This window comes from Apodemus sylvaticus, chromosome 1 (assembly GCF_947179515.1).
Source record: "Apodemus sylvaticus chromosome 1, mApoSyl1.1, whole genome shotgun sequence".
NCBI classification, from domain to species: Eukaryota; Metazoa; Chordata; class Mammalia; order Rodentia; family Muridae; genus Apodemus; species Apodemus sylvaticus.
Genome location: NC_067472.1, coordinates 184051618 through 184173513, shown reverse-complemented (window position 1 = coordinate 184173513; position 121896 = coordinate 184051618). Strand labels below are relative to the sequence as shown.

The 121896-nt window shown below is 51.4% G+C and overlaps 2 protein-coding genes across 3 annotated transcripts; both read right to left on the bottom strand.

Moving 5' to 3' along the window:
- Positions 1-865: 865 nt before the first annotated feature.
- Pak4 (p21 (RAC1) activated kinase 4) lies at positions 866-39888 on the bottom strand. 2 transcript variants are annotated; one of them, XM_052167559.1, is made up of 10 exons: positions 39739-39888; positions 11925-11998; positions 10237-10500; positions 6768-7226; positions 6146-6595; positions 4779-4912; positions 4368-4494; positions 2662-2787; positions 2138-2272; positions 866-1825 (listed from the first exon to the last, which is right to left on the bottom strand). In XM_052167559.1, exons 3-10 carry the CDS (start codon positions 10438-10440, stop codon positions 1670-1672), a joined length of 1791 nt encoding a protein of 596 aa, XP_052023519.1. In that variant the 5' UTR covers positions 10441-10500; positions 11925-11998; positions 39739-39888; the 3' UTR covers positions 866-1669. The 2 variants fall into 2 exon arrangements, with proteins under 2 accessions (XP_052023519.1, XP_052023529.1); XM_052167569.1 differs by lacking the exon at positions 11925-11998.
- Positions 39889-50299: 10411 nt separating this feature from the next.
- Acp7 (acid phosphatase 7, tartrate resistant (putative)) lies at positions 50300-69942 on the bottom strand. The gene is made up of 12 exons (XM_052179673.1): positions 69822-69942; positions 58097-58297; positions 57560-57742; positions 56467-56590; positions 56195-56257; positions 55980-56094; positions 55801-55908; positions 55637-55694; positions 55490-55557; positions 55311-55382; positions 53178-53315; positions 50300-50365 (listed from the first exon to the last, which is right to left on the bottom strand). The coding sequence occupies exons 1-12, from the start codon at positions 69940-69942 to the stop codon at positions 50300-50302; spliced, it is 1317 nt and encodes a 438-aa protein (XP_052035633.1).
- Between the last annotated feature and the right edge of the window lie 51954 nt (positions 69943-121896).

The window sequence follows — 121896 nt, the reverse complement described above, 5'->3', positions numbered from 1 at the left end:
TTTTCTTCTGTCAAGCTGGGCCTGTTTCTTTACAGACAGGAATCCACTCCAGTCAACCCCTATTCCTAACAGTAGTAGCTGCTTCTCACACTGCCGTGTCTACACCTGTAAAATCACTAAGCACCTCGCAAGGCTCCACCACAAACAGGGCCTGAGTCTCTGGAGGCCATAGCTGTGTGGCAGTAGACATGGGGTAGGCTGGCGGGCCCTGAGCCAAAGTCCTGGGGCTCCACTGGCCCTGGCTCCCAGAGCAGCTGCCTCGGGGGAGTCTCGAGGCCGCAATGGGTGAGCTTAGGAGGCGAAGGTTGCCCCCTCCTTCCCCACTGCTGGGCTTGAAGACTCTCTCACTGACTAAGTGCCCCCAGCAGGCAGCTCTAGGTTACTCAGCCTCAGGCGACCCTGGAAGCCCATCAACCAACTTATCAAATGGCCCGTTTTCTAGTTCCTGCACTCAGTAGGATCAACATCAAATAGAGTAACATTTCCAGACTAGGCCACGTGCGGCAACTGGTGAGTTTGCTTGTAATCCCAACAGCGGTCAGGAGACAGAGGCAGGGGAGTGTGGCAAGTCTGAAGGCAACCTGGGCTACAAAGTGGATTTAGGCCAGCCTAAACTATGTAGTGAAACCCTGTCTCAAAGAAATGAAAAAGAAAAAGAAAAAATAACCCCAGGCCACTGGGACGTGGAATTTCAGCACTTGAACTCTGCAGGCCAGCAGGCTGCTTCGAGAGCTGGGGCTACGCGGTCCCCGCAGGGAGTAGGGTGGAGGACCTCTCCTCCCTCCCTCCGTCCGGCTCAGTCCTCACACTCCCCTTACTCCACAGCTGGACAGGAGCCTCCATACACCGCACACATACACCAAAAAACAAGAAAATACTTTAATTGTAAAACTAACTTGAGGGATTGGTGGCAGGGTGGGGGACAGGAGCCTGATTCTTCAAAGTGGCTCTGTCCCTGGGCCAGCCACCCCGTAGGTCAGGGATCACCTGTTCCCAGGCTGAGACAGAGACACAGCTAGTGTTATAAAATGACAATATAAATAGACTTCTAGAAAACAGAGGCTGTCTGGGTGCAGTAGTCATTAGCTGCAGACGCTGGGGAAGGGGAGGCCCCATGTTTCTCCTGTGGAAAGAGGGTGTGGGGCTCTGGGAAAAGGCCACTCTTCAAACATTCATGATTGACCCTTCAATGGCTCAGGGTCAGGGGCTGGGCACCAGGTAGGCTGAGGACAGAGGAGCTGGACTTTCTTAGTGTGTTCTCAATCTCTCTCTCTCTCTCTCTCTCTCTCTCTCTCTCTCTCTCTCTCTCTCTCTCTCACACACACACACACACACACACACGCACCTCTTTCTCATAGTGTCGTCTCTGCCCCAGTGGCCCCTGATGCAGATTTCCAGTGATGGGCAGCCACCTTCTCTCCTGTAGACAGTGCCCAGGGGAGGGCCTGTCCTAGGATCCTGGGAGCTTCATTGGCTCCCACATGTCCTGGCATAGCTTTATAAGTCATGGAATCAACACCAGAGCTCAGTAGTAGGGTCCCACAAAGGCCCCAGCACAGTGACGGCGGTGCCCTAGAGTGTCTCCTGGGCTGTGGGAGCCGGCTGGCCCTCTACTGGCTCTGCCGGGCAGCGTGGCCCACGGCTCTTTGGTTCAGGACTGGGCTCAGGCTCATCTGGTTCGGTGCTGGCGCATAAGGGGCACAATGCTGGCGGGCGGCCCCGCCTTGGTGAGGAACGGGTGCTTCAGCAGCTCGGCAGCCGTGGCCCGCTGGGCTGGGTCACGCACCAGCAGGCGATCCAAGAAGCCTTTCAGAGAAGGTGAGGCCTGTGAAGGTGCAGAGGTCAGGAGGGCAGGGTTACTTAGGGTGAGTCCACCTTCCTATAATGTCCTGTGAGCTGACGGCGTCTTAGGGAGGGTCAGAGGTCTCAGGGGTTACCACTGGGCCGGAAAGGGCATGCCCTCCTAAGATCTCCTGAGGCTCATGTCCTCCTACTCTTGTGGTCTGGCAAGAAGCTACAGGCAGCCCCTTCCCACATGCAAGCTCCTCATCATACAGCTATGGTCAGGCAAGCTCTGTGGCAGCCAAGGGCTCAGGGCACCGCCAGGACTCAGCAATGGTGAGCCTGCTCTGCTCACCTTGTGCAGGTTCTTCAGTCGGGGTGGCAGGTTGTCCCGAATCATCTTCATGGCTTTAAGGGGTGGCTCGTTGAAGTAGGGGGGTTCCCCATCCACCATCTCGATCACCATTACCCCCAGAGACCAGATATCCACCTAGGATGGGAAAGGGACCACAGTGCCAAGTGCAGAGGGCGGCCGGTCCTCGGCAAGCTCCGGGAAGGCCTCTGTCGGCCTCCACCTTGGGTGTCTAGTCCTGAGCCCACAGCTGTGGATAGTGCAAGCCTGCCTACGCCGAGTTCTCAGGCCTAGGCAGCAGCAGCTGCCACGGACTGCTGCGTGAGTCCATGGCCATTCCTGTCGGTTACAAACCATCCTTACTAAGAGAGACCTGAGACAGTGAGTCTCAGCTAGCCTCGCTCCTGCGCACCCTGCTCCAGTCTGCGCACGACTTACGGGGATCAAGTCTGCTGACGTGGACAATCTCAGGGCTAGGTAGGCCACGGCACCAAGGAGCAGGCGCAGGCCGCGTGGGACTGGCTTACCTCTGGCCCGTAGGGAAGGCGGGAGATGAGCTCCGGGGCCATCCAGTACGGGGTGCCCACCAGCGACCTCCTCCGAGGCACCTCCTTGCTCACCTGGGCACAGAACCCGAAGTCGGACAGCTTCACCTGAGGCACACAGGGCTGCAGGTCAGAGGGGCTCGCCATTCGGACCGCCTTAGACACAGGCTCCACTGGGCAGCAGGGCTGGGGCAGCTCTGCTCCCTATGGGCATGGCCCTTGGGTGTCTGGAGGTTCTGAGGGGTGTGGCCTAAGCCCCGCAGCTAGCAGCGGCTCAGCAGAGACCTGACTGGTCTGAAAGCCGGGGCCTGGGCAAACAAGCACGCTCTAGACACTGGTCCAAGCGAACACAGCCCAGCCTGCGTCGGCGAGAGAAGGAACCTCCACACAACCAGGTCCCAGGACTTGCACCCTCTGTAGCCGCGGGCCCTCCTGATGCTATGTGGCTCTTCTGGACCCTAAAATCATGTCCTCTTAAACTCTGGTTACAAGCTGACTCAACCTCGGCCCCAGGTTCAGAGTCAAGATCTCAGTCTAAAAAGGCGGGAGCCAGCACAGCCCGCTTCACACCACAGGTCCAGACTGCTGGCGCTGGTCAGCCCTGTGCTCCAACCTGCTAAAGGGAAGGAGGTGTCCAGGAGGGCACGAGGTCCACAGCAAGCCTGGCCTAATGTCCGAGAGTCGGGGAGGAAGGGGGAGACATAGTGGAGCACCCCGGCAATCTCAGCCCTCAGGAGTGAGAGGACAGCCTGGGTAGCGCAGCAAGCGCCAGGGCAGCCATGGGCACACAGAAGACTGTGTCTCATAAAAAAAAAAAAAATTAGGTGTGGGACAGCTAGATCCCCGTGAGTTCAGGGCCAGCCTGGTCTACACACCAACTTCCAGGTCAGCCAGGGGCTGGCTACACGGTGAGACCCTATTATTCAAACAAAAATAAAATTAAAGAAACCAACAGGGAGGCCGAGCAGTGATGGCGCACGCCTGTAATCCCAGCACTCTGGGAGGCAGAGGCAGGTGGATTTCTGAGTTCGAGGCCAGCCTGGTCTACAGAGTGAGTTCCAGGACAGCCAGGGCTACACAGAGAAACCCTGTCTCGAAAAAACCAAATCCAAAAAACCAAAAAACCAAAAAAAAAAAAAAAAAAAAAAAGAAACCAACAGGGAGGCAGGCCAGCTGCTTGGCCGGGAAGCGTGTACCCAGAGCTGGGGCTGGGGCCCAAACCCTTCCTCGCTGGGCCCCGTCAGGGGTTCAGCTTCCAGTTCTATGACAGGCATTCCACCAACCGGACCACGACTCTGGGCGTTCTGTAAGGGACAGAGCAGCTGCTCCTCCAGTCCCCAGAGGCTCACCTCAGCAGCAGCGGCAGAGGGTGAGGCAGGGACCCAGCACTGGGTGTGACGGTTTACCGCGACTATCAACTGGAGAAGACTGAGTGACAGGGCCTGTCTGAGGCATCACCAGAGACTAGCGGGGACAGAGCTGTCCCGACTGTAGGTGTGAAGGGGAGCAGGCCCTCAGGACAGGCTTTCTCCCATTTCCTGGCTGCCCAGAAGGGAGCCGCTTGGCTGTACGCTGCTCCACCACGATGGAGCGAAACTTCTGATATGCCGAGAACAGTGTCACTCCCTCCTCAAGCTGTCCTTTCCAAACCACAGCAAGTCACACACATCCAGCTCCCACCCACTCACCCGGCCATCATGGGTCAGCAAGATGGAGTCACTCTTGATGTCACGGTGGATGACGCCCTGGGCATGGAGTACAGACAGCGCCTGAAGCACAGCCAGGCACACGGCGGCAATCTGCTCCTCGTTCATCCTACGTGGGCAAAAGGAGCAACGGGACATTCAGGGCGCTGCCTCGTGTGTCCCGCCTGGGGTGAGAGTGGGGAACAGAGAGGCCCCCACCCTGCTTTAGGACAACAAGAGTCACAAAGACCTGCCTCAAGGGGTCGGGAGCCAAGATGCTATGACCCCATCCCGTGTGCCTGGCCGCACTGCTCCACCCACACTCTGGAGGGCCCTTGTCTATCACCAGAGGCGATAGGGCTGGTCCCAGCTCCACCCCGGGAGCATAGGAGCCAGCAGCTTGTCCTACAGTACCTGGTATGGGTGACGATATCTGTAAGGGCGCCTCCCTCCAGGAACTCCATGACCACCCAGAGCTCGTCGCCCACCAGGTAGCTGTTGTACATCTCCACCACGTTTTCATGCCGGTAGTCCCGCATGATCACCACCTGGGCAGGGGCAGAGTCAGCACCGGGACTCGGGCACGGCGGCTGGCAGCAGCCGGCCCCCCAACCTCCCCCTTCCAGCAGGCTCTACGCTGGCAGGCTAGCTCACTCCAACTGTCCAAAGACCTGGAGGCCAACCTGAGGGCAACCACTTCATTCCAGGGGTACACCCTGGGCACCATGCAGGTTCTCTAATCCTGACCAGTCCTGGCCGGTCTTTTACTAGTCTGACTGTCAGGGGACATCTGGGGAAATAAAGAGGGCAGGAGGACAGGCAGGTTTGAAGGAAAGCCAAAATAAAAGCTGTGTGTGTGTGTGTGTGTGTGTGTGTGTATGTGCGCCCGTGCATGCATGTGGTACACCTTAATGGAGCACTCCAGATGGAGAACTGACTCTCCATCAGAGGAGCAGGCTGAGCGTGAGGAGGAATTCTCGGTGTGGATGAGCCCTGGGATGTGGGCTGTGGAACAGGAGAGGGTAGGACGTGTTAGGAGACGGGCAGACAGACAGACAGGCAGACTGGACAGCATCCGAGCTGGACCTCAGGGACTCCTGTGGCAGGGGCAGGATGTACCTGTCACACCCACACATTTCAGAATTGCCTTTGTGACAGAGCCAAGGCTGACACTCAGAGCCAGAAACTGGGCTGAACCAAGTTCCAGTTCAAGCCTGGTTCTGAGCTCGCCGGGCTGGGCCTGTGGGCAAGGAGCTGGGCTCTGCCGTGAGGACATGGGGAACACTAGGAGGGCTCCTTGGTCTTTGTCCTCCTCCCGGCATCCCACCCGAGGCTGTGGTGCTCCCAGCCCAGGAGTGCTGGGTCCCCATGCCTTTGAGCCTTTGGCACCCCCAGCACGTGCCCTTGCTGCCCGTGCTGTACCCCTTGCCCCTCTCCAATTCCCTGCGCCGAGAGAGTGCCGGCTGCAAAGCCAAGGACCCCTCTCGCATGTTAGACATGGAGCGCCCAGGGGAGGCCTGAGAGAAAGGCTGGAGCCCAGGGGTGAGAGAAAGGCTTCACAGAGGACGGACTGGAGGGAGGGATACTGGGCTGTGGTCTGCAGTGAGGTATGAGGAGCATCCCAGACACAGGAAGCCCGAGAGGAGAAGATGTCTGGAGGAGGACTCAGGCCCAGGACTAGTTGGAACAGTCATGGGCACTTGAGAAGACAGAGGTGCATTAGGCTGGGCCAGCTCTGAGGAGAGGAGGGCAGAGCACTGGGCTTCCCGGTCAGCACCCACCTCATTGAAGAGCAGTTCCCGTCTCTGCTGCTTGCGCAAGTCCATCTTCTTGACGGCCACCAGTTTGCCCGAGCTGCGCACAGTGGCTATGCACACAATACCTGTGGAGCCCTCGCCGATCTTGATGAAGTTGTCTAGATAGGAACGAGGGTCCCCTGGGTCCACCACCAGCTGCAGGGCAGCCCGGAACTGCTCATGGGACACTCGTTGGGGCTCCCGCTGTGGTGAGCGAGGCCCAGGGGGCCCGGGGGGCCCAGGGGCAAGGGGTACAGTAGGGGCAGCAAGGGCACGTGCAGGGGGGGCCAACTGGGGCTCAGAGGCATGGGGACCCAGTGCTCCTGGGCTGGGAGCACCACGGGCTCGGGTGGGAGGCCGGGAGGAGGAGGAGGACTGAGGAGCGGCCAGGCCTGTGGCTGATGGCCCATTAGGGGCCATAGCGTGTGGCTCCCCCTGCAACGGAAGAAAGAGGCGCTGTGAGTGGAGGCTGCATCAACTCTCCCATCCAGAGGATGGGGGGGGGGGGGTTGGGGAGGAGATAGGGGAGGGGGGAGGGGGGGAGGGGGGGAGGGAGGCAATGGAGTGGAAGTGGCGGCGCTAGGCGCTAACGTGGGAGATGGGTTACCTGGGCACCGCGGGGTGGGTGGTCCGTGTCAGCCCGTGGGTATGTGTTAAAGGGCCTGCCGGCTGCTAGTTTTGTCCCGCTGGTCAGACTGCCAGCCTGAGGAGTGCTGACGTCGGGCCCAGAGAGGGGGCGCTTATCGCGGGAGGCCTCCTGGGGCCCTCCTGGACCCTCCTTCGAAGACTTGGGCCTCTTCTCAGGCCCCACCCGACGTCTGTCACCACTGCCGCTGCCCGCCTCACTGTGGCCTGTGGCCCGGGCTCTGCCTCCAGCTTTGTCGGTGGCCATTCTGGCCGGGGCTGCCCGCCCCTCCGGCACTCCGTTCTCCTGGTGGGCACGGGCAGGTGGGGGTGGACTCTCTCTGCGCAGGGAGTTGGAGCGAGTCACCGACATGTTCTCAAATTCATCAAGCAGCAGCGTGAGGGCCCCATCCTTGGCGGCTTTGCTGCCCCGCACGATGGTCTGGGGTCCAGGTGATGGCAGAGTGGGGCCAGGAAGGAGGGGACACGGGCCGTGCATCCGGCACAGAAAAGACATACAACACAGAACATATACACAAAGACATACAGCACAAAACAACACAAAAACAAGATGGAGACAGTGAAATGATGGCTTAGTGAGAGTTCCCCTCCACCTGCTGGGCACTGCGGTCGTGCCCCCACTGACTGTCCCCCCATTCTGCGTGCCCCCAACAAGTGCCTCTTGACTTCCCTGGCTGGCGGCCTGGCAGCCAGCTCTGCCCTGTGGACTAGGGCAAGGGAGGCGATCGGGGCCTGTAATCAGCCCCCAGGAGCTGCAAATTACAGGCTGCTTGGTGCGGCACTTCCTCCCCTGCGGGCGGCCAGCATCATTAACCCTCAAACCAGGCAGCTCTGATCCCCTAGGGCAGAGGACGTGGCGCAGAATAGAAAGCCCACAGCCCAAAGCACAGGCCCAGGAGCCTTGGGAGCTGCGTGGCAAGCGTTGGCTGGAACCTATCTGGAACCACCAGTCCTCAAACCGACCGCCCGCATTATCCACCCCCACTGAGTGGTGGTCTTCTTGGCTCCACCATGCCCTGAGCGCTGGGCACAGTAGGCTGCTCCTCCAATACACCAGATGTGTTCACAACCTACATCTTCCAAATATGTCTACGACTGTCCTCCTCCCAGAGGTCTCTGATCAAAACACACTTTTCTGAGAACTTGCAAACACCTAACTTAAAAGCCTGTCACAAGTCTCTGCTCTTCCAGCCAGGCAGTGGTGGCGCACGCCTGTAATCCCAGCACTTGGGAGGCAGAGGCAGGCAGATTTCTGAGTTCGAGGCCAGCCTGGTCTACAGTGAGTTCCAGGACAGCCAGGGCTACACAGAGAAACCCTGTCTTGAAAAAACCAAAAAAAAAAAAACAAAACAAAACAAAACAAAAGCCAAAAAACCCCCCAAAACAAACAAACAAGTCTGTTCTTCCCTCTTTTCTTCTAGAACAGAGGTTCTCAGCCTTCCTAAAGCTGCGACCCTTTAATATGTAGTTCCTCATGCTGTGCAACCCCCAAACATAAAGTTATTTCACTGTTACTTCAGAACTGTGATTTTGCTATTGTTATGAACTGTAATGTAAATATCTGATATGTGTGATATCTGATGTGTAACTCCAGAGGCATCGTGACCCACAGGCTGAGGACCAGTGTAGGCCCTGGGGCAGCCGACAGACTGTGTGCTAGCATGCTGCTTCACCTCTGGGACCTTCCCAAGGATGAGACTTGTTCCACCATTTACAGGCTGCCTGTGTCCTAGATCAGAGTCTACACTGCAAAGGTACTTTGCAAAAGAAGAAAGGGAGGAGGGAGGAGACAGGTGAGGCGGGGAGCTGCCCCACCACTGCCTTCGTATGGCAGGCAAAGACAGGAGTGGGGGGGCTCTGAGGCTGAGTTTAGACTGAGCTCCCGGGAGCCACCTGGCTCCTAGTGGCATGTTGGGGCCCAGCCTCTGGTGGCCCTGGCTGGCTCCTAGTGGCATGCTGGGGCCGGCCTCTGGTGGGCCTAGCTGTCTGCCTGGAAGCCTGGCCTTGTCCAGGGAGCCAAGAAAGGTGGACTTTAGGTTTCAAACCCAGGACAAATGGCTGAGGTGTCTATTTAACATTACAAAGCAGACCAGGCCTCTAGGCTCTCCCAGCATCCCTCACCCCTCCCTATGACAGGGTCTTTCTTTCAGGCTGTGGAGCTGCCCTCCACCCTAAGCTTCTCCAGCCCAGGGGCTGGACTGCCCTCCCCCAGGGGCTTTCCCTACAGAACCCAGCCAGTTTGGCTGCGCTGACCCTGCTACCCTTTACCCTCCTGGCCTCTGGGTCTCCCGCTCTTCCCTCCCCCTCTCCTTACCTGGCTCAGGGTCCCGTCCACTCTGGGCTCTCCTGGATGTCCCTGCCTCTGACTACGCCCTCCCTCATATCCACAATAAACCTTCTCCTCCACCACACCTAGGAGCAGGCATGTTCTCCTTGTTTATCTCTTTGTTTTTTCATTCAGTGGATACCTGCCCGGCTTCAGTAAGAACCCGGAGTCAAGGGTCAAGGACCTTGATGTCTAAGCAGTACCAGCTAAGGTGCTGCACGTGCATTAGGACAAGGGTCCTTCCCCTTGCAGGACTGTGGGATGGCGTGGAAACAGAGCAGTGGTGAAATTTTGGGATCACACAACCTGTGAGAAATGGCTGCAAAGCTCACCGGGTCATGGAGTGTTTAGGGTGGGCTATCTGGGGACTATGGTGAGGCCTACTTCACAACCAGTCACTACTGGCTTCCTGCTGGCCTGGGTCATGAAAAGCCCATACAGATTCAGATGACAAGAGGGACTTTCTATGTAATGGAGAGAAGTCAAGGCTCTCACATGACCCTATGGGGTCACAGAAATAACCAGAAAGACCCCAGCCTCGACCCAGGTACTGTGGCTGTGGGCACCCTGATGACTGCCTCTCTCCTGCCAGGCCCTGACTGGTCACTGGGAGGGTGTGAGTCAGCTGCAGAGCCAGGCGCCCAGCCTGCTGACCACAGGCACGCCCAACTCCCCCGAGTGGGGACGAGTCTGGCTGCACTGCTCTGGGTCCCACCACCCCTGGCCTGGGCCCAGCGGGGGCTCTCTTATCATGAAGCCTGCAAGGCTGCAGTCCCTGCCTGGCAGTGAGACCACAATCGTCACGCTGTACACGGAGGCGGGTGTGAGGATCTTGGATCTGGACCTCAGGTCGCATTCCAGCTCTGACAATTTGCTCGGGATGATAAGACTGAATGGCTGCTGCCCTGCTCCCATCTGCCTCGGCTGCTGCCCAGACCTTGGGCTGCAGCTAGGGCATCCCCTGGGCACGCCCTGTGTCTGGGAGTGGGCTGTCTCCCGTGACACGAAGCACTGGGAGACCAAGGCTGAGTGTGCGGTGCTGGGCAGGAGTGGAGGTCAGAGGTCAGCATGGGCTGTGGGCCAGCAGTGGCGTGGCGATGGCTACCTTGGGGGCTCCGGGCTGGATGGACGTGATGCAGGCAGGGTCGATGAGGGGCTTGGGTCTGCGTGCCGACTCCTCGATCAGGCTCTGCCACTGGCGGGGCAGCCCCGTGAACTTCTGCTCGTGCTCGTCGAAGCCCGTGTGGACGCGGTGCTCGAAGTTGGATGGGGCCGAGATCTCCACCCGCTTCTTCTTTTTTCCAAACATGGTTCCGGGGCCTTAGCGCAGAGGGTGTGAACGCGGGCTGGCTCGGGCTCCTGCAGGCACCTGCAGGAAGGAAGCACCAAAGGAGGGGGGATCAGCGGCCGGTCATCCCACTCAAACCTTCCCCAGTTCTGTGCTTCTGCCCTGGTGGGTTCAGCAGCTCTCTCAGATACCAGCAGGGGGCAGCAGCCTCTTCCTGGGCCCTCGAGCAGCTGCTTTTCTGGGTTCCTCTTGAGCAACTAGAGGGTCAGGCCCAGCTGTCTACTCCTCAGAGCCACAGCTCCTTGTGTCCCAGAGACCTCACACGGTCCATCAGGTTCATACCAGCTTTCATCTGCAGGGCCATGCACAGCCAGTTCCCCCTGCCTATTATCCCAAGAGTCCTCTCCCTTCCTCCCTTTCTCCCTCCCTCCCCTCCTCCAGTTCCCTGGGTCACTACTGTGGCTTTCCTAACCACACTGCTGGCTATCACATCACCTTAGATGCCCTTCACCTACGGGGAACCTGCTGCGGTTTCTGTGTGGGGCGCCTTTTGTCTCCCCCCAACCCCAGTAAGGATAATAGTGCCTAAACCAGTCTGTCCACACAGTCTCCCTAGTCCCACCCCTGGGTGCCAGTGAACAGTCCCCACCTCTAGTCTGGCCACCACAGCCAGCGGCTACAGACAAATGGGCTGCCTCTCCACACTGTGACATCCCTATCTTTACGGCCTGGGTCTCCAGTCAGGAATCCAACAGTGAGCCAGGCATGGTGACATACCCCTTTATGGATTTCTGTGTGGTCTACGTAAGTGAGTTCTAGGCTAGTTAGAGCCTGCCTCAAAAAGGGAGTGGGAAGCTGGAGAGACAGCTCAGCAGGTAAGAACACTGGCTGTTCTTCCAGAGGACCTGGGTTCAATTCCCACATGGTAGCTCATATATACCATTGTATAGAACTCCACTTCTAGGGGATAGGACGCCCTCTTCTGACCTTCAAGGACGTTAGCAACACATGTGGTGCACAGACATACATGCAGGCAAAAACACGCATACACATAAACTTCAATGTACATTAAAAATAAACAACAGTAACAACAACAAGACGATGGATCAAAGGACGAGTGCAGCCTGGGGCTCGGGCTGAGCGGCTCAATCCCGCCACTCGGAGCTCAGAGCTCTCCGGGGCAGAGAGGGTCAGGCTATTCTGCTCAATGTGGTGAAACTGTCTCAAAATAAGATGATATCAAGGTCTGGGGCTGCAGCTTGGCAGCAGAGCACTGTACAGTAGGTGGGAGGCCCTGGGGTCCACCCCAGCTGAAGGACAGGATGATGGTGGCACCTCACAGAGGCTCAAGCAATGATGGACACTAGGCAGCCTCTCGACAACCCTCTTCTACCTCTCTCTACCTGGGTCCTGGGCGATGAAGCGACTGAGCCCCTCCCTGCCTTGGACCAGCCCCTTATGCTGGACAGACTGGGCCTGTGGGAAGAGCCTGGGCTCAGACAGACCTGGTCTGAAGCTGGCTGGGCTAGAAGCACCCTTGCGTGGGTGACGTCTCCTCCTGAGGCTTTGAGTTACTCATCTGCAAGACAGGAAAAAAAAAAGATCCATCAGCCATTCAATCACTAACACCCACTGTACCTGGCGGATAGTGGGACACAATGACAACGTAGACAGCCTGTGACCCACTAGGGTCTACACGGGGCGATGGTCCCTAGGCAGTGACAGTGTACACTGGTAGGACTGGACCTACAGGGTGCTGTCCAGCCATGGAGGGACGGCAGGGGTGCTAAGGGGAGGCTTCCTGGGCCTCCTGAGCGGAGGCCCAAAGGCCGCCAGAGCAGTTTCATGTGCGTCCCACCTGGCTCCCCAGTAGCTGGCAGGGTGGTGGGCAGGCACAGAACCAGTACCCAGCCCTGGTGAGACTACGCTGGGACGGTGTCCAGGGGGCCCAGCCAGGACTCCTCTTCTCCAGGCACAGGTCTCTTTCTTGGGAGTCACTGGCTCAGCCTACAAGGACATGGATGGGCAGCCAGCCAGGGAAACCGGTTTGGCAGCAGGGCCAAGTGCGAGGCAGGTGGGGACGCAGCAGCCAACCTGTCTCAACTGGTCCCAAGGGGCCAGCAGGTGGCCAGTCCCAGGCCTGGACAGGGCTTTCCCAGCTGCTCTAGTTTCTTTGCTTGATCCAGGTCCAGGGCTTCTGGCTGAGGGTTGGGCCGGCTGGGCAGAATGGGCGCCTCTGGCTTCTAGCCTTCTGTCTCCAGAGCAGCGCTGCAGCATGCACCCTTCCTTCTGGCCTCTCCTGCCCAGCCTGTCCCAGCACCCCGACCTCGGCACCAGGGCTACCCAGCCCTCCCTGGCACTAGGCCCGTCTCTACAACTCCAACAGTGCCACACCTCTAGCTGCCTGATACAGCGTGGGGCCTGGCGCTGCGACCTGCAGCTCCCTGTCCTCCGTCCTGCAGCTCCCTGTCCTCCGTCCTGCAGCTCCCTGTCCTCAGTCCTGCAGCTCCCTGTCCTCCGTCCTGCAGCTCCCTGTCCTCAGTCCTGCAGCTCCCTGTCCTCCATCCTGCAGCTCCCTGTCCTCCGTCTAGCTTGCAACTCACCCTGACCTCTCGGCTCTACTCTCAGTCCCCACCCCCTACTCCCAGGGAGGCCCAAGGTGGCCCCAGATTTGGCAGAATGGGGGGGGGTGGTGCATGTGATCGCTCAGTAAGCTTAGGATGGAAAAGGCCAGGCTCCCCTCATGGACCCCTACCCCTACCCATAAGCCCCAAGCCACCTTGCATACTGCAGCCACTTGTGACCGTGCAGGAGAAGGGGCGGAAGGACACACCTCCGGATATTTGCCTGGGCCACCCCTTTCCTCTGGGCAGCGTATGGAGGGAAGGACAAACAGAGGAACTGGTTATGTTTATAATGACCCGGTGTAGGCCCCACCCAGGCCCTTTTAGGCATCTCATGGCCGGGATGGGTCTCCCAGACCAGCTCAGAATTTCAGAGCCCTGCAGCCCAGGCCTCAAACCCCAGCTGACACTGACAGCTAGCTAGCACTACATGCCCTGATTGCTGTCTCTGTGAAGACCCAGCCCGCAGCTCATGCCAGGAAGCTCAATGTGAGACCCTGGGGAAAGAGCTCTGCTCTTATGCCTCAGTTTCCTCTTGTTAGGGCAGTGACGACAGTAGCTGCTTCCAGCAGCTTTTACAAGGAGCACAGAGAACGCAAAACCAGCAAGCCACTGAAGGCCTGGCTCAGAGCCAGCTCTTTCTGACGCTCAGGCAGTAAATCCTCAATGCTAGTCACATGACAACAGGAGCCAGCAGGACTGCGCATCAGCGGGTGCCACCTCTTAGAACCACCGTGCCCAGCATCTCTCAACCTTTGCTCCTGATGCGGACAGCCACTGCGCACCCCAGGCCCTAAGTACGGAAGATGGGCACAGAGGACCCTCACTGGCCACAGGCAAAGCCAGGGCAGACATTAGAGAAGGCCACTTCTCCCAGGGCCTGTGGCCCCTGCTTCTGGTGCAGGCCCAGCCAGTGGTGCTCAGCCCTGTGCCATATGCACAGCCTACCACGGAGGCTCCTTAGCCCAGTTTTCTGGTGTGGAAACATAGTCTCCGTGGTCAGAGGTTGCCATGGTTTGACCCAGGAAGGAGTATGCAACACGCTGGACTCGCCTGCACCACGTGCCCGCGGCGGCTCGGCTGGGCCCGCACGCTCCTACCTGCCCCATTCCTCTCCTGTGCTGGCACTGCAGGGCCACACCTCACCTCCTACCCAGTCTGCCCCAGTCTCTGGGAAAGGGGTTTCCTGGACCCCTTCCCAGGGCCTCTGGTGAGACAGCTGGTCACAGAAAAGATACCTGAAACCCTGCCCCTGTCACCAAATGTACTTCACGGGGTTCTAGAACGGACAAGCCTACCATGAAGGAACCTGTGGCCCTGGGAAGTTACCAACACAAGCCCCCGGCCCCCAGAAACCTCTGAGCAGGGGCGATTCTGGGCCAGTGTTGGGGGAATCTTGTTGGACCCTGGAGTTAAAGGGGTGACTGGGTACCCCTGGAAGAGAGACAGATGGAGCAGAGGGGAGAGTGGGGTTAGGCTGGTGATGAGGCAGGGCGGGTGGTGCCTGTCTTTCTCAAGGAAGATGAAGATACAGGAAGGGTCTAGGCAGGGGAGGGACAGAAACAGGGGACCAGCGAGATGGCTGTGACAACCCGGCATGAGATAAGGTACACAGGACCCCCTAGGGGAGGTGGCATGGGTAGAGCGGGCAGGTTTTGCTCGGTCCAAAAACCAAGGTGGCAAGGTGGCGTCAGGGCATGGGATGTGAACTCGGCAGGCCCGGCTTGCCTGGCACAGCTTACTCCAGCGCCTGGCTGGGCTCACTGGCCTCCTGTTCATGCACTCAAGAGAACTTAGTACCCCACCCCCACTCCCACAGCGTGATAGCGTCAGCCTGTCTGAAGCTGTCAGCCTGCAACACTGGTGGCTCACACAGCAGGCATGTGCAGGTACACACACTGGTCTACCATGGGTCCCCCAAACAGATTTAGGTCCTGGGGAGTCCTCTTCCTTCCTGTTTCCAAAATTAGGAAACTGAGGCCTACAAAAGTGAAATCACTGATCAGGAACACCTTGTGCCAGGTCACAAAAAATACCCAGTCTGTCCCCAAAGGTCTTGTAACACCCCACCAGTGTACTGCTCCTCAGTGTCCCTTGCTCCAGCCAAGGCCTCCATTTCATAGGAAGGACCTACGGGGTCTATGAACAAGAGCAGGAGGCAGACAACTGTTGACAATGACTAGCCTCTAAGAACAGAGAAGCCACCATGCGGAGGGAATGTTAAATGAGCTACCCATGTGACTCCAAGGGACACCACACAGTCCTGCCTGCTAGAGACCTGCACATCTTCGCCTCCCCCCCCCCCATCTTTAACTGACATCCAAACTGGGACAACAACACCTGACCCAGCTTTGTACCTACAAAGCCTTCTGCTCAGAACCTTGGCTTACTTCTTAACATTCAAGTCTTAGTGCTTGAGAGGCAGCCGGGCAGTGGCAGCACACACCTTTAATCCCAGCACTCAGGAGGTAGAGCCAGGTGGACCTCTGAGTTTGGGGCCAGCCAGGTCTACAAAGTGAGTTCCAGGACTGCCAGGGCTGCACAGGGAAACTTCGTTTTGAAAAAGCAAGCAAGCAACCAACCAACCAACCAACCAAACAAACAAACTCAACAGAGGCTACCTTGATACCTAACAAAATTTGGGGCAGGCACAACTTTCTCCTTCCCCGCAACCCTTATTACTCCCGGCGCCATATTCCTTGTGACTATAGGCCCCTTCCTCTGGGCGCCCCACACCAAATGGTTCCCTAGCACCTTGAGCAGGGCCTGGCCCACACAGACACTCAGTAAATATCTGGGGAGATGTGTACTCATCTTGCCACAATGATGAGTCTGGGCCATGATGCACAGGGAAGGAGGTGGGGCAAACAGGATTCCAGAGCCTCTGTCCCAAGCTGCCTAGATATCACCCAAGACACCTAGGAATTTAGTCAACAAGCTCGGTGTGTCCTAACCAGGACCAAGGGCATCTCACTGAGGCTGCCACAGGCTCACACTACAGGGAGACACACCTGTTAAGACATGCCTTGGAGGGAAACCTGAGGACAGCTTCTTCCCATCCACAGTAAGAGCCCAAGCCCTGGCAGTAAGTCCCTGCAATAGGGGCAGCCCCTACAGAGTGATGACTCAGAGACAGTGCCCTGCTCTTGGACATTGGAGACGCGTGGGAAGCCATTACAACTCTGCTCTCTTCATCCTGGCCAGAGGCAGCGCTGTCTTCCCCAGGAGGCATGTAAAGGATGGGCCCAGAAACTCCCCAGCCTCACAGCCTTTCCCACCTTATCCCGTCCTCTTTAAGCTGTCAGGATGGCATCTCCTCGACGGTCTGGCACAGTTATTCTTCTCGTCCTGTCTGGGTGGCCTTCTATGGACAGCTTCCTGCCAGAGGGACAGGGACAGCCCTTTGCACAGGGCATGTCTCTCTTGGCCACTGCCCAACCTGGGGCTACCTCAGTCTGGGCTCTGTGGGCCTACGAGCAGGCTGTTCAGACGCAGCGCTGGCTCAGCTGTTCCAGCCGCACACCCATGGACAAGTCATCTAACCTCCCAGAACCTCAGCGTTCTGTCTGCAAGCCACAGACTGTGACAGTCCCTACCTGCTGGGAATACTTGGACTGCAACAGTAAGGCATGGAGAACAGGGTCTGACAGGGGCTCACACAGCCGCTGCCGCTGCTGCATCAGAGAGAGGCTGAATAAGCGTGCCAGTGATGACCCTGGTCACAGTCCCCTCCAGCATGTGCATGTGCTAGTGATGACCCTGGTCACAGTCCCCTCCAGCATGTGCATGTGCTAGTGACACTTTCCCGGGTTGGGATGGGGAATGCTGCGGACTGCACATGGTGGAAGAGTGAACTGCAGAGGAAGGCTGAGTGAGAAGCTGCCCGGCCCCACAGCCCCGAGGCGCAGGCAGCCCAGGCTCGCCTCACAGTGCCTAGTGCCTGGGATGGGGTGGCTGCCCCTGAGAACCAAAGAGTGTGGGTGAGCTGTGAGGACCGGAGACGTCGCTTTAGGCTGTATTCATTCCTTCCTGGATCCTTGCAGGAAGGACAGACAAAAAGGAGGCTCCTGTCCACAGCCCTGCGTGGCACAAGCATTCAGTACCTCACACACAGGCCACACAGATCCCATGCCATGCAGCCAGTAAGAACTATTAGTACACATACACTGTCATATCACAGACCCCGCAACAGAAACCCAAACAAGCCACAGACAGATGGACGTACTGGATATCAAGAGACACGCAGTTACCACGACTAGCTGCAAGTCACAGTCACCCAGCATCCTAAGCATGTGACTGACAGCTGTCATGGGGGCGTGAGCCGGTGGTTGGGCCAGTGTTTACTGTACAGCATGGTGAGGTAAGCTCAGAGCTGAGCTCCTGCCCCTCAAACACAGGTGCCAGCATGGCCTGGGGGAGGAAGCACTGGAGGCACCGGAGAGAATTCATGGAAGTAGCTTGTAGGCCCAGGCTCAGCAAGTGGAAGGGCTGGGGACCCCTGAGCATCCCACTGTAAGCCCCTCTGAAATATGACGACTCCCCACCCCAAAGAGACAGTGAGAGTGCTCCCTAAAGATACCTATAGTCATACTCCAAGAGCTGTGATACACAAGAGGCCCCGGCATCTCTACAGGCACAGGGGACACGTGTACACACATCCTGCTGAAAGATGTACTGAGGACCACAACCCAAGCTACAAGGTTAGACCCGAGACCCTCACAACTACAGGCCCATGCACAGCAAGCAACTAACACCCAAAGGTCATCAGGAAGATGTGGGCATGGAGGCTCGTGCTCAGACACCAGCTCCCAGGAGCCTGCAACCTCACACGTAGAACAAATCACTCCACCCCTAGATTCAAGAAAGGTGTGGCCCATCCCACATCTTCACACCGGCTCCAGGGACCAGGCCCACCCTCTCCTGGAGGGCCACAGGCAGCCTGCTTACCTCTACCACCCTCTTCTTAGGTCCTGGGCTACCTCTCCAAGGGCAACTGGCAGCCAGTCCTCAGGTGCAGGGACAGGGACAGGCTTCAGGGCACCCTGAGACTGATGAGCTGGCTGTGCACCCTAGGCTAACAGTGGTGGGGACACAGTCTAGCCGTGGTAGCAGCTCAGCAGGGGCTGTGGCTCCCACCCACAGAGGGCGGGAAGCAGAGAGGCGGAAGGTGGGGCCAGAGCCAGTAGGCCCAGAGCTGTGGGACAGAGAGGAGGGTTGGCAAGGACCCCAGCCACAGCCTGGTCTCAGCAGGACTTGCCTCCACTACAACAGGCACACCCATCTTACTAACTCCGGCTCCACACACACAGTGGATAACAGAGGCCCAGGAAACCAGGGTTTAGCTAGACCGCACACCAGAGGGTAGCTTCTGGACCAGGGGTTGGAGCTGGGTAGTGCCTCCAGAGGCCTCAGGAGGGCTAGGTGGGTAATCTGAGATGGGGTGTGGCCCCATCCCCTTTTCTCCCCTGGGTTTGGAGGATAGCAAGTGGTACAAGCAGGGGAGTGGACAGTGGAGATATGGATGATAGGAGGATGGTGCAGAGCTAGGACCAGGATGTCACAGTAACTTCTCTGGGGTGAGCGGCTCCCTCGGAAGGAGCCGTGCCCAGCACAGGGCAGCCCCATTAGCAGGCCTCCTTTACAGCAGAGCAGCCAAAAAGTCCAGAGAGGTCGTGTGATGGCCCGAGGGCCCCTGCCGCCTGTGCCCTTAACTAGCTGCTTTGACTAAGGCAGTGTAGCTCAGAGCCCCATCCTGAACAAGTGACTCTGGAAGGGGCAAGGTCTTCCCTCCCTCTGCTCCTTATCTGTTCTGAAAAGCCCAGCCGGCTGCCAGCCCTGAGCAGAGGTCTCCTGTGCAACCTCTCAGTGTAAGGATCTGTCCAGGCGGCCTCTCAAACTGTCTGTCTTTCTGGAACCAAAAGCATGTGAGGGTCCAACCAGAGCCTGCCTCCTGGACCTGCTCAGGAAGCCTTTCCTCAGCCCAGGCTGTCCACACGTGACCTCTGGGCCTGGGCCTGGGCCTGGCCCGGCAGCTATGATCCCTTGTCTCCTACTGTCTGTAGCTCCAGAATCTACCAAGGCCCCAGCATACATGAGGATTCAGTGGTAGGTAATCTGAGCAAAAGCAGCCCTGTCTGAGAGGGGGCCTAGAAGGCTGTGGTCCATGGAGCACAGGGCCCAGGCTGGGGAGCCCACGACAGGCTTGTGGTCTCTATAAAGATGGTGGGGACAACCAACAAGTAGCCAGTGTCACTTGTGTCTCTCCAGCCCCACTCCCTCCCGCTGCACAACAGGGCCTGGGAGACCCCACATTCCCAGGTCTCTGGTTACCACCTCCCTGTGGGGGCAGGGCACCTGGGAAGCCGCCCAGAGACTCAGCCAGATAGGGCCACCTCCCCAAACCAGACCAGCAGGTTTGAGCTCTGCTGGGGGAGGAGGTGCAGCCTGACCAGCTCTGGTCAGCTCCAGGAAACAGGTCCCAGAGGAGGAGTGCTGAGTGGGTGACTCACTAATCACGGTTTGTCACACAGGAGCTTGTCTGTCTCTTTCCTTTTCATCTCTGCCTGTGTTTCTAGTTACAGTCACATGGTAACAATGCCAAAAGGTACCAAAGGGTAAACAGAGGCAGGATATACCCACCCCATTGCCCTTGCAATTTGTTCTTTGGAGAGACCCATGTGTTCTGCAAACACACCACACACTTTAAACATTTTTTTTTTTTTTTGGATTTGGTTTTTTCGAGACAGGGTTTCTCTGTGTAACCCTGGCTGTCCTGGAACTCACTCTGTAGACCAGGCTGGCCTCGAACTCAGAAATCCGCCTGCCTCTGCCTCCCAGAGTGCTAGGATTACAGGCGTGTGCCACCACCGCCCGGCTCACACACTTTAAAAAAAAAAAAACCCTACAAAATGCAGCATGTGACACACACAGCATCTTGTCCTGAGGTATGCCCTGCTGCACCCCCTGGGAACCTGGTAAGTACTCTCACGAGCCCCTGAGCCTGTGCAAAGGCTCAGCAGACCCAGGAGGCAGGACTGTCACTGTGGCCTCTCGGGTCCCTACGGGGTGGGGGAGGGGGGAGGGGGGAGGAGGGGGGGAGGCCCTCAGGAGCACAATCGAGGACCTGTCATGCTAAAGCACAAACAACTGGAAAGGAGTCACCTGAGACTTTGTCAAAGGTGGCAAAACCAAAAGGAAAAGCAAAGGATGATGGTCCCAAGAGCCAGGAGGGTCACCACAAGTTCAAGGCCTGCGTGGGCGGGCAACAGCCAGTTCATGATCACCCTGGGCAACTCGGTGAGACCTGGCTCAGTATCAAATGAACGCAGCCAGATGTGCTGAGGCGGCAGGACTGCAGGGCTACACAGCAAGACCTTCTCTCACCCTCATGACAATGTCATGGATGCAGCCTAGGAGGGCCCTGGCTTAGCCCTGGTGAGGGCTGGGGCAGCACGGCTCAGCGTGGCGAGCACACAGGCCCCAGGTCCATCCCCAGCAGAGGAGAAGGACCAGGAGCTCTGAGAGAAGAATGACAGCCTCCGTCTCTCCCCAGAGGGTGACAAGAAAGCTTTCCCTTCAGAGGAAGGGTTGGTGTGAGGCAATTTTCAGCATGCATCCTAATGTCAAGCCACAGTTTTTTGTTTTTTTGTTTTTTGTTTTGTCAAGTCACAGTTTTAAAGGGAAAGACTATGTATGCTTATTTAGATGTAGATCTTACAATCCTCACCAGGCCTCATTTTGCAGACTGCTGGTCCTCCCCTCAGGTGGCCCTAAGTGCCATGGTGACCTGAGCCAGCCCCAAAGCCAGCTTTGTTTTGCTCTCATAGGCAGTGCAGAGATGCTAACTGGGCACAGCAGGCATCCTGCAGGTGCTGCCAGCATGTCTGTGGGCAATGCAGTGGTTGCACCAGGACTGGGCTGCTCCCAGCCCCTCAGCAAGCCCGGGGTCCGTCCCTCCTCTGCTGCATCAGTGGTCCATCCATCTCTGCTCTCTGCAGCACAGGCCAGGGCTGCCCAGCTCGCTGCCCGGCTCAGCCTGGTTTTCATTTGCATTTCCTACTTCTTCCCACTGAGCATCCTCTCACGGTACCGAAGCGGGTAGAATGACTGTGCTCTTCTACTAAGTGTCTATTCAATACCTTTGCCTGCTTTTCTGCTGGGTTGGGCGGATCTTTGTAAAGCTAATCTGACTGTGTCTCTTTCTGTTGAAAACCAGCTGGGGCCTCACAGCTACAGCCATCTCCCTGCCAGGAGCCCTGGGCCATGCCCACCTCGGCCCCCATTTCCACCTGCTCCTTCCCATCACAGTCGCCTGCCTTAGCCACACGCAACTTCCTCCGCTGCACTCGGTCCCCAGCAAGTGGTCACCATGTGCCCACCAGATGCCCAGGGGCCTTCTCATCAGGCATCACACAAATGGGATTTCAGCTGGCAGGCCAGGTGGAGGGGCAGCAAGGACGGGCCTGAGGGAGGACAGTGTAGTGAGGCAGGCCATGGGAGCTGTGGCAGGCTGCCCAGGACAGGCATAGCTTAAGGTGGTAACTTGGCTTGGGGGAAGGCAGGATCCAGGAGACCAGAGTAAGTGTGGGGAAAAGTGGTCAGAATGGAGCATGGGCCAGACAGTTGACAGTGGTAGCCAGGGTCGTGGAGGCTACGGAGGGGACAGCCAACATTTCATCTACTAAGAAAAGCAACATGAGGGAGACGGCTTGGTTGGTAAAGTGCCTGCCACGCAAGGATGAAGACCAGGAGTTAGATCCTAGCGCTGTGTGAAAGGCTTTGCACAGGAGCGTGTCTGTAGTGTAGTGCCAGCACTGGGGAGCGCGGACTGGCTGACTCTTGAAGCTCACTAGCCAAGAGGTGTGGCCAGACTGGTGAGATACAGGTTCAGTGCGAGCCAGCCTCAACAGTGGGGTAACTGAGGAAATCAACCTCTGGCCTCCACGTGAATGCACATACATGAGTATACACACACACACACACACACACACACACACACACACACACACACTGTAATATGTAGGATACTGGGGATGAGGTCAAGGGAGGTGGCAAGGATCTTGGAAAAGTTCCAGGGAAGAACAGAAAAGTGGGAGGCACTTCTCCCTGCCACACACCTGGAGAGACGGGAGACTAACAGGAAGGAGCAGATCAGCGGAGGTGCACAGAGAAGTCAAAATTGACTCCCGTCAACATGACTTGATTATTTTCATTTTTTAGGGACTTATTTTCATTTTATGACTTCCACAGAAGTCAGAAGAGAATACTGGATCTCGTGGGACTGAAGTTATTGAGCTGAGTGCTAGAACCCAAACCCAGCATATATACAAATATGCACACATGCACACAAGGCAAAACAACCGTACACAGCAGCCAGTGCTCTTAACCTCCGAGCCACCGCTCCAGCACCAATGGCCTGGGCTTTATGCCCGGTGTGGTGGTGTATACTTATAAAGCACCCAGGAGGCAAAACAAGGGCTATCATGCTGAGTTCAGTGAGTTCTAGTTTTGCCAGGGGCACATGTGAGTCTCAGAAAACCAACAAAATTCTTTAAAAAACAAAACAAAACAAAAAAACATGATTTTTTTCCCCAAACACTGTGGTAATAGACACACAATATTTATCATTTTCACTTAGAAGTGAACAGCCCCATGTCTTTAAATACCCCAAGTGTTACAGAACCTTCAGCACTCTCTTTACCCCAGCCTTTAGCCAGCAAAAGGGCCTTGCTCCTTCCCTGTCCCCCCACCCCCCCAACCTCTCCTACCTTCTGCTGCTGTGCTAGTCTGGGCTCTGTGCACAGGTGGGATCACGCGATAACCCCTCCTTACGTCTGGCTTTTCCCCACTAAGTGCAAAGCTTTTAAGGTGCAGCCACACAATAGCATCTATCAAGGCTCCGTCCCTTTCCACGGCTGGATAACATGCCATTATGTGTCCCTGCTGGTCTGTCTCCATCCGTCGGGCTGCAGGGTTGTTTCCACCTTCCGGCTGTGGTGAAGAACACTCCATAGAACTAGATGTGCAGATACTGCTCCAGGTCCTGTTCCCAGTTTTGTCTTTGTTTTGTCTTTGGGGTTTTTGTTTTGTTTTTTTTTCTTTTCTCTAAACAACACTGACAATGTATCCTGGAACTCCTATGTAGACCAGGTTGGCCTTGAACTCACAGAGATCCACCTGCCTCTGCCTCCCAAGTGCTGGGATTAAGGGTGTGTGCCACCACATCTGGCCTGCTTTCACTTCTTTAATGTGTGCCTGGGAGGGAAGTGGCAGGTCATATGCACAGCCCATGTTCTGTGGTTAGCTTTATAAGAGGGCGGCTGTTTCTGAGGGCAGCTGCCTTCTCAGTCTTGCCTGTGATGAAGGTCCACATCTTCTGCCTGCCCAGCACCTCATCACTCCCCTCAGTACTCACACCCCAAGGGTCTCACCTCACAGCCCAGGCCAGCTTGGCAAAGGTATCCCTGCCTCTGCCTTCTGAGAGCCAGGACTGCAGGCCTGAGCCAGCATGCCTGTTCTTCTGTTTGTTTGGGAAAGGATATCTTGGTATTCATGAGGTGATGGTAGACTGTGGTAACTGGGAAAATCAACTGAAGGCACCATCTTCATACAAGGTGCTGGAACAACTGGCTTCCTCTAAACACATGAAAGGAATCTTAACAGAAACCACACTGCACCCAACTTACAAAGGTTCGTGCCTCTAAAATTCCCAGAAAACAAAACCATGGTGGAGGCAGGAAGATTCTAAATTGAAGGCTTGCCTGGATTATACACTGAATTAACAGCTGGCCAGGGCAACTCAGGGTTGGTAAACAGTAAGAGGCCCAGAGATGCAGACACAGAGCCCTGAGTCCACCCCCTGCATTGCACACATGAAGAAACCCTGCAGAGCTCAGCCCCCAATTCTCAGACTGCACACCAAAGGCACAGGCCACAAAAGAGGAAAAATGTAGGGACCTCACCAAAATTTAAGATTTTCCCCATTAAGAGCACTGGCTGCTCTACCAGAAGATTCAAGTTCAGTTCCTAGTACCTATGTGGAATTGGGGGCTCCCAAACATCTGGAATTCCAGGCCCAGGGAATGGATCCAATATCCTCTTTTGGATGTCGCAGGCACTAGGCACACACATGTGCATACACAAATATGCACACATACATGCAAGGCAAAACACCCATACACATACAAGTAAACAAAATACTATAAATAAAGCTTTGTTTTGTTTAAAGAAGACTTTTCCTTTGCAAAAGTCCACGTGAAAAGGGTAAAGAGACAAGCCACAGGCCGTGATGTGGCTCTAAAGGGCTGGCCTATCACAGCCACGAGGTCCTAGGTCCACTCCCTAGTACCGACAGGAAAAGGCAAGCAACAGACTGAGAACCGTTTACAAGCCAGGCATCTGACAAAGGCCTGGTGCCCAAGATAAGCACTCACAGAATTAAAGAGTAAAACAGCACGCAGCTCAATAAAGTGAGCGGAAGCCCGAAGACTTGTCACCAGAGCAGATCACAGATGGGAGACAAGCACACCGAATGTTCTACAGCATTAGCCATTAGCCAGAGAGACACGCATTAGTGCGACTGCGAGCCGGTGCTACACACTTACCACAAGAGTTAAAATAAAAAGTAGTGACAGCGCACGTGCTGGCGAGCCCGGCCGGCGAGCAGCGCCCTGCTTGCTGCTTGCGCTGTGACTGCTGATGGCAACGGGAAATGGCGCAGCCACTCTGAAAAGCAGCCTGGCATCTTCCTTAAAACATGTAACTGTCACAGCACCAAGCAATTACACGTTGGGGTATCTGTCCCAGAAAAACAAATTTATACTCCACACAAAAAGCACTATGGGAACGTTTGCGGAGGCTTTCGTTGTAATAGCCAAAAAACTAGAAACAAGCAGATGTCTGCCACGGGTGGATGGTGCAACACCCTGGGGTACCCACGAGTGCCACCTAGCAACATGCACAGCCACCTGCGAGACTCTCCCGAGAACTAGACTGCATGGATGAGGACAATTCTAGAAGGTTCTCTGTGGAAGGATTCTGCTTATATAACAATCCTAAAATGAGAGAATTATAAAACTGGAGAAAGTTAAGGGTGGGAAGGGCTGTGGCTGGAGCAGGCCTCAGAGGGGAGGGGCGGATGCTTGTGATGGAATGTTCGGCCGTGATCAGATCGAAGTCCACTTCCTGATTGGGGACCTGGGTGACTTTGCAAGCTGTTACCACTGAGAGAAGATGGAGGAAGAGGGTGATAGATCTGGCTCAGATCACAGGTACCTCAAAATCTAGGTGTACTTACGAACATCAGTGATTTCTGTAAGTGACAGACCTGCTCCCATCTTTCAGCCTTTGCTTTGATTTGAGACAAAGCCTCACTATGGAGTCCAGGCTGGCTTCAAAGTCATGGCTTGCTGATCTGGAGTGCCAGGACCTCGTGCGCACACCACGCTCAGCGTGTGTTCTTCTTCCTTCGGTTTCTTCTTCTACAAACCAGTTCCGGTCTCAGGCCTCAGCCTACACAGCCCCCTGCAGGCAGCCGCCACTGGCCTCACAGATGGGCATCTCTCTCCAAGGCAACTCTCACTCTGCTGGTCCTTAGAGCAGGAGTTCGCACTAGTGCTGGCCCTCAGCCTGGCCCAGCCTGAAGGGACAAGTGAGTGAAAGGCAGCAGGGACAAGACTGTTGTGGCGGCTGTCAACCTCTGCATTTAAAACCACCACAGAAACCTAGCTCTGGGTGTGTCCATGAGGGTGCTTACACACTGGTTAACTGGGCAGGGAAGAGTCCTCCTAAATATAGGCAGCACCAGCCGATGGGCCGGAGTGTAACGGGAGAAAGGGAGAGGCTGGAGGCATGGCTCACTGGTTAAGAGAGCTTGCTGCTCTCCCAGAGGACATGAGTTCAGGTCCGAGCACTCATGTCTGATGACTCACAGTAACACCTCTAACCGCCCCCACCCCTCAGAAAGAGTAGAGTGCCAACAACTCGAGTTCAGTTCCCAGCATTCACGTCCGATGGCTCACCAATACCTATGACTCCAGAGGATCGATCTTTCTCCCCTCCCCCCTCTCTCTCAGAAACAGAGCACCCTGCTTCCTGACAGCAGACCGTCATATGCCCAGCTGCCTTACTCTCTGGCCCGCGCCTTCCTAGCCATGATAAAACTGTACCCTCAAGTCCGAGCCCAGACAGACCTCTCCTCCGCTCAGCTGCTTCTCAGGGGTTTAGGACACCAAGCAGAGAGGTAACTCATACAACTGCCACTGAGGACACTAAGGCGCCGACTCTCGAGTGCCTCCTCTCAGTGATGAACTAAGCCTTACACAGATTCTAAATGGGAAGGGGAGACTCACTGAGGTGGTGGTAGGGTTTGCACTTGCCTCCAAACTACCAACTCAGTAGCAGAGCTTCGTGAGAGCCCCTTGCTGACCTGGACCTCGGCAGTAATCACCACAGTGGCTTTCCTGTAGGGGAACCAGGGTGGCACAGGGTCAGAAGAGAGATTTCCTGCCTGGCCTGTGGTCCCTCCAGGAGACATGACAGCCCCTTCACAGAGCACAGGGCTGAAACTGACCCCATTCGGTGACCAGGGATCTCCGGTTCCACCTGCTGAGCTGGGTGGTGGGGGAGGCAGGAGGAGGGGCCTGGGCCTGGGCCGGAGGAGCCCAAAGCCAGGCTGTTCCTCCCAGGCCAGGCTGGAGAGCAGTCCTGCTGGCGGTTCCTTCACTGGCTGGAGAGCTCTCAAGAGCAAAATACTAGAGAGCAAGCTGTGGCCAGGAGGTGCCAATCTCATGCCATTTCCACCGAGGGAAAGACGTGGACGTGCTGCAGCGACCACAAGGCGCGGTCCCTGGGGCCTGTCTTTTAGTTGGGCAGGGGACCCCGTGCAGCAGGGACTGAGGCTGTTCTCCTTTGGGCAGTGAAAGGGAAGGAAGGGAGGGCTGAAAGCATGAGCTAGTTCTACTAAGAACTTACTTCTGGAAAGGGATGTTTTTGGCAGCTGCCAGCACTTGTCCCCTGTTCTGGGTGGCACATAGGATGTTTGCTTGACACCTAGGCATTGGAGTGAACCCAGAGGTTTCCACACTTTGTATAAAGTTAGACTCTGCATTGCAGAATAAGTCGAGCCTCGACCTCCTGCATATGTGTTGTGCTGGCCCAGTCTCTCTTCTTCCCTGCCTACCCTCACCCCCTGCTGCACTGGGGGACAAAAGCTGGGAGACCGAGCCCTGGAAACCTCAGAGCCCGGGCCATAAGCACCAGGCCTCTCCTACACTTAAGCACTCCCAGGTTCTGCTCCTGTGACATGCGTGGGACACCCTGGTCCGAGGTATCCCTGTCCAGGCCCACTGTAGCTACTTCCACGGAGTAGAAGAAATTATTTTAGATCAAATAAACTGTCCTGAGGGCAGTGGCAGCCCCTGGTGGCTCTTCTGTGCCCCACGCTGGAGATATGGGACAGCAGGGAGGCCAGCCATGAGATGCTACGTGTGAGCCCCATGCTGTTACTGCACAAGGTACGGAGGAGGGCGTTAAGGCCCCTGTTCAGAGGAGGACCAGGAGCTCAGTGCACCTACCTCATTGCTCTTGTGTTCTGTGCTCAACAACGCTTGTCTGTATAAGACAGTCTCCCTCTCCTCCCAGCCTGGACTGCAACTTTCCGAAGGTGCTAGAAACACAGGTATCACCATGGTTTTCTCTTTTTTTTTGCCTTTTAAAATTTTTATCCTCAAAGTTAACTTGACAGTTGTGCAAACATCAAGTCGTTAAATTATTAAACCCAGATGTTCACCCACAGCAACAGCTTCAAAATTGTGCACGCGCATGCACATGTGTGCGCACACACACACATACACACACACATGGGGGGGGAGAGAGAGAGACAGAGAGACAGAGAGAGACAGAGAGAACGCACAAATGTAGAGATGGAAGGCAGCTTAAGAGGCCTTGGACCTAGTCTGGACCAAACCAGACAGAATGACAAATGGACCTCAGTTGGGAAGTGTGAGGCTATTATGGGATCCGTGTTAAGAGACAAATCTGAAAATTTCCTGGCTAAAGCACATACTGCTCAGAGTTTGTTCGCTGGCAGCTACTGTAAGTGGCGACAGGGACCTGGGGTAGGGAGGAAGCAGTTCTCCTATGTGCCCCATGGTTTTTTTTTTTTTTGTTGTTGTTGTTGTTTTTTGGATTTGGTTTTTTCGAGACAGGGTTTCTCTGTATAGCCCCGGCTATCCTGGAACTCACTCTGTAGACCAGGCTGGCCTCGAACTCAGAAATCTGCCTACCTCTGCCCTCCAGAGTGCTGGGATTACAGGCGTGCGCCACCACCACCCGGCGTGCCCCATGTTTATAAAGGAAGATGCCCAGATTACAGCAAATCTGCAGGAGCACGGCCCTCCCTGGCCACAATGTAACAACAGTAATGGAGACACTAATGACCCCTAATGACACAGCACAGCGGTCCAGGCTGCACATACACACGCTGACTCACTCAATCCCCCAGCCACCCTGGCAGGGAGCCAGTCATCACCCCAGTTGCCACATGTGGGAACTGGGACATCTGAGCCCAGGCCTTACCCAGAGAAAGAGAGGAAGCCGTCTTGGAGGGGCCTGGAGAAGATGGAGGAGATACAGCCAGAGCTGTGGGATTAAAACAACACAGGCTCTCACACTGTGATATTCACATCTCTAACTCAAGCCTTGCTGGCACCAGACTGGGGTCAGCAGACAGTGCAACCCGTGGTGACCAGACATGAGCCTGCAGAGTGGCTGGAGGCTACAGGTGACACAGCAACCCCAGGACACTGCACCCCTCAGTCCCGGGAGTGAGGGCAGGGTGGGAAGCAGGCCCAGTGATGGCAGCATCCTTCCCATGGGAATAGCGCCCTGGGCCTGCAGACATTTCCCTTGCAGCCTCCCAGGAGAGACTTCTGCCAGGGATGGGGAAGACATCCATGGGCAAGATAGGGGGTGGGCGACCGGCGACAGAGACAGGCGTGTGCGTGTGAGCGTGTGTTTGTGTGCACAGTATTGCCCAGTTCTCTGGATGGCTTAGGGATGGAAGCCTGGAGCAGAGGCTCTACCACCAGGCACAGAAATCTACTGTGACCCTCCACTGCCCTGTCTGTGAATGTAAGTAGCAGTCCTGCCTCCCCAGACTAGACTGTGCTGAGTGCAGGAAGATCCTAACACATCCTGAAAGCTAACACAAGTGTGCCTGCCACTCTCTCCCTCTGGCCACCAGAGGTACTCTGAAAACTTCTATAGTGAGGGGTGGTGTCCAATGGCACAGGCCAGGGTCCCTGCATCCCCTGAACCTGGTGAGAACTCAGCCAGTCCTGAGACCTCAGGGGAAGGCAGAGCGAGGCTGACGGTGGGCAGAAAGAGAGTCACCCAGGGTCGGGGCCAGTGTCCAGAGGTCGTTCTCTAGGCCACCCTCCCCCACTTAGGGCCACCAGAAGGCTGGGGCTTGCTTAGGAATGCAAGGAATGAAATCACGCCTGGTGCAGCCCTCTCTGGGTCCCTCCCCCTCCAGATACTTTCAGGACCCATGGGGTCCAGCCAGCCAGCCAGCAGCCTCTCCCCAAGTGACCTGTGTATACCTCCTCCCACCACCAGCCCTCTCCTCAGAGTTCCACTCCCAAAGCCCTTGTCCCCTCAGGACCAGCAGCCACTGGGCTCAGGCAAGAAGCATCCCCCTGGGGGTCCTCCTCGGGATGTACAGTGGGCAGTTGTGGCCAGCCACGTTACAGGGGCTGTGGGGCTCACCTCCAGCCACATTACAGGGGCTGTGGGGCTCACCTCCAGCCACGTTACAGGGGCTGTGGGGCTCACCTCCAGCCACGTTACAGGGGCTGTGGGGCTCACCTCCAGCCACGTTACAGGGGCTGTGGGGCTCACCTCCAGCTGCACAGGCTTCCTAGGGGTGCTAACCTCAGGACCCCAAAGGAGGAAGGTGAGAACACTAGGCAGACACTAAATGGAAGAGGTGACACAGGGACAGTGACTCTGGCTAGCTCATGGGCGATGCAAGGTATCCCCAAATCCTGTTAAACCTACCAAGGGCCTCCCTGGTTTCCTCCTGCCACACTCTGGGGAGACCCCAGCAGAGTTCCACATTTCTCCGCCTGTTCCATGATAATTAAACAGTAAGCTGATTAGTCAAGGAAAACCTTTAATTAGCCCCTGAAATTGTTCAGGAAAATTACAGCTTCTCTGGAAACCCTACCTTTCCTCTGCAAGGCCCAGGATGGTGCCACAGAAAAAGCAGGGGATTGGCGAGATCTTTACCCTGCAAGGTCAAATTTGGGGGGCCCGGCATCTTATGGGAGCAGGGGATGGAGACCCCATTATAAAGTAGCTGGAATAAGCCCATAGTAAGAAGGCAAGGGCCCTGCTGGGAAAACACGACACTCTTCTGAGGGCCAGGAGAGAAGACAAATATAAAGACATACCACATTCATGGACCGGGAGGGGAGGGCAGGGAGGGGAGACAGGCAGGCAAGAAGGCTCAGTGGGTACCAACCCAAGTCCAAGCCGCAGATCCCTCATAAAGGTGGAAATAGAAAGCCAAGTCACAATGATGGCCTCTGGCTCCCACAAGCACACTGTAGCACACTTGTGCACACACTCGTACACATGCACTATGCACACATATTCACAATCGCAATGAAAGTTTAAAAAAAAGCAAAAAGAAACGAGAAAATACACCACCTTAGGAAAAATTGGTCTTATTTAGAAATGAGAAATGAAAATTAAAAGGGCAGACAGCCCGAGGGCAGAACAAGCAGGTAATTTGACTGGGCCTTTGAGTTTTGAAGGCCACTAAAAGCTGTCCTGCCTGGTGGCTGCCAGGGAGATGCCAATCACATGGGAGGGGACACCAGGATCATCGTGGCACCAAGCTGTGGCTGCGCCAAGGAATCCCCACAGGTGCCAGGCTCATATTCTCATCTGGAAAATGGATCAGTTGTGTGGCACCCTGGGATTCCAGGAAGGCCCAGGCTGCAGTGTGGCCATCTGGTCAAGCCCCTGCTAATTATTACCAGCCACATTAAATTCAGCCCAACTCAGGACCTGATCCCCAGTGTTCAAGTCCTCAAAGGCCCCGCTAGCCTCTTCCCCAGCAATGTCCACAGGAACGAGGCCAGACGGCTCTCTAGGTGCACGCCCATGCCTGGGCTTTACAGCACACTCTGACAGTGACCTCCAGTCAGAGGCCAACAAGTAGAACCACTGTATACAAACCAGTGAGAACACAGTAAGGGACATGGGACGCATCTTCCACCCCAGCCTACCAATGTGAAGCTAAGCTAGGGAGCAATGCACCACACACCTCAGGGACTACATCACAACCACAACTGGGTCTGAGCAACTATGGAGGGAGTGCAGAGACACGCAAGCTGGATTGATAGCTGCATGGTGTGTGTGTGTGTGTGTGTGTGTGTGTGAACATGCGCTATTGTAGACTTGTGGTTAGGAGTCCCCTAAAAGGGGGTAGAGACTTGACAAGATGGCCAGGGCTCTCAAAAGAACCAAGGCTCTGCAGTAGAACTTAGCCTGGAAGGTCCCAGGAGTCCTTTGTAGAGAAGAGTAAAGAAAACGGGTGAGGGCTGGGGCTGGGTGTCCAGGCCGTGCAGGAGAGCCCTCGAAGGGCTTCTTCTGCCTGTGCTGACAGACTATGGGGCTGTGGGAAGGGGGGACAAGAGTCCCAGGCATGGGCTGGGGAAGGAGGAAGGCGGGAGCAGCTTGAACAAGGAGGTGGCAAGGAAAAGAATGCCCCGGGCGGGCACCAGGTTATCCTGGGAAAGAGGACCACACTAATGGGGGAGGGGTCAGAGGAAGGAGGGGTGAGGACCAGACCAAGGTTCTCAAACCAAGGAAGACTGTTACTCAAACCTGACTCCAGGAAAAGGCAGCGAGAGGAGAGGCGACAGCCTGGTTCTGGTCACTGGTCATAGTGTGACTCTTTAGTCAAGGTCTCTGAACTAGCATGGGATCCCTGACTCTCGGCCCCGTCCCCATGGGCCTCCGCCCAGCTCCTGCCACAACCACCACCACCACAAGCTTAGAGCTCGAATTCACAGAAACAAGGCTGAAGAAGTAGTGCCCCAGTTTTTTGGAGGTTGAGACAGGAGAACTGCTCTGAACTTGAGGCTAGTCTAGGCTATGCTGTCAAATGCTGTGTCAAAATACACAAAACAATAAATAAAACAAATAAAACCTGTCCAAAGTCAGCTAGAAAGTCTGATCATATTTTAATTAATTTAGCAATATTTTACATGTCTACCACTTTACTCTTTAGTTTTCCATGAAAATTGTCAATTTTAACGTGTTTATCTGAAATATTTTCCATGTAAATCTTTAAATTTTATCATAAAAAAAAGGAAAGTCTGCCCATACCACGTGCTATTGGAGCACGAGGCTGTGGAGAAGCAAACTCTCACGACAACCAAGTTGTCTTCCGACCGTCACTGAGAACACACTGGCCTCCGCTCCTGGCCTGTGGGAAAGGGCTGGCAAGGCAAGGGACATGAGAGCTGGAGAGGAGTGGACACACCCCAGCACGGCAGGGGACGCAGAAACAGACGAGACTAAGGAAGTATTAGCACTAAGCCAGGCTGACCTATCTCACAGAGCTGAGGGGAAGAAGTGAGGTGCGAAGACTGGAAGATTCCACGTATGTGAGTCTAACGCAGCCATGATGGCCCTGGGAGTCAGGCGTACACACACACATTGCAGCCACCAAGGGTGGGGCAGCCACGGAGGGCAGGCTGTGAGGGGATGAGTGGGCTTGGGTGCCGGCCTCTGTGCTGAGGGGGAGCATGCAGAGCCACCTTGCAATTCCTGGTTCAGATAACTGTATTTTACCCACTGTTCTAAAGGTAACAGAACTGAGACTTGGGGAAATAGCTCAATGGACAGAGAGCCTGTTCGGCCAGCACAAGGACCCAGGTTCAAGTCTCCAGCATGTAAGTAAAAAACTAGGCCAGGCTGCATATACCTGTAACCCCATGGGTACAGATAGGAGGCTCCTGGGAACCTTCTGGAAGGCAAGTCTCTGTCCTGTGAGAGACCCTGCCTCAAAGCAAGGGCAGAACTCAATAGTACCCAAGGTCCTGTTGTGGTCTCTGCACACACTGGGAACACAAAAAGCAGTGGAGTTGGGCTGGAGGGCGTGGCTCTGGGGTGGCATCATTAGCCTCCATGCGTGAGGGGCTGGGGTATGGCTCAGATCCAGTGAGGGACTGGGTACTTGGCGCAGTAATGAGGTCTTGTCTCGCATGCACAAAGGCCCTGGCTTTAATCCCTAGCCCCATGCTCATAAATGCTGTATGTGGACACAGTATTTTGGTTGAATAATCCAAGTGGGCTGCTGTGGAGATCGGTGAGGAAAGAAAAGTCAACTGTGGGCAGCAGGGGGTGGGTGGGAGATCCCTCAAGGGAATCAATCAGAACAAGACTGCCTGAAGGAGGAGTCCCTGGTCGTGTGTGTGTGTGTGTGTGTGTGTGTATGTGTGTATGTGTGTGTGTGACTCTGTGGGGAAGTCTTCAATGGTGTATTTTCTTCCCCTGGCCAATTTGACTGCCAACTGTGGGGGACAGACAAGAGGGGCAAGCCTCGGAGTCTCCGTCGGCCAGGACGGTTGGCCACTCTATCCTGTGGGAGCGGTGAAGCCGGACTAGGAATCTGGAAACCTACACAAAGGGCCTTTATCAGAGTTCCTGGGGCTGGGAGGGGCGGAGCACCCTCTCGGGGAGAGGCCCCACCTGTCTCGGCCCTTCAGAGCTGCCCTGCAGCCTGGAATGAAAACACCAGGAAAGAAGAGCCTCTCCGTGTTGGTGTTGGGAGTGGCCGAGCGCTAGCCACAGTTAGCAGCAGCCTCCTGGGTCTAAAGCCCAGCCCTGCTCACAGCGGCCAGTTGTAGGGCATTTCACGCAGTCGTTTCCTGCCCTACAAATGGAGATGTGTGACACCTGAGTTGATGACAGTAAGTCCAAGGGCCAGTAAGCTCAGGACACACTCAGCACAGGGCCTGGTGGCTCACACCTGTAAGCCCAGCACTAGGGACGCCAGGACAAGAAGACCTAACTAGTGCAAGGCCAGCACAAGCTACACCGTGAGCTCCAAGTCAAACAGACAAACAAAACACACAACAGCATGAAACAAAGAAGCCCTGAATATTAGACCCAGCAGGCAACAGCCTCTGCCACTGCATTTGCCTGTTGAATATACAGTTTTGTCTTCCAAACAACCCTCTGGGGAACTATCATCTCTATGAAGAGAAAGTCTAACTAGCCCAGGCTGGCCCTGAACTCAGTCCCTCTGCTTCCCTCCTGAATGCTGGGATCACAGGCACATGGGCCCACCCCCAGCAGGAGGCCACCAAGGAGGCTGAAGTACCTTTCAACAAAACACTCATTTTAAATGACTCAGAACAATGGACCTAGGCCACCAAGGGGGGGTGGGGGGTTCCACAGTCAAAGTGCCAGAGAGCATCCTGCCCGAAGCAGCAGTGTGGGCTGAGACCCTGGGGGTGGGAGCACAGTAACCAGTCGGCAGCTATGTGCAGGTGGAGCACTCTGCAGAGCGTCAGGTGCACAGCGCTGACCCTCGTGCTCAGTTCTAGGCACTCACACCAGCACAGTCATGTTTGGTTATCCAGCTGTGTGCAGCAAGGACAGGACAGGGTGCATGGGAGCCATGGGCCACTCAAGGATGCGCTCGGCTGTGGTCCAGAGCTTTAGCAAAGTGAAAACTGCAAGCCAGGTGTGATGGTACAGGCAGGAGGGTCATGGAGAGTCTGAGGCTGCCTGGGCTACAGCAGGGGACTGTTTCCCAGCGGGGTGAGGGAATAGAAGGGCACACTAGTGGAAACAGACAGGAAGGGAGTGCTTGCAGGAACAAAATGTGGTGAGGAGGAGAATCTCTGAACCTGGACAATGGACTGCTGGGAGAGTGACCGGTGCCCTGGTCACTCTCCCTCCTGACTGCGTGGTTCCCAGTGACTGCGTAGAGACTACGTAATCCATGCACACGCAGGACAATGTCTTCCTATGGAAGCACAGGAAGAGAAATGAGGTCAGTGGCAGATGGGCCTCAGGGTCCTTGCACACAGCCCTGATACACGTGCAGGAGATGGAGGTGGATGCGGGGAGGGGGGCAGGGAGGGAGGGCGGTGATTCTGAGCACTGCAGCCATGCTTTGGGGAAAGCCAGGGTCAGGGCGCCAGGAGACACACCTGTGAGGGCCATCAAGCTTGGGAGCATGGAGGACTCGTCAGGCTCCGAGCCGAGGAGCCGACCCTCACATCTGCCTTGGGATTGGCGGGCAGGGAACTGAAACCAGCCCCATTTCACCAGGGAGGCGGCTGCCTCTTCCCCAGAGGCTCCTAATAAGGGGCCTGGCCAAGAGATATGTCAGTACTGTACATCAGTCAGGGAAGTCCCCATTGTCCCTTGGATTGCTGGGAAAGAGCAGGCCACCAGCAGTCCCAGGAGACTGGCTGTAATGAACTGTGGCTTCTGTCCTACTGTCACTGTGTGCACCCTTGGGATCTGGGGAGTTCCCCTTCTGACCTTCCTCAGAACCCCCCCACCCCCACCACACTTCCCTGTAGCCAAGCTGTCCAGCAGACAATAAGCTTTGACCCCGGATGAGCAAGGGGGGCCATCCATTTCCCTGGCCGGGACTTGGAAAGGGACAGCTTCCTACTGGCGGCATCTGTGGCCACCAGTCTGTTAGGGAGATGTAAGAAACAGCTGCTGGGGACACCCCGACCGGCGTCTGGCCAGGAAACAGAGCTCATCAAAAGGCACTGGCCAAGAAGCGGTGCAGAGTGGTGTGTAAGGAAGGGCAGGTCATGGGAGTACTGGCGGGGACACGAACTTAACATCCATCACCCTCATTCGTGTCCAACAGGTCCCCAGAGAACTTGTCTGAAAGGGGACCTGGGTGAAACCCATGGGAATGAATATGAACGCTGCCCAGTGAAAGCTACTTTAAAATCCCTGAAGGCTGTCAGGAGGAACGGTGATTTTGGAGCCCTAGGCCAGGGTCCAAATCCTGTCTCCCTCTGTTACTCGCATGCTAGGTACCTCTCGGGGTCTGTTTTCTCATGACTAAAGACTGTTGCAAAGATCGTATGAGTTATATGGGGGAAGACTTCACAGGGCCCTCCGTTCATCACAGCTTTTCCCTGTTAGAACATCCTTGCCGCCTCCCCTATAACCCACCTCTTTGCTGGCACTGTGGGCTGACTTGGCCCCGCCTCCTGACTTAGAGGCACCATCCTGGCCCCGCCTCTGGCCCCGCCTCCTGGGTTAGAGGCCGAGCACCATCAGCTCTGGTCTTGTGTGGCCTCAAACAGAGCCACATCCCCAGCCAGCCTCAGCAAGCTTTACAAAGGGGCACGATGCCACCCGAGCCCACCCTGTGGTGAGAGAAAAGCCATGCTCCTCACCTGTCCTAGGCTGGCAGCACTAGCCACGCACTCCTGGTCCCCACCACCACGGGCCCAGCACCACTGGCCCCCAGCCTGTGACTATCCCAAGCTCGCAGGGCCCAGGCCTTACACCTGAGCACCCACCACCTTTTATTTTTCCACTCTTTGAAGGCCTGGTTCATTCTTTCTCAGATATGTCTTTCTCAAGAAAGCCCTCTTCCCACTGCCTGAACCTCCTCCTCTGATCTAGCTGGGTGTTATCGTCCAGGGAAAAAAACCTGATAGGCTCTGTTAGTTAGCTATGCAACCAACAACCACTCAAGCAGAGTGTCAATCAACCCGCCCCCCCAAGGCAGGCCTTTGCTCCAATGTCCACCCTGGAAGGTGCTCCTAATGGGCGAGTGATCATACACACCCCAGAGAGGAACAGCCACAGCCCTCAAGCCTGCTGAATGGGCACCAGGGTGAAGTAGGCACAGACGCCATCTCCCAGGCATCCGTCCACTGCCAGACCTGGCACGGCAGCCCCTCGTGTCTAGGCCTAGGCGGAGGAAATCACTGTAGCCAGGGGTGCAACAGTCATGGCAGGTGGGGCACTGAAAGCAGCTCTGGGCACTGCTGGGAAGCTCGCAGCACAGCCTCCAGGAAAGCAATCCCCCAGCATCAAGGCCCAGTGTGAGCTCCACCACAAGGTGTAAGTCAAGACACACTATGGCCACGGTCCACAAGGAAACATTCTAGAAGATTCATCACAGCACAGTGACAGCTCAACAGGAACTGGCCATGCGGCCACCAAAACGTGATCGATCATGAGAAAGAAATATTGAACAGCATGGAAAACAGGTGCCCATCCAAGGCCCTGAGGGTGCAGAACACTGACACGTTCAGGTGACACTGTATCTGTGCACTGTCAAGCAGCAGTGGACACGAGGCAAATAGGGCATCCAAAGGGCAGAGGCCGGGTCTGCATCTGTGGAACGGGCAGGTCAGGTGGTGCTGATGTGGAGCCGGCATCTATTAGCCTGCATCTTCTAGGCGGTGAAGGTGGCTTTGCTGATCCTGTCCCTCAGGGAAGCTAGGACGGAGGCGGATAATGTGCCGGGTGGACTCCCGTGGCCTGACAGGGATGGCTGGGCATTCCCTAACACTGAAAGCTCTGCTTTTCTCGCTCGCCTACCAGAGCACATGAAGAACAAAATTAGTCAGTATGAAAACACTTGCTCAGGACCCAAAGACAAGGCAGGGGCCCGAATCTGGGTCTCCAATGGCACAACCCCCATCTCTCCTTATGTGTGCCAAGCTGGCACCACAAGGCTGGGAATTTGGGTGACCTCACAGATCTGGTGCTGGCAGCATGCCAGCTCTCTGACACAGGCAGGGCCAGGCAGAGGTGGGGGTGGGCTGCCTGTGGGAGTCAGCGGTAAGATGGCGAGTGCTTCCACGGTATGCCAGGCTTCAGGCCAAGCCTTCATTACCCAGCACTCTTATTAGGTCCACTTTACAAAGGAGGAAACTGAGGCACTTATTATAAGTTGAACCACTAGTAGGCCTGGACCTATGCTCTTTTTGACCTTGTGTCCCTTCCTGCCCCTCCTACTCATCTCTCAGAGCTTCCTTGAGGGACTTTCCGAGGACAGGAACCTCGGGACAGACCCAGCGTATGGGCACTCTCCCTGTCGCAGCTCCATTAAGACTCGGTGTCCCTGGCTGAGGTCTGGTCTCAGCATGCTCCTACAGGAGACGAAGCAACCACTGAAGGTAGGGCTGTGTGCCTCTTGGTGTCCGAGGACCCAGCATGATGCCTGACGGCCCGACAGACACTCTGCAGCTGACCGGTGCTCCAGAAGCACCCAGAAACCAGCAGGAGTGCACACGACCTCAAGAACCAGGAAAAGGCAGAATGGGCTCTCCTATAGAGGGAGGAGGAAAGCAAAGCCAAGAGTTGCCCAGGGCTGGCTAAGCATGACTGACCGAGGCGGAAAGATGGCTGACAGGAGGTCAAAGCCCTGGAAGGAGAACCAAGCCTCCAGCTGAAGCATTTGGGAGCCACTGTAGACCACAGGGAGGAGAGCTTGTGGTGTCTGGAATAGAGAACTCCTAGGGTCACACCCACCCAATCAGAGGCTCAATGGACTCGGGGCCACCCACCAACATGCCACTCCCCAGGCCCAGTGGAACCTCCCCTCCCAGGTCACGCCCTTCTAAGGAGGCTAACCGGACACTCGGTCCCCACCCAGGGAGTGGCTTCCAGGAACAGAGCTCCTGGGAAGTGGACACTGCGGCAGGTAGCTGACCAAAGCTCCAGCCTCTTAACAAAGCTTTGTGGCGTTACTTTTTCTATCTGGAAACCAGGGGTGTTCTCTAACACCCAACTCACCCATCTCAGGAGATAAAGGACGAACCAGGCCCAGGCACACACGGTGCGCTCTCTTGATAAACATTAACCAGCACCAAGAGTTTTTGAGAGGCAGCACTCTGGGACAGAGTTCCCGAGCTGGAATCCTTACTCATTAGCAGACCTGGGGCAAATCACTTAGCTTAATAACAGCTCTGGCTCCAGTGGTGCTGCACCGAGTGCTAAATGAGTACTTAGCAGAGCTTTAACGCGGGGAGGGAAGCCCAGCCCATCATCAGGGTTTTACCAGCGTGTGGCCCTCACTATTTGTGGGAAGGGGCTCTCCGTCTGCTCCCACCACCGGGATGCACTCTGTTACATGTCCCTAGTCCCCCTCCCCACTGCACGCGCCCCGTTTTGAGTTTTTAGCTTTTGACCCTCCCGGAACATCTACACCCGTCAGATTTTTATCTCTGTACCCTCTACCTACGCGCTGTCTCAGGCACCCCCAAACCCCCAAACTCAATCACCTCCTCCTCAGGCCGCCGCCCACTTCTCTCGGTGGTGACCTCCGACCCTTACAGACACACCCTCTTCTTAAGTTACTTTGAGCGCCCCCTTTTATGAGACCGGTTCCGAACCCCTCCTATGAGCTCCCACTGAGTATTTCAAACTTTGCACGAATTTCAAACCCGGCCACGCCCCCTCCGCCAGTCTAACCTCTGACCGCAACAGTCCCCTCCCCTGTTCCTCATTTTTTGCCCCGACACCCTTTTCCACGCGACCCTTCCCTCCAAGAGTGAACTTTGACCCCCACCGGCCCCGCCCCCTTCCGAATACCCGCTCCCTCACAGCGCGAGCCCAGATCCACCCGCCCCCAACCACAAGCCCCTTGCACGGTAACCTCCTAACCTACCGGCGTGGCGCCGCGGTCGCTCGCGGCCTAGCTGCTCGGCCCAGAACTCTGCGCCCGCGTAGCGCCTTCAGCTGTCTCGCGCCGCCGCCGCCGCGGCTACTGCCGCCGCCATGTTGAATCCCCAACGAACATCCGGGGCCTCCCTTACTCCTCGCCGCCCACTAGTCCCCATGGCAACGGAGCTGACTGGGCGATGGGCGGGGCCTATTCGGGGGCGGAGCGATGAGCCGTCCCTGCAGCCGCTGATTGGTGCGGGTTGTCCAATCGGAGACCTCTAGGAGGAGAATGACGAGCAGAGATTGGGAAGTTTGGAATAGGTGCCGGGACGTTGACTCCCCGCCCACTCCGCCTCTTAAAGGGGAAATAATGGTTTTCGTGTGGCACAGATTCCCACGGGGTCCCAAAGAAGTAAGAAAGTGGAATACGAGAACATAAAGGCCAGAAACAGTTCTTAAGCACTTATGACTTTGTTAGCACGCGACTAGTTCTGGATAAACTGGGCACCACAACCCTGTTGTTGTAACACCCATTTTACAGGTAAAGAAACAGGCTAATAGAACGCTAGTTGGTTTAGGACTACGGGAAGCAAGTGTTGAATGAAGCGCTGTCCGAATCTGGAAATCTGACACTACTTGATCTTAATCTTTTAAATAAGTTTTTTGTTTTTTTTTTAATCAATCACGAGTGTGTGAGATGTATCAGTGGGTAAAGGCGCTTACTGCCCAGACTGACAAGTTCGATCTCCTGGACCCACACCGTAGAACTGATTCCCATAAGTTGATTTCTAGCCTCCACGAGACAGGCATAGACATAAAGAAATAAATGTAATTAAGTGTTTTTAAATTAATCAAAATGGAAAACACAGGGGAAATGAAACCGATAAACTAATACACCCTTGCATCTATGGTTTTATTAGGTCTTCCTGAAAAATTAAAAAATGCTTTTTCATCTTGAGGTTTTTGAGGGTTTTATTTGTTTATTTGGGTATTAGACACCGAACTTAGGGCTTTATACACGGCAGGCAAGCTGTACTAGGTAAGTGCCCAGCCCTAGGGAATTCTTGGCAATTGCTTTCCCCAGCTGAGCCCCTTGGGAGACTGAGATTGCAGGTTTGTCCCAAACAGGCTTTCTCTGGTTCTTTCATTGGCTTTTTCTTCTGTCAAGAAGATTCTCTTCTTTAAGCATCCTCGTGATTCCCAGTGTTCCTTTGGGCTTTTCTCAAACATTATGTTCTCTAAGAGATGAAACATCCTACCTTGTGCTACTAAATCCTTTGCCAGATTCTGCTTATTTTCCCTTGCTGCCTGTGATTTTGTGTTTGGCTAGCAGGTGTTGGTTTCATGAGACAGGGTCTCACTATATAGCCCGGGCTGACCTTGAACTCTTTGTGGTTTGTTCACGGCCAGGGCCTGGATATTATTGGGATGTAAGTGCTCAGTATATAGCTATGGCTGGGTGGAGGGCAGTCCCTCCCTCTAAAGATACACTTAAATGCTTGTTCCTGTGCTCTGCTCCGCACACCGCCAGGCACATGGCGGGCGCTTCGTTAACGTGCGAACCCTGACTGAGTGAAGGGCTGCTCTTCAGGTCTCAGCTTGCCTTCTTTCCTCCCCACCATCCCCATCTCTCTTCATCTTCCTTCCGGTTGAACTCAGGGCCTCCGAGGCACAAGAAGAGTCTTTTAGCACTGGGATTACAGGCTCGTGTCACTTTACCATGCCTGTAAGAATGGTCTAAATAGTATCTTCTTCTTCTTCTTCTTCTTCTTCTTCTTCTTCTTCTTCTTCTTCTTCTTCTTCTTCTTTTTAGTACATCTTTTTTTTTTCTTGACTTTTTGGATTTTTTTTTTTTTTGAGACAGGGTTTCTCTGTGTAGCCCTGGCTGTCCTGGAATTCACTCTGTAGACCAGGCTGGCCTCAAACTCAGAAATCCGCCTCTGCCTCCCAGAGTGCTGGGATTACAGGCGTGCGCCACCACTGCCCGGCTAGTATATCTTTTTTAAAAAAAGATTTGTGTGTGGGGGGGGTACATGGGAGGAGTGGAGGGAGGGGGACACTGCAGTGGGATGGAATGTATAAAAGAAGAGTAAATAAATTAAATTATTCCCCATTCCAGAAAAATAAATAAGTTTAAAGAAATATTCCCCAACCCTACGTATGTGTGTGTGTGTGTGTGCACGCCCTCAGAGGCCAAAAGAGGACCTCTGAAAGGGCAGCAAGTGTTCGTTAGCACGGAGCCATTTCTCCAGCTCCAGAAAATACCTTTTAAAACTAAGACTATATACATCATCAGCGGCTCTTGATGGCAATAAATACTCTTCAAGAAGATTAATTTTGGGGGCTGCCTAAGAAGCCATCCTACTAATTTACTCTAATTTGCTTAGCCACATTTTTCTCGTTGAGATTCTGTGCCGTGGTACAGATTTTTGCTTTTAGAAACTATCATCCCCCCTTCCCCCCCAAAAAAGCCAAGCAGCTAAATATTTGTTTAGCGAAATCCAAACAGCTAAATAACTGCTTTCTTTGAATACATCGCCACAGAGTGATAGGCCAGAGGAAATGTGAGCGGATTTACGCATATTTAGCTTATAACCTGCGTGTGGGGTGGGGTACTGCGGACTGAGCCCAGAACTGTGAGAGATCTTGGGCTAAATCGGTGAGCTACACCCTTAGCTTTTGCTTGGTTTTGTTTTACTTTTCTTTTAGACAAAGTCTTCTGAAGCCCAGGCTCGTGCCTGGAACTCACTATGTAGCCCAGGATAAGCTCGAACTGCTGATCCTTCTGCTCCCACATCCCCAGTGTTGGGAATACAGGTGTGACCACCGTTACCTCCCCATAGATACAAAGCTCTGTCGCCGGTGCTGGTGCTACAAGAGGAAGTGGGTGCTCTACACTGTCTGTCTGTCTGTCCTCATTCTTTTCTCTCTGGTTTTTTGTTTGTTTGTTTTTGTTTGTTTTTTTAAGACAGGGTTTCTCTGTTTAGGTCTGACTGTTCTTGAACTTGCTCAGTAGACCAGGTTGGCCTCAAACTCACAGATCCACCTACCTCAGATTCCTGAGTGCTAGGATTAAAGGCGTGCCCACCCCCCCCCCCCCCCGCCCTGCCCCGCTATTCCGAACATTTTTTAGTTTTTGTTTGTTTTTTTGATTTTTGTTTGTTTTGCGGTGTTTGTTTGTTTGTTTTTGTTTTTGTTTTTTTTTCCGAGACAGGGTTTCTCTGTGTAGCCTTGCCTGTCCTGAAACTCACTTTGTAGACCAAGCTGGCCTTGAACTCAGAAATCCGCCTGCCTCTGCCTCCCAAGTGCTGAGGTTAAAGGCGTGTGCCACCACCGCCCGGCTATTCCGAACATTTTTATGCACCTGGAGTTTTATGCTAAAGTGGAATTATTGGTTTCTAGTTCACTCTGGAGACCAAAGTCAGGAGAATTCTAGGCGCTGGTTCAGGCACAGGCTGCCCTCTGCTGCCTCCCTATGGTCGGGGGCACACATTGCAAGGTCGTACAACAGAGTCACACTTTTGCCCGCATCCAAAGTATTCTCACTAGTGTTTAAAAATTCTCGTTGTTTTTCCTCTTCCTTTATATTTGTTTGTTTTGCCTGTGTGTGACTGTGGACCAGAGAGAGGAGGAGAAACAGAGTTTTCTCTCCTTCCGTTGTGTGATTCCCGGGATCGAATTCAGGCCCTTGAGCTTAGCGGCAAGCGCCTTTACCCGCTGAGCTATCTCCCCAGCCCTCGTAATAGATTGTAAACCGGGGTCTGACTTCAAAGCCTATGCTCACACTGCCTCAATAAATATATATACTGAGCTCTCGCTGTGAGCCAATCACATTGACTAATGATAATGCCAACGTTGACAGAGTATGCTATGCGGCAGGCCATGTAACACACACTCCCCCTTAAATTTTGCAGTAGGGTTCTCCCAGGAAGATATAAAATTAACATCTGTCTCCACGCAGGAGTGGTGCGAGCCAACAGCCAATGGAATGGCTCACGCACGTTTATTAGGGGTTATTTATGGGGCGGTGGAGAGCTACAAATGACTGCACCCCTACCAGAAACACCGCCCCCCATCCTGTTCAGTTACTCCCCAAATGGTACAAACCAGGGCTTAGACCGCCACCTAGTGTTAGGACAGCAAACTTCAGGGCCTGCGTAACAGACTAGGAAAATGTTGTTTATTTCTTGGTCCTTAAGAAAGGGTGCTGTTGGTGTCAGCAAAAGCTATTTGAGCCTGGGAAGTCTGGCTTGTCTTGCTGCAGTCTGTCATGGAGAACTGCTACTTGGTGATTTGCAAGACAAAGTTATTCCAGTTAAGATTTGGAGAGCTGTTATCACTGAAGTCCTCACAAAAATCCATATGCAAGCCCAGCAGTGGTGGTGCACGCCCTAGTCTACAGAGTGAGTTCCAGGACAGCCAGAGCTACACAGAGACTTTTGAGACTTACCTGTCTCAAAAAAACCAAAAGCCAAAAATAAAATAAGATAAAAATCCATATGCAATATTGATATTCCCATTCAAAAGGCGTGCAAATTAAGGCACAGTAAGTAATCCCCAAATCACACAGGCATTCTGACTTCAAGGGTCTGGACTTTTAATCACTTCTGGTTCCCTCTCCCCTAGGAGAAAATAACATGAATAAAATTTAAAAGCATAAAATAAAATGAGGACTAGAAAGTTCTGTGCTGTCAAATAATCCCATGTGACCATAAAAAGAACATGTAGAGATGAAGATACAATTTATCTGGAGGGTGTTTGCCTGGAGTCTCTCAGTGAGGGGGCTGGGGATGGGTAGAGCCTCTGCCTAGAATTCCCCAGGGAGGGCCTGGGGCGTGGCCCAATGGTAGTGCCCCTGCCTAGAATACCCCAGTGAGGGGCTGGGGGCGTGGCTCAGTGGTAGAGCCCCTGCCTAGAATCCCCCAGTGAGGGACTGGGGCGTGGCTCAGTGGTAGAGCCCTTGCCTAGAATCCCCCAGTGAGGGGCTGGGGGCGTGGCTCAGTGGTAGAGCCCCTGCCTAGAATCCCCCAGTGAGGGGCTGGAGGCGTGGCTCAGTGGTAGAGCCCCTGCCTAGAATCCCCCAGTGAGAGAGGGGCTGGTACTCTGGCTGACCTGTGGAGCAAATGGACTGGGCTGGTTGAAAGAAGCCATTTCTAAAGGTCAGTACTGCATAGCTATATTCATAGTACTGAAGGAAAGGCAAATCTAACCTATACTGACAAAATTAGATTAGTTGATGCTAGAGGCTCATGGGGCTGGAGGTTGCTGCAGGGCAATCTGGGCGATAGAAATATTCTCTCATAAGCAAGGGCCTGGGGTCACCTGTGTGTAATCCCAGCATTCAAAAGGTGGAGGCACAGGGATCAGAAGTCCAAGCCTATCCTGGGCTATGTTGTGAATTCGTGGCCAGCCTGAGCTACACGAGAAACAAAACTGTGAATCTCCCTATAGTCTCAGCCTAGAACACAACGATCCCCCTGCCCCTGTCTCATGCATGCTGGGATTGCAGTCATGAGTCACCACACCCTACTTCATTTTTTTCTATTTATATCCACTTATCAGTAGGATGGGGGCCATCCCTCCGTCCAGTGTGTTCATCCATGCCAGTGGCTCAAGTTGGCCACTCAGGTGTCATGTTCGTCATCAGACAGTTAACTGCTGGAGGGTGAAGGGCGGGTGGGCCCATGCCCCTCCCCCCATTGTGTCACAGCCTTGCAGGGAAGGAGGCCCAAGAGAAGAAGGGGCTGTGAAGGCTATTGTTGGACACTGGTATATAACCGGTGGGGTTTTCTCAACTGCGGCTTATTGCTTTTGAGGGGAGGAGACACAAATGTTGTTTCTGGGTAAGAGCAGCCTGCTTAGGTCTGGAGAAGTGGCTATGAGCATACACTGCTCTCGTAGAGGATTCCAGTTGGGTTCCCAGTACCTCTCTCTAGCAGCTCTCAATTACCCGTAACTCCTGCTCCGGGGACTCTGGTGCCCTGTTCTGACCTCCTCTGGCACCTGTTCACACAGGTAAACATAAAAATAAAGCAAATATAAAGGAGCATTGGCTGGGGGAGAGAGAGGGGGCAGGCGGGTACTGGAGGGCTGCTCAGTGGTTAACAGCGTGTGCACACACACACAGACACATTCATAGCTGTACTGGCTGGTTTTGTGTGTCAACGTGACACAGGCTGGAGTTATCACAGAGAAAGGAGCTTTAGTTGGGGAAGTGCCTCCATGAGATCCAGCTGTGGGGCATTTTCTCATTTAGTGATCAAGGGGGGAGGGCCCCTTGTGGGTGGTGCCATCCCTGGTCTGGTATCCTTGGGTTCTATAAGAGAGCAGGCTGAGCAAGCCAGGGGAAGCAAGCCAGTAAGGAACATCCCTCCATGGCCTCTGCATCAGCTCCTGCTTCCTGACCTGCTTGAGTTCCAGTCCTGATTTCCTTTGGTGATGAACAGCAATGTGGAAATGTAAGCTGAATAAACCCTTTCCTCCCCAACTTGCTTCTTGGTCATGATGTTCGTGCAGGAATAGAAACCCTAAGACGATAACCATATCTTTTTTTCGTTTAAAAATCCTTCTTAATATTACTATGGAGCTGTAACTAGACACAATTAGCTGTTCTGCTTTTTAAAATGAGCAATCTTGCGAGTGAATGCATGCATGTATGTGCAGGAGTCTCTGGCGGCCAGCAGGGGGCACTGGGTGTCCCAAATAATGAACAGTCTGTTCCTAATAGGGAACATTTTTGAAAAAGAAATCCGGCAATCCTATTCACAATGGCCTCCAGAAAAAATAATAGCCAGGGATAAATTTGTGAAAATTATTTACAAAGAAGCCTTTAAAGACGCTAAAGGAGGAAAACGAAGGGGTGAGGAGCTGGGGGGACTTCCTGTTCATGGATTGGCACCATTGATGTGGGGAAATGGGCACACTACAGAAAGAAATCTACAGAATCAGTGCAATCCCTGTGAAAATCCCCACGGCATTCTTCACAAAGATAAAGAAAAAATAACAATTGTCCAGTACTGAAGTTAGCTTAGCGGTTAAGAGCACTGGCCAGAGGACCTTTTCAACTGTCTATAACCCACATTCCAGGGGATCTGCTTGTATGTGGTACACAGACATACATGCAGGCCAACCACTCATACACAGAAGATAAAAACATATCTTTTCAAAGAGCCTCCCAAACCACCAAACAATGAAACCACAAACAAATGTACTATCATATGAGATTTTAATCATAAAAGAGAGCCGGACGTGAGGTTCCTGTGGGAACTCCTTTATCTTTTCAATTTTCTGTGAGAACCATTCCCCAAGTTGAAGCTTATTTTTAAAAATGAAAAGAAAGCACAATAGAGACGGTAACGCGGCCATGTTCACTTCAGCCAGCAGGAAAAACAGGTCACCAACTCTCCTGAGGCTCGCGATAACATTTCCATGCTCAGCGATTCTTTCCAAAACCTCAGGGTCTCCCATGCAAGGCACACGGACCAGGCACAGCAGCCTCCGGGGGTGGGGGTGGGGCTGCCCCTCAGCAGGCTGCAGCTCCCGTGCCTGGCTGGCCTTTCTGTGAGTCACCTGAGTAGAGGCCCCGCTGTTCTGTGAGAGGCTCTGAAGTGATGGGCTGAGCTAAACATGAGAGTGTCCCTTTTGCTTTTCTTCTTCAGACACCCGGCAGTACACACTGGGTGCCTAACTACGGACCAGTGGCCTGGGCTCGGGAAGCAACAGAATCCAAGAAATCCTTGTGGTTCCTGCAGTTCCAATTTTAAAGCTGACTAGAACAGATAAGAGTGTGTTCACGTGGTAAGTATGTACGTGTCTTGGGATGGGAATGGTGCTGTGGCCCATGGCCCATCAGGCCAGCGCTTGATTGGGGTCACCTTGGGATACACAGTGAGACCCTGTGACAGCAAACTGAAATAATAAAAAATAAAACTAAATAAAAAGGCAGCTAGCGGGCTGGAGGAACGGCTCAGCAGTTGAGAGCACTGACTGCTCTTGCAGAAGACCCCGGTTCGGTTCCCAGCACCCACAGGGTGGCTCACAACTATCTGTAACTCCAGTCTCGGGGGAATCTGAAGCCCTTTCCTGGCCTCCATGGGCGCCAGGCATGTTCGCAGTGCACAGATATACATGTAAGAAAAACATTCATACACATAAAATAAAAATAAATTAAAAACAACAAAAAAGGGAGGCCAGGAATAATGGCCCATGTCTGTAATTCTATCACAGGAGAAGGGAGAAAATATGTCACTTGTCATGACAAAAAAAAAAAAGAAATTGAAGTGTCCGTCAGTGACTGGATACGGGATATGAAATAGGATTTGGAGTTGAAAGGAAGGAAGGAAAGAAAGCAGGGAGGAAGGGAAGGAGGGGAGGAGAGGAGAAAACATAGGTTGGTGGTGAGCTTTAATTCCGTTCAAGGCTGCCTCCCTCCCACAGGCTCCTCTACATACAGATGAAGAATCAGAGGTTCACAGAGGACCGTGATGTTGCAGAGGACCCAGGAAGTGTCGAAGCTGGGCTCAGCCCCCTCGTGCGCTGCCTGCCTGCAGGCCTTTGCTGTCCTCTTGGGCTCTCCCTGCCAGGCAGGCCCACAGCCTGCGCGGTGGGTGGCATCCTGTGGCACCCCAGCAGTTCTGTGGTTCCGCAGCCTTGAGTTGGCCCTCGTCGGTCAGCATTCTCTCCTTACGCATCATTTGGGTTGGGTGACCTGGTTTCTCTTTCTGATTCATCGCTGTCCCTGACATGGCTGAGTCAGAGCCTGGCATGCGATGACCTTCCTAGGGCCTCTGTTGTGCTGGGCCACTTTGGGCCTTGTCCTCCTTAGCACTGACAATCTATTAGGAGACTGAGAGACACCCATTCCAGAGAAGCAATGACCTAGAATGTGCAGGGCTGGGGAGAAGACACACCAAGGACCCCAAAAGGATTAGACCAAGTGATAGACTCAAATGGAAGCAAAATGCCACTGGTCACCGTCACAGAGTCCTGAGCCCAGGAAGGACAGATGAGGACTGATGGATACGGCAGAGAGTGGGGGCACTGGGGGCTGTAGTATATGGAACCCCAGAGACCTGGACTGCAACAGGACTCATTGGGAAGGCTATGCAGAGGGGACAATAGGAAAGAAACGTAAGTGTAAAAGATGTCAACCCCGAACTGGGCACGGTAGTGCACACCTGGCATCCCAGCAACCGGGAGATGAAGGCAGGAGGATCAGAAGTTCAGGACATTTTCAAATACACAGGGAGTTGAAGGCTAGCCTGGACTACATGAGGACCTGTCTACAGTAGTGGAGGCAGGGGGCTGCCAACCTGGAGGAACTGCAGAGAGTGAAGTCAGAAAAGTCACTGTGTGCATTGGCTTTGCATGGGTAACATACTTGATGTGTTCCAGAAACTTCCACGGAGCCCATGAGCCTCCGGTTTAGGCTCAGGCCAGTGAGACTTAGACCTGAGGAGGCTGATCAACACATTACTCAGCACAATGGAGGAACGGCTGTGAGGTGACCCAAGGGCTGGGAATCTGCTGGGGTCAGCCCTGGGCATCGCACAGCTCCGTCTGAAGTCCTCACGGTGGCCCGGAAGGCTCTGCGTAACTGCCACTGCTGAGTCCTCTTCCCTTTCTCCCTCATTGCTTGCCTGCGACAGCCACAGCAGCCTCCTCAGCCAATGGGGAAAATGCAGGTCTGCCTCAGGGCCTTTGCTCTGGCTGGGATGCCCTTCCTGTGTCACCTGTGTCCTCTCTCCTCAACTTTGGTCCAAGTGTCAGCTGTTTCCCTGCTAACTGTCACTGTTCCTCTTTATTTTCGCCTGAGCTCTTGTCCCTTGTAAGCATGCTGCTCTTAAGTCCCTGAATCCATGTCCATACGACAAGGGGAGAGGTCTGTCTTGTTCCAGCCCCGGCACATAATAGATGCTCAACAAATCGTGGTAGGACACATACAAGGAAGAAGAAAAAGACAGGTAGCTAGTGTATCTGTGTGCCTGAGGCTTACCAGCTTGCCTTGGGGAAGTGACAGTGTTACTGTATCCTCTCCTCCTGGAGAAGATAGTGCTGGCTGAGAAATGGAGGCACAAGGGGCGTTAAACAGCACATGGTGGGCTAGCAGCCCTGGAGCCAGGCAGTGGACTGGATGCAAAGGCAGAGAGAATCGGAGTAAGCTGCTTTAGTCTGGCCATGAGGGCTGCGCCCACCTTGCTGACCCCGGCACAGGACGCCCTTCAGGAGAGGGCAAAGGGACAGACGGCCCAAGCAGGAATCGGCATCCAGGGAGCCACAGCTGCAAGCCTCTTTATTCTGAGGCCCTGAGTCTCTGGCCCTGTCAGAGCGATCCAGGAGGGTGGGGCTATGCTGGCAGTCAGCCCTGCTGATGCCCACATGCCTGCCCTCCGTCTGCAGCCAGTCTGGGCTCCCACCTCTCCAGGAGGCAAGAGCTGTCTGGCCTTTCTCAAAGCTGTGCCCTCAGGCTTCTGGGTGGGGGGTGGGATCCTGCCCTGACTCCCTCCCCAGGCCAAGGTACAGCCTGGTCACAGCAGCAAAGTGTCTTCACGAGGGGCACCCCAGTCTTAGTGGTACGTCATCCGGCCAAGCAAAGGTCTAACTATCCAGATGTCATCCACAATCTTCCCATCCTGTGAAGGTCAGAAATGGGGGCAGGGTCAGTGAGAAAGGAAAATCTGGTGTGAGGCCGGCTAGCCCGATTCAAATCCCATTGCTGCCTTAAGGGTGGGTGACCTTGGAAGCGTTCCTACATCTCTCTGGACCTCAGTTTTCCTCATTTGAAAAGTCTAGATGAGGGCCCTGTGTGGTGGACCACGCCTTTAATCCCAGCACTCAGGAGGCAGGGGCAGGTGGATCTCTGTGAGTTTGAACAGCCAGTCTGTTCTACAGAGCAAACTGTTTTAGGATAGCCAGGGCTACACAGAGAGACCCCGTCTCAAACTACCACCACCCCCCAAAAAAGAGAAAAGAAAAGCCATGGCAAAGCCAGGAACCGTGGTGTGTGTTGTACAGGCACCCACGTGTAATGCCAGCGCTTAGGGGTCAGCCTGGGCTTGGTAAGAATAGGAATCGTAACTTCCGGCCTGAGACAGTTCTAACCTGCGATTGCTGAGGGATGACGGGCTTTTTGCTTCTTTGGTGGGTTGGTTGGTTTTGGTTTTAGTTTTTTTTTTTTTTTTTTTTTTTTTGGTTTTTTCGAGACAGGGTTTCTCTGTATAGTCCTGGCTGTCCTGCAACTCACTCTGTAGACCAGGTTGGCCTCGAACTCAGAAATCCGCCTGCCTCTGCCTCCCAGAGTGCTGGGATTACAGGCGTGCGCCACCACCGCCCGGCTGGTTTTAGTTTTGAGATAGAATTTCACATACTAGGGCTGTGCTTGAATTCCTAGTGCACCCAGATGACTTCGACTGTCCCTTCTACTCTCTTAGGCATTGGGCTTACGGGTGCCAGCCGCCATTTATGTAGTGCTGAGGATCAAACCCAGAACAGCACGTTTGATACACGATCGCCCTACACGTGGGCCGCACACCACCTCATCTGGAACATGTGGTCGGGAGCCTGCCTGCACTCCAGTGTCCTCAGGATCTGTCTTGCCTTCTGCACACGACCTTTTGCCAGCTGCCTTGTTGTGCAGATCAGAGGAACAGTAAAGATAGCCGTGGAGCTTCTGGGACCACAGAGACAAGGGTAACGGAAACCTGCGAGCGTGCGTGCACTGCTCAGAAATGACGGCTGCACGTGCTGAGAGTGTAGCCTGTGGGTCAGATTACAGCTCTGCTGTCTGGAGCCCGTGAGACCCTGGGAAAAGCATTGCCCTCTCTGAGCTCAGGTTCCTTCAGCTGCGAAACAGAAAGACCCTGTGGGGTCACACTGTGAGGGTAAACTGACAACACAGTACAAGGCAACCCAGTCGCATGCCTGGAGCACCACAGCCGTGCTCACCAAACTCTTTTATTTTATCTTGGTGTTTTGTTCTTTTCTTTTTGAGACAATGTCTAGCTGGGAAGCCCGGGCTTGTCTCAAATTTATATTCTGATATTCCTGGCTTGCAAGTACACTACCACACCTAGCTGGCTATAATAATAATAATCATCATCATCATCATCACAGTGAGGACCTGAGTTCAGATCCCCTGGACCACATAGAGCCAGGGGTGGGACTGGAGAGATGGCTCAAGGGTTAGGGACATTTGCTCCATCTTCATGAAGTTTGGATTTGGAGGTCTTAGCATTCAAATGAAAAGCCTGTTTTCCTTCTTTCTTTCTTTCTTTCTTTCTTTCTTTTCTTTTCTTTTTTTTTTTTTTTTTTGGATTTGTTTTTTTCGAGGCAGGGTTTCTCTGTGTAGCCCTGGCTGTCCTGGAACTCACTCTGTAGACCAGGCTGGCCTCGAACTCAGAAATCTGCCTGCCTTTGCCTCCCAAGTGCTGGGATTACAGGCATGAGCCACCACCACCTGGCAAAAGCCTGTTTTCCTCTGTGTGTCTGTAATGTAGTCTCCAAGAGACGTGGAGACAGGAGGACACCGGGGTTTGCTAACTGCCAGCTTAGCTTCATGTTCAGCGAGGTATAGAGGAAATTAACTGACCGCCCTCTTCTGTCCTCCATGTGCAGAGATGCACGCGCACACGACCTGGACTGTTATCCTTCAGACCACGGTACATGCATCTGCCTCACTCCCATGAGCCTCCCAATCTTTCTCCTGCTTCAAAGTGACAAACACTCATGTCCCATCGCCAGGTTCCGTTCTCTGCCCTTTATGGCTGTTATTACGTGAGCACGTCACCCTGTGTATTAGAAGCCGTGGTAGATCCCATTTCACAGATATGAAAACTGAAGGACAAAGAGGCTCGTAGCAAGCACAGGGCACCTGTGGAGCCCAGCTGGCCTTGAAGTCCAGGCCCTACAGCCTCATCCTCCCAACTCTTTATTTTGCGTGTTGTGTTGTTCTTTTTCAGACCTAGGGATTAATCCTAGGGCCTCACAACATGTTAGCCACCCCCCAGCCCCTCCCTGGAGGATTCTAGGTGGGGCTCTACCACTGAACCACATTCCTAGCCCCTCCCTGGGGGGATTTTAGGCAGGGATTCTACCGCTGAGCCACGCCCCCAGCCCCTCACTGGGGGATTCTAGGCAGAGGCTCTACCTCTGAGCTATGATCCCAGTTCCTCTGCCTCAGTTTCTCAAGATTTTAGCTATGCACCACCATACCCAGTTTATTGATTTGTTTTGTTTCCAAAACAGGGTTTCTCTGTGTAGTCCAGGCTCTCATGCAACTTGCTCTGTAGACCAGGTTGGCCTTTAACTCACAGACCTTCCTGCCTCTGCCTCTTGAGCTCTGGAATTAAAGGTCATGCTCCGATGAGCAGCGTGATTTTAACCACTCTGTTCCACACACCCTGTGCTAAGCTGTGCGGCTGGTTACGCAGTGAGCCCCCAACAGACCTGGTCATCGGACACCTGCTGGATGTGCATGTGGGTGCCGTTCAGGATGTGCATCCGAGTGTAGCCGTACTCCTTCACACGCACCGCGCTCCACGGTCTGGGTCTCCTGACAAAGGGCGTCAGCAGCTCTTCACAACCCTGTGGAAGCCAGACAGTCAGACACGTGCAGGACGCGCGCGCGCGTGCGTGCGCACACACACACACACACACACACACACACACACACACACAGAGCAAAAAAACACATTCCAAGAAAATGTCAGTTACAGTTTGCCTATAAGCCATCAATGGCAGCAGTTGGGAGGTTGTTACAGGAGGATCACCAAGTTCAAGGCCAGCCTGGTCTACATAGTCTGGTCCTGACCAGCCTGGATTACAGAGTGAGACCCTGTCTTGAAAATAAACTGCAAACTGGCGAGATGGCCCAGCAGATCAAGGTACTTACTTCCAAGCCTAACAACCTAAGTTTGGTCCCCAGAGACTGCGTGGTGAAAGCAGAGAACCACTCTAGCACGGTGTCCTCTGATTTCCACACGTGAACCCCGACACTTGTGCACCCCCACACAAAAATAAATAAATGAAAAAACAGAGACCGGAAAAAAAAACGGGCAGGGGATGAAATGCTCACCCAACATATACAGCATCCCACGTTCAACCCCAGCACACCATAAAACCAGACATGGTGGTAATTGCCGTGCCTTGTAATTGCAGCACATCAGAGGTGGAGGCAAGAGGATCAGAAGTTCATGGTCAGGGGCTTGGTGGTTAAGAGTACTGGCTGCCCTTGCAGCAGAGGACCTGGGTTTTGTTTCCAACACACACACACACACACACACACACACACACACACACGGCAGCTCCCAGCAGTCTGTAACTCTAGTTTCAGAGGATCCGACACCCTCAGATATTGTATACTCATGGGATACACACACACATATGCAGGCAAAACACACATACACATAAAATAATATAAATAAATATGTCATTTAAAAAGCTCAAGATTGCCAGGTAGTGGTGGTGCACACCTGTAATCCCAGCACTTGGGAGGCAGAGGCAAGCAGATTTCTGAGTTCAAGGCCAGCCTGGTCTACAGAGTGAGTTCCAGGACAGCCAGGGCTATACAGAGAAACCAAAGAAAGAAAGAAAGAAAGAAAGAAAGAAAGAAAGAAAGAAAGAAAGAAAGAAAGAAAGAAAGAAAGAGAAAGAAAGAAAGAAAGAAAGAAAGAAAGAAAGAAAGAAAGAAAGAAAGAAAGAAAGAAAGAAAGAAAGAAAGAAAGAAAGAGAAAGAAAGAAAGAATGGGCTTTACAGTGAATGAACCCCAAAACACAAATTGTTTGCTAGCTTGGCCCCTGCCTGTCTCTCTGTCTCTGTCTCTCTGTCTCTGTCTCTCTGTCTCTCTGTCTCTGTCTCATATGTGTATGTCTTAGTCAGCTCACAACTGCCTGAAGTAAGTACGGGGAATCGAACCCTGGTCCTCTACAGAGCAGCAGGCACTCTCAACCACCGAGCCTCTCTCCGGCTCATTGTCCTGGGTCTCATGTAAGTCCCATGGTGTCAAATTTTCTCTGTAGCAGGGACGTCCCTGAATTCCTGTCCCTCCCGCTTCTACTTCCCAAGAGTACAGGCAGCCATGATGGCTCGCTTTGTTTTGTGGTTTTGGATTTATTATTGTTGTTGTTGTTGTTGCTGTTGTGTGTGTGTGAGTGTGTGTGTGTGTCTATGTGTTATTCTTTCCACATTTGAGTCCTGGGAATTGAACTCAGGCCATCAGGTGTGACACCGAGTACAATTACTCACTGAGACATCTTTCTGGTCCTGTTTAGTTTATTTGAGATAAAGTCTCACACTGTAGCCCAGGCTAGCCCAGAATTCACCACGTGGCCTTAAACTCAGAGCAATCCCCTGGCCTCCGTCTCCTGAATGTTAGAGTTAGCAGCACGTAACACCAGCATGTACCACACAGGGCTTCCAACCACTGTTTTTTTCCCATCGCGTTCCCTAACGGAGCCTTGGTGCCTGCTCTGTCTGATGGACCCGCCATCAGCAACACCCAGTATCCCAGCTCAGCACGCCATGGCGATTGCTACCATCATGCCTTGCACGCCTAGACTAGGCCCTTCCCACCTGCTCACCGCAGATCCCGTAATGATGTGAACGGGGCCTCGAGGGTTGGTGTAGGGCCTCTCCAGGCTGCCATTAAATACCTAGAGGAAGAGACAGAGTGGGGGTGGGTGGCGGACGGTCAGGCCCTGGGGAGGGTCTGACCGCATGAGCATCGGCCTCCTGGCCCTGAGTCCTCGTCGGGCCTCACCTGGTAGTTGTAAATCGGCCACAGTCGTTCGTAGGAGTGTTCGTGAGCCCAGAACTCCAGGTCGACACCTAAGGCGGAAAGAGCCGTGAGCAGGCTGGCTCCTGGGTGGAGAGAGGTGGGGCCGGGGGACCCCTCAGGGTCACTCACCGTATTTGTGGAAAAGGTCCTCTAGCCCAAACAGCTTGCCCTGGAGGCCTTTGCGGACCTGGTGGGATGAGCGAGCCGGGAGGTGAGGAGAAGCCTGGGCCCACCCCCCTCCCCTACCCTCCCACTCCCAGTCCCACCGCCGCTGCCCGGGAGAGGGGCCTCACCCTGCTTTCGTGCCTTGTGCAGTCATCCAGGTCCGCGTTGGAACAGTACATAGGCCGATGACCCATCGTGATGATCCACGGCCGGGCCTCCCGATTCCTATTGGCTTTCTAGAGAAGGAGACCAGAGTGAGGGAGGCGACAGGCGGAGAGAGCAGGGCGGGGCTCACACCTGGGCCTACCTGGAGGTCCTTCTCCAGCCAACGGAACTGCTTCTCAACCAGGTGACGACCATAGTGCAGGAAGAAGTACACCTCCGTGGAGAACGAGATGATATGGGCAGGACCCAGGTCCCAGCTACAGGGGTCAAAGGGCGAGAGTCGCGATCAGAAGACTCTGCATCATCCATCCTTCAGATTGGATCGTCAGTCCAATACCCCAGACCCCTCCTCGTTACCTGTACCACAAGCCTTCATTGTCCCCCGGCATGCTAAAGCGAGCCTTGTAGTTAGAGAAATTGCTGGAAAAAAGGAAATATACAGAACAAGGGGTAAGGGCCTGGATGCAGCCGACTTTTCCTGCCTCTAAACTTTCAAGCCACAGCCTGGCTCCCGATTTTCTACCACAGAAGAGGCACTGCAGCATAAGGATTTAAGTGAGACTCTAGGGAGGACTTGATTGTTTTCACTAATCAGGCCTCTGCGCTCCTGTGCAGCCTTCCACACTCACTAGCGCTGTTCGTGATTCCCAGGGCACGTCATGTACGGCAGGCTGGCAGCGACCGGCTCAATGAGCCTCATGAACCTGTCCCCAACGCGAGCATTGTCCTGGTCCATGTTGTATGCAAAGTCCCCTGGGGGAGAGAAGGAACGGGAGAGAGTGAGACCTCGGGGGTCCTGATCCCTACCTCACACCCGCTCCTAGGAGCAGCCTGAACAAAACGGCTAAGTCTAGTTTGGTGCCGATTTTGTTTGACTTTTTTTTTTTTTAATTGCTAGAGATTGAGCCCAGGATATTCTGAATGTTAGGCAAAGATGCTTCAGTTCTGAGCCACGCTCCCAGCCCCCTCACTGGGGGATTCTAGGCAGGGGCTCTGCCACTGAGCCACGCCCCAGCCCCTCACTGGGGGATTCTAGGCAGGGGCTCTACCACTGAGCCACACCCCCGCCCCTCACTGGGGGATTCTAGGCAGGGGCTCTGCCACTGAGCCACGCCCCAGCCCCTCACTGGGGGATTCTAGGCAGGGGCTCTACCACTGAGCCACGCCCCCAGCCCCTCCCTGGGGGATTCTAGGCAGGGGCTCTGCCACTGAGCCACGCCCCAGCCCCTCACTGGGGGATTCTAGGCAGGGGCTCTGCCACTGAGCCACGCCCCAGCCCCTCACTGGGGGATTCTAGGCAGGGGCTCTGCCACTGAATTATGTTCTAAAGCCCTTGGTTTTGTTTTTGTTTTTGTTTTGTTTTGTTTTGTTTTGTTTTGTTTTAAAGCTCTTACTAAGCTGTTCAGACTAGCATTAAATTCTGGGCAACTCTCCTGCCTCAGCATATCCACTGCTGGGATTACAGACTCGTTAGCATGCCTACTCATCTTAATTTATTATAACATTTCTGTGTATTCTGAATGAGCCTCACCTCTAAAAACAATAATAAAAAATAGAAAGTCAATGCTGGACTCTCTAGGGACCTCACATCCGGGACCAGCCTTGGCTCCCACCCTCAGTCCCTAGCCCTGTCCCTTCAGAGCCACCCCAGCCCCAGCTTGAGCACAAGGATGATGGGCGCCCAGCCCGCCAGCCTCAGGCGCACCCTCGCCGGTGCCTCACCCACATGGAGAACGGCATCAAACATGCCCTGCTGCGTGTCCCTCCGTAGCCTGGGCAGGGCCTTCGGGTTGTCAGCCCCCATGTCCCCAAACACAGCCAGGCGGGGGCTCCAGTGGACTCCATTCTTCAAGGCTGTAAATCGGAACCGTCGGCTCCAGCCCTGAGAGCTGCCACAACGGTAAACTGAGGGAAGAAAGAAAACAGACCTCTGTCAGGTGGGGAGGCAGGGAGCAGGACCTTCCCACAAGGCCCTACACTCAGGCCGCTGGAGAGGGAGGAAACACAAGGGGCGTCGTCATCATCATCATCATCACCATCAAAGACATCTCAGGTAGCCCAGGCTAATCCCTAACTTTTTATGTAGTGCAGGATAACCTGGAATTTCGAATCTTCCTGCCTCCTCCCAAGTGCCTGTGTCACCTAGTCAAGGGTCTCATATCCCTTGTCCCACACAGATGAGCCGCCAGCCCAGCCTCAGCCACAGGTCTCAAAGACTTCTAGAACATTCTCCCTCTTGCCCACCCCCAGTCCTCTCACCGTACTGGGCTCCCGGCAGCAGCTTCCGCAGCGTCACACGGTGGATGTAGAGCTTGCGCCGCAGAACTCCTCCGTCCACGAAGGCGCTGGCTGCGCCATGGGCACGGAATGGGAGCGCACCAGACAGCTGCATGCCGAACTGCACCTCAGACCGGGCTGGAGCCCACGTGGTCCAGGTCACAGTCATGGTGCCTGGCTCGCCTGGGGAGAGAGGAACCAGAGAGGAGCCTGAACAGCAGGAACCGGGTGACACTTAGAAGCTGCCGTTCAGTCCAGCCCCTCTGCTATGTCCAAGCTGGCTTCCCTTGGGAGTGGCTTCGCGCCCCTCCCCACAGCCTCAGTTTCCCCTTCTGTGAAACGGAATAGGGTTATTTATCCTACAAGGTTGTGTGGACACATGGATGTGTACAAATACAATTGACAGGTTGTAGCCTAGGTTCCAGGTCCTGGAAGTCAACCAACTATGAGTTGAAAATCCTCAGGAGAGAAACAGGTTATCAAAATGGCTCAATCCTTATGACCTGAGTTCCATCCCCAAGGTCTACATGGCTTACAAAAGTTGTCCTTTCAGCTGGGTGATTTTTAATCCTGAAAGAGGAAGGCACAAAGCTCTTGGTCCAAATCCAGCATCACCTAACAGTTCTCAGGAGACTGAGGCAGGAGAATTGGAATTTCTAGGTCAGCCTTGACTATATAACAAATTCTGAGCTAACCTGGGCTCCATAGCAAGGCTCTGTTTAAAACTTAAAAAAGGAAAAAGAAAAAGAAAAAAAAAAGAAAAAGAAAAAGAATCAAACATGAAGGAGAGAGGGCCTCACCCTCAGGCCAAACCTGTCCCTAAAGATCTACATTCTTCTCACGCTCCTGCAAATAACCCTTCACCCATGCTCCTGGGCGGAGCCAGGGGCCAACGACCCTAAAGAAACTCGCAGGGTCAGACACACACACACACACACACAAACAACATTCATGCACACACAAACATGTGCACACACACATGCATGTGCACACACAGGTGCACATAGAGATATGCACACACTTGTGAATACACACTAACACACACACATGCACACACACATGTTCATACACACACAAATGTCCAAAAGACATAAAGATAGGAGAAAGACTACTTGGAAGAGGACGGGGACCAGCGGAGGTGGGGATAGAACAGGAGATGGAGAGTGGTGGGTGAGTGTGATCCAAATACATTGTACACGTGCATGAAATGGCATTATAAGCGACACACGCCTATAGTCCCAGCACTCGGAGCACAGGCAGGTGGATCTCGAACTTTAAGGCCAATGTGGTCTATGATGGAATTCCAGAACAGCCAGAGCTACACAGGGAGACCATGTTTCAAAAAACCAAAGCAGGGGCCTGGAGAGACGGCTCAGGACTTTGAAGCACTGGCTGCTCTTCCAGAGGACCAGAGTTCTGTTCCCAGCAACCACATGGTGGCTCACAACCATCTGTAATGGGATCTGATGCCCTCTTCTGGTGTGTCTGAAGACAGCTACAGTGTACTCACATACATAAAATAAAGAAATAAATCTTAAACACACACACACACCAAAATAGATAAATGAAAAGAAAGGGAAAGAAAAAAGAAAGTGTCATTATGAAGCTTATGATGTATAATTAATATGAACTAATTAAGGCCAAACAAAGAAACATCACAATGCAATAGCTGCTTTCCAGTCTACCCTGTTGAGCACCGAGTCATCAATAGCCACTTCCCAGTCTACTGTGTTGAGCACCGAGTCACCAAGAGGTGACTTACAGTGGGCCAGAGCCTCTGTGCAAACACTATTACGGTTTTGTGCCTTTGTGTGGGGGTGGGGATGACTGGAACTTCCAAGGTTTGGCATCCTCAGAATGCCCTGGCAGCCATCTTTGGTGACTAGGAGGGACAACCTTAGGCAAAGAACTTGCGACAATGTCCCACGCATTGGGGTTTACGGGCTGAGTCAATGTCCCTCTTTTCTTCTCTGCGGTGTTGGCCTGCAGCCAGCATTGCACTGTCATGACATCATCCGAGAGCTCCAGACAGGGATCTGGGGTCAGGTCAACAATGGAGGACAGAGGGCAGCTGAGGGGCAGCAGGAAAGGTGAAATTCACTGTCTGCAGGGAAGGACAGGGGCTCCTTCCTTGCCAGGTTAGCTTGGCAACTGCTATGTTGTCCAGAATGGCCTTGAACTGCCATTGGAACTGCCTCCACTCGGGTGACAGCCGTCAGTCACTATGCCTGGCTCTACCACGGTGGCTTTTTGTAGCACAGGTCAGGTTCTTTAATTCATATTCTCTCTCTCTCTCTCTCTCTCTCTCTCTCTCTCTCTCTCTCTCTCTCTCTCTCTCTCTCCTCCTCCTCCTCCTCCTCCTCCTCCTCCTCCTCCTCCTTCTTCTTCTTGACCATCTCTCACTGTTCAACCTTCACTGGCCTAAAACTTGCTAGGTAGACCAGGCTGGACTTAAATTAAAAATCCATCTGTCCTTGTTCCCTCTGTGCTAGATTAAAGAAAGGTACATACCATCACACCTGGCTTCTCTCTATATATGCTTCCTTCCTTCCTTCCTTCCTTCCTTCCTTCCTTCCTTCCTTCCTTCCTTCCTTCCTTCCTTCCTTCCTTCCTTTTGCAAGACAAACATAGATATTATTAAAAAGTAAAAGAACTCTTAAGACTAAGAGAGGCTTCAGAAGAAGAACATGCAACTCAGATTCTCAAATCAAGAATCAAGCAACACAGGGGCTGGAGAGATGGCTCAGTGGTTAAGGGCACTGACTGCTCTTCCGGAGGTCCTGAGTTCAAATCCCAGCAACCACATGGTGGCTCACAACCATCTGTAATGAGGTCTGACGCCCTCTTCTGGTGTATCTGAAGATAGTGAGAGTGTACTCACAAAAAGTAAATAAATAATTCTTTTTCTAAAAAAAGAGTTATTGTATGCCTTTAATTCCAGCACTCCTGAGGCAGAGGCAGGAGGATCTCTGTGAGTTCGAGGCCAGCCTGGTCCACAGGTGAGTTCCAGGACAGCCAGGGTTACACAGAGAAACCCTGTAAAGCTCAGTTGGTCTAAACACTCGCTGTGAAGCCCAAGCACTTGAGTTCAACCCTGGGAGCCCAAGGTGGAAGGAGAGACATCAACTCTTGCAAGCTCTCCTCTCATCTCCACACAGGTGCATCCCCCCCCCCCCCAGGCACACACGAGTAATAAACAAAATACCACACAGAGCTGGGGTGGGGAGGAGGCCTGTAATTCCGTAAGTTCAAAGCCAGGCCAGGCCACACAGTGAGTTCCAGGGCAGCTATCTCCAAACAACAAATGGAACAAGAAGAAGTAAAGATATCAAGGGAAACTGTAACATTAAGGACATGGATTCGGCTACCAGAAGTCCGAAAGAACGGGCGACTGATGGGAAGCACATCCGTGAGCCAGGCCGTGGGAGGCAGCCTGGAGGACGGCTGGTGTGAGGCCAGCCCTGGCAAAGCAGGGACAGCCTGACCACAAGAAAGAGGAAGGAGGTGGGAGTGGGGAGGAAGAGAGAAAAGGAAGGAGAGAGGAAGTGACAGAAGTGGAGAGAAGGAGAGAGGGAGGAGAAAAGGGAGGGAAGAAGTGGGGGAAGGAGAGAGCTGGTCGGCGGTGGCGCTTGGGAGGCAAAAGCAGGCCAATTTCTTTCTTTCTTTCTTTCTTTTTTGTTTGTTTGTTTGTTTGTTTGTTTGTTTTTGGATTTGGTTTTTCGAGACAGGGTTTCTCTGTGTAGCCCTGGCTGTCCTGGAACTCACTCTGTAGACCAGGCTGGCCTCGAACTCAGAAATCCTCCTGCCTCTGCCTCCCAAGTGCTGGGATTACAGGCGTGCGCCACCACTGCCCAGCTGGCAGGGTAGAAAGGAAGGAAGTGAGAGAAGGAGAGAGGGGGGAGAGAGGAAGGCAGGAAAGGAGGGAGAGAGGGGAGGAGGGAGAAGGAAGGAAGGGAAGGGCTGAGAGGGAGGGAGGAGGAGAGATCTATGTGAGCTGGACATGGTGGTGCGCACTTGTGAGCCGTCCACTCGGGAAGCTGACACAGGAGGCTCACGAGTCTGAGATCAGCCTGGACTACGGGGTGAGTGAGGGTCCGAGACAAAAACCATAAAGACACACGGGAATGTAGGGCTCCGAGGCCACTGCTCACCCGTACTGAGGCCGCACAGAAGGGCGCGCTCTCTCTCTCTCTCTCTCTCTCTCTCTCACACACACACACACACACACACACACACACACACACAAACACACATATACTCCTTTACACAAGCATATGGCTACAAATAACATCGACACACTGAAGAGAGTGGGAAACAAAACTGCACGGTAAACAGCGCCTTGATGGATTCGCGAGGCTGGTGACAACAGGCTACGGAAGTGCAGTCAGCTAGGCAATCGTTCTCCTCAAAGTGAGGCAGGGAGCAGGAGTTTTCTTTTCAAGCACAGAGGGAACTAACTCACAGTGTCGGATGTATTAAGCAAGTGTTCTACCACTGGTATCTGCAGCACACACACACACACACACACACACACCCCAAGCCAATGCAAACAAATTCCAAGAGACCAAATCTGGGGCATTGTGAACAGCAATAAGCAATGATAGTACTGGATTTTCACCCAGAGAATTAAAGAAATATTCACAAATCTGTGGCGGAATGAAATAATTGTCTAAAGGAATGAATGAAATAGGCAGGAGGGAGGGACAGCTCTTCCTAACACTAAAATTTTAATTAGATGGAAAGAACAACTGGAGTCATGGCTCAGGGTAGAGCCCCTGCCTAGAATCCCCCCCCCAGTGAGGGGCTGGGGGCGTGGCTCAGGGTAGAGCCCCTGCCTAGAATCCCCCAGTGAGGGGCTGGGGGCGTGGCTCAGGGTAGAGCCCCTGCCTAGAATCCCCCAGTGAGGGGCTGGGGGCGTGGCTCAGGGTAGAGCCCTGCCTAGAATCCCCCAGTGAGGGGCTGGGGGCGTGGCTCAGGGTAGAGCCCTGCCTAGAATCCCCCAGTGAGGGGCTGGGGGCGTGGCTCAGGGTAGAGCCCTGCCTAGAATCCTCCAGTGAGGGGCTGGGGGCGTGGCTCAGGGTAGAGCCCTGCCTAGAATCCTCCAGTGAGGGGCTGGGGGCGTGGCTCAGGGTAGAGCCCTGCCTAGAATCCCCCAGTGAGGGGCTGGGGGCGTGGCTCAGGGTAGAGCCCTGCCTAGAATCCCCAGTGAGGGGCTGGGGGCGTGGCTCAGGGTAGAGCCCTGCCTAGAATCCCCCAGTGAGGGGCTGATAGCTCAATAGCACAGCCCTTGGCAAGCATGTGGGAGGTGGAGTTTTCTTTTTAATCATACATATATATGGAAAGAGGGAATAAAAAAATTAAAAAGTCCCAATTAGGCAGGCACAGCACTAAGAATTTCTGCAGGCAGGAGCCGCTGATGGATGCTAAAACTAGTGGGTGAAAATTTGTGGAGAAACAGGACTTGCATCTTCTTGAGCAATCTCTCCCCAAGCTATTCATTAGCTACAAAGGAACAAATAAAGGCTTTCCAGTGTATAGACCCAGCAGGCATAGGCTCAAGCAGCCAATGAATCAGGGTCCAGCAGCAATAGGCTGGTCTACACCACAGACCCTCTGGTACCACATGCGGAGAGAGAGGGACACAAAGTCACAGCCACAATCTTCTTGCCACAAATGCAACCTTAGTACTAACCTTGAAACAATAGCAAAGAGACCTAACATAGTGATACTTTACAAAATAACTGACCAATACTCAGAAAATACAAAAGTCACAAAAGAAAAAACAGTTTTAAGTGCTGGGTGTGATGGTGTGTGGCCTTGCAGTCCCAGCACTCAGGAAACTGAGGCAGGAGGATTTCTAGTTTGAGGTCAGCCTGGGCCATAAATCCAGGCAAAGCAGCAATAGGAGATAAGATCCTGGGTTGTGACTAAACTTAGTGGTGACCTGGGGACATTTGAGTGAGGCTTGAGGTTTAACCAGAATTGTCCCCAGTGTCCATTTCCACCTTCAGTGTTTGCCTTGTTTTGTTAGGGTTAGGGGCTTATTCAGTAGCCTTGGATGGAACTCACAGTGTTACCACACCGGATTCCCTTTTGTTTTTACAGGGGTTTCTTTGAAGCTAATCTGATTTCATGCTCCTGAGTTTAGCAAGTCTCCTGCCTCAGCCTCAGAGTAGCTGGGATTACTTGGGTGCACATAACCATGCCTGGCTCTATTTCTTCTTTTCATTGGGCTCTGTGCAGACTGAGAAACTGTTCCACCCACAGAGCTATAACTGAGCTGTCAAAAAATTAACATTTTTCTTTTTCATATTTACCTTGTGTGTATGTGTCAGTGTTGTGTATATGTGTCAGTGTTGTGTATGTGTGTCAGTGTTGGCATGTGTGTACGTCGCTGTTGCACATGCATGCCCGAGACCTCACAGAGGTCAGAAGAGGGTGCTGGGTCCCCTGGACCTGGAGTTACAGATGGTTGTGAACTGGTGTGTGGGTCTTGAGAACTGAACCCAGGTCCTCTGAAAGAACAGCCAGTGCTCTTAGCCACTAAACCATCTCTCCAGCCACCTCAACTTTAAATAATTCTACCATTGTTGCTTATGATGCTACCTTTCTTGGCTGCACAGAGAGTTCAAAGCCAGTGTGAACTGCATGAGATGCTGTCTCTAAGATGTCAGATGTAAAAAGCTATCAGAGGCCTGGGGCATTGGCTCAGTGGTTAAGAGAACCGCTGCTCTTCCAGAGGACCTGGGTTCAGTTGGCAGCACCCACATGCTGACGCGTGGGAACTCAGATGCCCTCTGCTGGCCTCCACAGAGATGACTCATGGCATACAGACACACAAGTAAAACACTCATACGCATAACAGTAAAAAACTAAATTATAAAAAAAAAAATAAGGAATTCAACAAAGCATGACCTTTGATCCCAGCCCCTGGGGAACAGAAGCAGGCAGATTTCTATGAGTTTGAGGGCAGACTGGTCTACATAGTGACTCACAGGCCAGCTAGGGCTGCATAGTAAGAGTATCTCAAAACAGCAATAAATAAATAAATAAATAAATCAGAATCCAAAATATATTTTTGGAATCCAAAATATAGCATGCCCAAATTTTTGAAAGAAAAAAAACTAACATGAAAAAATAAATTAAATTAAAATCTTTAAATAAAGATAGTAGACTCTGTTAATATTATCATTATTCCAGGTTGAATGACCTATGGCTAGACTCTACCTCAGTGGAGTGAGTCTCTCTATATTACTGTTATTATTAATTATGTATATTGAGACAGGGTCTCACTATGTAGCCCTGCGTAGCCTGGACCACACTGTATAGACCACGCTGACCTCAGACTCATAGATCCATCTGCCTCTACCTCTCAGGTGCTGTGGTTAAATACTATTATCATTTTTGAGACAAGGCTAGGCTGGTCTTGAGCTCGGTGACCTCCTGCCTCAGTCTTCAGAGTACTGTGACTGCAGGCACGTGCAGCAGGGCCCACGGGGCTTTACCACCACAGGAATTCCTCCAGAAGTCTCAAATTACTTCAAAGTTAAAAGTTGTACCTTTTGGGCCGACCAGAAACAAGCATTTAATCACATTTTGGTGTAGTTTCAAGAAAAAAGCCACAACTGTCACAAACTACGACATTTCCGTCCTCGATATACCCAGAGCAGTGGGTCCAGACAGACTGAACAGGAGACAAATACAGCAGAAAGTCTGGCTGACATTAAAGAGCCAGCCCAATGCTAAAGTCGCCTGCTGCCGCGCTGAGCTGAGCGGCACGGTGGAGCCGCAGAAACCACACGGTGAACGGAGGGAGCCAGTGAGAGAGACTTGAAAGCACGCAAGTCATTATGATTCTCTTCACACACACACACACACACACACACACACACACACACACACACGCATGCACTCACGCACGCGCGCACACACACACACACCACACACACACACACCACACACACACACATGCACTCATGTACGCACACACACACACAGAGCAATAAAGTCTTTAAAAACTTAAGGAGATTTAAAACTATGGTCTGGTCAGATGGCTCAGTGGATAAAGATGCCTGCCGCCAAGCCTGCCGCCCGGAGTCCAGTCTCCAGGACCCACATAGAGGAAGGAGAGAACCGACTCTGTCAAGTTGTCCTCGGCCCCACCCCATGATGATGATAATAAAACAACAACAACAACAACAACATATTTTTAAACATGAAACAATGGCATTCTTCATTAACTTTCTTCTTTGGTAGAAATCATTCTCACTGGGCGGTGGTGGCACACGCCTGTGATCCCAGCACTTGGGAGGCAGAGGCAGGCGGATTTCTGAGTTCGAGGCCAGCCTGGTCTACAGAGTGAGTTCCAGGACAGCCAGGGCTACACAGAGAAACCCTGTCTCAAAAAAACCAAAATAAAAAACAAAAACAAAAACAAAACAACAACAACAAAGAAATCGTTCTCATTCAATACAAATGTCATTTACACTGAGTTCTGCTGATTTCTCCTATGTGGAGCTGGTTTTGCCAGTGCTGGGGGTGAGCCCCAAGCAGTCACATTTGTCAGTCAGGAACTCCACCACTCAACTCCAAGCCAAGCTGTCTGTCTGCTCCCCCAACCCTGTCCTTTCTCTTCCTGGGCAGGATCTCCCGTGGCCCAGCCTAACCTGGTCTAGTCTTCAGCTCAGTACCACAGGCGCTCCCGATCCTCCTGCCTCCACCTCCTGAGTCCTGGGATTACAGGGCTATCTCTAACTGCTGGTTTTCTCTCCTCCTCCTCCTCCTCCTCCTCCTCCTCCTCCTCCTCCTCCTCCTCCTCCTCCTCCTCCTCCCCCTCCTCAAGTGTAGCTGTCTTCAGACACACCAGAAGAGGGCATCAGATTCACATGGTGAGCCACCATGTGGTTGCAGGGAATTGAACTCAGGACCTCTGGGAGAGCAGCCAGTGCTGTTACCCGCTGAACCATCTCTCCAGCCCCTTTCTTTTCTTAAGATAGAGTCTCACTATGCAGCCCTGGCTGGCTTGGAACCTCCTATGTAGAACAGACTGGCCTCAAACTCAGAGATCTGGGTTCCTCTGCCTCCTGAGTGCTGGGATTAAAAGTGTATAGCATTATATTTGGCCTAGGTTTTCATTTTTAACATGATAAGTATGGAGATGTGAGATTATATATATATATCTCCATACTTATCATACTTATCAGAGAGAGAGAGAGAGAGAGATAAAGACAGAGAGAGAGAGAGACAGAAAAATATCACACTTCCTCTCATATGTAGAATCCAGAGTTAAATATATATTAATTATATATACTACTTTATTATTATAAATTATGCATATATTGTATGATATACATTTTCTATATTATTGTGTATATATATTCTATATAAAATATTCTACAGCTTATATTCTATATAATAATCATTATATCATACATCATCATATATCATATATATAAAATCTTAAAACACAAAAGTAGAAGAGAGACGGGGAAGTGAGGAAGCAGTGTAAGAGGAGGAGAGGATGCTCGGGATGAAGAGCAGCAAGCAGCCCACGTTCTCTCTCACATGGAGACTCTAGTTCTGACCAGTCACACACACACACACACACACACACACACACACAGATACACACACAGTAGGTATACACATGCATATACACACAAATGAAATAAATAAATGCATGTAATTTAATAAAATCTCTAAAGAAAATGTTGTGAAACTCACCGTCTTGATTTTTTTTTTTTTTGAGTCAAAACAGATCAGCACACACATAAACGAAGCCCCACACATGAGCCAAAGCTCCCTCAGGTTGGTGGTTATCTGTGGCAGCATACTCGCTTTTAATACAAAAGTGGGTGGGAGCGTCCCTTCCACACCCGGAGCTCAGTCCTGTGGCTCCACAGAGAGCAACCAGCAACCCATAACGCCCACCCACCCCAAGGTCCTGGTACCCCACTGGCCCTCGGGGCCGTGCACCTTGTCAGATGGAGTGACAAACCTGGGACCTGAACCCAGGCACTCTGGACACAGAGAGTCTATATGCCCCATCACCTCCTTTTCTTTCTTGACAGGATCTCATATAGCCCAGGCTAGCCTGAAGCTCACTAGGTAGTCAAGGCTGGCTTTGAACTAATCCACCTGCTTCTACTTCTCAAGTGTTGGGAATAGAGGAATGAGCTAATACATCCGCTGCCTCTGTCTGTCTGTCTGTCTGTGTATCTATCTATCTATCTATCTATCTATCTATCTATCTATGTATCTATCTATCTATGTATTTATGTATCTATGTATCTATGTATGTATCATCTATGTATGTATGTATCTATGTATGTATCATCTATGTATGTATGTATGTATCATCTATGCATGTATGTATGTATGTACCTACCTACCTACCTATCTATTCATTTATTCTGAGGCAGGGTCTCTGGTAGGCCAGGCTGACTTCAGATTTTCTCATTAGCCAAAGCTGGTCTTGAACTCCTGATTCTATTGCCTTCATATTCTGAGTCCTGGGATTAGAGTCGCCTCACCCTGTTCCCATCACCTCTTAATAAATAAAAGATCTTCCCATCCTGAAGTAGTGGTTCATGCCTGAAATCCCAAAATTTGGAAGGTTGAGACAGGAGGATTGAGAATTCAAGGCTAGCCTGAGCTACAGATGGAGACTCTATCTTAATAGACAAGATGTTTTCAAAATGCCCTGAGCTGGAGAGATGACTCAGCGGTTAAGAGCACCAACTGCTCTCCTGAAGGTCCTGAGTTCAATTCCCAGCAACCACATGGTGGCTCACAACCATCTGTAATGGGATCTGATGCCCTCTTCTGGGGTGTCTGAAAACAGAGACAGTGTATTTACATATAATAATAATAAATAAATCTTTTTAAAAAAATGGCCTGAGTGTAGTTTAGTTTGGTGGAGTGCTTGCCCCACACGCACAAGGCCCTGGGTTCAATCCCTAAGGCCTAGTCTCAAAAAGGAGAGAGAGAGAGAGAGAGAGAGAGAGAGAGAGAGAGAGAGAGAGAGAGAGAGAGAGAGAGAGAAAAGAAGAAAAAGAAAAAGAAAAAGAAAAAGAAAAAAGCAGACAGTAGTTCATTCACTCCTGCAACCCCAGTTGCAGGCTAACACTGAAGGTACAGGGAGACTTTCAGGCTATCCTGGGCTACAAGTGTGAGAAACTTCTAAAAGTGTAAAACAAACACTTGGGAGATAGAAGCAGGAGGTTTAGGAACTCAAGGTCAACCTGGGTTACAAAGCAAAGTTGAGGCTAGCTTGGGCTACATGAACCTATTTCCAAAACCCAGAGGAGAGGGAAAGGACCCTTCTTCTGCTAGAAAGAGAAAAGAGGGATGGAGAAAGAGGTGGCCCTGCCCCTCCGTCCCGCCATCATTTACTGGATTCTTCTTCCACAATTGGTTTCAGAAGTCAGTGTGATAACATGCCAGGCCCTGAGATAAGATAGCAAGGCAGAGATGGAGGACAGTCCTTCAGAGCTGGAGCACAGTAGCTTGTGATGAGCTGATTACCCTCATCGCATACCCACACAAGGGGACGCGAGCCTACTGACACCCCATTTCACAGAGGCACACCACTGAGGCTGGAAGGGCAAGTCACCAGCCTGGCCTTCTCCTGAGCCCTTCACCCAGCAGAGGACCTCAGGGCTGAAGAAGGAGCAGCAGAGTGAGGTGAGGGGTCGAGGACACTCACCCAGGTAGGACAGATGGACTTGCTCTGGTGTAACACGAGGATACTCTGGGGTCCCCTGGACTTCCACAGAGAAAAGCAGGAGCAGACACAAGAAGAACCAGCCTCCATGAAAGGGGCTCATGGTAGGAGACGGTGGGAAGCGGGGTGGGACGCAGGGATGTGACCAGACTCCGTTGGTGGGTCCCACAGAGGATGGAGAATGGACCGATGCCAGGCAGGGCCGTCTGTCCGTCGTCTGTCAGGATGTCCGCGGGGGAAGAAGGCTGAATGACAGAAACGTCTCTGAGGGGCGTGGCGAAGGAGATGCTGGTGAGAGAATAGCTAATGAGGTTTCTGAGCCGCGCTGCCCAGCACTTTGCATAGATTAATGCCAGGAGGCCTCGCAGCATTCCTGTGAGGTGGTGGCGACAGACATCACCAACCTAGTCACATATAGGAAACTGAGCAACCTAGTGTGACTCAATGGCACGACGGGGATGAAATGCAGCTGAGTTTGAACCCTTCCGGCCCAGGCTCCTGTCCCCGGGCGGGGGCTGGGGGCGGGGTGGGGGTGCGCGGATGTCTTTGACGACGCCATCCCCAACATCTCTGCCTTCCTCATCGATCTATTCCCCCAAATTCTTAGCATCCCACTGTACCCTCAGCCTCTCCAGTTCATCCTCAGATTTCCACGTATTCCTCAGGACCAGACAACTCCGGCTCCACCTGCCTGGAGCGGCTCCTCATTCCTCTTCCCAGCATCCATCCCATCTTGCCTTCAGGTCTCTCTCCTCCAGGGGCTCCATCCTCAGCCCAGCTGCCTCCCCAGCCCTGAACCTGCATGTGCCTGAACCCCGGGTTCTCCTCAGCTCAGGCCACCTGCCCTCGGGACCTGGGCAAGTGCCTCGGGTCTGAAGGAACCGTCCACCCACCGGAGGCCGAGAGCTGGGGCGTGGGGTGGGGGGCGCAATCGGGAAGGGGACCCCGGCTCACCCTCAGGGGCGCGCCAGCCGCCCTCACGGTCCTCTCGGCCACCGATGCGCTGCAGTATTTATGAGCTTGCAGGGACACAGGCTCCCGCCGCCCACAGGTGTCCCAGCCCCGGAAGAGCCGGCTGCTTCAGGTGACGGGCTCCCCAGACAGCCCGAGCCCCGAGTCCCACAGGTCCGGCCGGTCCCTGGCGCCCCACGCCCACCCTCACGCCCCCCTCAGGGTGGGGCGCAGAAAGAGGGGACCCAGCAAAGTATGGGACTCCGCCACCTTCGAACCAGACAACAGGTTTGCTCCGGGACAGGTAAGGCTGCCCTGTCCCCAGATGTCCCACCGCCCCAGCTGCCGAGCCTCACTGGTGACAGAAACCCATCCTTAGTCCCAAGGGAGGCCACGACCCCGGGGTTCCCATCCATTCCCGTCGAGCCCTCACACCTTCCTCTCAGCTCCTTCCTGCTTCCCAAAGCCGGGACACCCCCTCAGACCCCCGCTGGGCATACTGGAAAACACAAACTCCAAAGGCCCTTATGACAATGGCGTTTGTGAGCCCGGCGCCCTAGGCGCAGTTGCTCAATCTCGCTGCAGCCTGTTTTCTCACCTGTAAAAAGGAGGAGATGGCTGGCGCTACCCCGGAGTGCTACCCTAAGAACCAAGTTCAAGTCCAGAGCCCGCCTCCCCTCCCCAGCCCCCTCCACCCCGTCCCCCGAATCTAGGTGGGAACAAGCGGAATTTGAGCAGTCTAGATGCTGAAGAGGCCTTCAGCAAAGTGCTTTCTTTGGGTTTCCCAGATCCGCCGCGGACACATTCTTGGCAGCAAAAGAGGTTTTCTGTCTTACACCCCTTTTTCTGTGCGATGACTCTGAGGCTTGGCTTTGTAAACAGTGTCTGGGTCTTTGGAGGTGGAGGGTGTGGAGCCGGACTCCGGGACGGGAGTCCCCAGTCTTTAGGACTTTTGAACTCCCTACCCTTCCCAGAATCTTCATTACAGTTTAAAACGTAATAATGATAAATCACTGGGGTCTAGGACTAGTGTGGCACGAGGTTTATCTCCAGCACACCGGAGGCAGAGGGTCCTTGTGAGTTCAAAGCCAGCTAGCCTGCTCTGCAGTGAGTTCCAGGACTACAGAGTGATGGGTGAGAGCTTGTTTCAAAAATAAAATAAATAAATCACTTGGTCGTAGTGATACAGCCCCTGAATCCCAGTCTGTAGGAGGCTAGACCGGGAGGCCAGGAGCTGGTCTCGGACTCCTGGCCTCCCTAGCAAGATCCTATCTTAAAGCAAAACACCACAGACAACTCTATCAGTTTCAGCTTCTGGCTCACCTACTCTGACAGCCACAATCAAAACCTCTCCTTGTTATTTTTTCCTGGTGACCTTCCAGAACAGAAGCTTCTTAGCCGGTTTCATGCAAAGGGCGCTTGCTGCAAACTACAGGGGCTCCTGGCTGATCCTGTTCCTACATGCATAGGATAAACACACAGAGCTACAAAAGAAGCAAAGCCCACCAAGGTACAGACAGCCAGATATTTTCAAAGCAAGTGTGTCATACGGAAACACACGTGTGTCTTCATTTGTTTATTTGAAAACAGGGTTTTATGTAATCGGGACTAGCCTAGAACTCACTTGGTAGCTGGGGATAGACAGCCTGGAACTCCTGATCTTCTTGACTTAGCCTATCAAACGCTAGGATTACAGGCACATGCCACAATGCCTGGCTTGTTGGTTTGTTTGTTTGTCTGTTTCAATTTCTTTATTACATCAATTTAATTGTATATATGTGAATTTGTTTGTATTTTCGTGGGTTCGCATGCGTGGAATTTTTTTTTTTAATTGAGAGGTGTTGAAATGTAGTCCAGGCTGGACTGGAATTTACTATGTATCCCAGGCTAGTCTCCAGCCTTTTCTGCAATCCTTCTCCTCCTGCGTGCTGAGATTGCATGCACCACCACACCAGGCAGTGCTGACTCCATAGTTCATTAAATGTCAAGTCTAGCATCAGAACCAAAAAAATCCCAGGTAACCTAAAAGCTTTGTCTTCCATTTTGTTTGTTGTTGTTGTTGTTGTTTTTTCCCCCGAAGATGAAAACCTTGCTAGGAAAGGTCTGTCACCTAGGCAGCATAGGCAGCCTCTGGTGGCCTTGAAGGGAGAAGGGACCTTTGAGCTCTGAGTGGCAGCTTCACTGGGAGAGATGACCGACAGGTAACAGGGTCCTGGTGGGGAGAGGCTTCTCCTGGTCTAGAAGTGATGAGTGTTTTGGGTTCCCAGCAGGACTGTAATGGGATTTGGAAGCATGCTGTGGGTTCTCCTGGGACCAGGCCCAGGCCAGGTAATGACCTCCTGCTGCCCTCCTGCAGGTAGCAGGATGTGCAAGCAGGATGTGCAGGAATTGCAAGTGCTGTGTCCACCTTCAAATTTCCACTCAAGCGCTGCTGTGCTGCTCCACAGGTCGAGGCACTTGATGCCAAGCTGCGTTCCACCCCCAACGCCCTCATGGACACACACTGTGGTACCCACACTCCCACAGTCACACCCCAGCCCCACCAGACAGATAGATAGATAGATAGATAGATAGATAGATAGATAGATAGATAGAGCTTTAAAAAAATGAAAGAGAAACCACATATGTGGAGATAGGTCTGAGGATATAATCCCAGCATTTAGAAGTCTGAGGCAGGAGGACTGCTGCTATTAACAGTTTAAGGTCAGGTTTGGTGACATAGAGAGGTCCAGGTCACTCTAGACTAGAGTCTCAAAGGAAGAAAGGAAAGGAAAGGGAAGCTGGGCAGTGGTGGCGCATGCCTTTGATCCCAGCACTTGGGAGGCAGAGACAGGCAGATTTCTGAGTTCGAGGCCAGCCTGGTCTAGAGAGTGAGTTCTAGGACAGTCAGGGCTACACAGAGAAACCCTGTCTCAGAAAAAAAATACACCCCCAAAAAAACAACAAAACAAAAGGAAGGAAGGAAGGAGGGAAGGAAGGAAGGAGGGAAGAAGGAGAGGAAGGGGGGAGTAGCCTGCTGTGGTGGGCAGGCATGTACTCAGAGCTCCTGTGTAGCTGAAAACTTCAGGGCAAGCACAGAGCATCTACTGTGGGCCCAACTGTCCTGGGTCGAAATCTAGCTAGTGCATCAATCATTGGTAAGGCATCAGTTTCCCCATCTGTTAAAGGGGATGACAATAGTTAGTACCTGGGGTTGTCGCACAGGATCAACTTAGATCAGATAGGAACCGTGCAGAACCATGCCTGGCAGCCAGGCAGTGGTGGCGCACGCCTTTAATCCCAGCATTTGGAAGGCAGAGGCAGGCGGATTTCTCAGTTCAAGGTTAGCCTGGTCTACAGAGTGAGTTCCAGGGCAGTCAGGGCTACACAGAGAAACCCTGTCTCAAAACACACACACACACACACACATACACACACACAAGAACCATGACTGGCACAGAGCCTGTGTCCTACATAGAGTCCCATCCAACTACCGTGATATCCAAAATATGTGGTCGGCACAGTTTGGAAGATAAGACGTAATGAGTCTGCTTTCCTATGTCGCTTTAAAATCCTGATGGACTATTTCACACAAATAGAAAAGCACATGAAAAACACAGAGGGCTTTACTTAACATCATCCCTGTGTCCTCACTGCCCTCCGTGGGGGTGGCAGTAAGATCTTATCAGCTTCCTCCCCCACACGCCCTCCCTGCGTACACCTTTCTCTGCACAAAAGAAGTCACTGTGCTCACTTTGACCTGTCCTTGACTTTACTACCTGAGGGCATCTCCTTGGACAATGGTTTCATTTTGCCTCTCTGTGCACCGTGACACTAGCAGAGGAATCTTGTGCTCTCTCTCTCTCTCTCTGTGTTTGTGTGTGTGTGTGTGTGTGTGTGTGAGATCATTGTGAAATTTATCTGGGCTGGGCAGACAGAAGCAATCCATTCCCTCTTGTTGCCAAAGAAGTATCGCATTGAATGAGTGCAGCGTGATTTAGCTGCCAGCGGCCAGTGAAAATGCGAGTTTATACATTCATGACTTTGGCTCTTACAAGTAGGACTGCTTTGAACATTCTTGTTTATGTTTTGTAGGTGAACATATATACACATTTCTTTTAGGTATAGGGCAAAGAGTAGAATGGCTGGATCATATGGCTTGTATGTATATGTATACTATGTATGTGTATGTGTGTATGTATGTGTATAATGTATATGACCTATATGCATATGTAAATGTCTATGGATATGTCTATGTGTATGTAAATGTATAATGTATATGGTGTATATGTATATACATATATGTATATGCATATGTGTATGTATAATGCCTATATATATGCATATGAATTTATATGTGTATATGTATAATATATGTGATGTATGTATGTGTGTATATGTGTATGTATATATGTATATGTATAATGTATATGTTGTGTGCATGTGTATTGTATATGTATAATGTATGTGATATATATGTACGTGTTATGTGCATGTATATATGTGTATGTCTGATGTATATATGTATATGTGCATGTGTATGTGTATATATATAATGTATATGATGTGTGTGTGTATGTGTGTGTGTACCTTTATGTTACATCAGTATTAACAGACATTTTCCCAAAGCAGTTGTAGTCACCTCTTCACTTCCTACCATTCATGTTGGAGCATTTCCATTGCTCCAGATCCTTGCCAACACTTGGCATCGTCAGGAAATTTATTTTTAGTCATTCTATTGGGTGTGTAGTAGTAGCTCATTACAGCCTTGATTTGCATTTTCCTGATGAGCAATCCAATTAGGGACCTTTTTGTTTGTACCTGGCCCTTTGGTTGTCCTTTTTGCTACGTTCCTGTTCAAGTGTCTTATCCCGTTTTCTATCAGGTTATTCATTTTCAAATTGATTTGCTCTTCTGATAAACCAGACTTGAGCCCTTTGTCCGTTTTATGTATTATAAACCCACTCAGCTGTGTATTGCTGGCTGGCACACATCGTTAATCCCAGCACTCCAGCAGAGACAGAGGCAGGTGGATCTCTGTGAGTTTATGGCCAGCCTGGTCTACAGAGTGAGTCCCAGGATAGCCACAAAAAAAAAAAAAAAAACAACCAAATGAAAAACCCCTCCTGATCTATAGTTTGTTTCCCACACTCTCAATGTTTGTATTTGTGTGTGTGTCTGTGTGTGTGTGTGTGTGTGTGTACACATTTGTGAGTGGGCTCAAGTGATATGGAGTGTATGTAGAGATTAAAGGACAGCTTGTAGAAGCCAGTTCTCTCCTTTACTGTATGATTTCTGGGGATCGAACTTGGGTCATCAAACTGGGTGGCAATCATCCTTACCCACTGAGCCGTCTTATCCATCCTCAATGGAATCTTTTTTAGTGACAAAAAGTATTTTTTTAATGCAGTCATTTTTTTATTTTTGCATTACGAATGTTCTCCTTTTAAAACAACAATCATTTTTTTGGAGGAAGGAGGCTCCTTTTGAGATGAATCCTCATAGTTTAGGCTAGCCTCAAACTTGATATGTAGCTGAAGAGGACCTTGTAATTTTTTTTTTTTTTGAGACAGGGTGTGTGTAGCCCTGGCTATCCTGGTACTCGCTCTATAGACCAGACTGGCCTCAAACTCAGACATCTGTCTGTCTTTGCCTTCCAAGGGCCAGGAAGGACTAAAGGCAGGTGCCACCGTCACCTCCCAAGCATTGGTATTACAGGTGTGCACCACCATGCCTGGCCAACGATATTATTCAGAAATATTTCTGTCCAGGCATAATAGTACACACCTTTCATTTCAGCACTCAGAAGGCAGATGAATCTCGGTGAGCAAATCCAGTCTACATATTGAGCTCCAGGCCAGCCAGAGCTGCGAAGTGAAACGAGAGAGAGAGAGAGAGAGAGAGAGAGAGAGAGAGAGAGAGAGAGAGAGAGAGAGAGGATACATGTCTTTGATTTCAGCACTCCAGAGGCAGAAATAGGTGGATCTCTGTGAGTTCTGAGCCAACCTAGTCTACACAGTGAGTCCTGGGCTAGCCTAGAATATGTAATGAAACCCTGTCATAAAACAAATCAGACTCTTTTTGCTGAGTTAGGTCTGATGGTTTGGGTCCCAGCTACTTGGCACACTCAGACAAGAAGGTCAAAAATTCCATGCCTGAGAGGAGTACAGAATGCCCCTGGCCAGTCTGGACAACTTAGCAAAACCTCAGAATTAATGAAAAAGGGAGGGGGAAGGGGGATGGAGGAATTACATAAAAATGAAGTGAATTGCATTTAAGGTAAAAGGCTGAGGGTTGTAGTTCAGGGATAGATGAACTGGCTAGCATGCAGAAGGTCCTGGGGGGAGGGAGGTCTGTACGCTGAAGCTTGCTCTTTTAAGTTGTTTGCCGACAGCCTTATCGATTTGTATCTTGTTCGGGCCATCTGTCCAGGGTTGATCTGTGGGTGGTGTATGAGACAGATTATAATTTTATCAGAGTGACAGAGTGTGATGCGTGTATCTAATAAAGTGATAATAATAGAGACACTTTTTAAAAGCTTCTTTTTCCGTTTTCTTCATTTGCATGCATTGCCTCCATGCAGGTCCCAGCTGTGGCCATCTGAGGCTTTTGGGGCATGTCCTGACCCACACCCTGTTTACACTGCTAGCACGACCAACCACCAGCCAGCTGCCCCTGGAGCTTCTGGGTGATTTTCCTGGCTCCGCCTTCCAGCTCGCCCTGGGAGTGCTGGCATTACAGATTCCAGAACATCTGGCTTTTGACACGATTCCACGGACAGATGCTCAGGTCTTAAGGGTTTGCATGGCAAACTTTCCCCACTGAACCGTCGTCTCCCAAGACTTCCTTTTCTAAAAACAAGTGTTCTTCCGTTATGAACACAGTATTGTTTCTATCTAGAAGAAATAGAAAGAATCAGAGAAGGCAGATGGCGCAGGCAAAGGGGCAGCTCTGAGTCTAGATCTTGCTTTGCTGTCCCTTGGCTGGGCGGCCTGCCTTCTCTAAGGCTCAGTGCCCTGGTTTCCCGCCTGGGGAGAGCAGGGCCTCCCTGCATAGGCCTCGGACACATACTTCCCATGTAGCTAATATGGGGTGGGGCACAAAGAACGAGTTTGGTAAATAATAGCTGTAATTATTCCAAAATTTCATTTAATCCCTCTGCATTCATCAGTAGCATGGACAAACTTTGGGTTAGTCCTTGGTCATGCGATGGCACGGTGGCTTTGTTGTCCTTTGTTTGTTTGTTTCTTTATGTTGGGGTCTTGTCTTAGTCAAGGTTTCTATTCCTGCACAAACATCATGACCAAGAAGCAAGTTGGGGAGGAAAGGGTTTATTGAGCCTACACTTCCACATTGCAGTTCATCACTAAAGGAAGTCAGGACTGGAACTCAAGCAGGTCAGGAAGCAGGAGCTGATGCAGAGGACATGGAGGGATGTTCCTTACTGGCTTGCTTCCCCTGGCTTGCTCAGCCTGCTCTCTTATAGAACCCAAGACTACCAGCCCAGGGATGCTAACACCCACAAGAGGCCCTCCCTCCTTGATCACTAATTGAGAAAATGCCCCACAGCTGGATCTCATGGAGGTACTTGCCCAACTGAAGCTCCTTTGTCTGAGATAACTCCAGCCTGTGTCAGTTTGGCACACACAACCAGCCAGTACAGGTCTCTTCTAAGCATTCTTCTATCCTGGCTCCAAAGCCCATCGCATGGCTCCCTTTGCCACGTGGAGAAGAAGGTAGCACGCACTGTCGGGAAGTCAGGGCTTTGGAGGCTAATGGTCCAGGTTCAAGTCCAACTCCAAATAACTTAGCAGTTCCTTTGCCTGTCTGTGCCTCAGTTTCCTGACAAAATTAGGGATACTCACGCAGCTGTATTTGGACTTTAGATATTTTAGAGAGCTGAAGGGAGGATGGATGAGTGAATGGGTCAAGAAAAACCAGCTAAAATCCATGCTTCATATGAAACTGAGTCTTTGAAACATTTCGTTGTTGTGCTACTAGGCGTGGAAACCAGGCCCTTGAACAAATTAGACAACCGCTCTACCACTGAGCCTCACCCCCAGCCCCTCACTGGGGGATTCTAGGCAGGGGCTCTACCACTGAGCCACGCCCCCAGCCCCTCACTGGGGGATTCTAGGCAGGGGCTCTACCACTGAGCCACGCCCCCAGCCCCCTCACTGGGGGATTCTAGGCAGGGGCTCTACCACTGAGCCACACCCTCAGCCCCTCACTGGGGGATTCTAGGCAGGGGCTCTACCACTGAGCCACGCCCCCAGCCCCTCATTGGGGGATTCTAGGCAGGGGCTCTACCACTGAGCCACGCCCCCAGCCCCTCATATGATATGGAGACATATCACTGTGCTCATTTTGTAAATTTTAGTTTTGAGTATGTTGCCATAGCTAGGATTAGCAGAAGGCTGGCTGCCAGGTCTAGTGTTAGATTTTGTTGGTTAGTTTATTTATTTTTGTTTGGCTCTTTGCTATTGATATTGTATGTTTGTTTTGTTTTGTTTGAGACAGAGTTTCTCTGTGTAGCCCTGGCTGTTCTGGAATTCGCCGTGTAGACCAGGCTGGTCTCAAACCTGCCTCTGCTTCCCAAGTGCTGGCATTAAAGGTGTGAGCCACCACTGCCCAGCTAGTTTTGTTTTGCTAGAAATAGGATCTCTCTATTGTAGCCCAGGCTGGCCTTGAACTGACCATCTTCCTGACTTGGCCTCCTAGTACTGGAGTTATAGGTATGTGCTGCCACGCCCGACTCCTTGAAGATGCTATCAGGGTTTTACAATTCATCATGATCAAATATGCTGGACTGTTGGGTGCTCAGAGTATCAGTTGGTGCGAGAAAAACCGGGAATAAGTCGCAGAGAGCAGAATCCAAATGTTCTGTGAGAGAGAGAGTGTGTGTGTGTGTGTGTGTGTGTTCCTTGTAAAAAGCCCTTTGTGGTTTTGTCCTTGGTTGAAACGTTCCTCACAAACTATTGGGGAAAAAATATTTAATATCTGTGTGACGGCATGGTCACAGTCACAGCAAATCCAGCATAGAAAAAGATTTCTCAGTGTGTGTTGAGTGTTCTGGGTACAAAATAGTTTTGCTGAACTCAGTGTTGAACTTTTATTTTATTTATGCGCATGTGGATATGCGTATGCTCCCCATATGTGCGTGGGTCGCGTGTCGACTAGAAGCGCGTGTTCCATCCCTTGGTGGTATAGTTATGGGAGTTTGTGAGCTAGCTGCCTGCTGTGAACACTAGGATTTAAACTCTTTCATCCCTCTAACAGAGCAGCATGTATCCTTAGTGCTGAGCCATCTCAGCTCCTGTTTGCTCTGAGACGTGATCTCAGGTGGCCTGGGCTGGCCACAGGCTCACAGAGCTGCGGAGGACGGCTAGGGATTCCTGACCCTCCAGCCCTTTCCGGTTGGGCATCCGTGGTGCTCGTGTTGAAAAATGTGATTGGAGCTTTGCGCTTCGTCACGTCTGGGAGCAGATCAAAATGTAAACATTTATGAGAACTGGTGACACCAGCAGGGATGTGAGCGCATGATTCAGTAAACCTGTTTTTGCCAGCAAGCAGCTGGAAAATGCTGGCACTCTTTCTGATTGCAACGCACAGAGTCGGTCATGCACCTGGGAGAGACTCTAAGGAATTCTTGACTTAATCCCAGCATGGCATTCCGCCACGCTAGACACTTATATCAATTTAAGTTTAGAAACGTCTACTTTAGCAATCTGGGATGTCGGCACGTGCCTGTAATCTCAGCACAAAGGAGGCAGAGGCAGGAGAATCATAAATTCAAGGTCATCGCTGGCTCCAGAGCAGGGTTGAGACCACTCTAGACGCTGTCTCAGAAACAGCAAAAGCTTAAATGTCAGGGTTGGAGAGATGGCTCAGCAGTTAAGAACACTGACTGCTCTTCCTTCCGGAGATCCTGAGTTCAATTCCCAGCAACCACATGGTGGGTCACAAACATCTGTAACAGGATCTGATGTCCTCTCTGGTGTGTCTGAAGAGAGCGATATATATATATTAAAAAAAAAAAACCTTAAATGTCATAGTCCGTGGGTTAATAAGCCTTCTAGAAAGATGTCATCTGTTGGGTTTGGCCTACGGGCCATTGCTTACCGCCTTCTACCATAAGTTTGCTGTGTCTGACATTTCTTAGGGCCTCTGTCACTTCTGTGGGACAGTCATTCTTGCTTGTTGATCTGTTGATGGGCTTCCCCCACTGACTGTCACAGGCAGGAAGGCTGGGATTTCTGTCTGTCTGTCACACAGAGTGCACGCATCAGGGATTTGTGAATGGCCACACAGGTGCATGTCACCTAATGTCTACTGCCACAGTGAGCCTATTCTGTCCCTGTGCTCTCTTGATGTCACCTTCCTTGGCACTGGTCAGCAGAGCCAACGCCCACACCCAAGTGCCAGCTCATCTTCCGAAGGGCCCCAGGGACAGGAATTGAAGACTGGGATCAGGAAGAAGATGGAGACCCACTTCCCCTCTTCCTAAACAGGGTTTGATTTCATCATGACTGTGCGTGCTATCACGCATCAAGGGACCTGGTGAGCCAGCGGAAGTGAGGGGCGTGCCAAGGACACAGCTCACCTCTTGAAGCACGTCATCACCTGCCCCAATCATACCCGAAAGGAAGCCTGAATCACTCACTTAACTACGGGGGCTCCTGGAGTGGGCTCAGTCAGTCCCCCCACTCCACACAGCCCCCTTGAGGAGGTCACCGGCCTCCTCACACTAAGTGGCCACTATGCATGACGGTACACGGGCCTTGTCTGTCCTCACACCCCCATTTTTCAGAAGAGGAAACTGAGACACAAGAGAAGAGAACATTTCTAGCCCCCTGTCCCCTGATGTGTGCTTGCTACACATAACTCACTAAACAAATAAATTTTAAACAAATGTTAGATGCTGTTCACACATCTGCTGTGCACACATCTGCTGCTGCTGCTGCACACCGGAAGTCAGGCCTCAAGTCCAGTGTTGCCTTCCAGGTCCAGATGTTTGTTGTAACAGCTAACACTGGCCACATTCCCCACTGGAGTGAGGCCAGAGAGTGAGAGAGGGTTTTCAAGTCAACCAATGAGAGGCAAAGGTAAAGAGTAAACATGACCTTTGGAAAAAGGGGTTCTTAGGGGCTGGAGAGATGGCTCTCAGCAGTTGAGCACACCAACCTGAGGTTCAGTTTCTAGCACCTACATAGTAACTCCACTTGGAGAAGGATCTGATATGATCTTCTGGCTTCTGCGACAACAGGCAGGCACATATGTGGCGCATTCCATACATGCCCACAAGACACGGATAAAACACATAAACGACAATATGTTTTTTTAAAGATTTATTTTTATTTTATGTATATGAGTACACGGTTGCTGTCTTCAGATGCACCAGAAGAGGGCATCAGATCTCCTTACAGATGGTTGTGAGCCACCACGTGGTTGCTGGGAATTGAACTCAGAACCTCTGAAAGAGCAGTCAGTGCTCTAACTGGTAAGGCACCTCTCCAGCCCAAATGAAAATATTTTTGACATAAGTTTTTACTGTGGAACTCTGGTTGTCACTATGTAGCCCAGGCTGGCCTCAAACTCACAGAGATCCCATGCCCACCTTATGAGTACTGGGATTAAAGGTGTGTATTACTATGCCTAGCATTAATTTTAAAAATCAAATAAATCTCGTCAGGGTCAAGGAAACAGCTCAACAGGTAAGGAGCACTTGCTGTGCTAGGCTAGGGACCTGAGCTTGGAAGTTAGCACACCGGTGACTGCAGCCCAGGTATCTCAGTCAGCTCAGGAGTCACGTCTTTACATCTCTTGCCCCACGACCTTGATGCCCCAGCTACCATGCAGGAATCTGCCCTTACCTCATCCTGGAAATTCCTCTCACATCTCCTGTGCTGAGTCTACTGTGGCCTGAGCCCAGCTCATCCTGTTTCTTGGGAAATGCTTCATGGGAATTCTTGCGCACTTGAAAAGGCTTCCATGTTCTACTTTTGTTGATAGAAACCAGTTTTGTTAGAGAATTTTGACAGATGCCTAGAATCCCCCAGTGAGAGGTTGGGGATGTGGCTCAGTAGTAGACCCCCTGCCTAGAATCCCCCAGTGAGGGGCTGGAGGTGTGGCTCAGTGGTAGAGCCCCTGCCTAGAATCCCCCAGTGAGGGGCTGGAGGTGTGGCTCAGTGGTAGAGGTCCTGCCTAGAATCCCCCTGTGAGGGGCTGGGGCGTGGCTCAGTAGTAGACCCCCTGCCTAGAATCCCCCAGTGAGGGGCTGGAGGTGTGGCTCAGTGGTAGAGCCCCTGCCTAGGATCCCCCAGTGAGGGGCTGGGGCGTGGCTCAGTAGTAGACCCCCTGCCTAGAATCCCCCAGTGAGGGTCTGGGGCGTGGTTCAGTGGTAGAGCCCCTGCCTAGGATCCCCCAGTGAGGGGCTGGGGCGTGGCTCAGTAGTAGACCCCCTGCCTAGAATCCCCCAGTGAGGGTCTGGGGCGTGGTTCAGTGGTAGAGCCCCTGCCTAGGATCCCCCAGTGAGGGGCTGGGGGCGTGGCTCAGTGGTAGAGCCCCTGCCTAGAATCCCCCAGTGAGGGCTGGGCCTTGATAGAGCACCTGGCTTTCTCATTTGAAGTATTGTTCTTGAGAGAGGCAAAACATTCTGCTTCTGTTTGTTTTCCACAGTGTCTTGCTGTGTAGCCCAAGGTGGCCTAAAATGAAGCGTTCTCTCACCTCTGCCTCTTCTAAGGTAAGATTACATGTACGCCAAGACACCTAGATGACCATTCTGTTTCTGGGTCCTTTGCTTATTACTATTGTTATTTTCACGGATGAGAATGGCCTCCACTGGCTCACATATGTATGACAACTAGGTCCCCAGTTGGTGGAGTAGTTTGGGAAGGGTTAGGAGGCGTGGCTTTATTGGAGGTGTGTGGGTGGGCTTTAGAGGTTTCAACAAAAGTCTCCTGCATCCTCAGTGTGGTGTTTCTGCCTCCTGCTCGCAGACCACGATGTGAGCCCTGAGCTGTTTCTTGTAGCCATGCCTTTTCTCTGCCGTCAGGGACTGTAACCCTCTGAAACCATAAACTAATTAATTCAATGCTCTTTTATACGTTGTCATGGTCATAGTGTTTTAGCCCAGCCACAAAAAATAGCTAATACCTCCCCTAAAAGTTAATACTCTTCCTGTTCTAAGATCCCTAAACTTTTCACTTTTTAAAAAATACATTTATTGATTTGTTTACTATGGGGAGGTGGAGCATTGAAATACTACGCACGTAGATGTCAGAGGACAACTTGCAGGAGTCTGTTTCCTCCTTCCCTGGTGGGTCTCTGGGATCCAGGATCCAAGGGAGAGTGGAAGAGGGGACCTGGTCAGAGGTGAGGACAGAGTCACATATGTCAGATCAACTGTGGAGGCAGTCTGAGGGAACCTGATGTCAGATGGATCCCAGACATTAGAAAACAGGACAAGCTGAGCCACTGTAAGAAAGAGATTCTTTTGAGGTAAGTAAAGGAGGAAATAGTGAGGTAGGGAAATCAGGATTTAATTTTTTATTTTTTTAAATCATTGATTGATTGATTGGTTGGTTGGTTGATTGATTGATTGATTGATTGATTGATTGACTGACTGATTGTAGCTGGGTGGTGATGGTGCACACCCTTAGTCCCAGGACTATGGAGGCAGATCTCTGTGAGTGTAAGGCCAGGCTGGCCTACAGAGCGAGTTCAGCCAGGCTGACCTCAAACTCACAGGGATACCTCTCTGCCTCCCTCCCGAGTGCTGGGACTAAAGGTGTGGGCCAGCACACCCTGCGCCAGCACACCCTGCGCCAGCACACCCTGCTCCAGCACACCCTGTGCCAGCACACCGGCTTGAGCCTGGCAGTTTGTTGGTGTGTAGGACCAAAGGGCTTGTATTAGTCACTTCTGGTTGCCGTGGTAAAATGCCTGTGGCTGTTGAAGGATTTGCTTTTCCAGGCCGTACAATAAGCTGGATTAGAAATACCATGTGGGTTTTGTGTTTATGTTGGGAGATTAGTATTTTAAGTCATTGTAATGGGGATTAAATCCAGGATCTGGCATGCCACCTCCTTCCCTACCCCAAGCCTCTACTTCTGAGTTCTAGGCAAACATTCTACTGCTAGTGGAGTCTGAGCAGATGCGTGCCGCTGACTCACCCTGCACCCCAGCCATCCCTGTCTCCTTTACATCTATTACATGGGGTTTTTTGTTTGTTTGTTTGTTTGTTTGTTTTGTTTTGTTTTGTTGTTTTTTGTTTTTTGGGTGGGTTTTTTTTGTTTGTTTGTTTTTGTTTTTTTGAGACAGGGTTTCTCTGTGTAGCCCTGGCTGTCCTGGAACTCACTCTGTAGACCAGGCTGGCCTTGAACTCAGAAATCTGCCTGCCTCTGCCTCCCAGAGTGCTGGGATTACAGCCGTGCGCCACCAACACCCGGCTCTATTACATGTTTAAAACTGTATTTTATGTGCATGCGTGGGATGCCAGGTGTGTTCTCTGGCACATGTGTGAAGGCCAGAGGAAAACTTTTGGGAGTGAGGTAGTTCTCTCCTTCTACCGTATGGGTCCCGGGGATTGACCTCGGTCTTTAGGCTTGGCTGCAAGCACCCTCACTGGCTGAACCCTCTTGTTTGTCCTCTGTCCTCACCTTGTGTGACAAGCCCCCTACTGATGGTCTTTCTGTTCACTCATTATCATTTGCTGTGACACACACAGTGTGGCTCTGAAGAACCTTGTGACATCTTTTGTAACTGCACACAGGCGTACCTGTCCTAGAGGTAAAGTCCTGGGCCAGTCAGTTGCATGCATTTCTGACACAGATTCAGTAGCTGATGATGTCACAAACTGTCCCCCAGAGAAATTACACGCATTTGTGTCACCAGCACAAGGCATGTCCTGAGGTCTGAGCTAGTATGAAATCATCGCCAATCTAGTGTGTGTGTGTGTGTGTATGTGTGTGCATGTGTGTGTGCATATATGTCCATGTGCGTGTGTATGTGTGTGGACGCATACATGCATTATGTGTATGTGTGTGCGCGTGCATGCATGTATGTGTATTTGTGTGGATGTGTGTTTATGTATGTGTGTGCATGTGTGTATATATGTATGTGTATGTGTGTTTGTGTGTTTTTGTGTATGTGTGTGTGTGTGTGTGTACACTCATGGATGCTACCAGGGACAGGACCTAGGGTCTTGCAAACTCACTTAACCACTAAGCTAACTTTATTTTCAGAGGGGTTCTTGTTTTTAAAAACCTAAAACAATCCCAGCCATTTGATTTTGCCAATGAAGACTCGGGAGCCAGCTGGGGTGAAAACCCGCCAGCTCCGAGCGGCAGAGAAAGCACCCAGCTGACCTTCCTACTCCACTGATGTCCCAGAAGGAAACCGATCCTTCTCCTTCTCCACGCTGTCTTAAATACCTTCCAAATCAATGGCCCTCCTTTCTGTTTTCTTAGGTTCACTCTATGTCAACTGGTTGGACTGCTCTGCCTCTTGACCTAGGGTTGACTTTATTTAATCCTGTTTACAGAAAGTTCTTTGGATTAAAGGTGCATGGTAGGATTGAGGGACACCATGACAAGGTTTGTCCAGTTCACGTGCTTGGGGTTCACGATGTGATCAGATATCCTGCAACAGGGTCTTGGCAAATTGCTCAGGCAGCCCTAAGCCTCGCAGGCCTGCCCCCCCTCCCCAGTGTGCAGCGCCATGTCTGCCTCTGTGGCTCTAATCCGTGTTTGTTTTACTACGTCACACCCCATTGTCTTCCACGCACTTTGGAATCCTTGTGTCTGTGTGCACGTGTGTGTGCACATGCAGAGGCCAGGAGAGGCATCAGTGAGCTCCTCTAAGTGCTTTGAGATAGGATCCCTCCCTGGACACAAAGCTCCCCGTTTCCTCTAGGCTGGTTCCCCTTTAAGCTTCCGGGATGTCTGTCACGCACACTTTCCTCCCCCTCAGCGGTGGGGGGGGGGGTAAACACACGTCGTCACCCAAGCTTTTTACTGGGTGCTGGGGATTTGAATTCAGGACCCCAAGTTTACACAGCAAACGATTATAACAGCTTCACATCCCAAGACCCATTTTTTTGAGACAGGGTTTCTCTGTGTAGCCTTGGCTGTCCTGAAACTTGCTTTGTAGAACAGACGGGACTCGAACTCACGGAGATATGCCTGGGATTAAGGACTTGTACCACTACTGCCCAACTGCCTAGATCCATTAAAGCAAAGCAAAATAAAACAAAACAACAACAAAAAAATTATTTACTTATTCAAATGAAACCACATCTCAATGTGTAGTCCTAAACAGCCTAGAACTCACTCTGTAGACTAAACTCGCAGAGTCCACCTGCCTCTGCCTCCCGATTGCTAGGATTCGAGTTGTGTGCCACTATGCTGGACTTTTTATTATTATTATTGTTGTTGTTGTTGTTGTTATTGTTATTATTATTATTGTGGATATGTGTGTGCCTGCATGGCTTGGTACATCAGGTAGCTCTGGGAGCCCTGAGGAGCCAGAGAAGGAGTCAGATCCCTGCAACTGGAGTTCAGCAGCTTGGGAGCTGGTGTTTAATGTGATTTGTATCTCTTGTTCTATGAGGCAGGTCTCACGTTGTAGCTCAGGCTAGCTTTGAATTCCTGGCAATCCTCCTGCTTTGGTCTCGCCACATACGCACGGCACGCCTGGTATAGTTCATACTTTAACATTTGTTTGTTAGAGTTAATTCTGGGATGAATCAAATTTAAAAATACCTCTGACCTTCTCGGTATGAATGATGAGGACTTAATCCCTTACCCAGCCTGTCATTTCTGTCACTAGAAGTCCCTGTACCACACACTTAATCCTCTTGTACACACAAGCTCCTGACGGGCAAGCTTTTCAGGTACAAACCATGACAATCCAATCCCATATGCTATGTTGTTAAAAAAACAAAGGATGGATGAATGAATGGATACATGGATGAAGATGAATGAATGGAGGGATGAATGAATGAATGAATGAATGAATGAATGGCTCAGTCAGTGAAGTGCTTGCTGTGCAAGCTTGGGGTCCTAAATTCCATCTCCTGCACCCACAGAAAAGTTGGGCCTGGCACACACGTGTGCAATTCAAACAGTGGGTACAGAAAAGCTGGGCCTGGCACACACGTGTGCAATTAAAACAGTGGGTACAGAGGGAGTTGGAGCCTGGAGCTCAGCGGTGCCCGTCTAACCACACAGGAAGTTTTGGTGAGAGATTAGGTCCAAACAAAAAATAAGGTGGAGAATGATCGAAGATAGGAAGCACTGGTTTCTGGCTGCCACGTGTGTGCTCACACACGCCCATGTGTACTTGGATGCGTGTGTGTGCACACTCTCAAACTTGTTCCTGGGAAAATGTTTCGATGAGCGTGAGAGCCAGAGTTTCGATCCTTAGCAACCACGGAGGAAGCTGGGTTGGCATGGCAGTTTCAACCCTAGTAAGCTGGCAGAGGTGGAGGATCGCCGGAGCAAGCTGGCTGGACTAGCCTAATCGATGATTGTGGGCTCAAGTAAGAGACACAGCCTCAACATATAAGGTGCAGCACGATTCAGGAAGGCACCCAACCTCAGGCCTCCTCAGGTGCACACATCCATGCACACGTGCACACACACAATGATCTCTTCCATTTCGTGGCTGGTGTTTTGTTTTCACTGCACTTTATTTAGTATGTGCATGTATGTGTGCATGCATATGTACACATGTGTGCACTCGAGTATGTGTGCATGTGTATGTACACATGTGTGCACTTGACTATGTGTGTGCATGAGTGCAAATGTGTGTGCATGCATGTATACATGCTTGTGTGTATGTATGTTTATGTGTGTGCATGCATAGGGGGTGTGAACTGTGTACATACATGAGTGTGTGCATGCATACATTCACTCATGCATATGTGAGTGGATGAATGCATGTGTGTGTGTGTGTGCATGTGTGTGTGTGTGTGTGTGTGTGTGTGTGCATGCATACTGGTAGAGTTCAGAGGACAACTAGTTCTTTCTATCTTTCTATGTGAGACTGAACTCAGGCTGTCATGATTGGTGGAAGGAATCTTTCCCCACTGAGTCATGTTGCTGGCCCTCTGATTTTTGGTTTTACATTCATTTATTTTGTGTGTAGAGAAGGCATGTGTGCCTTGGCAGGTGTGTGGATGTCAGAGGACAACTTCCTCCGTGTGAGCCCTGGGGACCAAGCTCAGGACATTAGTCTTGGTAGGAAGCACCTTCCCTCTAAGCCATCTTACTGGCCCTGAGTTTTGTTTGAATGCCAGTCCGATTCTATTATATCCATTCCAGGCCTTAACAGAGCCAAACTTACACATGTCATTTGTTTCTTTATTTCATTTTTTGAGTCAGAGTCTCATGTAGCTCAGGCGGGTCTCAAATTCGCTGAAAATGACCTTGAAATTGAACTCCTGATCTTCCTACCTCCACCTCCCAAGTGCTGAGATTAGAGATTAAATGGCCAAATACATTTTTAAGTTTCTGTACAGATATTTTTAAGTGTATGTTTGATTCCACCTGTGTAAGGTATAATTTACTGTTGAATTGCAATAAAATCCACCTACCTTAACTGTGCCAGCTGATGGGCCGTGACAACCAAACACCACCCCATTTCAGGGAGAGATGGCTTCCACCATTCCAGAAAGTTCCTTTGCGTCCTTTATAGACAGTCTTCTCACCATCCACTGCTGTTTTGATTTTTATCATCATGGATTTATGTCATAATAATTGTTTTTTATGTTCTTTCATTATTCTGAAGAGAGATTTATGGATAATATAATATACCCACATGTGAATTGCTTTTAGATCAAGATCATGCCCTTCTGGAATGAAGAAGAAATGAGAAAAAGTGAGGGGTTGGGGCGGGCAGGGGTGGTGGGAGCTCACGGAGACTAGGCAAGAAGAATGCAGTGGAAAAAGAGAAAGGTTGACAGAGTTGTTTTCTACACACACACACACACACACACACACACACACACACACACACTCACATTGATAAAAATAAATAAAAATTTAAAAGTTTTACATAGTGAGGTTTGGAGAGATGGATCAGTGGTTAAAGTGCGTACTGCTCTCGCAGAGGACCCAAAGTCAGCGCCCAGCACCCACTACTTGGGGATCAAAAAACCATCTAGAAGTACACCCCTCAGTTGTAGAAGAGTTGATGTCTTTTCTAACCTCTTTGGAGGCTTGCATTCACATAGCACACACCCTACCAAGCAGGCACACACATACACATAAGCACAATTATTTAATAAAGAGTTCCATCCCGCCAGGCCTCTGCACCACTCTTTCCAAGTATCTGGTAAAGCATGACTCTTAAACTTGGATACTTAACCAAATATATTTATGTATATCAAACTCCCAATACATGATGCCAACTTACAATGATAAGTCTTATCCCAGTATTTCTAACCTCTCCAAAGCACCAGAAATACGTCTGAGGCCATCTGGATATCCGAGCCTCCCTCTCTGCTCCATATCTCATCTCCCCAGCCTCTCCTCTCTCTCCGCCCCTCCCTTCTCTTAGCTCCTCCTCCTCTCTCCCCTCCAATCACTGGCTTCTCACTGCCTCAGTGTGAACGGATAGGAAAGATCTGCAACACTAGGGCAGGAGAGGTGGTTCGGTGGTTAAGAGCACTCTTCCTGAGGACCTGGGTTCTATCCCTAGCACCTGCAAGGTGACTTAGAACCATCTGTAACTCCAGTTTCTAGGGGTCCAGTGCCCCCTCTGTCCCCCTTGGGTACTGCATGCATGAGATACACAGACATACATGCAAGACTCATTCATACATATAAAATGTAAATAAATAAATCTTTATAAACAAAGGTTTTAAAAAATTATTCCTTCCCCAGCTCTTAGAATCAACTGGAAGTATTTTTAATGAAAAATGTTAAATTGTAAGATTCTAAAGGGCTGCTAGGGTCAGACTTTTCCTGAGTGCTGTGAATGCAGTCATAGACAGAAATACAGGAACAGCGTGGTGTCCTTGTGACTCAAGTACCAAAGTGGTGAGCCATGGGTGAGTTGCCTTGTTTTACCCAGTAGATGAGTTGCTTCACTGGAAAAAGATTACTATTACATTTATGTAACATCTGTGTGTGTGTGTATGTATATGTGCACAATTATATATGTACATAATGGGGTGTATGTTTGTGTGTATGATGGTTTATATGCTGGTGTGTGTGTGTATGTAGCATGATGGGACATGTGTGCATGTATGTACGTTTGCATATACAATTATTTATGTATACAATAGAGCATGTGTGTGTGTACCATGGTGTATGTGTATATGTGTGTGTGTTTGTGTGTGTTTGTGTGGGTGTGTTTGTAATGTGTTTGTGTGTGTATGTGTGTGTGTTTATATATGTGTATGTGTGTATTTGTGTGCATGTACCATGGTATATGTGTATGTTTGTGTGTATGATAGTTTATATGATGGTGTGTGTGTATGTGCACAGTTACATATGTAACATGATAGGACATGTGTGTATGTATGTACGTTTGTATATACAATTATTTATGTATACAATAGAGCATGTGTGTGTGTTCCATGGTGTATGTGTATATGTGTGTGTGTGCTTGTGTGTGTGTTTGTATGTGTTTGTGTATGTGTGTGTGTTTATGTATGTGTGTGTTTGTGTGCATGTACCATGGTATATGTGTGTATGTGTGTGTGTGTGTTTGTGTGTGTGTGTGCATATACACAGTGTACACATGGCGGTCAGAGGATAACTTGTGGGAGTTGGTTCTCTCATTCCACCGTGGGGGCTAAGGGACTGAACTCCAGCCATCTCAGGCCATCAAGCTCTGTCTGTGACAAGTGTCCTCACCTGACACCCATCTCCTCCTCCCACCTCTCTGTAAATGTTTTAAATGTGTTTGAGTAAGATGGTCAGTACAGACTCGGGTAATTACAAGCGAGTACTTTCTCTACACAGGGATCGAGTGGGACTGAATGTGGACGTTGTCGGTTACTGTAATGAAATCCCCAAGGCTGTGCAAAGAAAAAAAGCGTGAAAAATCCAAACAGCATGGCTGTCCGGTGAGGCAGCCCTGCAGAGCAGCACGGTCATCACGGTCATCCGGTGAGGCAGCCCTCACCAGATGGCACCATGATGGTGGCCACTCGTGCAAGAGAGAGAAAGTGCATTTAAATACAGGAAGCCAGAAGACGGGATGAGACTCACAAACGCCTCTCACAACATTATCACACTGAAGATGTGTGATAATGAAGCCCGCAGCCTTCAGACTCTTACAGGGCAAATCACACAAACCGTGGAGGCCTTTAACAGACAGGCTGGAGGGAGGAGGCAGGAGGCAGTGCCCGCTCCTGGGATGGGTCTCTAAGACGACTGCTATTGAAGGTTGGGGAGTGTCCCCCCTCTTAAACGTTGGACTGTTGGGTTTGGGGATGGGGTGGGGGGTGGAGAGATGGAGGGGGAGATGAAGTGGAAGTGGACGCAAGAGGAATAAGCCAAGGAAGCCTGTGGTCCCAGTGTAGCCAGCACCCACCTCAACACCACCTGTGGGTCCGGAGTGGGGCGCTACTTCATTACCCCCGGCCACCTGTGTGCTCACAGGTCCTTCCTCTTTAAGGACACGGAGGCCTGAAGCTGGCCTCTGAGGCCTGAGGGCTTCATCTCGTGTGTTTGCCTTGCTCAGATCAGCAATCTATGCCCACACCTAGCCTGGGTGCCGTCATGTCATCCTCCAGAGACGTATGCAAAGGACAAAAGAAACTACTGCCTTGGTTTGGGGGCACACCTAGAACTAGTCACCTTCAGGTGCCTGCCACCCCGTGGCAACCCTATGATTCAGAGGCTTTGGAACAGCATAGCTCTCGGCACGGTTGGTTGAGGAAACCCCATTACGGACTGAACCCCACCTGGTCCGGCCAGGTTTTCAGGCCAAGCCTTTGTCATGCCCACTATCAACTGAGAGCCAACTCTTCCTCAGACCTACCTGGCACCTGCTGGCCTCTCCTTCCATCGTGACGCCTCTCCCAGCCTGCTCACCGTCATCGCCATGGGGACCAGGGAGGTCTACCGCACCCACTTGTGACGAACTCGGGCACATCTGCATGGGGCTACTAGCTCAGAGCCCCCATGGCCTGTCATTGGGCTCCGAGCAAAAGGCAAAGCTCTAGCCGTGGTCCACAGGATCCCTCATGATCTACCCTGTCATCTCTCTGACCCAGTGACCTCTCTACCTGCCCCATTAGTCACCAGTCTTGTGACAGCCTCAGGCAATGAGTGGTTCTCAACCTCCCTAATGCCGTGACCTTTTAACACAGTTCTTCCTGTTGTGGCGACCCCCCCCCCAACCATAACATTATCTTTGTTGCTACTTTACAACTGTAATTTTGCTACTGTCACGAATCATAATGTAAATACCTGACATGCAGGATGTCTGACAAGGGACCCCTGCGAAGATCGAGACCCACTGGCCTAAGGTATATTGTGTTAGCACCACAAGGCCTTCGCGCTAGCCATCCTCCCGTGAGGAAGCAAGCACTCACCTTAGGTCCCAGTGCTCTGCCTTCTTCCCCCCAGCCCCCTAATCATTGCTCAGATGTCTGGGGAGGTAACTCATTTGATGGAGTACTGCATTCCTCTGATCCCAGGACAGGAGAAATGAGGACAGGACATCCAGGAGTGCGAGGTCATCCTCAGCTCCACAGTGAGTTCAGAACCAGGTCGGGTCCCTGACAGGCTGTCTTTCATGGCTTCCTTTTTTGTTTGTTTGTTTGTTTTGGTTTGGTTTGGTTTGGTTTTGGATTTGTGGTTTTTTCCCGAGACAGGGTATCTCTGTGTAACCCTGGCTGTCCTGAAACTCACTCTGTAGACCAGGCTGGCCTCGAACTCAGAAATCTGCCTGCCTCTGCCTCCCAAGTGCTGGGATTACAGGCGTGTGCCACCACCACCCGGCCCTTCTTGGCTTTCTATTGCTAAGACAGACACCAGGACCAAAAGCGCCGTGTGGAGGAGGGCGTTTATTTGGCTCCTACGTCCTGATCATAGCCCATCACTGAGAAAAGCCAAGGCAGGAACTCTGCGCAGGCACTGGAAGGTGGCGGCTGATGGAGGAGCACTGCTTACTGGCTGGCTCCCACGGGCAGGTTAAGCCTGCCTTCTTCATAACCCAGGACCACCTGTCCAGGGGTGGAACCACCCACAGAGGGCTGGGCTCGGTCCTTGATCAAGAAGATGCTCCCACGGACCTGCCTACAGGCTAGTCGGATTAAAAACAATTCTCCAATGACTCTAGTTTGTGTAAAGTTGACAAAACCCCAAAACAAACCAGCACAGATCTGTTTTCTAAAAAAAGCCACCAACTCCATCAGACTCTCCTAACCACAGCTTTCAGCATGATCATCTATCTGCCTTTCTTCTTTTAAAGATTTATTTCAGGGCTGGATGGCTCAGTGGTTAAGAGCACTGACTGCTCTTCCAGAGGACCTGGGTTCAATTCCCAGCACCCACATGGTGGCTCACAACCATCTGTAATGGAATCTGATGCCCTCTACTGGTGTGTCTAATAACAGGTACAGTGTACTCATATGCATAAAATGATAAATAAAACTTCTTTTAAAAAGATCCATCTTACTGGGTTTTTGTTTGTTTGGCTGGTTGACTGCTTGATTGGTTTTTTTTTTTTTTTTTTTTTTTTTTTTTTGGTTGGTGTTGTTTTGTTTTGAAACAAAATTTCACTATGTAGCCTTGGCTGACCTGGATGGATATCACTAAGTAGACCAGATCGGCCTTGAACTCATAGAGACTGGCCTGCCTCTCTCTGGGATTAATCTCTTTTCTGTTTAGACAGAATCTCATTATATACCCTGGGCTGGCTTGGAACTTGAGATCTTTTAGTCCCCAATGGCCTCCTCTGACATGTAAGATAGGCAGGCAGGCAGGCAGGCAGACAGACAGACAGATAGATCAGACAGACTGACAGACAGACAGGTGCTGGTGAGGCAGTTCAGCCTGGCAACCTGAGTTTAAACCCTAGGGCCCACAGGCGAAAAGACAAAAGCAACTCTTGCAAGCTGTCCTCTGCATTGGCACATGTGTGCCGTGGCACAAGGGGCACTAACCAGTCACAGCCTGCAGACACAAAGCAGCAATTAGAGTTGTCATCATGCTTACCTGTCAGTTACGTTCCGTAAGGGTTGTTTTTGTGTATGTGTGAGTGTGTGTTGCTGGAATTGGAGCCCAGGGCCTCCTGCAGGCTAGGCAGGTGTTCTAACACTGAGCCACGCCCCCAACTTTTCAGATGGGTGGGGGAATTCTAGGCAGGGGCTCTACCACCGAGTCACGCCCCTGCCCCTCACTGGGGGATTCTAGGCAGGGCTCTACCTCTGAGCCCCCCCAGACCCTCACTGGGGGATTCTAGGCAGGGGCTCTACCTCTGAGCCACGCCCCAGCTTCTCACTGGGGATTCTAGGGAGGGGCTCTACCTCTGAGCCATGCCCCAGCCTCTCACTGGGGATTCTAGGGAGGGGCTCTACCTCTGAGCGCCCCCAGACCCTTACTGGGGGATTCTAGGCAGGGGCTCTACCAACGACCCACGCCTCAGCCTCTCACTGGGGATTCTAGGCAGGGGCTCTACCACTGAGCCACGCCCCCAGCCCCTCACTGGGGGATTCTAGGTAAGGGCTCAACCGCGAGTCAGTCCCTCACTGGGAGATTCCAGGTAACTGCCCTACAGCTGAGCCATGCTCCCATCCCATTGTCTAATTGTTACCATTGTTTGCTGTGTGTGTGTGTGTGTGTGTGTGTGTGTGTGTGGTCACTGAGTGTTCTGAGGTTTCCCTTTTCTCCACAGAGTGTCTCTTTTGGAGACAGGGAAGTTGCTGAGTAGCTCCGCTGTTCTTGAACTCACTGCCACCCATTTCCTCAGCCGGCCCAGTGTTGGAAATCACAGGCGTGGGTTCACATGGAGGCCGGAGGTTCTCTGTCGGTGCTAGAGGTTGTCAAAGCAGGAAGCAAACACTGCCAGGGTCCACACATGAAGTCAGTGAACTGAGATTGAAGAGTCAGCTTCAGTGGGGATCCAGCGTTACAGAAAACCTTGTGAGAAAGCCGTTGGAATGCCCTACAATGACTCCCAGTCCTCAGTTTGGAGCAGAGAGTGGAGGACGTCCCACACCCCTTCAGTTATTTTCCCACTGAGCATGCCCAGCTCCGGAACAGGCAAGCGCCATGTTCTAGCCAATGGGATCCCTTAGAAACCATTCTGGAGGGTGCGGGCAGTGCGTGGAGCGGAAGGATGGTGGGTGTAGGCTTGGAGCGCATCTAGTTAGCAGCACACTGAAGAACAAGGCAAGATGGGGGACACCTGCTGTCCGAACACCTGCCACGCCCTCATTCCTTGGGATGTGTGCATTGATTGATGGCCTTAGCAGAGGGAAGGAGACAATAAGATAATGGGCAGCTGGCGGCGATAGCAGGCGATAGCATCTCTTGTTGGGAAATACCGGGGCTACAGGCCACCAGCCAGCTACCGCCCAGCTGCCCTCTGCAGAGCTCTCTGAAGGTATTAATCGCATGGCCTTAGTTTTTTTATTTTCATTTATGTATTTTTTAAGGTTTATTCTATTTTTATCTATATGTGTGTGTGGTCTATGCCACAAGTGTGATTCAGGATTAAGGTCCTCTTGGTCCCAGCTTAACTTCTCCAGTGCCCCGCCCCCATCTTTTTTTTTTTTTTTTTTTTTTTTTTTTTTTTTTTTTTTTTGAGACGGGATCTCACTGTAGCTCTGGGTTGCCTGGCAATCCCTAGATCAAACTTGCCTTGAACTCATAGAGATCCACCTGCCTCTGTCCTGTCAAAGTGCTGGGATTAAAAACATGTGCCACCCCTCCCAGCAATTTTTTTTTAATCTTTTGAGACAAAGTAGCATTCTACACCCAGGCTGGCCTCAAACTTCTGTGATCCGCCTCCTCTTCCCACACGCTGGGATTACAGGTGTGTGCTATTGTCTCCAGTTTTATTTTTTTTCTTGTTACTATATAGCCAAGGCTCTCTTCAAAGTCACTATGTAGCCTATGCCGGTCTTGAACTCACACTTCTGCCTCAGTCTCCCAAGGGCTCGGATTACAGGTGTGCTCACTATGACCTTTGATCGCAGGGTCTTGGATAACAGCACTGGCTCACACCATGGGGACCGAGATTTTGGCTCCTTCTCTGGATTAGCCTGTTTTGTGCTGTTACATGGAAATACCCGAGAACATGTGTCATACAGAGGAAATGGGTCTGAGGCTCAGTGAGTAAATTGCAAGTCTGAGGACCTCGGTTCAAATCTCCAGGACTCAGGTAAAGATAAATGTGGTGTTGCAAATCTGTACCCCAGTGTTCTTGTGATGAGATGGAAGGCAGAGACAGGAAATCCCCAGAAAGCTCATGGGGTCAGCCAGCCCAGCCTACACAGCAGTGGTAACGACAGAAAGATCATGTGTCAAACAAGGTGGCAGGTGAGGACCAACACCTGTGGTTATCTTCTGATCTCTTTATGTGTCATGGTACACACACTTGCACACACTCATATATGAACACACAGATACATGGTACACACACACATACACACATACACACACACACCAGGCTTAAGAATGTAGTTCAGTTGACAGCCTGCCTAGACTTCCCAAGGCTCTGGGTTCCATACCCAGCACAGCAGAAGCCAGGTGTGGTAGCATACACTTGTAATCTCAACATAGGATCAAGGTCATCTTTGAATACACAGCAAGTTGATGGTCAGCCTGGTATATGTCTCAGGGAGGAAAATAAAACCAAAAAGCATGCACACGAAGCGATTTTATTTTGGCTCAAAGTTCTAGAAATATTAGCCTATATCTGCTGATAACCTTCTTTTAAAAAAGTTTTTTTGTGTGTGTATCTGTGTGTGTGTGTTTATTTGTGCTCTGTGTATGTTTGTGTGTTCGTGTGAATCCGTGCATGTCTGTGTGTTTGTGTATGTGTTTGTGTTTGTGTATGCATCCGTAAACAGAAGGCTAGAGAGAGCGTTAGATCTCTTGCAGCTGGAGTTACAGTCAGTGGTGAGCAGCGTCATGTGGGCACTGGGAACCAAAGCAGATCTCTCGGGAGAACAGCAACCGCTCTTAGCCACTGAGCACCAGGCTCTGGAGGCCTTCCTGAGAGCCACGTCCTCTCCAGGCTGCATGTGTGTTCCTTGTCTCTGTAATGAAGCACCCTGACAAGAAGAATACTGTCCCACCCTGGGGGGAAGGCCAGGTCCAGGGGTGTGAGGCAGGCCCAGGCCACCATGTCAGTGCTGGAAACACTGCTGAGGAAGGACAACGTTTCCTGTGTCCAGACGGCTCCCCTGAGCTCGGCCAAAATGGAGGAGTCCCTTTCCCAGCAGGGCTTCCTCTTCTCTACCATCTGGGGAGCCCAACCCCATACTCGACCTGAGGAATGCCACTGCAGGTTCAACTTCCTGGTATGCCTCTTTATGCAAACGAGGTGTCCCCAGAACCTTAAACCTCAGCCAATGAAACCTCACACTAAGACCCCTTCCCACCTTCCAAGGTTTGTATAGTTGTTGTTCACCTTGAGTAAAGTGTTTCTTTAAATACCATGTGAGAGAGTTCTTCATTGAATGTTGTCTAAAAGAGCTGTAAACATGGGAGGAGACACCCACCCACCCTCCATCCTCAACCCACCCTCATCCCCCACTCCCCATCCCCCACTTCCCACCCTCCCTTAACCCCCTCTGTCTGCTAACCTAGTCCTGGAAGCTTCTAGCCTCCGTACAGTCTCATCTAGGCCTAGAATGTTTTCAACCTGAGACTTGCTGCTGGGCAAGCTCACCCTTTCCGGCTCTTTCTGATCTCGGGCTGGCAGATTCAACTCAGCCGTTCTGGCTCAAACTCCTCTCCCAGCTGACTGGTTCAATCTGGCTTCTCGCAGCTTCTGACTGAATCGCTCCTTCTCATTCTCTGGCCCATGCTGTGTTGAGCTTTTTCTCTCTGCAGCCTGCCTCTGCACAACTGTCCCAGTCAAGCTGCCCCCCTACTCTCTCTCCATCTCTGCTCTGCTCTCTTACATAGCTTCCCTCTCCTGTCTCTGCTCGTGAGAGCTGGACAGAGCCTGTTCTGTCAAATCTTTCTCTGATTCATCACTTTGTCTGCCACTCAATTAGACTCACTTTCATGGTGCTTCTTCTACAAACTAAGCTTCATGGTTTAGGGTTAAAGATGTGTACTAAGGGTGTATCTGTATTCCAGCCAGAGGGATTAAAGATGTGTGCTAAGGCTGAGCCACACCACAACTATAAAGAGGTATGTTCAGTAAATAACACAACCTTGAGGTTCACAGTGTGATCAAATATCCTACAACTGTAAATATCTACAAAAAGGCCTAATAAATAGCATATTGATCAATGTTAATCTAATTACATATAGGTCTTTTCTTGCAAAACTTATTTTTAAGATTGTCAAGACGGCCAATAAGGAGCTTGCCTCAAATGTCTGAGAGCTGAATTCCATCCTTGGAATCCACGCAGTGCTGAGAGAGAAAACAAACTCCCAAGGGTTGTTCTCTGACCTCCGCAGACACGCCAGGCAGATACATCCAGAGGAATACACTCACACATACACACAAACAAACAAACAGACTCATTTTTAAAAAGGATCTACTTTTAGGAGCCCTATATAAGTGTATATCTATTCTTTAGACAAATTGTGGATGTCATTTATAGATGTGAACATTGTACATTCATATATAAAATAACATACCCAGCTGGTAGAGGACGTGCCTAGCCTGCAGGAAGCTCTGGCTTTGCTCCTCAGCGCTGTGTAAATGAAGCAGTGTGGCACATGAGTGGTCCTAGCACTTAGGATGTGAAGGTGGAGGGTCAGGTGTTCAAGGTCAACCTCAGTTATGTTTCAGATTTGAAGGCAACCTGGGCTACACATGAGACCCTGTCTCAGAAAGCCAAATATATATATATATATATATATAAAGTGAAATATATATATAAAGTGAAATATATATATATATATATATATACTTCTAACGATTTTTTTTACCATATTGTACCTGTGAGCATTCAGCCAGCTAGAGGGACGTGTTTTCTGTTATAAACCTAAGATTAATCTGGAGAGGCGGCTCAGTGGTTAGAAGCACTTGTTGCTCTTGCAGAGAAACTGGGTTCCACAGAGGTCAGAGAGGGAATTAGATCCCCTGGAGCTGGAGTGATGGGTGGGTGCTGGGAATCAAACCCAGGTCCTCTGCAAAAGAAACAAGTGCTCTCGACTGAGCCGACCTAGCCGTCTCTCCAGCCCATGGATTGGTTCTGTTAAGCTCTCCTCCTAGGTCTCCACGCCAAGGTAGCGTTCTTCAGAGTTCACTCTGAGGGAACCCACAGGTTTGTTTATTAGGCTTCATCAGAGAACAGTGGGCCAGGGTCACGGACAGGAACATGGGTGGCCCCTAAGCAGCCACACTGGAAGGCTTGCAATTGACATAGAATGTGACTTCCTACGGCTGGCCGCATAGATGGAGCTGCTTCCCCCAGCTCATTCCTGATAGGTTGTTTCTCAGTCAGTCAAATGAACCAGTTCAAGCCAGATTACATTAGATTAAAGGCAGGTTTATTGGCAAGTCATTGGCCCCAAGGATTAAAGGTTGGGAAGCCACCATAGGTGGTGCGGTGTGAAGCTCAAAGAGAGAGGAGAGAAGAGAAGGAGGCAGAGAAAAGAAGAGGAGGGAAAGGGGGAGAGAGGAGGAAGAGAGACAGAGAGAGAAAGGGGGGCAGGGGTCTGGATTATATAGGGAGGAGCTTCTGAAGGAAGGGGCAGCCCAGCCCTGGGCTGCATAGTTCATGGTTGGGGCAGGGTATGCCAGGCAGGGGCTAAGGGATGCTGGGAGAACCTGGAGGCCAGGTCTGCTTTGATTTGTAAAATATGCACCTCAGTCTGTGGGTAGGAGGGGAGAACCAAACACCTTCCACACATATCCTGTAGCCCTTACCCCAAGATCCCAAGACCACATTCAATAGGGCAGAATTGCATGCACCTATGCTCAGACTGGATACTCAGGTGAGGGTCCCATGATGCTCCCCATCCCCTCCTTCTATGAGAGAACACCAACAGTCAATCAATAAACCCAGCTGCGATCTTCTCTTGCAGGCAGGACTCCTGAAGATGGCCACCGTGCGGCTCAGGAATGTGGTCCTGTACAGCAGTTCCCCGAGTGTGCTATGGACTGTCAGTAACTTCAGTTCCGGGGGACCTGGCCCCCTCTTCTGGCCTCCGAGCACATGGTACACCTACATACATAGAGACAAACACTCATACATGTTAGCATGCCTCAGTGTCTAAGAGAATGTGTTGTTCCTTCACAGGGTCTGCACCTATATCCGAGAGCTCTCCGTTGCCAGAAACTCCAGCTTCCGTGGTGCACAGCGCTCTGGCCTCCTAGGACACAGACACATGTGCACACATCAATAAATAATAATAAAGAATATTTTTAAATGAATGTTTTAAAAACACACAAAACCAATATTGACAGTATAGGTGTGAATTTTATATAAAACAAAGCTCAGAAACCATTTAAGGTGTGATCCCAGCACTCAGGATGCTGTGACAGGATTGCCTCATGTTCAAGGCCAGCTTGGGCTATGAAGGGATACCCTGACTCAGAAAGGAAGGGGGGGAGAAGGAGGAGAGAAAAAGAAAGAGGGAGGGATGGGGGAGGGAAGGAGAGAAAGGAGGAGGAGGAGGAAGGCCAGTGATGTGGTTCAGCAGGTATAGGTGTCCTCCACGCAGGTCTGAGAGTCTGAGCTCACACCCTGGGTTCTCAGAACCCGTGGTAGGAAGAGAGAACCAGTTCCTGAAAGATGTCCACTGACGTGCGTGCTGGAGCACAGGCGTGCCTGCAGTAACACACGCCTGTACACACAGACACACACACATTCTACATGTACCTCACACACATTAATGATGATGATGATGATGACAATAGAAGAAGTAACAAATACTTTTTTTAAGAAGACACAGAGGGAGCTGGGCAGTGGTGGCGCACGCCTGTAATCCCAGCACTCTGGGAGGCAGAGGCAGGCGGATTTCTGAGTTCGAGGCCAGCCTGGTCTACAGAGTGAGTTCCACCACAGTCAGGGCTATACAGAGAAACTCTGTCTCGAAAAAAAACAAATCCAAAAAAACAAAAACAAACAAACAAAAAGACACAGAGGGGGCAGGAGAGATGGCTCAGCGGTTAAGAGCGCTGACTGTTCTTCCGAAGGTCCTGAGTTCAAATCCCAGCAACCACATGGTGGCTCTCAACCACCCGTAATGAGATCTGACACCCTCTTCTAGGGTGTCTGAAGACAATTACAGTGTATTTACATATAATAATAAATAAATCTTAAAAAAGAAAGAAGACACAAAGGGAAGGAAGGGTAAACTAAAGTTTCCCGAGGTCTGTGAGCTAACCTACAAAATTAATAGAACCCAAGAAAGGTGCATGACAGCCTCAACTTATAGCCAATTGATGCAAAGCCCTCACCGCATCAGGGCTTGTTATGGCCGTCTGTGACAGAGGACAGTCTTGCGTCCAAAGGCTTTATTTCCAAGGCAGATGATGTAAGGACTGAACTGAATTAGAGGACACCCAGCAGGAGCTGGTTGAAGAATGATAGACCGTGTGGGAGAGTCACCACACACCTGGAATCACTGAAGTCTAGACTGTGGATATGTGGATGGAGCATAGTTGTGTTTCCTGGTATCTATTAGGGGGAACCGGAAACACAAGAGGCAGGGCTGTGGACCAGGCTCTGTTGGTAGAGTGCTTGCCACGCATGCGCCAAGCCCAGGGCTCCACCTCCAGCACCACACGCAGCAAGTGAGTTCCAGGCCAGCCAGGACTCCATAGTAAACCTCCACTTCCCAACATAGAAGAGCACCATCTGTCCTGAACTGTGTCTCCCTTGCTCTGTCGTGTCTGGCTTATCTCCTTAACCTTAGTTGTCTGAGCTCCTTCTACGTTGTATTTGTCAGGTCCTCGAGGTCTTGTGGTTTGTGGAGTATTGATTTACCATCACCGTGGGCAGACATTGGTTTGTTTCATTTCAGCCCGTGAAAACTAAGACTGCGGCGAGCGATCTAGGATCATGATATGCACACATGCACGAGTGTCTCTGAGCATGTGACCGCACAACTGCAGGTCACGGCAGAGCCGGAGCGCTGGCTCAGCTGCAGTTCAGAACTGCCTGACAATGTTGCAAGCCAGCGACTCCAGCCCCCACTCACGTGCGCCAATCAGGGGAGGGTGAGTGTCTCATCTCGCCGCAGCAATAAAAGCTATTTGTTTGTTTTCACATCTGGGGCGTGCGTAATAGTTTCAATTTGTGTTTTCCTGGTGATTAAGGAAGCTAATCACCGTTTCGTGTATGTTTCTTGGAACTGTCAAATCAGATTTACGGGTGTCCGCGAGGTGGCTGGTTCGCATCCACTTCTGCCATCAGGACCAGCTGGTCAACCAAACATGGCACTCCCTGTCCTGAAACATAAACTGATTTGGTTTGTTCAAGGAACCAGGAGAGAGAAAGACTGCATTCCCAGACGGGCCAGATCTTTTGCTTACAAAAAAAAAATATGTTTTTAGTTGTGTGAGTGTGTGTGTATGTGGTGTGTGTGTGTGAGAGAGAGAGGGGGGGAAGAGAGTTTGTGTGATCTGTAGCAAAAGTCCAGCTTGGTGTTCTGTGGGCCCCTAACAAGTGGAGCGGCAGCTGTCTCCATCTCAGTTCCCTCCACTGAAGCCCCTTTCCCAGTGCCTGGACCGCCTCTGCCAGAGAGGATGTGCCTAGTCCTGTTGCCACTAGATGCCCCAGGGTAGGGTGGCACCCAAGGGGGACTCCCCTTGTCTGAGAAGCGGTGGGGGTAATAGGGGGAGGGATTTGTAGGGCGGACTGGGAAGGGAGGAGGGAGAGGCTGTGTTAGGGATGTAAAATAAATTTTAAAAAATTTCGCAGGGTGGTGGTGGCGGCGCACGCCTTTATCCCAGCACTTGGGAGGCAGAGGCAGGTGGATTTCTGTGTTTGAGGCCAGCCTGGTCTACAGAGTGAGTTCTAGGACAGCCAGGGCCACATGGAGAAACCCTGTCTCGAAACTCCCACACACACAAAAATTTAATAGACAAAAGTAAGTGGAGTTTGTGTGTGGGGAGAGAGAGAGAGAGAGCGTCCAGAGACAGAATTATATGCCCTTGTGAGCTGCCTGACACGGGTGCTGGGTTCATGGCCCTGTTAACCCCTGAGCGAGCTATCCAGCCCTGTTTTTATTTTTATATGAAAAGTAACTGTGAACTTTGAATCCATTAACCTTTTTTTTCTTTTTTTAAAAAGATTGATTTATTATTTTATGTATATGAGCACACTGTAGCTTGATGGTTGTGAGCCACCATGTGGTTGCTGGGATTTGAACTCAGGACCTCTGCTTGCTCCCGCTCGGCCCCGCTCTCTTTGGCCTAAAGATTTATTTATTATTATATGTAGGTACACTGTAGCTGTCTTCAGACACGCCAGAAGAGGGCGTTACAGATGGTTGTGAGCCACCATGTGGTTGCTGGGATTTGAACTCAGGACCTTAGGTAGAGCAATCAGTGCTCTTAACCGCTGAGCCATCTTTCCAGTCCCCTGCCCCCCCCCCAACATACACACCTTTTTTTTTCAAGACAAGGTTTTTCTGTGTAGCCCTGGCTGTCCTAGAATTCACTCTGTAGACCAGGCTGGCCTCAAACTGAGTGATCCATTTGCCTCTGCCTCCTGAGTGCTGGGATTAAAAGCATGAGCCGCCAGCCACTAGCTGGCGTCCACCGATTTCTTTTCTAACGTTTATTATTTCCTTTTTTCTTTTTTTTCTTTTGGTTTTTTTTTTTTTTTTCTTTTCTGTGTAGCCCTGGCTGTCCTGGAACTCACTCTGTAGACCAGGCTGGCCTCGAACTCAGAAATCCGCCTGCCTCTGCCTCCCAGAGTGCCGGGATTACAGGTGTGTACCACCACCGCCAGGCAATGTTTATTATTTCTATTATGTTTATTTACTTAGTGTAGGGAAGGGGTGGGGTGCTATATATGTATGTGTGCACAGACACCACCGCATACCTGTGGAGGTCGTAGTACACCTGGCAGTTGGATCTCTTCCTCTACCACAGGAGTCCCATGTGGATCCCAGAGATCAGACTGAGGTTGTCAGGATTGGCTGCAAGCCCCTTTACCCAGTGAGCCATCTCGCTGACTCCCGGCTCAGCTCATGAGGACACTCATCCTGCCCAGCGCTGACCTTCCAACTAAAGACAATTAAGCTGGAAATTCTGTTTGCGTTGTTGTTAGCAGTAGGGGCCGATGAGACCAAGGAACTCCAGTAACCTGATCCTCCGGGAATAAAAGGGTACAAAAGGCGGGATGTGGAGGGGAGGATCAGGGAGGACGAAGTGAGCACGACAGAAAGCAGGGATCGGACCCGGGCCTGAACTGATGACTCACGCAGCAGGTTTATGAAGCAATACAGCGTCTTACACACTGCTGGCGAGAGGGAGTGGACAGGTCAGCAGAAAACTGTCACACTGTGGAAGAAGCCAGCGGGAAACCAATCAAGGCACGTTGCACAAGAGGAACCCAGGACGTCACAAGCACACCGCAGCGGCCTTGGCACTGAGCCATAACCTAAAGGGTGTCCAGGATCTAAAACTGCAGGTCCCACAAGGCACTGGGGCCAGGCCATTGCTGGCAGGCATATTCCTGGTTCCCGGCTCCACATATCAGAGTTCTAGAAAAACCTTTGAATCAGCAAGGCTCCCAACACTCCAGAATGCTAAGCAAGCTTTCTACCACTGAGCAATGCCCCAGCCCCTCCCTGGGGGATTCTAGGCAGGGGCTCTACCACTGAGCCACACCCCAGCCCCTCTCTGGGGGATTCTAGGCGGGGCTCTACCACTGAACCACGCCCCAGCCCCTCCCTGGGGGATTCTAGGCAGGGGCTCTACCACTGAGCCACACCCCAGCCCCTCCCTGGGGGATTCTAGGCAGGGGCTCTACCACTGAGCCACGCCCCCAGGCCCTCCCTGGGGGATTCTAGGCAGGGGCTCTACCACTGAGCCACGCCCCCAGCCCCTCACTGGGGGATTCTAGGCGGGGCTCTACCACTGAACCACGCCCCAGCCCCTCCCTGGGGGATTCTAGGCAGGGGCTCTACCACTGAGCCACACCCCAGCCCCTCCCTGGGGGATTCTAGGCAGGGGCTCTACCACTGAGCCACGCCCCCAGGCCCTCCCTGGGGGATTCTAGGCAGGGGCTCTACCACTGAGCCACGCCCCCAGCCCCTCACTGGGGGATTCTAGGCGGGGCTCTACCACTGAACCACGCCCCAGCCCCTCCCTGGGGGATTCTAGGCAGGGGCTCTACCACTGAGCCACACCCCAGCCCCTCCCTGGGGGATTCTAGGCAGGGGCTCTACCACTGAGCCACGCCCCCAGGCCCTCCCTGGGGGATTCTAGGCAGGGGCTCTACCACTGAGCCACACCCCAGCCCCTCCCTGGGGGATTCTAGGCAGGGGCTCTACCACTGAGCCACGCCCCCAGGCCCTCCCTGGGGGATTCTAGGCAGGGACTCTACCACTGAGCCACACCCCAGCCCCTCCCTGGGGGATTCTAGGCAGGGGCTCTACCACTGAGCCACGCCCCCAGGCCCTCCCTGGGGGATTCTAGGCAGGGGCTCTACCACTGAGCCAAGCTCCAGTCCTTGAGATTAAATTTGCTATAATTTTATCTTTCTATATCATGTGTGATCTGTTGTGTTTATCTTACCCTTTAAAGATTTTTCTTTTAGCAGGGCAGTGGTGGCACATGCCTTTAATCCCAGCAGTTGGAAGGCAGAGGCAGGCAGATTTCTGAGTTCGAGGCCAGCCTGGTCTACAGAGCGAGTTCCAGGACAGCCAGGGCTACACAGAGAAACCCTGTCTCGGGAAAAAAAAAGATTTTAATTTTATTTTTAATTGTGTGTCTATCTGCAAGCGCGCGTGCACGTGCGTGCGTGTGTGTGTGTGTGTGTGTGTGTGTGTGTGTGTGTGTAGGTACGTGCATAGAAGTGTAGTTGCCCTCAGGGGCCAGGAGATGATGTCTGGAAGTACAGTAGCAGGCAGTTTTCAGCCTCCAGATATGAATGCTTGAAACAAACTCAGGTCCTTTAGTTCTCGCAAGAGCAGCAAGTGCTCTTAACCACTGAGCTATCTCTCCAGCCCGGATTTGGTTTTTTGAGACAGGGTTTCTCTGTGTAGCCCTGGCTGTCCTGGAACTCACTGTGTAGACCAGGCTGTCCTCAAACTCAGAAATCCGCCTGCCTCTGTCTCCCAGAGTGCTGGGATTACAGGCGTGCGCCACCACCGCCCGGCGCTGATATTGTTTGTAATCTGTATTCCCACCAGTGCCCCACTGGGTTTGTAGGACCGTGATAGGCAGCCTGGCCTCTGGTGGAGCACAGGTTTGAAAGCCCGGTGACCCTGCAGGGGACGGTCTGCATTTTGCCACATTCCTGGGCCCCTGGCTCCTGGCACAAAGCCACAGCCCTCCATAGGTTTGTGCCCATCAGTCATGTAAGGGCAACGCCCCAAGCCCCTCCACAGGTAGAGGTCATGACTACAGGTCACCTAGCCTCAAGACAGATCTCCATTATAATGAGGTACCTCAAGGCCTGGAGGCTTAGCCAATAAACTCCCCTTCCCAGACACTGCTCCCTGCACAAGGTATTTAATCTCAGGCCCCCCTGAGAAAGTGGGGTACGGTTTTACTCATCACCACTCTCAGCCATGACAATAAATGCCTTAAAATCATGGAATGTCTCTTTTCATCAGGATCCACATGGGGAGCAATGCAACAGGTCTTCACCTAAAGAGCCGCCCATCTAATCTCCCACAGCAGGCCTCTAGGGCTCCCAGGCACGGCCGGCCTCCAGCATAGGCACGACCTCCAGCCCATAGGCCCCCACTCCACTCTCAGCTCTTCCAAGCCATCCAGTAGTGCCTGGGGGCTTCAAAATCCTGAGAACCAGACAGCCCCCCCTCCCCCCCCCCCCACTCCTTCAGGCCCCGGAACCGTGAGCTAGCTCCTGCAGTCCCTGGGAGCTCAGACTGCGCTCCCCCATCCCCAGAGCGGTGTCCAGTGGCTTCATATAGCCCCCGACATCCACCCGGTGTGGGCTAAGCACAGACTTCCCAGCGTCCTGCCTCCTGAGCGGTCTGAGCCCCGAGTGGACTCGGGACCCCCCCCCCCATTTAACCCAACATGGTTTTTTTTATTTTAATTTTATTTTATGTGTATGCTTGTCTTGTCTGCATGTATGCATGTGTACACACACATGCCTGATACTTACAGATGCCAGAAAAGAGTATCAGATCCCCCGGAACTGGAATTATAGATGATTGTGAGCTGCTATGTGGGAGCTGGGAACCCAGGGCCTCTGGAAGAGCGGTGGTCTTAACCACTGAGCCCCACCCACTGGGTTGGTTTAAAGTAATCTCAGAAATGCCCCTTGCTCCCAAGATAATTCCATATACACTTCCAAAAAAGAGAGTCTCCCTTTGGACAGCGGTGGCGCACACCTTTAATCCTAGCACTCAGGAGACAGAGGGAGGTAGAACTCTGAGTTCAAGGCCAGCCTGGTCTACAAACTGAATTTTAGGAGAGTCAGAGCTACACAAACAAACCCTGCCTCAACAAACAAACAAACAAACAAACAAACAAATGAAATCCCGTAAAATCATTGTTAGGATTCTGTCTAAGCTCCACCCCACAATTACCTGACAACACAGGGCGGTGGTGGCGCATGCCTGTAATCCCAGCACCCAGGAGGCAGAGGCAGGCAGATTTCAGAGTTTGAGACCACCCTGGTTTACAGAGTGAGTTCCAGGACAGCCAGGGCTACACAGAGAAACCCTGTCTCAGGGGGAAAAAAATTGCCTGGCAATAGCCAGGTACGCCCCTCCCCACCATTTTCTGGCAACAGCCAGGTGGGCCTGGTCTGCTATAGAAGGGCTGCTCAGCCCCTCCTCTCCCTCTTGCTTCTCTTGCCTCTCATCTCTCCCTTAACCTCTCTCTCTCTCTCTCTCTCTCTCTCTCTCTCTCTCAGCCTCTCTCTTATCACTCTCGGGCTCTCCTCCCCTCCCCCCTCTCTCCACATGGTCATGGTGGCCTCTGCTTCTCTACTCTCCCTCTCTCTGCCTTTGTCGGCCTCCACTACCCCCCTAACTCCCATCCCATGCCCTGAATAGACTCCATTCTATACTATGTCAGTGTGTGTCACTCGGGGGAAGGGATGCCTCGGCGTGGGCCTGCTGGGGCGCCCCCTTCCCCCACGCCACCATATACCACATTCTCTAGACTTCTTTCTCTTTATGATCTTTATGATCACCACACTCATAGCTGAGGAATTACCGGTGTTTTGTAAGCAATGGAATTGCTTTTGAGTGCTGTCTCTGAGAGGATGGGTACAGTGGGTCGATGCGGTTGCTTGCGGTACCCGCCGTGAATCAGCTCGCCATGGCCGCCACACCTCCGGAAGCTGCTGGTGTTCTGTTTGGATATTCCAAGTGACAGGAGCCTGCGGGCTGAGGATAGGAGGACTTCTGGGGAGGAGGCTCCATGCTGTCCTCCCTTCTTCGCCTCACCCAGTCCTTCTTCAAAAGCCCCTCTGTGGGGGGCCCATCAGGTGGTCATTGTTGTTGTTGTTGATGATGATGATGATGATGATTGTTGGTTTCTGCGCAAAATGTCCTGTCTGTTCGCTGCGCTGGGGATGCAGTGGAGACATGGGCCACAATGAGATACACCAGGCCAAACAGTTCCACGTGGGACTTTGTTTAAGATGGGGAAGGGGTAGCGGGCAGGAAGAAAAGAGAGAAAGAGAAAAGAAAAAAGAGAAAAAGAGGAGGGGGGAAGAAGCACTGCCTGGTTATATACTGGTGGTGACGTAATTACAGGTAAAGGTAGGCTATGGAATTCTGGGTAAACGGCAGCTGTTGCCTTGGCAACAGACCTATACATTGTCTTAATTGTCGCTTGTATGATGTCACAAGCCTCGCAGGTCTAGGTACCTACATTCCTGCATTTCTTCCATTAAAAAGAAAAGGAAAAGAAAAAAAGGGGGGCGACCCAATGATGAAAAGGAGTGAGGGCGCCGTGTCTCTTAAACTACTTCCTGCTGTCTAGGGGTGTTGTCAATTTCGGGGTGTAGCTGACTTTCATCATCAGGGTCCACCTGGTACATGTTGGCATCAGGTACATCTGGGGACGGGGGCTCTTCTGTGGGCAACGGCTGGTAATTCTGTAACAGAAGCTGATTAATAGTTTGGTTACAAATTTTTTGCATTTGCCATTGGAGGAATGTAGAAACAAGATTAATTAGGCAGGGAGCAAACAATAACACCAGGAAGATGACTAGAAAAGGCGTTACAAATGGGAGTATCCATTTCCATATAGGGTTTTCGAAAATGTCAGAGATGGAGGTCTCACGATCTCTGAAGTTCTTTATGTCTGTCTGGAGTTCCTGGATTTTGTTTCTCACTATCCCAGATTGGTTGACATAGAAACAGCATTCTTCTTGGAGGAACAGGCAAAGACCACCTTCTTTAGCTGTCAAAACATCTAGGCCCCGTCGGTTCTGAAGCACCACGGCTGCCAAAGAATCGATCTGCTTCTGGATAGTAAGCACAGTTTCAGTCATTCCCTGAAGGTCACTTTTAAACTGGGAAGTGAATGTATTGTATTGGTCCAGAGAAGTCGTTATTCCTGCCACACCAGTACCAACACCTATGTCTATTCCTGTAGCGACTAAGAGTGGCACGATCTGAACTGCCCTCTCGTGTCGAGCAGCTATCATATCTACAACTGGGATTGGCAGGGGCTCATTTCCCTGGATCACTCCCAGCTCAGGGAAAAGGAGTCCCAACGTGCAAACTCCTGACCAGCTGGCAGGTAGGCGATGATATACCTGAGTGCCACAAAGAATTGACGTGTTCTGGATTGCAGGGCATTGTGACAGAGATGATATATCAAGGCTTGCGATTTTATTACAGTCTAGGGAGCTTAGTGTTCCTACAGAACGTATCCCAGAGTTCTTAAAACAGTTTGCCATGCCAAAGAGAGGGACAGAGGTAAGGTACGGAGTCATGGTGACATCGGAGTCAGGACAGCTAACAAAAGGTGAGGTGAGGTTATCTGGCAGTATCACCGGAGAAGCTGTAAGTGACAGTTTTGAGTCAGTCCCTGGGGGTACACATAACCAACAATCTTTAAAGCGACCAGGCCTGGTGACATTAAGGAGCTGGTATGCTGAGGTCAAGGTTTGAAGCAGCAGGCGAAATGACAAGTTAGTGCCATTTATGAGGGGTGCTGTCAAAGAATCAAGGACCTCAGAGGAGTGTTTAATTTTCCCCTACTTTTCCAATATCTAGGGGTTGGGCGATTGAGATATACTTTCTCTGAATATGGATGGTACTTACTGGGGAACTGGGCTGTTTTTACGATAGTTTACCAACAACTCCTGTTTCCTACCTGGAATCCCACGGGTCTTGTATATAGAAGAAAAGTGTCTTGCGGTGTTGATAGAAGAAATGATTGACCCATGATCCTAGCATATGTATCTGACAAGACCAATATGGGCAGCCCCCATATTCGTCTGGCCATTTTTTACAGTAATCTTCTGTCTGGTCAAAGAGAAAGCAAGTATAGAGATCATAATATTTAGATGGGATAACAGATACAGGGATGATCGTGATTTGGATCGGTTCCTGACATCCGGCTATGGAGCAGTTACCTGACCCTATTTGGAAAGACTGTTATCTGTGGGGGTTTGGCTATAGCCTTAGAACGCGTAATCGGAGGGGTAAAGGTTGGCACCAGTTCAAGGCGTCTGTGGTGACCTTTAGCTGGCACAGAGGGAGAGGAGGCATCTGGGGAGGTCGGGTTGGTAGACTCTGAGACCTGGTGAGAAGGAGAGACTGAGGCTGCGGTTTGAGATTTTGTAGTCTCAACATGTCTGTGGCGAGTGGACAGTGGCGGTTCGTCAGCGGGGTCAAAAGTAATGCCATCTAGCGGAGGGTGAGTAGGTTTCATGGCTAGGAGAAGCTGAGATGGGGAGCAGGCAGCGCAAAGAGAAGGCTTAGAACCGGAGATAGATAAAAGCCTGAACATATAGAATTTGGTCCCATTTACTGGATTACTGACAGTATGTATTAAGATCCCTTAAAACAATTGGATCTAGGGTGCCATTAGGTGGCCATTTGGATTTATTATCTAGCTTATATTGAGTCCAGACCTTATTACAGAGGTTTATTAGTTTTGACCGCCTCAAATCGTGCGTTAGTTTCAGAGACTTGATATCTTCCAGGAGACATCCCAGTGGGGTGCCTGGAGGAACCAACGAAGACACTCTATTACCCATCAGGTGGGTGGGGATGTTGTTGGCTACAAATTCAGCATCCTGAAGAGTGTAGCAACAACAGAAATGCAGCTAAGCCAAAGAGCCCAGACCTTCGTGAGGGCCTTTAGGAGCTGGGGCTTTAAAAGCCAGAGGAAGCGTCCTGCCTGGTCCAGGATTTGGTCTGCGACTGTAAAAGTCAACGAGGAGGGGGGAATTCAGGATCACTTCCGGTTTAGGATACACCTGAGGTTGAGTGTCCTAACACGAGTGTTAGCTGGGGAGGCACCTAGCTCCAGAAAAGGTTGGCCAGATCCCTTCTGCAGTTAAGATTCCCCCCAGCCAACCGAAGCACCTCACCGATTAAACTGATGGTGTTCACTAAAGGAGTGCAATCCGATATGATATCCGGAGCGTGGAACTGTTTGGTCTAGTGGCCCGGAAGCAACCCACGTGGCAAGCCGTAGCGCTGTCCCAGGTGATGGAGCCCGTGAGTCTCGGGTTGCGCAGCAGCTTGTGCGGGCGGCAGCGCCGGCAGTGGCGGCGCGGGCGGGAGGGAGTGCAGCAGCGTAGCAGCCATAGGTAGGATCTCCTGGCTAGCTCGCCAAAATGTTGGTTTCTGTGCAAAATGTCCTGTCTGCTCCCCGCGCTGGCTCGTGCGCGGCTGCGGGGATTCGGTGGAGATGTGGGCCGCAATGAGATACACCAGGCCAAACAGTTCTATGTGGGACTTTATTTAAGATGGGGAAGGGGTAGCGGGCAGGAAGGAAAGAGAGAGAGAGAAAAGAAAAAGGAGAGAAAAAGGACGAGGGAGAAACGCTGCCTGGTTATATAGGGGTGATGACCTAGTTACAGGTAAAGGTGGGCTATGGAATTCTGGGTAAAAGGCAGCTGTTGCTTTGGCAACAAACCTATACATTGTCTTAGTTGTCGCTTGTATGATGTCACAAGCCTCGCAGGTCTCGGTACCTACAGTGGTCATTGTTGTTGTTGATGATGATGATGATGACTGCAGTGCTGAGCATGGAAACCACTGCCTCCCACACACCAGGTACCCGCTCTACCACTGCCGTATCCCTTCAGCCCCTGGGCCGCTGTTTTCATCTTTAAAACTTGTCTTGGGCCATGAAGATGGTTCAGCATGTAAAGGTGCTTGCTGACAAACCTGATGGCCTGAGTTTCATTCCTTGTATGCACCCACATGGTGGAAGGGGAGAGTCTTCCAAAAGTCCCCAAATTGTCCTCTGACCTCCACATATGCACTATGGTTCTTGAGCACACGTGCACGTGTGTACACACACACAAAGACACGGTCATACACACACACACAGTCACTCACACATGTACACACACTCAAACACAGTCACACATTCACATATGTACACACACACCACAATCACACACACTACACACAATCACTCACATACACACTCACATATGTACACACACTCACACACTCAAATTCATAAAGTGTAACTTATAAGTAAGTTGGGTGTGGTAGTGGCACACCTTTAGTTCTAGCACTTGGGAGGCAGCAATGAGTTTGCAGCTAGCCTCAACTCTGCAGTAAAGTCCAGGACGGACAGAGCTACATAGTGAAACACTGTCTCAAAAAACCTAAAAAAAATACCTAGAGTCAATCTTGGATTTTTTGTTTTTTAGATTGAGGGGGCATCTTGCTGTGTTTCCCAGGCTAGCCTCCATTCTCTATGATCCTGAGGGCCAGAATCAGAGGTTCATGCCCCACCCTCCTTTTTAAAAATAGGGTCTAGGCTTGGAGAGGGTCGCCCTGGATTAGTTACTTTTTTGTTACTATAATAAAACACCAGGGCCCAAGGCAAAGTATTGAAGAAAGGGCTCATCTGGGCTCATGGTTCCTGAAGAGCAAGAGTCTGTCATGGCAGCAGGAACTGAGAGCTCCCATCTCAAACAGGAAATGGTGTCTGCCTTTTAAACCCGCTAATATTGCCTCCAGCAACAATACTTCCTCTAACAAAGGCACGCCTCCTAAATGTCCTACCAGCGAGGACCAAGTACTCAAGTAAGTCTCTGGGGGAATGCTCTTTTCTGCTTGTTTGTTTGTTTTTGTTGCTGTTTTTTGGGGGGGGTTGTTGTTTTTGGTTTTTTGGATTTGGTTTTTTCAAGACAAGGTTTCTCTGTATAGCCCTGGCTGTCCTGGAACTCACTCTGTAGACCAGGCTGGCTCAGAAATCCACCTGCCTCTGCCGCCCAGAGTGCTGGGATTACAGGTGTGTGCCACCATTGCCTGGCTTGTTTCTTTTTTCAAGACAGGGTCTCTCTGTGTAGCCCATGCTATTCCAGAACTCATAGAGATCCACCTGCCTCTGCCTCCCAAGTGCTGGGATTAAAAGCATGTGCCACCACTGTCTGGCCATGAAAAAACAGATATTCAAACTTCCACACACATCCCAGCATCCTTATACCTCAAGGCACTCAGAGCTAATATCCTTGGGGGTTTTTGATTTATTTTTTAATTTTTAATTTTTATTTTATTTTATTTTTGGTTGTTGGTTTAGTTTGTTTTTCGTTTTTTCGAGACAGGGTTTCACTGTGTAGCCCTGGCTGTCCTGGAACTCACTCTGTAGACCAGGCTGGCCTCGAACTCAGAAATCAACCTGCTTCTGCCTCCCAAGTGCTGGGATTACAGGCGTGCGCCACCACACCCAGGGGGGATATCCTTGTTTTTTTTCACATGCACATGCACACGCACATACACATACCCTGAAGGCTGCCTTCTCTCCCCAGGACTAGTGTTGTAACAGCCCCCACAACGGCCTCCATGATGGAAGTACCATTCAGGCTGTAAACCTGCGCACACAGGCAGCAGCACTGCCAAACGAAAACAAAGGCCTAATGTATCCAAGTCTGCAGTTCACGAAAGTCTCTAAACGTCCAAACCTTGTTTTTCTGCTTCTGTAGCTCTGCCTCTGGCTGACTGTCTGTGATAACTTATGTATGTCAACCCTGGTTGTGATTTTGTGGTTAAAAGCTCATCCCGAGAAAGACTCGGTGCTACGCTGGGATCCCAAACACTCGGTGTAGTCGCACCTAATAAAGACTTTCTACTGGCTTAGACTTGTCTCTGATGGATACCCCACAACAGTGACACACGCACCCCTAGCCCCCAACTTCCTGATACACTTCAACTTTACTTCTTGGCGGTTGATTTTGAAATTCTATTTCTGCAGCATAATCAAGAATCCCAGCTCCACCTGGGTAGAGAGCCCTTAACCAGCTGCACAGTGGCCAACACCCCCGAGAGCCAGCCCTCTGTGGCACGCCTCCCACAGAAATCCTTTCCTGATCTTCTGACTGGAAGAATCTCTGAGTCTATTTTCTCTTGAAACAGCAGAATACTTAAGGCTAGGCATTTTATAAAGAAAATACTTATGGGCTGGAGAGACAACACAGTGGTTAAGAGCAATGGCTACTCTCCTAGAGGACCCAGGTTCAATTCCCATACCCACACGGTGCCTGGCGCCATCTGTAATTCCAGTTTCTGGAGAGCCAATGCCCTCTTCTGGCCTCCAGACATACATGTGGCACACAGACATACATGCAGGCAAGATAATACACACACGTATAATTTTTAAAAAGAAAAGAAAGTAAAACAAAAGAGGTATGTTTTAGTTCATGCTCTTAGTATGTTTTTAGTTTAGTTGTGCCTAGGTTGGGATTTTATATCCAGTGCCCTGGTAGCAGCCTCTGAAGTTGACACAGTGCATCTAATGTATCTTTTCTAAAAGCTACTAGTTTAAGTGTGGGAGCCCCATCCTGCTATCCTTAAACACAGTCCAAGGCCCAGTCCCAATGCAAGGTCAAATTCAATCTCCCCACTGAACCTGGTATGACAAGGTCGAAGGGGGTTCGAATCCCCTGGAACTGGAATTAAGGATGGTGTGCCACTGCTGCCTGGCATTTTTAAATCATTTTAAATGACCAATTTATTTGTAATTTCTGTGTCGTGGTGTTTTGTGGGCACGAATGTCTGTGTGATATCCGAATCCCTGAAACCAAACTTTACAGTTGTGAGCTATCAGAGAGCGTTTTTAAAAACAGAGGCAAGAGACAAGCTTTAACCCAGGAACCAAGTCAGAAAAGTCCTAAAGGCCACGGGAAGTGCTCTGTTCAGGAAAGGGAGTGTCCACACGACGAGGGTTTTTTTGTTTGTTTGTTTGTTTGTTTTGTTTTGTTTTGTTTTTTGTTTTGCCCTAGAATTCCAAAACAATCGTGAGATTCAGCTAATTTGGTGACTTATGGGAGAGTCCTGCTATGATGACCAAGAGTGTGAAAACAAATGGGTCCCCACCCCTAACACGTAGGCAAAAATCGGGAATTGAATCTTTTAAGTTGAGAGTAACTCAATAGGGCTGCCAACCAGAGGATTAATTCAGAACAACGCATTAGCAGTGTGCTGGGCTGCTTGTGATCCGTGTGCGCACACCCCTTCCCCATCCTGCAGAAAGAAGAACAAGTGTGCTCTCACAGAATAGACGATAGGTCCTGCAGGGCTGGCACATGGTTAAGAGCACGGGCTGCTCTTGCACAGGGCTGCTAACTCCAGTTCCAAGAGATCTGACGCCCTCTTCTGGCCACCAAGAGCACTGCGTGTGCGTGGTGCTCATATATACATGCTGGCAAAAGCAATCAGACGCAGGTCTCCTTATTAAATTGTTCTTATCAGTATAGCCCACGGTCCTCCAGGTTGGGGGGTGGGGGAGGGAAGGTGGGGGCAGCGGTTGACTGGGGCATAGATGAAGCTGACAGATTGCAGGGATACAGACTGATTATGAGGCTGAGAAAGTTCCCAAGAATAAACTCACTGAGAAGTCCAATTTCTTCCCGGGGTTCTAGATCTTGTAGACACCTTCCCAGTGCCCCTTTTCCCTCTGAATGCAAACTAAGTCATGTGCTAGTGCTCAGTCTGACTCAAAAGGTTTGAACCATTACGTATGTGGTTCATGATGAGGTGCCCAGTTAGGGATGCTCTGAAGTCTGGCCATCTGTGTCATAAGCTGTAAATGATATGGTATCCGACTCAGGGATCCTTTTTTGGAGGAAAAATAAAACAAAAAACAAAGAACAAACAAACAAACAAACAAAAAAAAAACCACGAAGAAAAAGTGTCTTCAAGAAAGCGAAAGTAAGCCGGGTGGTAGTGGCGGCGCACGCCTTTAGTCCCAGCACTTGGGAGGCAGAGGCAGGTGTATTTCTGAGTTCGAAGCCAACCTGGTCTACAGAGAGAGTTCCAAGACAGCCAGGGCTACACAGAGAAACCCTGTCTGGGAAAGAAGAGAGAGAGAGAGAGAGAAAGAGAGAGAGAAAGCGAAAGTAGAACTTCCGGGGCCTGTGGGACGGCCAGGCCCCATCGGTAAGTCGGATTGGTCCTTTTCTCTGAAAACCACCCCACGGGATGATCGAAACCAAAGTCACAGCCCAAGCTGCCTTGGAAAAAGAATTAGGGTTTGTTGGGTTTTTCTTAAAAGCTAGAACATCACCCTGGGTCAGACCTGAGTGTCCATTTTAGTTAAACAGAGATAGCCAATGAAAGAGAGGGCCGGGCAAGGCCGTTAGATGAGGCACTCCCGGTTCCGAAGAGTTCTCGAATGGGCCGCCCAAACGAGACTCCAGTGATCTAAATTCATTGGAGTCGGGTCAATACATCAGGAGAGCTTAGTATTGGTCCAAGGGTGCTGGGATTAAGGGTCGCCAGAACTCCCGATGTCCAAGGCTAACACCAAGTTCTTGTCTCATGGGTCCTGGGAATGAACCTTAACGTAATCAACGGGCGAGTGCAAAAGTAACGGGGGTTTATTGAATGGCGGGGTTGGGAGGAGCACGGGGGTGGGAGGATGGGGGGTAAGGTGCAAGATGTATGGGGGGTGGGAGGTAGGAGGGACCAAGACAGAGTCCAGGGAGCGTAGCGAGGTAACCCGAAGTAACGACTCAGGTTAGCAGAGCAGCCCGATAGGGAATGTCCCAAAAGTGTTTCGCACTTTTTGTTTGGTGTTTTAAGAAAGGGCTGTGAGGGGCTGGAGAGAAGGCTCGGCGGTTAAGAGCATTGGCTGCTCTTACAAAGGACCCGGATTTAGTTCCCAGCACCCACGTGACAGCCGGCAGCTGTCTGTAACTTCAGTTCCAGGGGAATCTGACACCCTCACAGAGACAGACAGACAGACAGACAGACAGACATGCAGACAAAACATATCTAGATAAGAAAAGGCTATGGGAGAGGAGGAGGGACTGAGTGGGCGTAGGTCGCCCTGTCTCTGTTGTTTTTAGAAAGTCAGTGTCCTTGGCTGCAACAGTCGAAAGTGAGGTCTCTGGTGCTGTCCTGACTGCCTGCTCTCGGGACAGATCTAATTCCTGCTCTCACTACCACGAGGGCTGGTGATACTCAGGCCTCTCAGAGGGGAGCCCGCACAGGTGCTCTTGACATAGACAGAGATAGTCTAGCAACAGATTAGAGAGATAGTTTAGCAATTCGGGGATACTCCACCCCGACTCTGTGCACACCTACACACAACCCGTTCCTGGAAAAGTGGAACCCAATTCTTCCCCAGCAACTCCTGTGTGAGTAATGCCAATCAAACAGATCTAGTTAAAGAGCATGAGCCCAGCCGGCCTGAACCAGTTCTGGGTACACGAGGAGAGACAAACCTCTATTGGTCAGCCCATGCCTAGACGTGACTAAGCAGGCATATGATCAAAATCCTAAAACCTACAATCCACGCCTGGGGGAAAAGGCAGATGTCCTGAGCCCCGCCCCCCAAAAGCCAAAAACAAAACAAAAACCCACCCATGCTATAGACCCCTAGCAAGCAATGCCTCTACAGGTCCCACTAGAGAAGTTCTAGATAAAATCTTTTACTGCCTGCTATCTTTTCTACATTCTTCACTTTCTTAAACAGGAAACGGAGAACAAAGGCCGAATGACCTAGGCTAGTAAACGACCCAAACAGGCATCGGTAACCCAGGTGAGCGGACGGGCTGGGCTGGAGGTGGCCCAAGGGGTTCTGGAAACTTGCTGGCACTCCCGACACTGTGGGTCCTGAAAATCTGCAGTGGGTGTTCCAGGTCCCAGTGAGGCCCCAAGTCTTTCTTGAGGTGAGCTTTTAAAAAAAAAAGATTTATTTATTTATTTTATGTACATGAGAGTACACTGTAGCTGTACAGATGGTTGTGAGCCACCATGTCTTTGCTGGGATTTGAACTCAGGACCTTCGGAAGAGCAGTCAGTGCTCTTAACTGCTGAGCCATCTCTCCAGCCCCCTCCGGGTAAACTTTCAAGTACAAAAACCATTTCCCAGGTTCACATACTTCAGCGAACAACACCAGTTAATCAGAAGCAGAACTACAGAAGCCAAAAACACAAGGTTCATACTTTCCCAGAACCGTGGATTTTGATAGTTTAGGTCTGTGTTTTCATTTTTGGCAGATGGCACTGTCTACATCCTGAGTTTTGCAGCCTGAATGGTACTTCCACCAGGGAGTTAGTTGTGCTAAGATCTGGGGCAGTGTTATAGGACCAAGGGGGGAAGGTTTGGGAGGAGCCATCTAGGAGCTGCAGGGAGATTGCTGGAATTCCTATAAGGCTCTTTTATTTTCTTTTCTTTAGAGACAGTCTCACATTGTAGCCCCTAGAAGACCTTGAATTCACAGCAATCCCACTGCCTCAGCTTTCTACATGCTACAGATTTACCTGGCTTAAGTCTCACTATATAACAGAAGGCTGAGAAGAATGGATCTTACAAGATGGTAGGGGAGAAGGCTGGTAGAGGGAAATGTAGAGGTGGTGCCAGCACCCTCACAGACCTGCTTCGTGTCTTCCTTCAGGTGAAAAGCCCTCTTCCCCAATGGCCAGAGCTCTTGTTGAGAAAGGCCTACCTGGGGGCTGGAGCGATATCTCAGTGGTTAAGAGCACTGACTGCTCTCCCAAAGGTCCTGAGTTCAAGTCCCAGCAACCATATGGTGGCTCACAACGATCCATAATGAGATTTGATGATGCCCTTTTCTGGTGTTTCAAGACAGCAACAGTGTACTCATATACATAAAAGAAGAAATAAATCTTTATAAGAGAGACAGAGAGAGAGAGAGAGAGAGAGAGAGAGAGAGAGAGAGAGAGAGAGAGGCCTGCCTGGTCTCATGACCCCTCTCCAACCTTCCCAGCTGGTGTCACAAGAAGCAGGCTGTGGATCAGGTGGAGAAGGGTCTGTGGCCAGAGCTGCTGCATGGTGGTGGCCTGGAGATTTGCTGTCTCTGACTGGTGAGTCTAGGACAGGAGTGGTCCTTCCCTTATCCGGTATGAACAAGGACCTGAGTGCAATCCCTGACAGCAGGGAGTGGGGATTAGGGGGTAGAGGGGAGATGGGAATCAGTGTCGGCCAAATTTTTCTCTACAATATCCAGGGATATTACAAAGGTCCACAGAGTACCCATTAAAATCAAGGGTCCAGCGGTGTGATGGCAGATACCTGTAGTCCCAGCTCTTAGGCCATGGAGTAGAAGTACTGGGGATTCCTGGCCATTTTAGCTACATAGGGAGACCATCTGTTTAAAACCAGGAGAGTCCTATTCAGACCCCACATGTGTGTGCAATAGATCTGTGTCCCACCTCCTGGAAACTCTTCCTCTTCCATTCATCCGGCAGTGGACAATCCTGCTTGACCCTGTGTTTAGTTTTGGGAAGATCTACCTACTAGGGAATGGAGAAATCCCCTCCCTACCAGCTGCCTTTGGTTCCTCTCAAGACCTTGCCTCCCTGTGCCCAACATGGGCCCTCGTCACCCCCGTTTCTGCTTCCGGGATATCCCCGGTTCCTTGGTGATGCACTCCTGTCGAAAGTCTGTCACTGACAGTCAGCTAGGTCAACTCAGGATAAATCTGTCCAAAGGGACGTCTGGGGGCGGGGGGGGGGTGCACGGGGGGGGGGAGAGAAAGAGAGAGAGAGAAGAAGAGGAAGAGGAAGAAGAAGAAGGAGGAGGAGGAGGAGGAGGAGGAGGAGGAGGAGGAGGAGGAGGAGGTACCTTAAGCACAGTCATGGTCCTCAAGGGCCCCTGTAATTGTTGAGTGTTTTAAAACATTTTTCATTTTGGGAGCTAAAGACATGGCTCAGCAGTGAAAATTGAGTGTCGCTCTCACAGGGGACCTGAGCTTGGATTCGGTGACAAGTGACTCACAGCCACCTGCAACTCCAGCCTCAGGAACTCTAGCTCCCTCTTCTGGCCTCTTCAGGAACTGCATTGCAGATGCACATACCCATACAGAGAGAGAATTTTTTTGTTGTCGTTGTTATTTGTTTTTCCAGACAGGGTTTCTCTGTGTAGCCCTGGCTGTCCTTGAACTCTCTCTATAGACCAGTCTGGCCTCAAACTCAGAGATTTGCCTGCCTCTGCCTCCAGAGTGCCAGGATTAAAGACATACACACATCACCACTCCCCTACTATTATGGTCTCGCTATGTAGCCCTGGCTGGCGTGAACCTCACTTTGTAGACCAGACTGCCTTGAACCCACAGACATCCATCTGCCTCTGCTTCTTAAATGCTGATATTATTTACTATTAAACTTTGTTGCTAAAAATAGCTTTATTTTCAACTTATTTCTTAAAATTGCAAATAAAAAAAAATCATCACATACTGAAA

Excerpts from the sequence above, each read along its gene's own strand:
- Pak4 (XM_052167559.1), bottom strand. The coding sequence starts at position 10,440 with ATGTTTGGAAAAAAGAAGAAGCGGGTGGAGATCTCGGCCCCATCCAAC. Across the intron at positions 7,227-10,236 it reads TCCAGCCCGGAGCCCCCAAG|ACCATCGTGCGGGGCAGCAA; the intron begins GTAGCCATCGCC and ends CCTGGACCCCAG. Across the intron at positions 6,596-6,767 it reads ACCCACCCCGCGGTGCCCAG|GGGGAGCCACACGCTATGGC; the intron begins GTAACCCATCTC and ends CTTCCGTTGCAG.
- Acp7 (XM_052179673.1), bottom strand. The coding sequence starts at position 69,942 with ATGAGCCCCTTTCATGGAGGCTGGTTCTTCTTGTGTCTGCTCCTGCTT. Across the intron at positions 56,258-56,466 it reads GGGAATCACGAACAGCGCTA|CAATTTCTCTAACTACAAGG; the intron begins GTGAGTGTGGAA and ends CCTTTTTTCCAG. Across the intron at positions 50,366-53,177 it reads AGCAGGTGTCCGATGACCAG|GATGGGAAGATTGTGGATGA; the intron begins GTCTGTTGGGGG and ends TGACCTTCACAG.